This window comes from Diabrotica virgifera, chromosome 3, assembly GCF_917563875.1.
Source record: "Diabrotica virgifera virgifera chromosome 3, PGI_DIABVI_V3a".
In the NCBI taxonomy this organism is placed as follows: Eukaryota; Metazoa; Arthropoda; class Insecta; order Coleoptera; family Chrysomelidae; genus Diabrotica; species Diabrotica virgifera.
In genome coordinates, this window is record NC_065445.1 from 64,448,296 (window position 1) to 64,587,383 (window position 139,088).

Genomic DNA, 139,088 nt, shown 5'->3' on the forward strand with positions numbered 1-139,088 from the left:
TTTTTTCAAACATGTTTTTTTTGCAAAATGTATTACTGATAAATTATTTTTCGTTCTTTATTTGTTACATTGTTACATTTTCATACAAAAGTAGTGTTTAATTATCTTCACAAAATGTTGTATTTTGTGTTTTTTTTTTGTAAAATTTATTACTAATTTTCTTTCTTTATTTGTTACATTTACATAAAAAAGTAGTTCTTAATTGTTTCAAAAATGTTGCATGTTGTGTTTTTTTTTTTGTAAAATGTATTACAAATAAATTATTTGTATCTCTTTATTTGCTACATTGTTACATTGATTACCGGATTGATAATCAGTAATCGTCAATTGTCAATTCAGTCATGGCTTACTTAAAATTTAGATAAATTTAGACACCTAAAATAATTTGCTCTGATAAATGAAAATATCTCGAAAACTAAATAAATTTGGACATAGGGAGTGTTATATAAAAATTAAAATACGGTAATGTTAATTTTCAATAATGATATAAAATACAGGGTGTTCCATTTAACATTACTGAGAACATAATGTACTTGCGTTTTGACTCACCCTGTATTTAATATAAAGAAAATTATCAATGTCAATAATTCTTGAAAATTTTGACAATAAATAAAAAGATATGGCATTAATAAACCATTGCTGTTGTGCTTATTTTTATTTATACAGGGAATTGAACTTGTTACGATTTTCATATAAAATTGGTTATAACTTTGTAAATACCCTGCATAACATAATAAACATTTATATTTTTGTGATGGGAAAGTTAACAGGATTTCGAATATAAAATAAAATATAGGGTGTTCCATTTAAAAAAACATAAGTTTGGTCTACTACTGTGTTATCGAACAACCTGTAACATTCTAACTAATTTTGTAATATGAAGCTCAAAGTTGACTACAATTTTTTTTATTAACTTTTATTGTTATCTATTACTATAACGGATCTATTGAGCTTTATCCCACTAATCAATCACCCTGTATGTACTTATTTTACCTGTACAGCAACCTTGCAAGGAGGGGGCAATGAAATAAAAATTTTCTCGTCACTCGCGTACGCAGGATTCTTTTTCGGTATGGGCTGTTACTTTATTTTTCTTCATGTACCATGTCCTTTCAGAACGTTCGTTACTATCATAGCTATCTTAATTTTATTCACTGCCACCCTAAATGAACCACGAAGTGCTTTTTCGTCCTGGACTGCGTTTGCCTTCTATTTTCTTCTCATTACATATCCAAAATACTCCACTTTTCTCTTCTTGATGTCTTCTATAATCTCAGTAGTCTTGCTGAGAAGTTCTAGTATTGTGGAGTTTCGAATCTTCTTCACCCAAGATACTTTTAAAATTCTTCTATAGAACCACATTTCGAAAGCCTCAAGACGATTTAGATAAGTAGATCGATTTTATTCATAGTCCAAGACTCGACACCATACATTAAGACCGAGAACACGTACTTTGGAGAAGGAATTCTGTTTTATGTTTTCATTCCGTTATTCAGTTGTCAACAGGACACAAAACTCACTATTTATTTTCAATCGTAATTATCTCTTTTTAAAAAAAAGGCGACACAAGGCGAAGTCTCAAGGAGGGGGCAATTGACCCCATTGACCCCCCTTGGATCCGCGCCTGCTAATAAATATATGTTTTTTTTTCTTTTCCGACCATTATTCATCCACTTCTGGACATATGCATCATCTAAATTTTTCCACTGAACTCTGTCATGCGCTTTGTCTATTCATTGTCTTTCTGGTGTAGATAAGATTTTTCTAGATCTGTCACCATCCACTTGTTCCCTTCAGCGTCGTTGTATTTTTTCTGACATATAATAACAACACTCGCTTCCTTCCATTGCATCCATAAAATTCTAATTCTACTGCATGAATATCCAACTAGTTACTCCATTACTGTGTAATGCCGATCCTAAATACTTAAACTTATTACTTTTCACAAACATTTCACCATCTAAGGATATATGTAATTTTATTTGAATTTCCATATTTAGAACATTAAAAATACAAAATACAATACATTCAAGTTTTGAATGATTTTTCCTCAAGAGCTTGCCTCCTCTATTCCAGTTTTTGTTCTAAATCGCTTTCACTATGATGATCCTAAGAGCATATAGAGCCCAAAGTACATCCCAATGGGGGGGTTATAACCCCCAAACCGCCCCCCTGGTTACGCCATTGTTTCCTACTAACACTACATCGTCAGCATATATTAAGCACCAGGGAATTTTATCCTGCAGTTTCGCAGGACTAAGCACCTAGCCTATTGCACTAAGGTGCAATCCTCCTTTTACATGAAATTTATCAATTTCTCCCATACCTATCCTAACAGTAGTTTTTACTTCCTCATACATGTCTTCCACAATCTTTACATATTTACTAGGGACTCCTTTCTTATTGAGTGCCTACCACAGAATCCCAGAGAATGAACACTATATAAGCTTTTGTTCGTTTATTTCTGTATTTTTCCATCAACTGCCTTATAACGCAGATTGCATCTGTTGTTAATCTGTCTTGCAAAAAGCCAAACTGATTATAGGATCTTTCCGTTGCTTCAGGTATACGTCTGTCAATTACTCTCTCCCATATTTTTATAATGGGACTAAGTAGTTTTATAGTCATATATTTTGCACATTATTGTATATCTCCCTTGTATTTGTAAACAGGTGCTAATATACTGCTTCTTCATTCGCCTGGCATTTATCCTCCTTTCATCATTCTATTAAACAAACCTATTAGCCAACTTATTCCTGTTTCATCTAATGCTCTCCATACTTTCCCAAGAAGATCATTTGGTCCATATGCTTTTTCTTCCTTGAAGAAATTTTTTGAAGTGCTTGATCAACTTCCTCGTTTGTTATTTTGGTGCCCATTACTGTTACTGTATGCGATAACTCAGCTCGTTTTCTGTCAAATTCTTCATTTAATAAACTGTGAAATTGCTTTTTCTATCTCTTTTTAATATCCTTTCCGAATACATCTAATTTGATTAAAATCTTTGGCTCTATGTTTGTCTATTTTATATATTTTTATTTCTCCATCCCTGGTATCAAATTGATCGTATATATTTGTCTTTTATCTGTTTCATTTTGTGTTTCTTACGTATATTTTATTTTCCCTATTTTTTGCTTGATAAGTATATTCATTACTTAACCTAATTTTCAGTTATTTTGGAACTCTTGGATATAGCAGTACCCACTTTAAAGTTTTATAAATACCTATTCAGCATTTTTACCCTACTTTTTGTGCTGATAATAAATCAAGTTTCCTTTCGCTGTTCTCTCTTTCAATGTTATTTTAAACTACTTGTATTTTTCTAATATAGGTACACTACAAACAAAATCACTTTCGTACCTATCTCCTATTAGCTAAATTTTTGAAATTATTTAGGAGCCGATTTTCCAAGGCAAAAATCCCCAGACAAAAAATCCCAACAAAAAATCGCAACAAGTAATCCTCACAAAAAAATCTCCGGACAAAAAATCCCCACAAAAAAATCCGTACGAATAATCCCCACAAATTTTTTAGGACAAAATATTCCCACAAAAATCCCGGACAAAAAATTCCCAAGAAATATTTGCTGCCGAATAGTTCTATAAAAGTTTTCCCGTGAATGCAATCGACGCAAATGTTTTTCAGCCTCACTGCATGAGAGTTATAGATAGCAATCGCCATGAAACCGATGACTAAATATTTTTCGGTATTACCAAAGAATACACCAACGACTTGGTATTACTAAAAAGATTACTACCGTACGCCGAAGAAATAGTTGGAAGATCGTTAGACTGTTGGAAGATCGAGTAATCAAATATTTACTATTAGACAAATGCTTGAAAAGTATTGGGAGTATAATCAAGACGTGCATCAAGTCTTTATAGGTTTTAGACAGGCTTATTATTCAATTAATCGTCCCATGCTATAACTCTCATGCACTGAGGCTGAAAAACATTTGCGCCGATTCGCAGCAAGCAAGCAATTTGATTCAACCCGACCTGTGGGAGATGTTCACCCTTTCGAAAAAGAGACATTCGGGTGTAACAATTCATTGGGGCGAGGTGTTTTGGCCCGAGTATAAATACAGGGATCACCCCACCTCGCTCCAATGCCCCAGGCCATCCCGTTCCCCCCTATAGCACGCTGATGCGCGATAGGGGCACAACTATCAGCCAAATGCTCTTCACAATGGAACCCTGGGTAATAGCATTTCAATGTGGTACCCTAATCGAATGCAAAACTAGGCCAGCGCTCTAAGCCTTTTATCCTCATAATTACTTATCCGCGGGAACTAAAATTGCTTGCTTGGGCTCCAAGCCATTGTACCGAGTCCTATTGGGCTCCGTCCAATGGCTTGACGCTCTAATTTTATGTTGATTTTTTTATTTTGTGTGATTTTTTTGGTGGCTTACGCCTTTTTTTATGATTTTTTTAATTGTATGGTGGTTTTACCTGATCGTCTGTCTGGTATCTTGGATGGCTTCCTGGACTACCTTGGTCACTATGTTGGTGACTAGTCTGACCAGGTATTCTTCGTCTGGGAGGATCGCTGTGGTGGCTTGTTGGTTTTTGCCCTGTGTGACATTGGCATAGGAGACTCCGTTTGCCTGTTGTCGTCTGTTGGTCTGTTGTTGTGGCCTCTGTTGTGGTGGTCTGTTCCAGGTTGGACTTCTCGGGCATCCTCTGTAGCTTGCGGGGTGACTTCCTTTGCAGTTAGCGCAGGTTGCCTTTGTTTCTCTGGGTCTTTTACACGTCTTCGTGTGGTGGTCTTCTCCGCATTTCACACATTTGGGATGTTTGTGACACGCGTTCTGCGCATGGTGGAAGCCTTGGCAGTTGAAGCACTGCGTTGGCTCTGTCGCTTTTCTTAGGTCTTCTACCTCTATCTTCATGTGGCACAGATTGATGATCAGCTTAGCCTTTTCTACGTCCTCACGATTCAGAGTCAGTACGAACATCGGTAATTGCCTTTTGGGGCCGACTCTTGTGGTCATATTCTTGGCTGCTTGGCAGACTATTTTGGTGTCTTGCTTCCATCTCTTCTTGGATTTCCTCCTCGGTGGTATTTGAGGGCAATCCTCTTAAAACCACTTTGGGTTTTTTATCCTCGTCTACTGGGAAGGCTACCCATTGTAGCCTTTTATCTTTATGTGTGCCTTTGCGTATTCTTCTATTACCCTCACCATTTTCTTGTAATCTTCCAGGTTTTTCGCCTGGATGAGTGTTTCTTTCCCGCTCCTGGAGATTTTGTTAGTCGTATAGACTTTTAGTCTTTGGGCTATGGTGAGGATAGCCCCTGTCTCATTCACGCTCTGTAATTTAATTACAGGCGGCTGTCTGTGAGGTGTTGCCTGTTGTTCGGGCAGCACGGTGGTTTCTTCGTTTGTTACTATATCCTCTGTCTCTGAATCGCCAGATCGCCCCAAGGCAGGCGTCTCACCATCTGTGTTTTGTTCTGGGGGGGGGGGTTGGTTTTTTGGTCCTCGTGACAGTGGTGAGAAGTCTTTCTTTTGCCCTCGGTTTTTTAATCGGTGGTGGCTTATCGGTCGCTGGGTTGTTTTCTGGCTTCGATATGGGCTTTGCCTGTTGTTGGCGTTCTAGCTTCAGGTTTTTCTGGGCTTCTCGCAGCTCTTTGGTCAGTTCGTTCATCTGGCTCTTCATCTTCATCACCGATTCTTGTAGTTCCGCTCTTTCGGTCTTTTGTCGGGCTATTTCTTCGTCCTTTTATTTCAATTGCTTCGCAAGCTGGTCTTTCGTCCTTCTCATCAATTCTTGTAGTTCCGCTCTTTCGGTCTTTTGTTTTGCTATTTCTTCGTCCTTTTTCTTCAATTGCTCCGTGAGCTGGTCTTTCGTCCTTCTCAATTCTTCTCTTAGTTGATTTGCCATATACTTTTCGCTTTCTAGTTTCATCTCGGTTGCCTGTAGGATAAGTTTGTCTATCTTCATAATTTCTCTTCCCATATCCTCTCCTGAGTCTTCCTCGGATTTCATCTCGGTATCTTCTTCGGTTTCCTCTTCGCTTTCATCGGTTTGTTGTTCCTGTAAAAGGCTAAGATCCATTTTGCGTGGATCTTCATGTGTTGGCGGAGTGGCCATAGAGAGGGGTGATTGAGACTTAGCTCGATCAATCGTCTGGGGGGAGAATCCCTAATCTTGGCGAACCTTTTTTTCCGCCGACTGGCGCGACGCCAGCTCGGCTTCAGGGTTGGTTTCCCTACCCCTATCGCGGTTGTTAACTACACCTTGCAGTGTCTACCCTTACGGAGGCACAGTAAAAATCCCGTAGCGGGCTCCCGTCGAGCCCGCTTTGCTTTTTCTGCTAACCGATCTCTAGCTGTGGCGTCTCAGAGAATCCAATAAAATCAAACTCCCTAAGTTTCACCACATCCAGTCGATCGGCCTTTACCTCTCCTTCTCGCCTCAGAGAGAGTGAAAACGCTCAACTGCTATCTTGCTTACATTCAATATTGGACTAAAAAGTCCACAGCCAAGCTATCCCCACTTCTCGTTGGCTTCCTGCTGCTGCTGCTCCGCTCTGCTCGTACGCGTGTTACTAGTCCGGTGGTCGGCACCGAACTTACTAACTACTTACTACATTTGCGTCGATTGCATTCACGGGAAAGCTTTTATACTAAATTTACAATCAAGATGCAGTAGAAATAAACAAACCAAGACACGTTAAATGCTACTGGGAGCACTCCAGAATCATAATTTACAATGTATATACATTGTAAATCCCAAATCATGATTTCCAAAGTTTATACATTGTAAATTATTATTCGGGAGTGCTCGTAGTAGCATTTAACGTGTCTTGGTTTGTTTATTTCTACCTCATCTTGATTGTAAATTTAGTATAGAGAACTATTCGGCAGAAAATATTTCTTGGGGATTTTTTATTCGGAATTTTTTGTGGGGATATTTTGTCCAAAAAAATTTGTAAGGATTATTTGTCGGGAATTTTTTGTGGGGATTTTTTGTCTGAAGATTTTTTGTCTAGGGATAATTTGTGGGGATTTTTTGTCCGGGATTATTTGTCCGGGGATTATTTGTCCGAACCCCGATTTTCGACACGTTATTTCACTTGCAGTAGAGATGGGAGTCAAAAATCTTATATGAACACTGCGTTTTTGTAAGAAAAATAATCTCTCTTTTAATAAAGTAGGTATCTATTGTTATAAATCAGCCTATTAAAATTGTGTAACTTTGCTTATCTAAACTGAATTGATTGAATATATAATATATAGAGCCAATTATTTCCTTCTGTTCATACCAACCAAAAGTATAAACACTGGCTCCCAACTTGTTCTCGTCACCCCCAGTCCTTTGTATTATAAAATCTTTCATCTTTCTGAATCAGTGACCAACAGTGATGAAAAAAAGCCTTCTCGTGCCGATTACGATAGTAAGTATTATTTAATAATTACAAAACATTTGAGTGCATGATACTAGAATTAGGATGAAACAATCTATATACTACACTTTTCAAATCTGGACACCTCAAAAATTTATAAAAAAATTTTAAAACAACAAGTAGATTTTCGGAGAACAAATGTCAGAATCAACGTCTATAAAAATACAATACAATCAGATAAAACATTACATTAAAATTTAATTTGATTGATAAAGTCTATGACAATAACAAAACTATTTATAAAAGTAAAAGTCAAAGTTTTCAACCTAATAAAAATATTTAAAATACTTAAAAAATGTCCAAAATATTCTTATAAGATATTTAATTGAAAACTTATTGGACCATTTTCCTGGTAATATCTCCATGGCTTCTAAAAATTGCAAGCCAGATGGATGCTGAAGCGAAGAAGACAAGAGGGAATTCTAAAAATTTGCAATTTACGACCCCGTCTGTTCCCGACCCCGTGAATTGCAAATTTTTAGAATTCCCTCTTGTCTTCTTCGCTTCAGCATTCATCTGACTTGCAATTTTTAGAAGCCATGGAGGTGTTACCAGGGAAATGGTCCAATAAGTTTTCAATTAAATATCTTTTAAGAATATTTTGGATATTTTTAAATATTTTAAATATTTTTATTAGGTTGAAAAATTTAACTTTCATTTAGCAGATGTCAGATGTCGCTAAACACCTGCTCCATAACGTCAGTTGCAATGCGGGGATAAACTCTCGGAGTTTCGTCACTTGGGGCAGAGAGCAGCAAACCTACGCCTCTCTGATGATGACACCAATTAGAGTCGAAAATCGTCGATTTAGAGTGCTGGTTTGCGCTCTCTGTACTAAGTGAAAATTAAGACAGTTTTGCCTTCGCATTGCAACTGAATAAAAATGGTATACATTTTTAATTTAAAACTATTTATCTTAATGCTTCACAATAAAGTTGTTGCAACGAGCTGTTGCCTCTTCTTTTTCTTCTTCTCAGCCTTCTATCGTCCACTTTTGGATATTGCCTTTCCCAATTCCTTCCATCCATCTCTATCCTGAGCAATGTACTTCCAGTTTGTTCCGGCTATTCTTTTTGTACCATCTACCTATCTCATCTATAATCTTTCTTTTGATCGCTTACCTTTTTAAAGTCTCCAATGTTGTATTGTGGCGTTCCAACGTGTAACAATGCGGCTTGCGAAGCTCCATTTGAGTCTGGAATTTTTGTTGTGATATCCTCAACTAAAAGAAATAAGATAAATTATTAAGTAATTACAAAATCGAGCCAGTGGAACCTAACATAGGTTGCACTTGGCCCATGGGTAGGGTTACCATACGTCCAGATTTCGTCCGGACAGTCCGGATTTGAAAGACATGTCCGGATTGGCGTCCGGATATGAGAACTGTCCGGATTTTTTCTTTGCTAAAAAAATGGAAAACATTTGGCCCAGCGATTGGGATTGGAAAATAAAGTATGTTAAAACATATGTGTATATGTATTTTAAACTTTCAGAGATTTTCGATGTTAGTTGCATATTGTAGCGAAACAGCTGTGCTTTTAATTGTGCCATGTGCATTTCGCATATATGTACAATGTAGAGGTAGCAACACAGTCTTACATTTTACATTTTCTACAACCCCTTGGACTACCCCGGTCTGGATTTAACCCTATTAAATTATGGTAACCCTACCCATGGGGCACCATGGAGCAAGTGTAGCCCATGCATTGATTCTTCTTCTTTTAAAGTGCCATCTCCGCGACGGAGGTCGGCAAGCATCATAGCTATTCGGACTTTAGAGACGGTTGCTCATTTGATGTGCATCCTTACCATTCTCTCAGGTTGCGTAGCCATGACATTCTACGTCTCCCTATGCTTATTTTTCCTTAAATCTTTCCGTGCATAATTAATTGGAGTAAGTTGTACCTCTCTCTACTTGTAACATGTCTGAGATATTCCAATTTTCTTATTTTAATGGTATTTAAGAATTCCATTTCTTTATTCATCTTTCTCAGAACCTCTTTGTTTGTGACGTGTTCTATCCACGATATTTTCAGAATTCTTCTGTACACCCACAGCTCCAATAATTCCAGTTTTTTTAATTGATGCCGCATTCAAGGTCCAAGCTTTCATTCCATAAAACAAAGTCGAAAAAACGTAGCGCCTAGCCAACCTAACTCTTAGCTTCAACTTCAAATCTCTTGTGCAGAGCACAAGACTTTATACATATATCCTGCCTATTTTCCGTAATATCTTCTCCTTTCCTACAAAATAAAATATTAATATCAGCAAAGATATTGCAATGTATATAAACGAAGAGAATAAACTGTTCAGAAAGCGTAAGATATAATAAATGAAGAAAGCGTAATATTTATTTGGATTACCTAATATTTTTTTAAATCCACAAGGAAAGAGTTTTCATGTAGTTGGCTGTATACCATATATTACAAAAAACGACTAAAATCCTTTTTAAAAGGTATATTTTTAAAAATCCCTAAAAAGAGCTACATCACAGAACTAGTTTTCGATCGGATGACCGATCATCATAAGTGCCTACCTAAAAAGCGTATAGCCTGATAAGATTATGTAGAGTTTTTTAAATTTTGACTACGGTTTTAAGAAAAGTTATAGGTTATACTCACGTGGTTTAACATGGTAATTACCAAAATACAATATTATAAAAATATATGGGTAAAAACCCTTTAAAATTGATCCGTCGTGGAAACATAAATAAAATATGAGAACTTAAACATGGATGTTCAAAAAATTCCATGTAATATGCTCTAGGTATCATCTGAGCTCTAAATTGACTTGTTCACATGTTGACTGTATGGTGGCAAGTGGCAAAGATAGCGGGACTCCTAAATGATGACATGACAGAAGTGACAGTTCCACAGGAAGTTGGAAAATTTAACCTGTCAGTTTTGAAGACTCTGGTGTAAAGCTTGTTAAATTAAGAACAGTAACGACAATCACTCCACTGTGATAAATAATCAATTAAAGTAAAATAAACTTGATGTTATAATTATGAAAATGTATTCAAGTATGTATGTTGTCAATGGAGGTGGTAGACAAACCACATTACACAAAAAATCGAAAACTAAAATCGATAATAATAAACATTATTGTGATTAGACCCAGGAATTAGAAAAGCAATTTTATGTTGATTTAAAGTTATCGAATTTATTAAACTTGTTGGTAGCTGTTGGAATTTGTGTAAGTTCAAGAAAAGGTCACAGTAGGCTGAAGGTTTACACTGAAGTGTAAAAATGTCTTAAAAAATCTAGGGGGATATATCATTTTTCAACTTCCTGTGAAATTGTCACTTCTGTCATGTCATCGTCCAGGAGTCCCGCTATCTTTTCCACTTGCCACCATACAGTCAACATGTGAACAAGTCAATTTAGAGCTCAGATGATACCTGGAGCATATTACATGGAATTTTTTGAACATCCATGTTTAAGTTCTCATATTTTATTTATGTTTCCACGACGGATCAATTTTAAAGGGTTTTTACCCATATATTTTTATAATATTGTATTTTGGTAATTACCATGTTAAATCACGTGAGTATAACCTATAACTTTTCTTAAAACCGTAGTCAAAATTTAAAAAATTTACATTATCTTATCAGGTTATACGCTTTTTAGGTAAGCACTGATGATGATCGGTCATCCGATCGAAAACTAGTTCTGTGATGTAGCCCTTTTTGGGATTTTTTAAAAATATACCTTTTATAAAGGATTTTAGTCGTTTTTTGTAATATTTTTAACTTATTTTTATGTTTTTAGTATATTCATTTTGGTACTTATTACTAATATATATATTTATAGATAGTGAACTGATGTTCAATAAGTTCTTGAGGTGTCCTCCTCCACACACTAAATTCGTACCGTATTATGATAATAGCTACAAACTTTTAACATATACGACGTTATCGATAACAATTTATTAAATAAATTTTGTTCAAAACACTGTACATATTCTATCAAAGTTAAATATTTGAATATATCATGCGACTGCTTAATCTTAAAAACTGAAAAAAATTAATGAAACTAGCCATTTTTTAACTGCATGCATGATATTTAGATCGAAGTAGTCGACCCAACTTAACTAAACAATTTATATGATAACGGTATGTCTTAACAATCGACAAATATATATGCGTATTTTAAACTCATCTCTTTTTAAAGGAACATAAAAAATACAACTGATGTTAAATAAATAAAGTATGCGGATATAAAATTATTAAGTCTAGTTAATTAAAAAGAATCCACAAGAAAAAATTATCTGTAGCTGACTGTATACCATTAATCACAAAAAAAGAATGTGTGTGTACTTTGTACGCACGTAAGAAGTTATCCTTCTATTATATGATTTCAACGAAATAAATATACTTTCAACAGGTTATTTGTATTTAAAGATTAAACTAATTTTTACTTACTACTTTCCAAAAATTTTTATTAAAACAATACTAAAATAAAAAAAAAGTTAGATAACACATGGATTCGAACCAGGGACCTCTCGATCTCCGGTCGAACGCGCTAACACCGAGCTAAACTCCCTTTGGTTTGACAGCTTACAAAATTTCTCATACATACTGACAAATTTAATAGACCAAGTGTGGTATAAAAATACTTTAAAATTTAAAGTAAATATACTTACTATTATAAAATATTTTATTCCCGAGGAAGACAAATCCAAAGAAACAAAAATTATAATAAATAATACATTTACTAAAAACACTAATATATTCTTTTAATGACTAATTTGCGCTGATACATACATAATTTGAAAGATTAGCAACGAACTACATACTGTCTGTCTGCGCATGCGCCAGGCAAGTATAAAATTTCACCCTCGATCGTAAAGAAGTATAATTTCAAAAATTTTATTGAAAAATCCTTTATAAAAGGTATGTACCTATATATTTATTTAAAAACCCTCAAAGGGTTACATCTAAATCACAGAACGTTTGCGATCTACATAGATCATCATCAGTACTGATACAGTCAAATCACATGCTGAACCACAAAAAATACATGGGTAAAAACCCTTTAAATGTTAACAAAATATGTTAGAGTTACATTATTATTAAAAGGTTGATTAAGTCTAGTAGGTAGGTAGGTATTCATATTATAATTTTACTAAATATTAGGGCTCTGTTTTACAAACATCGATTTTTAAATAAATGTAAATGTCACGGTACCAAAATTCAATTATACCAAGCGAAAACCTCAACTTCGTGGGAAAAAATATGGCAATAAAATTTTTTTGAATCCCAAAATTTTGAATCCCAGAATCAAGATATATCATCATTATCACGGTTCTATAGCCCTTAACCCGGCACCTGCCACGTGGCTTTGCAAGGCGTCAACTGCCACGTGGGGTGCTCACAGCACCCCTTAAAAACTTTCTGTGATCTACTTGTTTAAAAAACAAAATAAGTTGAGTAACACAAGAATATAAAAAAACATGTTTTATTAACTTATTAGCCACTAATATGTTGTAAAAGATAAAAAATAAAATGAAAAAGGGTTATAAGCAAATTAGCAAGTACCAAGCCATAATAAATGAAGTGAAGTAAAATATCTAAAACAAAATAACATTTAGTGAGTATAGAGTTTATATTAATAATTTAAATCAGTTATTTCAATAAAAAATGTGAATGTGACTTGTTTATCAAGAATACAAAAAAAAATTAAAACTTAAACTTCCAGATAATGATACCCCAATTCGACTTTAGAGCTACAAATTCCGAATGACACTAAATAACGACTTCAAACGCTAACACATCTATGCTATATAATATTATAGAAAGCTACTATGACGCACAGCACGGTTACCAAACTTGAAATACCAAATATTTGATAAAGATGTGTTATGGGGTGCTGGTAGCACCCCACGTGGCAGGTGGCGGGTTAAAGGACTCGACCTCCTCAAACTTTCTCCGCTATTCTGCTCTGACTCTTGCTTGGATTTTCCAGTTGACAACACCAACCTTCTCAGCATCCTGTGTTACCTAGTCCTCTTAGAATTGCCCCGTCTTCTTAAAATCCTTAAAATCGTTAGAATCTTTTTTATCATGTTCGATTACGGGACGAGGGCTACATGTTCTGCCCATTACATACGCTTTCGCTTTATTATAGTGGTAATATCTTTTCCGCCAAACTTATGCTTGTAGCCTTTCTGCAGTTCAAAGTTATATCTGCGCCTCCATATTCCGTTTTCACAGACATCTCCAAATACTTTGCGTAGTACCTTCCTTTCAAAAATCGATTTAGAGGATTCGTCTGTTGTTGTTAGGGTCCATGCCTCTGATCCATATGTGAGAAGGAGGACTGTAGGTGTTCTATACATACAGTCTTTTACGAGTTTTTGAAATAGAGGTTTGTTAGCTAAGTACTTTGATAGACCATAACACCTATTTGGAATTATGATGCACCTTTTTATTTTCCCTGATGTGTTATTATTGGGGTTAATCGATGTCCTTAGGTATATCAACTCTTTGGCCGCTTCGAAGTTTTGGCCATTGACAGTTTGTGTTAATCGGCATAGCTTTGGTTTTATTTTAATTTATATGGAATCTCATTCGTTCTGCTGCTGCTACTAGCTCGGTTAGAATTTCTATGGTTCTGGTTCTTGTTATAATGTCCACATGCCTGGTCAGCATATGCTAAAATTTGGACGGCTCTATTAAATATAGTTCTCCTGATATTTAGATTATCGTCTTGTACGACTTTTTCTAAATCTTAACAAGTCGTCTCCCTGCCTTGACCCGCTATGTATTTGAAATGATGTTGACGAGTCCTTCTGAATTTTTACTGCTGATAGCATCTTGGTCATTGACAGTTTTATCATGCATATCGTCGGTCTATTTTTCAAAGGTCGTAACTCCAAAAATTCTAATTTTACAGGAGAAGCAAAAAACTGAAAAATTATATTATATTAATTGTTGTGGATGGTTTTATTTGTTTTGTAAATAGAAAAGCATATCTCTATAGTTTCCAATAAAAAATAATACATTTTCACATTTTAATATTTAATTGCAGGAGTTACGACTTTTTCTGGCTAGAATCTTAATTTTACTGAGGAGATACGACATTTTTAACAACATCGACTGTAGAAAACACGTGCACACATTGGAGTTAAGGCATAAGAAAATTTAGACCAGATGGTGACTTCTATAGTTGTTTTAATAATTGCGATTTTAAAGGTTTTATAATTTTTTCGGAGTTACGGCTTCTTCTGGGCGTGTAGAGATCAGCTGAAAGTAGCTATTAACACTAAAATGTAAAATGTAAAAATATTATTTTTGAGGAGTTACGACTTTTGAAAAATAGACCGACGATATGAGTTTTTTCAAAATTCCTAATTCACTCGTCTTTACAGTAACGTTGTAAAGACTTGGGTTTTATAACACTGTCATCATCATGATTACAACAGCTATTCCATCCATGGTCGGATGTAATCCTCCCTTAGGTGTGTCCATTCATATCTGTTTGCTGTTTTTTGCATTTATTCGTGGCCAGCCATTAGTTTGATGTCATCAGTCCATCTTGTTTAAGGTCTGCCTGTCAAACACTGTCACATACCGTTTTAAAATCGACGAAAAGATGGTACATATCTATATTAAATTATTGCGCTTTTTCGAAAATTTATTGTAATAAGTCTGTATAATGGAACGACTGCAAAAATTAAAACTAGATCAAGGATGTCTGAGGAATTTAAGGTCACGAAAGGATTGAAGCAGGGTTGCCGTATTTCGCCTAGCCTTTTCAAAATTTATCTGGAACAAGCACTCAAGCTGTGGAAAAGAAAATATAGTAGTATGGGAATCCCTCTCAATGACGAGACAACACTATATACTTTATGTTTCGCTGATGACCAAATTCTGATTGCTCAGGATCATGACGATGTGAGTTACATGATGCGGAAGCTAATAGAAGAATATAACAAATAGTGTCTCGAAGTCAGCATTAAGAAAATTAAAGCCTTGTGTATTGGAGTTACAATACAGTCCATTACATTAGACGATGGGATAGAAGTTAAACACTGTGATGAATACAAGTACCTGGGCATGAAGATAACTTAAGATGGAACACTCGATGCTGCTATAAAAGACAGAAACATACAGGGTAGAAAAGCCATATCCATGATGAACGGGATTCTGTGGGACCAACCAATATCTAAGCGAACAAACAGCTCATATACAATGCCATACTTAAAAGTGTAATCACATATTATGGCAGTGAAGTTTGGCCACTGAAACAAAGAACAGAAAAAATCTAACTTGTAACAGAAATAGACTTCTGGAGAAGAGCAGCAGACAAATCAAGAAGAGGTCTGATACTATTCGAGAGAATAAAAGAATGGTGGGAGTCACACATACAATAAATTGGTGACATAAAAACAAAACAACTACAGTGGAACCCCGATAAGTCGGCTCCCGATAACCCGAAAGTCCGACTAACCCGGACCGATATTTATCAGACAAACATTTCAACAATAAAAATGTATGTAATATAATATTTGAGAGATAATGGGTATTTGTGTAATTTGAACTACATATACGATAGTAAAAATGACTCATGGCACACGACGTTCATTGTCGTGTTATCGGAAACAACAGGCACCTGTATTATCCTTTATTTATTTCAAACTGTCTTAGCATTGTTTAAAAAAGACTAAAAGACTATTAAAAAATTATTTTTTAAACAATGGTCTTAGTCTTCACTGTTATTAAATAACATAACATCGTTGCGATTAAGACCGTTTTGTGTGTAGTACAGTCGTATTGTTCGCTTCCGTTCTATAATCGTGCTTCAGATGTTTGCGTGTTTTTTGTCTACGTAATGGCAACAAAACGTAAAAATGTTGTATTGACAATGGAAAAGAAACTAGAAGCATTAGGTACAATTGATAAAGGCAAATCTTTAAAAACAATTGCAGCATCATATGTTGTCGGTACTTCTACAGTATCAGATTGGAAGAAAAATAGAACTAAAATCGAAAAATTTTGTTTCAAAATGATAACAAAAGACAGTTTGGACAGCTAAGAAAGCTAAAAATGAGACTCTCGACGACGCTTTGTATGTGTGGTTTTGTGCGAAACGGAAACGTGGTTTACCAGTGTCTGGACCAATTATTCAAGAAACAGCACTCAAGCTGAATAAAAGGTTGCCTGATTGTGAACCAAATTTCACTGCGAGTTAAGGTTGGCTGGATAGATGGAAAAAACGTCATGGAATACGCCAACTATCTGTAAGTATACCGTATTTTATTAATTTTTACCATTTTCTCCGGCTATCCCGGATTTTCGATAACCCGGATCGAGTTAACGAGGTTCCACTGTAATATGGTACGGCCATGTATAGAGAATGCCAGATGACAGGATATTTAAACAGATTTTGGCGTGGATACAACTAGGAAGAAGGAAAAAGGAAAGGCCGAAAAGAACCTGGAGGGAGGGAATCGAAAAATAACTAGAGGAAAAATAATCCCTCCAGGTCTATGTTTAAACAGAAAAGAATGGCGGTTGGGAGTCGGAAGGCGTCGGAGAACGCTGTAAGCGGATAGTAGTAGTATTTTAATGTGAAGATCTGGTTAATAGTTGAACATCCACATTTGAAACCTGCCTGATATTCTCCTAGGAACGGTTCGATATAAGGCTTCAATCTCCTATGCAAGATGTTTGACGATATCTTGTTTGACAATTTACTCCTCAGACCAAATTTTGCCTACTATTTTTTGCAACACCTTGGTGATCTGCTATCCATCGTGTGTAAATATCTCTTCTGAAATTCCATCACTACCTAGAAATTTGTGGTTTTTTAGTTTTTTTATAGATATTTTCACTTCTTCTACCCAGGGCGGTTTTACAAATTCTTCATTCTCCAGTTCTATATTATTAGTAGATTCCCTTTCCAGCAACTCTCGAAAGTGTCTTACCCATCGTAACAGGATATTCTCTTTGTTGGTAAGCAAGTTGCCAACCTTATCATTACAGAGGTTGATTCTCGATTTGAAATCTTTTCTAATAATGTTTATTTGGTGATAATGTTTATTTCTGTATATACTGAAAATATTAAATCTTGCACGAGCTCGTTCTGTTAACTGATTGATGATCTATGTTATTATCTGAATCTCGATTTTTGACCTTTCGCTTCGTTATCGATCATTCGCTATCTATACACTAAACAGATACGAAGCGAATACGTTCAATAACGAAGCGAAGAGTCAAAAATCGAGGTCCTGGCACTAATATCTACAATACAAATTTGCGTCTTTGCAAAAATCATAATTTACGTCAAAATCGTTTTGTTTCAGTATTTGATTATTTCATAATTGAATTTTAAATTATTTGACTTATATAAAGCATACCCGTCATATACAAATTACTCAATAAGCCCTTATTTGTAGTTCAATGATTGAGAATTGTTAAACATTGAGTTAATAATTTTATTTAATCCAAAGTAATTCAGTATACTATATTAGTATAGCATACATTTCAAGAAATCTTTGATATATTTGTAATATTTTTGAGACATACCGTATCCAATGTTTCGAAAAAGAATTTATATACATTTAATTAAACCGTTCATAGTATTCATCATTTCCGCTCTAAAATTATGGAATAGGTGCGTAAAATAAGTGATTCTGAATCAACACGCAAGGCTTTTTCAATAAAAAATATATTTTTTTAAGAACTTAATGAAATTGTAGCTAGTTTTTGTACGAATCTTTTATATTATTATTTATAGTACAGATTTTTAAACGGTTTCAAATTAATAAAATGTCAATTGTTGCATTAGCTGAAATAAATTAAATAAAGTTTCAATTCCCCAAAAAATAATCAATACGGTAGGAAATTATTGCAAATGATAGAAGTACCTTGTTATAAATAAATTCAACCCAAAAACCTCAGTTTTATAAATTATGCTTTTTATTAGATTATTAATCAAAATTACCTGTCATACTTGCTACACACTCTTGCACAGGGCCGGCGATAACGGGCCTGCAAGGGATGCAGTGCAGGCGGGCGCCCCTGCTTGGAGGGCGCCAAAATGAGCTTTTTATGCCTGGTATCATATTAAGGTTCCTTAGTGTTACCTTGACAAGTCTACATCCTGGCCCCTCTTCCCACCTTTTCGCGGTTTGAATGTGGGAGCGATCAAGATCACCAGACCCGTAAGCCGATGCCGCACTGCAGGAAGTTTGGTAGGATGGTGGATGGTAGATACCTGCTTGGCGACGAATAACAAAACGACGGTAGCCGCAGTGGCCTCCCACTACCATCTAACCATCCGGTGGTTCACCAGGTGTCTATCCACCCAAATCAGTCGTGTTTAATATTCCATCCGGATAGCCTGGCTATGGAGGGAAGCGTAATAAGTGCTGTGTATAAAATAAGGGCAATTTGGGACCTAGCAGACCCACTATTTGACGAAATATGGCTTAAAATATCTGTTTTATTTATTCTTTGCAGTTGCATTAAAAAAAATGCAATATTCAAGTCAGGTGAATTTAAAAAACAATTTGTACCTTTAAGTGGATTTTTCTCCACTTTATGAAAAGTGTAGTTAGTGAGTTTTACCTCTAATAGGACGATATGCTAAAAAACAAACCAAATGTAACGTAACAAATTAAACAAATGATTCATCAGCAGTCAGTTGGATACTGACTTCTGACTTCATTTAACTATTTCACCGCGTCCATAATGCAGCGCCCCTCCACCATCCACCTTTAAAATCAACCCTCCAAGCGACCATCTAGCATCCTGCAGTGCGGCATCGGCTTGGAGTGGTAGGCCTGCTGCTTTCCTAGCTAGCTGGTCAGCAATGCGGTTGCCGGTTGCCTTTATTTCCATTGTGCCCTTTAACCAACACTGTTGCTCTTTAAGTCAATAATAGGTTTATAAGCAGCTGCTTCTCGTTGAGCGAATTTTAACCCTGTGAACTTTGAAGTATTTGCACTAATAACCGCAAAACCAAACAGTGGTTGGGTTTAAATTGAAGACTGCATACTTAAAAGCATTAAAATAAATGACATAAAGTCGTTGAAAATGGATATAACTACCTGGGAACAGTATGTGTCCCTACTCAAAATAGCAACTACATATGTCTTGGGCTGCAATAGCCTGCCAAATAAGTTTGAGTATGTACTTTAGAGTCTTATTGTTACGTTTTACAAAGTCAATTAACTATTTTTTCCTACAGAAATACCTATATTTTATAGTTATTCTAAAATACAATGATAAACACAAAATGTAGATTCAGGATTACTTACTATAAGAAGCAAATAAGTACACTTATAGAGTATGTTCTTTTGAAAAGTGAAGTCCATGAAAATAAGCAACTAATTCCATTTTTAATGTTGACCTAGTTCCATTTTTAAAACATATGTTACTTGTTAAATGTTTTTAAAATTACACCCCTTTGTGTGTACTGTGTACCTATTGTAAAGAATCGAACGAACAATTATAGAAACTAGCAATTGGAACAGGAAGATTATTTTTAATATAAACACGACGACAAAGGTTTCTCTTTAAAGATAATGAAAAATTTCTATCACATTCACGCCCAACGTGCTAGTGATATGATAGACCAGGGTAATAAGATAGAAATAGACCATGTTCGGACCACTCAACGATCCAGGTAGCTGACTACTTTTTCAGTTATTGTAGACCTATAGGAAGAAAACCTACCTATTTCCTGCCTAGAGTTCGCGTCCGTTTTTTAATTATTAACAATTTAGGGAAAAAATCGCGATTTTTTCGATTGTTTGCACCCCATTCAAAAGTTAAATAGTTGACATAAAATTACAAAATTCCATTTTTTAGAACGTTGAAAAAGCTTTAGAATTCCGATTTTTGAAAGTTAAAAAGTTAATTTGTTGCTACGCAAGCTGCAAAATAAGTGAAAATCGTTATTTGTTAATAACTTTTACTAAAACTTACTTAGAACTTTAGTGTTTTACCGAAAGTTGGGCATTGGGGTACTTAGCAAACCCTCAAAATTTGAGACCAAACCATTAATTAGTTTAAGAGTTATTCTATTTGTTTATCCCAGAGACCTTTATTTTGAAATAACATAAGACAGAAAATAATGAAGATAGGGCAATTCTGCGTATGTCAAATGGATGTAGAAAACTTATGCTATCAAAATGGACTAAAAAAAGATTAGAAAAAGATAGAAAATTATCTAGTATAGTTAAGTCTTAATGCCAAATTTTTTAAATTTTGTAGTTTATAAACATAGAAAAAATCCTTTTACATATTAGAACGGACGGGGTCGAGTTCGCTCCCAATGGTAAGAATTTTACCTGAACTGAAAAAGGTGGAGTCCGAATTGGCTCCCATAGACAAAATTTATTTTACCTAAACATGTCGAAAATATCACCCAGCGTTGTCACCTCTTTCAAATTTTCTCTTTTTGTTAGAAACAGGTACCTTCCTAGAAATATCTATGGGAAAGGAGGAAGACCTAACCCTTCGGTCCTAACTTAACTTTCGGGTATTAGAGTGTAGAGCGCAAACCGGCCGATTTCAGGTAAGAGCGCAAAACGGTCGAGCGCATACCGGCCGACACCGATAATTTGTGTTAAAATTGCCACATATGCCAATGTTGAACTAAAACAAACTCTAAAATATTTGTCTAAAAGTATAATTTTCCTATAAAAAGTCTATATTACTATGTAAATTTCCTAAGCAGTATAAATATTACACGATTTGGCAACAATGTCTAATATTTCCGTGATTATATGAGAGCCTACCCGCATTCATGCGGGAGCCAATTCGTACCCTTATAAAATATACCTGAACGAAGCGGAGCGAACTCGACTTCACCCATTAGAACAGCTGGTATTTTACACGAATTTCTAAAAATGTAGATCAATTGATGACTACTCGTGGTAAGTAAAGGGAAAGCTGGGAGCCGACAAATGCACGAGTTTAAAAACTAAAAAATGCAACTTAAAACTACTATCATTTTCTATATCTCGTGATCTACTGAATATATTTTGACCGTTCTTTTTTTAATTTGCATGTAATTTTTCTGTAAATTACAAATATGCAACAAATATGCAATTTGTCTAGACATTAATAATTTAATTAATAATAAACAGCTTTATTTAAACAAATTTGTTTAAACAATTTTTGAAAAAAAAATTTGTTTCCCAAAAATCCATGATTTTAACCATACTATCATTATTAATCACAGAAAAAGTTAAGGTATACTTTAATAAAAAATTATCTTCTATAAATAATTATGTAATAAAAATAATTTATTTATTAAAGTGTACTTTAACTTTTTCTACGATCATTAATTATATTATGTTTAAAAAATTAGATTTTTTTAAAATAAATATTTTTTCAAGATATTTTAAACAAATTAGACTGTTGTGTGTGCTATCGGATTTCTTGACTGTGGACTTAATCCATTAGCCGAATTAGACTGTTTATTAATTAATAAATTTATAAACAAATTGCATATTTGTAATATACGTAGAAATTACATACAAATTAAAAAAAGAAAGATTAAAATGCATTGAGTTAATCCGAAGATACAGAAGATTGTATTAGTTTGAAATTGATATTTTGGTATTTTAACTCGGTGGAATTGTAGGTTCCCCCTAGTAATCGTTTGAACTACATTTTTGAAAAATCGTAGAGGGTGCTGTAAAAGTACAATGTTTGTGCAATTTTTTTAAGAAAAAAGACGAATCCCATTCTTTAAAATGACATTACATAATTGGATTCCTGAATTATTATAAACCAATTAGCTGTGCATTAAAAAAAAACATATGGCTAACTTTGTTCCAAGTGAGCCCAGGCTAAATTTTTTTATTTGAAAATTCGTGTTAAAATACTAGCTTTTCGAATGCATATAAAGATTGTTTATACGGACAACCTTTTTCAAGTTGTTCTAAATGTTTATAAACTACAAAATTTCAAAAATTTGGCATTAGGACTTTTGACTATATTAATTAATTTTTTTATATTTGTTAATAAATTTTGATACTATGTACCCCTCTTCTACTTTCATTTGGCATAATCAAAATTGTCCTATACTATGTCTTATGTTATTGCAAAATAAATGTCTCTGGGATAAACAAATAGAATAATTCTTATGCGAATTAAGGTAGTTTTAGTAAAAGTTGTTAACAAATAACGATTTTCACTTATTTTGCAGTTTGAGTAGCAACAAAACAATTTGAAGGTTTTTATATGTTCTGAAAAATTAAATTTTGTAGTTTTATGTTATCTATTTAGCTTTTGAATGGGGTGCAAGAAATCGAGAAAATCGCGTTTTTTGCACTAAATTGTTAATGATTAAAAACGGACGCGAACTCTAGGCAGGAAACAGGTAGGTTTTCTATCTATAGATCTACAATAACTATTAAAGGTAATAGCTACCTGGATCTTTGAGTATCCCGGGAAAATCCTCATTACCCTGGACTATGATACGGGTAAGTACTGTCTGACCAAATTCACTTTGTATTTGACATTTAGATGCGCACTGGTGTTGACGTTCGGTAAACCGGGAGCTATCAGACGTAGACCTAACAGCTTGTTCACAATGGACGTAACCATAAGATGAACGTAAGCCGTTATCATTTCGTAAACCGTAATTTGTACATAATTTTATGCAGCGTTCATAATAGACTTAAATTTTACGTAAAGACAGCCTGTCTTTACGTAAAATTTAAGTCTATTGTGAACGCTGCATATAGTCCTGTCGCCAGGGGGGTACAACGGCCTCGTTAATTCAGATGGACTTACTCAAGTTTTTTTTATGTATTTTGACCCGTAGAACACGAATTTTTTGGGTAACAGTTGATCCGGATGTCGATAAGATTGTTATAGACCAAGAACTTGAGGAATCAAATAACAGCGATTTTTGGCAAAACAAAACAATATTTTGTATTTTTTGGGCCATTTTAAGTAAAAAATATTTCTACAAGTTTTTTCGTAGGATGCACAGTTTTCGAGATAAACGCGGTTGAACTTTAAAAAAATCGAAAAATTGCAATTTTTGAACCCGAATAACTTTTGATTAAAAAATAAAATAGCAAGTCTGCTTACCGCATTTGAAAGTTTAAGTCAAATTATATCGGTTTTGATTATTTGCGTTGGTAAAAATTTATTTTTTTATTGTTTAACAAAGCTATAAACACGTAGGGTTTCCCGTGCTTTTACATGCGTTTTAACGCATGTAACGTAGAAATAGTCTTGATTGCACTAGTACCTATTCTACCTACTCGTTCGATTTTAAATGAGAAATCATAGAAACATCACTCACGCACTAGTTGTTTGTAGCTTTGTTTAACAATAACACAATAAATTTTTAGCAATGCAAATAATCAAAACCGACATAATTTGACTTGAACTTTCAAAGGCGCTAAGCAGAATTGCTATTTTATTTTTTAATCAAAAGTTATTCGGGTTTAAAAATTGCAGTTTTTCGATTTTTTGAAAGTTCAACCGCGTTTATCTCGAAAACTGTGCATCCTACTAAAAAACTTGTAGAAATATTTTTTGCTTAAAATGACCCAAAAAATACAAAATATTGTTTTGTTTTGCCAAAAATCGCTGTTATTTGATTCCTCAAGTTCTTGGTCTATAACAATCTTATCGACATCCGGATCAACTGTTACCCAAAAAATTCGGGTTCTACGGGTCAAAATACATAAAAAAAACTTGGGTAAGTCCATCTGAATTAACGAGGCCGTTGTACCCCCCCTGGCGACAGGACTAATAAAATTATATACAAATTACGGTTTACGAAATAATAACGGCTTACGTTCATCTTATGGTTACGTCCATTGTGAACAAGCAGTTTTAACGTCGCGGAACAAACGTAATAAGACTTTTCAACGCTTCTCATTTGTTTCGAGCTTCTGTCATATATGTCGTATATTAATATTATACACGGATTATACGACATATGAGGCTCGAAACAAATGAGAAGCGTTGAAAAGCCCTATTGATTGTACACGGAATGATATCTGCACGGAGTGTACATTGTACATTGTACATTCGTTTACTGCCTCGCTTTCGAGTTCCACGGTATCCATTCTATTTGTGCGCATCTCAAATACAAAGTGAATTTGGTCAGATAGTATTCTTATTCTCAATTCCTTATTGATAATAATTTTTGTTTACTAAAACATTGAAACTAATTTAGCACTTTAAATACTCTGTATTAAAGAATATTTAAACTTATTAAAATGTTCTAAATTGTTTGTTCATTCTTAAACACAATAAAGTTAGCAAATTAGCATGGTTGTTTACAAATTGCTCAAAAAAACTTGGTTAAAATAAAAAGGATTAGGTATAAAAAGATATAAAAGACGTTTTCAAAACTCAAAATTCTTTTGTTAAAATTAATTTGAAATACCATCAAAGTTTAATACAATTAAAACAAAATGAAAAGGATAACACTGGTTAAGAGTACAAATTACAGAAAATGGATTATACAGGGTGTCCAAAACTGCTCTTCCCAAACAAAACTAAAAACTATGGAACTCATTTTAGGTCGATTAATCTTCGAAAAACCACTTGTTGGTAGTTTTATTTTTTTAAATTATTAAAAACACTACCTTTTATAAATTTGTAAATATAAAATAAAATTGCTAGTTAAATAGCAAAACAAGAACCCAAAATATATGCTAAAAGAGAGGAGATAGTCTAAAAATTATTTTTGGAGACCTATAGTTACCAAATTATGCAAAAATACAAAGATCGTGCTGGGTAGGTCACCTTATAAGAATGGATAATGACAGAACACCTAGTAGAAAGCTTAGTGGAACTATGGTTGGACGTCGGCCAGTAGAAAGACCAAAAAGAGGTGGATAGTCGTAGTGAGAACCCATACTAAATAGATATTGAGGGTGGACAACTGGAGGAACAGCAGGGATAAAGATACTTGGAGGCAGATACTGAGGAGAACACGGCCCGACTTGGGCTCTAGCGCCATATAAGGGAGAAAGATAGTTGCCAAGTTCTTAGATGGTTTTATATTAGAAACTACCTTAAATATTGTTGATTTATTAATATTACTGTTAAAAGATGTTATAATGATATGAAACTAAAGACATAAGTATTTGTTTATTTATTATATTTTCTAATACCTACACTACTAAGGTAAATACAGAATAATAATACAGGAAATCCCCAAAAATTACAAACTTTTATTCACGTAAATTGGATTCTATAGAGCGTTTCACGTTGAGAATGGAACGTTGCGTAGATAGGGCTACGTATTTCTTATGGACGATAGAAGCGCCCCGATGCCACGCCGGCCGTTTGATAAGAATGAATCGTATATCAGCCAGTCTAGTAGCAACACGTGCCTGAGAGTTTTGGCACAGTATAAAGAGAGACAGTAGAACCACTCTCCGAAAAATTGGAAGTAAAATCTGTAGTCGCGCATAGCGATCGCGCAATGTTGGCAGTCGCTTTTGCCCCACTCTCGCATTGCTATTCGCATAGAAACGTACGGCTTTTAACAGGGAAAACCCGCATCCACCACTGGAGAATTACCAATTGCGTACTGCCGGTATTACTTCCTGAGATCAAAGCGCCGACAGAAGAGTGATTTTACTGTGGAACCTCTATATACTGTAGTTTTGGCAAGACTGATCTGCATAAGCCAAACGTGCCTTTCTTAACGTGAAAAAAAGTATCGCTGATGTGACTTGTAACATTATTTCAAAAAGTAAGACATGGACTCCATGTTAAAATTGATCCGTTGATATAAAAATATAACCTTTCCATTTTGTGTAAATCAATATATGAAGTTATATAGTAACCGTATTAATTTGCTAAATATTCATACTAATATAATCTGTTTACTATTTAAATTGTAAATATAATTTAAATCTTTACTATTTAAATTAAATGAAAAAAATGTTTTCTGTTAAAAGTTTATAATTTTGGAAAAAATTTTAAGTTTAAATTTTTAGTTTTAAGAATTTTGGATAAAATGACTGTTATATAGAATTTTTATTCATAAAAAGTGTTTGTTTCAGTGGTATATTTTCATGTATTTACAACTTTAAACAAAACATTACAACTTGTAATAAACTATGAATATATACATTATGAATTCAATTGAAATATTAAAAGTTTCACCATTTTAAATTTGTTTTTTTTTTTGTTATACTTAAATGTTTTATGGAAAAAAACCTCATCCTTAATAAAATTGTAGATTTCAGAGGAGATAAATTTTACCTCGGACTTCCGGTTCCAGATTTGCAATAGGAAGTACTGTTTTAAAGTCGCCGAAATAGTAGAAGTGATATATTATTCGACGCGCCTTAGTAAGATGAGAACAAAATTTGTTCTACTTCAGGATATATGCTATATTTAATATACTCTTCCGGTCTCATGCCTGTCTGTCCGTCCGTTTATCTGTCCGCGAATATAACTCCAACGTTATTAGAACTCATAGAGTGACAAATCAGGCGTAGAGTGAGAGCTTATAACTCAAGGATGGTATTAAAGGTGAGAAAATTAACCTCGGACTTCTGGTTGCAAAAATTCAACCAGACATCGTATTTAGCACTAAAAACACCGGAATAAATCGATTTTTAAATACAGCACCTAAAAACTTGCAACTTTTTGCATTATGTTCAGCGACGTCAGAAAAAAGTCTACAATAGAAAAATGGGTGGGAACGCATAATTGCTTGCATTTTAAAGTGCGTAATATGCAATAAAAGTGCATAAACTTGGGGAAATAAGCGTATTAAGGGCCATTTAGTTGCCCGGGGGATTTTTGGAGTCGCTGAACACGACTATGCCATCAGAACCGACCTTCGGAGCACCTGGTGCTCAGGGTCACTGCTAAGGCACGTCATCTGGAGGTTCGAGGGTTATCGTAACTAAATTGATACAAACAGATTACACGGGCAACTTTAGGGATTATTGAATAAGCTATCAGAACTCACCCTCAGAGCACCTGCCTGGTGTCTACGGTCCCATATAGCACACAACGTCCGATGGACGTCCATATAACGTACATTTAAAGTCCAAACGTCCATGGACCAAAACTGGACGTACATAGTACCTCCATTACGCGACGTCCATTGGACGTTTGATTTCAACGTACATTGGACATCCATTTGTAGTCCATGGAGATTTTACACAAAACGCGACTATTATTATCAGTAATTATATATAGCTTCTTGTTTTAATCAAAGCAATATTATTAGTAGAATACAAGAAGCTTCTAATAAATGTAGTCACATATTTTCTCATCATCGAATTAAAACACTGAACCACTAAAATTATTTTAATTAAACCTATATAATATTAGATGATGATAAAGCGATGGTAAACGTTTTCAGAATAACGGAGCTACATCGCGCATCGGTAATAATTATAGAACTTACAATAATTAGACACTACCAATTTAAATCTTAAATGTGCGTTTTGTAACTGTTAAATTTCCCGCCAAACTAAATGAGAATCTTCTTGACAACGTTGTCGCTCTTCACGCTATCGGTCGTAAAAGGTAGTATTAGGCAGGTACTTTTAGGGGATTATCGCTGTTAATTGTTGTGGAATACTGAAGGAGGATTTATTTATAATTCACAGAATGGCAAACCCGCTTGCAATATACAACCGTACCATGATACAATAAATTTAGGAGATATGACATCAAAGTGTTTCAAATTCGTTCGGTTCTGCACATGACGTCAATACGTGACTAGTTAGCGGCGCCAATTTGAAATAACTTATGGATGACATGAAGAGTGGAAGCATTTTGGTAAAAAAATTAGGGATTATTTATGTTAAATTACTTTTTACGAAACGCAGTGATAAAGTAATGGATATAAACTTTTGTGAATTATGGATTTATTGAAGATAAAATAGGCAAATGTGCAATTAAAATAGTGATATTTTCATTAAAATTATTATCACACTAATATGACATTCACTGTATATATAATACATACAACCTGTATATATAAATAGCAGAAACAAACCATGGAAACAAAAAACAACAAATGACAAAATGTCGGAATCGTCACGTATTGACGTCACCAGGAGCTGCGTGGTGTCATATCTTCGTTTTCATTATATCATGCAACCGTACTGACTCTCAAGTTCTAAGAAATAATGTTTGGAAGGAAACAGAACACTCAGAACAGAACAGAAATAAACCTCTTTTAATGTGCATGCTTCATAGGGCGCCATTATCTGAACTTTGTCTTTATTAAGCTATTACATACAATATAATACATCCTGTGATATCTTTGTGTTTGCTGTTTATCGTGCAAGTGCAGTCGTGCAATGAAGTTCCTATAATAAAGTATAAATAATAAAGTTATAACAAAGAGAAGAAAAAAAAGGTATTTTGTGTAAGATTTTAAAGTATAAGTTTAGTATTATAGGAACTATTTCCTATACCTAACGGCTTTTTGCTATGTATGTATTTAAAAAATTATGGACACTAGATTGCTTTCTGAAAAGTGCCCTACAAAAATGTCCATAAGACGTACATTGAATGTACATCAGATGTACATTGAATGTACATAAGATGTACACTGAAATCTTCAACAAAGTACACTGTACGTTTGTAGCGCACGTTCTATGGACGTCCAATTTTGTGAACTCTGGACGTTCGTTGGACGTCCATCGGATGTCCATTGTACCTTAGCGGGACGTCCATTGGACGTTTCAATGTACACAGATGTACGTCCATTGGATGTCCATAAAACGTACTTGTGCTACCTGGGGTCACTCTGTTAAGGCACGTCATCTTCAGGAGTTTCGAAGGTTTTCGGCCTTGAATGAATGCAAACAGATTGATAGGCGGTTTTGGGGTCGCTGAATACGAATACGCCATCAGAACCGACCCCGGACCACGTGGTACCCAAGGTCACTGCTAAGGCGATGTTAACTTCTGGAGTTTGGAGAGTTTTTGGGCACCAGATTCAACGGGGGGTCGGTTCTGATGGCTTATTCTTCGGTATATTTCGGTTCTCGAAACTTCAGATGACGTGCCTTAGCAGTGAACCTGGGACCAGGTGCTCCGGTCATATTATGCACTTTAAAATTCAACTATGCATTTCCAACAATTTTTCTATTGTAGACTTTTTTCCTGACATATCATCCTGAACACAATGCAAAAGTTGTACTGGATAAAGATGATTTTCTCTTATTGGCTCCGTGCGTCTCCCCTCTACTTACAGTCACGTGACACGCTGTCAGATTTTGTAAGGACGTTTTAACATTGAGTCTTATGGGATTATTTTGTTAAACTTGAATATTTTATTTTGTAGTGATAATAACCGAATACAATTGTTAGAATTCATTAGTTATTAATTTATACTGTAATTTATAGTGCAACAAAAATATTTTCTTTTTCGTTAATAAAGATTTATTGACATAAACTGCGATAGTGAGGTTATGTATACAAAATCAAACTGATAATCAATATTGGAAAGTGAAGAATTTATATCAGATTAAGTGCGTTTTTATTTTCTGTTTATATTAATACATAGTATCACTAGCGTGACACGGCATTTTTTTAAATACCTATCTCATTTAAACATACACAAAGCGCCCTTATAAAATTTCAAAAAACCGCCACCATGAGCAGGTCGGTCGATTTTGCTTTGACACTTTGTTAACGCTCGGAGCGAATAATAGGGGAGGAAAGTATGCTAAATTTGCAGTTACTCGAGCGTTATGGGGACCCATTGGGTTGTGAAGAGTAGGTCCTAAAACCAAAAAAAGTTAAGTTAAGTTTTCCATAAAGTAGAAAACTTTCCATTTTTTAATTTAATTTTCCATTTCCAACAATCGTTTTTTCCGATTATAGCGCTATCTATTTATAATTCGAAAAAATGTCTCGAATAAAAGTTACTGATTTTTACGTAAGGAATTCAAATCCGAAATAAAAAATGGGGGCTCCTATTTAAGCTTTTAAAGTTACCCCCCACCCCACCTCCGTGGGGGGTCATATTTAGTGTCATTCGATAGATTTCGCAAAAATATTGAATACGTGTATTTTTCAGTTTTTGGATCTGATGTTCATTTCGCGAAATATTGCGGGGTTCGTACTTAAAATTTTTAATTTACCCCCCACCCCTCTCCGTGGGGGGTCGTGTTTGATCTATCGAATCTATCATTCGATAGATTTTTAAAAAATATTCGCTTTTTTTGTGAAACTTTGTGACTCACCCATTTCCTTACGCCCCGCTCTAATCGTCAGATTTTTTAATACACTGTTTTGCATGTACAGCTGGTTCGTAAAAAAACTGATACGACTCTTAGGACTGGTTGTTCGAACGCTAATCAAAAATGATCATTATCAAATATTTAATTACTGTCACAACTGTCAATGTCAACTTTGATTGGGTTGCTGAAAACATAATTATTGATTACAATTATGAAATTAGTTAATCAATTATGTTAATAATTGTTATGTTAATTGATTAACTAATCTCATAATTATAATCAATTATGTTTTCAGAAACCCAACCTAAGCTGACATTGACAGTTGTGACAGTAAAATAGTGATCATTGTTGATTAGCGTTCGAAGGTAAGATAAAGGTAAGTGATCTACTCAGAAAAGATCAAACATTTGATTTTGGAGCAAAAGAAAGACTAGCATTTTTAAAACTTAAAGAATTGCTGATTAATCAACCTGTATTAGAGATTTATCACCAAGAGAGAGAAACAGAATTGCATACAGACGCCAGTAGTTATGGATATGGAGCATGTCTTTTACAAAGATCGGAAATCGATAATAAACTTCACCCAGTTTATTACATGAGCAAGAAAACAACTCCAGCCGAGGAAAAATATACGAGTTATGAGCTAGAAGTGTTAGCTATAATTCAAGCGGTGAAAAATTTCGTGTTTATCTACTCGGAATCAAATTTAAAATAATTACAGATTGCTCCGCCTGTACGAAGACGATGAGTAAAAAGGATTTAACTACAAGCTACAAGAGTTGCTAGGTGGGCGTTACTACTGGAAGATTATCGATACGAGTTGGAACACAGAAAGGGAACAAGGATGGCTCATGTGGACGCGTAAGTCGATATCCGATGGTAATGGTAATGGTAATAAATGAGACGGCAGTATTACACGAACCAGGATTCATTGAAAGGATAATAAATGCTCAAGAAGCTGATGACCACATTCAAGCAATAAAGAAAATATTAGCTACGGAATCATACGAGGACTTTGTTATAAAAAACAATATTTTGTTTAAATACGAAGACGGCAAGGAAGTGTTAGTCATTCCGAAAAGAATGCAAATAGAAGTAATTAGAAACTTACACGAGGTAGGACATTTTGCTGTAACAAAAACACAAGATTTAATTCAAAGAGAATGTTACATTCCAAATCTTAGAGAAAAAATCGAGCACTGTGTATAAGGAATTGCGTTAAATGTATACTTGGAAGCAAGAAAGAAGGCAAAAAGGAGGGTTTGTTACATCCGATAGTAAAAATCGATGGGCCTTTACAAACGTTTCATGTTGACCATTTAGGACCCTTAGCTACGACTAACAAAAACTATAATCACATTCTGGTGATTATTGACGATTTTTCGAAATTCGCATGGTTTTATCCTACAAAATCAACGAAGGCGAAAGAAGTTATAGAATGCATGAAGAGACATCAAAAGGATTTCGGAAATCCGCTCCGTATAATATCTGACAGAGGTACCGCATTTACGGCGAAGGAATTCGAAGACTATTGCGAAAGTGAACATATAAAACATGTAAAAATTACAACAGGCGTACCAAGAGGCAATGGACAAGTAGAACGCATCAATAGAACGTTAATCCCAGTATTAACTAAACTCAGTCTAGAGGAACCGACGAAGTGGTATAAACACATTCATAAATCACAGTTCTTTAATGCAACTTATCAAAGAAGCATAAATTCGACGCCGTTTGAAGTACTGTTCGGAACGAAGATGAAGAATAAAGAAGATCTGAGGATGAAGGAGATCATAGAACAGGAGATAATTAAACAATTTGATGAAGATAGAGAGATGCTGAGAAACGAGAGTCGACGTCAGTTAGTCAAAATTCAAGAGGAAAATAGACGCAGATATGATCTACGAAGAAAAAGGCCGAGGATGTATAAAAAGGGGGACTTAGTGGCAATCAAGAGAACACGATTTGGTGGAGGACTCAAACTGCTGAAGAAATATTTTGGACCGTACGTGGTAGTACAAGTAAATCCAAATGACAGGTACGAGGTAAAGAAATCTGGATACCATGAGAGACCTCAGAGCACATCAACGTGTGCAGAGTACATGAAGCCGTGGATAGATAACTACATGGAATCCGAGTTGGATTCCGAACAGGATGGCCGATTGTAGGATTGTAAATAGTTTACCTTATATTTTAAATTTCCTTGTATATCATTTTTCTTAATTATTAGTACGAGAACGGGATAAGGGTCTCACATATGGACGTTGGCCCAGATGTGCAGAACAAATTGGGGATTACGGCGACGGTGGCGGACTACTTTTAACTTTATAGTTTTAGTTTATTAGAAAAAGACGGCGGCGGGTCGGTACATACTTTGAACCAATTTTAATTGGGTTCTTTCACAGGAAAACAGAGATTAGCCTAAGAGGGTTGGTTTTAGCGTAGGGAACTAGAACGAATACAGGCAGTCGATTATAACATCACAGCGATGACAGACGTGCTCTTAGGGTTAATAAGACGTAAAAAGACGAATTAAGACGGGTATTATATTGATTAGACCCAAATTATCTATAAATACATTTCATTTTTGTAAGAATAAGAACACGTAAGATTTTAGTCGCAATTACACAACACATTTACATTTCGTCAATTTAATAGTATCAATAATTTAGTCATCTATTTTATTAATTAAAACTGTTAAACACCAAACGGACTTTTATTACGATTGTCTTTAAAGAAAACCTACATATATATTCTTGATTTTTAAAGAGAAAAAGGCCCTTTAGTTAAGAATATATAACTAATGCTAAACTAAAAATAACCGATCACAAAATATATCATAAATTTTAATATCGTACAACTTTTGTGGCATTCAAGAATGAGCAAAGAATTTTAACGAATAAGAAAAATCAGTAAAGTTTAGGTAAATGGGAAATAATTAAGAATAAACTACCAAAAAATAAAAATTTTAATCTTATATTAAATATTGCGGCCTTTGGCTAATATTTTAAAGGGGTTATTTAAATATATTTTTATTAAAAATTAATAGGTATAATTCATTGTTCGCCACCTACTGCACTTACCTATTTGCCTTTCCCTACATTTCATGATAAAATTTATTAAAATATAATGATAATAATAGGTAATAATAATAATATGTAAGTATGTACTACGAGCCAAGTAGACTCATGGCTTGATGTACCATTCTTTTCCACTCCCTTTTTTCAGTTGCTTTTCTCTTTAACTCCGTTGCTCCATCTTGACCTAGGATTCTTAACATTACACTGTGACGTCGGATTTCCTCATCGCCTTTTTACCTGGTAAAATGCACTAGATCAACATGCGGCCCGCGAGACAGTGGCGGCTTTAGCGGGTAGGCAACTGCCTACCCAAAATTTGTGGGCAACGCATGTGGAATTGTGGATCATACATCACGCAATGGGCCGAGCCGTGTATTACACTGCCAGAGCCGTAGTGACACAGCCGGCGTTGTTAGCAGGGCCGCGCGGGCGGGCTCAAGGTTACACAGAACCGCCACCCCCTCCCCCCACACTCTCTCGTGCACGCTCAAGTCTCCCTCTCTCTGGCAAACAAAATACAACATTTTTTAAACCACATCGGGCTTAATATTCAGCTCTGTGTCAGCCAGTCTTACGACGGAGCATCCGTTATGTCTGGAAAATTTTCCGGTGTACAGGCATTAGTGAGGGAAATCACGGGAAACCCCTGCCCATATGTGCACTGTCATGCTCACAGGCTCAACCTAGTTCTTGTCGATGTAAGTAAACGTGTACAGTCCGTTGGTGATACTATCGGCCTGTTAGAAGCAATATATGCTTTCCAGTCTGCTTCAACTTTACGCAATGAATTGTTCTCATTTGAAGTAAAAACTAAAAGTGGGACCAAGAAGTTGAAAGTTCCCCAGCATAGCGACACAAGATGGGTCTCAAAGTACAAAGGAGTTAACTTTTTCAAAACCCAGTTTAGATCAATTGTAGTGGCACTGCAAAAATGTGCTCAAAATAAAGCTAAGCCAAGAGAAGCTGCAGAAGCTAAAGGCCTCCTCACCCAATTTCGTTCTTTTGATGTAATTTATTTTCTTGTTTGCTTAGACGAAATTTTATGCTACCTAAACATACTATCCAAGCAACTACAGTCATCAAACATTGGCAATCGGAAAAGCTTACGATTTATTAAAGCAACAATAGAAAGTGTATGTAAGATGCGAACAGATGACAAGTTTGAAGAGTTATACAAAAAAGCTCAAGACATTTTTCAAGTTCAAGGAAGTGTGAGTGACTTTAGTGTGGAAAACAGACCTATAAGAAAGCAGACGCCATCCAGCAGTCTATCTGACTTTTTAGTTTTTGAAACTACCGGAAAAGGGAAATCAACGTACAATGATGAAAGTGTTTCTAAAAAAACTCAATTTAAAGCAGAACTCTTTAGCATAGTTGATAATATTTCAGAAGAAATGGAAAAGAGATTCTCAGAAAATTCAAGTCTTCTAGCTTGCATATCATCATGTAATCCAAACTCACAAAATTTTCTGGATCCAAAAGAATTGTGTTCCTTTGCTAAATTTTGGGGAAAAGATGAAGAGTTTTGCATTCAACTAAAAGCACAGTGTGACTTAGGCAAATCTATGTTTTCCAAATGTAAAAGTACAGAAGATCTGTATAAAGAGCTTTTTTCCTTCGGTTCATTCAATGAGTTGAGATATATAGTGTCCGTTGTTCTAGTGATGCCTGTAAGTTCGGCGACAGCTGAAAGAAGTTTCTCATCGATGAGACGAATTAAAAACTGCTTAAGATCTACAATGATGGGGCAAAGACTTCACAGTTTGGGAGTGATTTCAATAGAACGAGAACTTAGCTACAATCTCCTATGTCACCCTGAAATTGTTGTAGACGAATTCGCCGCTCAAAAAGGGAGAAGGCTAAAGTTCCTTTTAAAATGAACTTCATCAGTTACATTTTTCTGTTCAATAGAAGGTTCAATTAAACAATTCATTAAACATTTTAAAATAATATGTACAACTCTTTTTCGAACACTGTAAGAATAACTAACTTGTGTAATACATTTTGTGTGATTTGCCTCGTCAATTTGATTTTGTCGTTTTTATTTCCCAATACTAATTAGGCTAAATACATTATATATACATAGTGCACTTACCCTAACAGAGTTCTGTATTAGGTACCGGTAAGTTTATTAAATTTATAACATAAGACTAGACTATAGAGGTAGGCCTACATTAAGTTTCTTGGAAAATATATATTAGTATAATTGTTACCTCCAGCTAGGCATTAACTCACTTAACAAGTTGTTTGGAAAATTAAGTCAGAGAGAGCCTAAAAACTCACAATTTCGTTTGTCATTTCCAAAAAATTTTGCCCCAGACCCCCTGGTAGCTTGCCTACCCAAAAATAAAATCCTGGAGCCGCCCCTGCCGCGAGAGTATTTTTCAAAACTAAGAAATAGACTTTTTTAAGTTTTGAGGAAACAGGAGGAATTTTAGTACAGAATTCTTAGATTATTTTTAATTTCATTCCTTTATGTAGGCTAATGTAAATAAATAATTTTAAAATCAATATACAGGGTGTCCCGAAAAGATTGGTCATAAATTATACCACAGATTTTAGGGTCAAAAATAAGTTGATTTAACCTCACTTACCTATATACAATAGTGCACACAAAAAAAGTTACAGCCCTTTGAAGTTATAAAATTAAAATCGATTTTTTTTCATATATCGAAAACTATTAGACATTTTTTATTGGAAATGAACATGTGGCATTATTATGGCAGCATCATCTTAAAAAAAATTAAAATGAAATTTGTGCACCCCATTAAAATTTTGTGGGGGTTTTGTTCCCTTAAACCCCCCCAAACTTTTGTGTACGTTCCAATTAAATTATTATTGTGGCACCATTAGTTAAACACAATGTTTTTAAAACTTTTTTGACTCTTAGTCATTTTTCGATAAGCCAGTGTTTATTGAAATATTTTAAATATTTGTCGAATCCACCACATATTTGTATATGGTTAAGTACGATTATACAGTCCTGTTAATAATTTGAAAATTTATTTATAATTTACATTTTTAGGTATATTTTGAAAAAGAAGCCACATCTCGATAAAAGGTGACTTATCAAAAAAAGACTAAGAGGCAAAAAAGTTTTAAAAACACTGTGTTTAACTAATGGTACCATAATAATAGCTTAATTGTAACGTGCACAAACATTTGGGGGGTTTAAAGGAACAAAACCCCCATAAAATTTTTATGTAAACATATTATAAAAGAAGCCGCATCTCGATGAAAACTGTCTTATCGAAAAAATACCAAGAGGCAAAAAAGTTTTAAAAACGTTGTGTTTAACTAATGGTACCACAACAATTAATTATTTGAAACGTACACAAAAGTTTGGGGGGGGTTAAAGGGAACAAAACCCCCATAAAATTTTTATGGGGTGGACAAATTTCACTATAATTTTGTTTTAAGATGTTCTTGTCATAAGAGTGATACACGTCCATTTTCAATAAAAAATCTGTAATAGTTTTCGATATATTGAAAAAAATCGATTTTCATTTTGTAACTTCAAAGGGCTGTAACTTTTTTTATGAGCACATTTGTACTAAGGTAAGTTAGGTTAAATCCAACTATTTTTGGCCCCAGAATGTGTGGTATAATTTATGACCAATCTTTTCGGGACACCCTGTATAATGATTTGTTTTGTTTACACAAACCTAATAGCCTATTAAGTATATTAAAGTGCGGCCCGCACCCAGACCAAAAGTTTCTAGTTTGGCCCTCAATACCTTGTAAATTGGAAATCCATGCACTAGATAGTACCATTCTGGGAATTCTAGATGGAATCATTCTGTGCACATGGCCCGCCATCTAAGTAATTTGCGCTTTAATTACCGCTAATATGATAGGTTCTTAATAGAGCTCGGTTAGTTCGTTATTTGTTCTTTTTATCCATAGTCCATTTAAGTATCAAAAAATAAAAATACATTTTTATACTTTTTTTCTTTTTTATAATTTCAAGCCCACCAAAAATTATTATGGTACGCCTGCGTTTACGAAAAACGTTGCTAACTTCACATGCGTAAAATATAACCGGGAAAGTAGGAGGTAGGGGAATTTCCTGTTTTGCAAGTGTTTTGTGTGGTTATGTTCGACTGAAATAAAATTAATTTTGAATTTTAATTTTTTAGTAGTCAGAAAAGTGGTTAATTTGAATGGAAGTTTATTAAACCAGCATTTAAAATGGCTCAACATAATTTTATCCTAGTTGTAAATTTATCAGAATTTTTCACTGATCATAGACAGAGAGCAAGAATGTTCATTAATGAAAAAATTAAAAAGGTGGAAGACTTACAACACAAAATTGCAAACTGTTTTGGCATAGAGGATTTTATTTTAACTAGTTCCAATGAATATTTACCTCCTGCTGAAGACGTGAGGATAATTCGTAGTGATGACGTTGTTTGGTAAAGTTTTAAATAATCTTTTTTGTTATTTTTCTACTTATATGTGCATTTTTTAATATTTCATTACAAATATTCATCATCACGTAGCGCTACAACTCTGGGTGCGTCTTAGCTGACTACAACTTTTTTCCAATTTGCTTGGTCTTCCATCAACCTAGGGTCAAATGAAATGTTCGTTTTCCGGAGATCTGCTTGGATGTTACCTCTTCATCGCATTATGGGACATCTGAGTGGTATTTTGCCTGTAGGAATCTCCTCCCATACAAGCCTTACAAGTCTCTTGTTATGAAGTCTGTGCAGGTGGCCTACCCATCTTAGTTGCTATGATTTAATTTCTTAAACAATATCGCCATCATTGTAGAGTGCTTTAATTTCGATATTGGTTCTGATCCTATACTTATACTGGTTTGTGGTGAGGTCCGAAAATTTTTCTAAGTATTTTTTATTACAAATTTCAAATAAGTTCATTACAAATATTATGAGACAAAAAGAATCTTCATGTAGAATCTTTAATCACTCCGTTCAACAACGGTGGTCTGTCAAGCCAACGCTATGAGGTAAAACGTTAGTTTTTTTTTAAATAAATAATCCACATTGTGGGGTTTTTCAGTACCTTTCATAAAAATGAACCCCTACATTTTACATTATAATTTTTTTTCACAAAAAAAATCGTTTTGTCCTGATAGACCACCATCGTTCATTTTCGTGATAGACCACCATCGTTTATTTTCCTGATAGACACAGTCGTTCATTTATGAAATATTTACGTACAAAGGAACTATAGCTCCCTCTAGGAGCTGTAAGGTCCTAGCAGGCACGTAGCCAAGGAGGGGGTATAGGGGGTCCGGACCTCTCCCAAATTTGCCTTGGCTTTTGTACCAAGGCAGCCAGTTTATACCCAAACGAAATTATTATTATTTTTACTAGGATTATTTCTGTTTTTATTCAGTGTACAGATCAACTTATATCCAATTTAAAAATCAGATTTTTACCACAAACGAAAGTATTCTATCAGCATTTCACAAATTCTTTTAACTGGATTTGCCTCTACAGAAAAAGCAAAATTGCTAGAAAATTTGTCTGCATATTACTCCCACTACACTTCTCTTACTTACAACAGCCATAAAATCTAAATATAGCGAGTAAAAACTTGAAACAAGATGGGAAAACAAAGACTCAGTTTATTGGCTCTTTGGTCTGTTCATTGGCTCTTTGGTCTGTTCATTGGCTCTTTGGTCTGTTCATTGGAATGTTGAATTAAAGCCAGATACAAATGTATATATCAAATAACCAAAAATTATTGGGTAGACAGCTGAATAGAAGATGAGGTGTACTCTTTTTACCGAATCCTATATTTCGTTAGAAGTTACTAACATCATCATGGTATTTAAGATGATTGTTAAGATAATGGTATTTAAGATAAATGGTGAGATTGTCATCATATTGATGTTATATCTTAATCAAGTAGTAAACTTAAAAATGTAAGTTTGCATGGTAAAAATACTTTATAAATAAATGAGAAAATAACAACAAATTGCAATTTTTAAAATATTAAAATAGTTTTTTCAAAGAACACCGCACACATCTTATGGAAAATATAATGTCACTCAAATGAAATAAAACTTACATGAATACATTCGTCCCGAATTCGTCATTTCTTATCATTGCGCCAACTCTGTATTTTGAATAGTAATAGCGTAAATTGATAAAAATAAATCTAAAATCAAATGGGAATGTACGTGTGTCAAAGAGAGAAAAAAGATTTTGTAATTCACTTTCAATAGCCGCTGCTTTCAATAGCCGGTAGACTAATATTATTTATGAATGCTAGTTTTATGGACTTCAAAATGCGATATCAATAAACTTTAATTACAATTAATGCCATAATTAAGCAAAATTCAGAGTTGGAGCAATGGCATCAAATTTATTTATTTATTTATTTATTCACGGGCAAGCCCTATTCAGATATAAATGTTACAGTGTTCTAAATTATATAACATAATTATACAATTATATATAACATTAATGTTAACCAATTATATAACATAAATTATCATAATATAACATAAAGTGGATTGAAATTTCGGGACGAATCTATTCATGTAAATTTTATTTCATTTGAGTGACATTATATTTTCCATAAGATGTGTGCACTGGTCCTTTTGCATATAGTCCCTTAGCTAACAACACTGCATAAGTCATTTTTAGCAACTTTACTGGAGACGAAAAAAACTACTTTTTGAACACTGCCTAAGTTAAAAAAAATACCGTTAGTAAACACAGCTTAAGGTATTTTATTATTATTTCTTTCTATATTAATACGCGTAAATGAATAAACATTACTTTATTATATAGCTTACCTCTTAATCTTCTATAAAAACTTCTTGGATACTAGACTTTTCAACAGTAAAACTCACGTACAAACATATGATCACAGAGCGACTTGTGCGGTGTTGACCATGATACAGGTGTTGACAACTTGCGTGGTGTCACTACTTTTTGAATTACGGCATCTGATTGACTGAAATCTAAATCATGTGACAAATGGTTAGATGCACAATGAGCAGACCTATCAAACGGTATATATATGTCAAAACCGTTAATTTTCGACTTGAGCGGTGTTATAAGCTAAGGGACGATATGCCCTCTAATTGCCGTCTAATCAACAAAAAATTTGAGTTGTGTTTGGACCATAGACATAATAAGAATAGACTAGGTATGGTATGCAAAATAGTGTAACGTGGAGCAGCTGGTAGGTGGTCTACCTATCTCTCTTTACAGCGCAATGCTGCGCATGTGACAGACAACAATGGCTTGACCACTCAAACTGAATATTGACCAATGGCATCCTTCATATTGGCATTACACATCGATGCACAGAGCTTACATACCTTATATTGTCTATTCTTATTATGTCTATGATTTGGACCCCTCAAGCACATTTATTCGCTATGTGCCTGGGTCCTAGCTGGTCCCTTGTGGTAAATTAGAAGTACACCTAGTAAAAAGGTATTGGCAATTTAGGGTTGCAACGTCAGGATTACATTTGCATGTTCGACAAGCTGTTATGAAATGCTCTAGAACGCTGACACAAAAACGACCTAAACCACCACCAGGTAAAATAGGACATTGCAAATACTGTAAGAAAAGGAATACCTGATATTTTTGAACATTTTGCAAATGTTGGTTATGCATGTATCATATCGTAGCCTGCGGTGAGGAGTGTATTCAGCAAAAAATCATAAGAAATCATCTGCGTTATTAATTTTTCTGTGTAATAGAAATTTGATGAACTCTTTGAGTTTTTTTAGTAGTGCTTGATTATTGTTTTGATCAATTTGTGTAAAATAGAAGATTAATTTGATTTTTTTTGTAAGTGTGGTAATCTATCAAAATTATTAAGTATGTCAAATATATCACTTATTTTTGATCTATGTATTTTAATTTAATACAAGGTAGGCATAAACAAACAATATATTTCCATCAGGGGGAAGAAAATACCCCATACCTACCTCTTACAACCCACCAAATTTTTAAGTTTATAATATTTGGTATAAAAGTTAATGTTTTATATATATTTTAGTGTTATACCCACCAATAAACATAGTGAAATACCAACCAATATACCTAGTACTGAAACAAAAGATTTAAGAAAAAAATCAAATGGGTCATTCAATGACAGAAAAGAGAAATATGTATCAGAAGAGAACCGTGATGGCAATGATAAGTCACAAAAGGAAGAAGTAAATCAAATCCAAAACAATCGCAAAGAAAAAAAGAAGAGAAAAAAGGAAACTGAACCCCAGGAACATCAGAATGGGGCAATTAATAAGCTCATAATGTTTTTAGAAGAATACCCTAGGAAAAAATTGAAAACTAGTTTGAGACAAGAAGAAGAGAAACCATCTAACAGTACCAAAAATGTAAATGGAGAACACTCAGAAATTTACAATAAATACCATCGTAGTAAAGATCAAATGGACACATCGTCTAAAAAAGGATTAATAATCCCAAAAAGTTATTTACCCAGCTCAAGTAACCATATTTCCAGCCCAGATGTGGCTTATGGGTCATGCAAAATGGATGTAAATGGGGATATTAATGTAAAAGTATCTGCAAGCAAGACAGGAATACAGAGTTCAAGTCAAGAAGAAGAGAGACCATCCGAAATAAAATCATCTAAAAATGTAAATGGCGAACACTCAGAAATTTACAGTAAACACCATCGTAATAAAGATCAAATGGACTCATCATCTACAAAACGTTCAAAACAAATGTATTCTTTACACAGCTCAAATAAGCATGAGTTTTGCAAAAAGGATGTAAATGGAGACATTAGTGTAAATGTGTCCACATCTATGCCTAACAGCATTACTTATAAAAAGTTCCTTCCTATACCTACAATAACTGATGAATATCTTAAAAAGAAGAAAACCAATATTGTAAAAATTGACCATGTATCTTATAATTTGCCTATTTTACCTGATTCACCTATATCAGAAAAAGAAGAAGCTATTGAACAAAATACTACCATTAGAAGTGAGTCGTCCGTAAAAGATGTAAGTGTAAATCTCTTCTGTTTCTTTTTTAATCTAACTTCGATAGCTTAGTGTGAAAACCTCGTATCTCATTAAATGACAATTTTACAGGAGAGGCAAAAAACTGATTTTCAGCATAATATAACATAAAAACAACAATTAGGTTACGTATTTTTAAGTCGAGCACATTGAGACAAATATCTGATATTGGCCCAGAGCTAAAAGTGTTAAATATCGCTATTAAATTGGAAATACAAATATTAACTATGAAAAACACGTAAATATCCTTGCAGTATATAGAGCCTTTGCCCAAGTAACTATGATAACCTCGTAGGGGAGAATGGGGGAATGGGAGCCATCGGGTAATGAGAGCCACCCAGTTTTATTTAAATTACGCGCTTTTAAATACTTGCTGACACTGGCGACACGTTACCGACAATGCAGAGATGCAGCGACATCGTTGCAGATGTTTATTCAGTGTTGTTTGAATGTTGTGTGAGCATAGTAGACTTTTTGCAGTAATAGTTATAATACACGTGGTTTACAAAATTCACGGTAAGTTAGTCCCAACGTGTTTTTCTTAAAAACTATTTTATGCAAACTAAATAAAGAATAATTGCATGTGATTTGTTTTTTTAATCACCTGGTTTTGGTAATTTTTTTCATAGGTTAAAATTTTCTAAACAAAACGGGTAATGGGAACCATTATGAAGACTCATCAGATGGGACTCATGGGATGAAGAAAATGTCAGTGATAAAGACCTTTGTGATGATAACTCGGATAATGAAGATGAAACAGATTTATGTTTGATCTGCTATGATTCTGGGAAAAGTGGCAGAACTGTGGTATCGCTGTACAGCTTGTGGTCGATGGGTACATGCAGATTGTTCGGGGTTGACACAGCTAAAGATTATCTCTGTGACTTTTGTTTAAACAAGATGAGTTAAAAACAATGTATTACTATTTTTGTTATGAAAATTAAAAATTTAATACAGATAAAACTTAAAATAAATTGTGGTTCTTATTACCCGACCTATTGGGGCAATTGGAGCCATTCACTATATTTAGTAATTTCATAATAACTTTAACATAACTAAATAAATTTACGCATAATAATAGCAGCGAAGGATAATTAACATTTTAAAGTAGCTCTTAGCCTGGACCGATTTTTTATATACCCTAAAATTTATTTTTTATTAAAGAATATAGTTAAGTGGTTCCCATTCCCCCATTCTCTCCTATATCTTGATATAGTGTTTTTCATCTCAAATGAGGTTGTGTTTATTATTATTTACGAGGTTTTCATAGCTTATCGCACACTTCCAAATACTAGGTCGATACAATACAAATCTTTTGATTTAAGGTTCATAAAATGTTTCTACATGCCCGACTACATTTTGTTGTTCAAAAAAAACACTTCTCCAAGTAGAATCTCTCAAACAAACACTTCAAATTAAGTACCAAATTCTTGTTTATATATACGTGGTATTCACACTAAATCAAGAGAGCAATTGATATACGTGGTTTCTTTTTTCGGCTGTAGAAAATAGTCTACTGTATTTGGATTTTTTCTAACAGTTGTAAGTGGTGAGATACAAGGTTTTCAAACTAAAACCACCAAAATGTCATTTTCGAAAAAAAATTGAGATACGAGGTTTTCACACTAAGCCATCGACTTATTTTTAATCATTTCTCTGCTCATATACATTATCTTGTTGAAAATACAGTATGTGGCAAAATAAACAGTACTGAAATGAATATTTAAATGTTTATGAATATTTATATATCTAGTATACCTACATGATATAGCCTTCCAAATATTATTCACGATGATGCAATGCACGTTCCCAATAAAACATATGTTAAAGATGTCCTCTGGCCAGTGGCGGATCTATGGGGAGGGAAAATGAGGAAATTTCCCTGCCTAACAAGGTCCAAAATTAAAGAAAAAACAATGTTTAAACATAAAAATATATTAGCTGACGTGAAACCGAAACCACACAATAAACACACTAGTTAAAAAGATTAAAGGAACTTAATGCCTATAAGTTATTATTTATGTCTTTTATGTAATCTGAGTTTATCTTTTTTATGTATTTTGGTAGCATCCCACAAAACAAACTATGGGAAGCATTAGAGAAAACCAATATAAGCGCAAATTTAATAACAGCGACGAAACAATTGTATACCAAAACTGCATCAAGGGTGAAAGTTGGAAGCAGGCTATCGAGAGGATTCCAAATTAGCAAAGGCCTAAAACAAGGGTGCTGCCTTTCACCGACATTATTTAAGATCTACCTCGAACAAACTCTAAAACTTTGGAAACGCAAATGCAAAAACATGGGATTACCGATCAGCAACAATACAATATACACTTTGTCATTTGCAGACGACCAACTTGTACTAGCGCAAGACTACGATGATATAGAATATATGACAAGGAAATTAATAGAGGAGTACACAAAAGGTGGTTTGGAAATAAACATAAAGAAGACCGAATATATGTGTATCGGTGGGACACAGCAGGACCTTACACTGGGGAATGGCGAAATTATTAAACATTGCGACGCATATAAATACCTTGGTATGACCATCACACAAGAAGGAAGCGTAGACCGGACGATAGAAGAAAGAAACAACCAGGGAAGAAAAGCAATTACCCTTCTCAATAGCATCCTCTGGGACCAGTCAATATCAAACAACAACAAACATAGAATATACAATACAATTGTTAAGAGTATAATCACTTACAGCAGTGAAGTATGGCAAATAAAAGAAAGATACAAGAGAAAACTTGAAGCAACAGAAATGGATTTCTGGAGGCGCTCAGCAGGAAAATCAAGATTAGAAAGGGTAACCAACAACAGAATTAGGGAAATAATGAATGTGAAACACACAATAGTAGATGACATTAGTACCAAACAGCTTAGATGGTATGGACACGTACAAAGAATGTCCGAAGAACGACTCCCGAAACAAATCCTAACGTGGACCCCTCATGGTAGACGAAAAAGAGGAAGACCCCGCCTGAGTTGGAGAGAAGGCATAAATCGAGAAATGAGAGAAAGAGAATTGGATGAAGACCTTTGGATGGACCGAAGTGAATGGCGACTAGGCATCGGAAGACGTAGGAGAACGTTTTAAAACCGATATATATATATATATATATATATATATATATATATATATATATATATATATATATATATATGTATTTTGGTTGGTTTTTCATTGGAAGCTACCCCCTAAGGAAAATTTCCCCTCCCAAGGCAAATTTCTAGATCCGCTACTGCCTCTGACACGAAAAATTCTTTAATTCTGGTCCGCAATTCCGAAATGGCAGACGGTGGATCTGTTTGACTCCTTCAGCATTCCCCATATCGATGGCTGAAAGTAACAGTGAGATATCATGTCAAATTGAAATTACGGGATAATGAGGATTGAGGTTTGCATGTCATATTAAAAATCAGAAATAGGTGACCAAAAGCTTATTGTTATTGGATATTAGTCTCGTAATATTCGAGGGTAACCTGTAATGTTAATTTTCTTTTAATTTTATCTGTAACCCAGAAAAAACAGGTTTTTGTAAAATATCCCATTGTTACATTAACATAGGTAGTCTGGGTTGTGCTATTATTCAAAATGTCTCATTTCTATAGGGACTAGTATAGAGTAAAAAAAATGTTATTTAGCAGAGATGTTTATTTTTTGCAACTTAAAATAAAAAAAAAACTTAATTTCTAATACTAACTACTTAAAATTAGTATGATAAAATTTACTTCAAATTCTCAAAAAAAAATGATGTCGTTCTGGGATCGCTCTGGATCTGCAAACTTCCAACAAATCATTTTTATTTTCAGGGATTGAAGGAGGGGCAGTATAGGCTGGCTGGCTGTAAATTTAAATTCCGGCAATCAGTTCTTCGACCCCGGATTTTGTATTTTACATCAATGTAGTTTTCAAAGTGTTGGTCAGAAAAGTATGTTTTGTAAAAAATGTTGTATGGGTTGTCAGCAGTTATTTTTATAGCTTTAGTGTTGTTCCACACACATTTTGATCCTGTGTTATAAACATTAAAGTTTTTGCCAATACTCTCGGACAACAGTTTCCATGCCAAGAAGTCTCTTGTTTCTAGTTCTCTAACATTGTATGGTGGACCTGTTTTCTTGGCTAACTTAATTACAGACACCAACTCCTTGGGAACCTAAATGGGACCTTGTTTTAGAATTCTTGTCTTCTCTCTTACAATACAGTCATGCATTGAGTCCCCTTCGTTTTGTGTATGACCTGTAATTATTAAGTACTCATGTGTAATGCTTTTCACCTGCAATGTACACAATGCAAAAATATACATGCACAAGAGGTATTTATTTTTATTCTGTGCAGTGCAGTTATCACTCCAGAAAATGACATCTTTTCCTACGCAATGATGCTTTAAATATTTATATAAACATGTAGAAATTTCTATTGCCCCTCTCTTGCCCACACCTTCATTCCAAAAGAAGCAGTGGCCCTGACGTGTTAAAGCATAAAAAATGGTAAAGTTGTATGCATTCAACTTTGATTTATAAAAAAAGGAAGATGTATTTCCACAAGGAAGCTGGAACACACCCTCTAAATCAAAAATAGCTACAATTTTATTGCCTTATAAAGTTTTGTCCGGTTTTTTCCTCTCTAGCCAAAGCACTGTCTGATTTATGAAGTTCATATTCTTGTTTTTTCAATGAACGTTGCTACTCATCCATATTTTCATACTGTGTACAAAAATTACATAAGTCTTTTTTCGGCTTAAAAAAACTTAAATTAAACTGTGAGTCCGAATCAGAGGGCTCAAAATCTCCATCATGAGCTGTACTGTCATCTAAAATAAAATTTTTTATCAATTCGATATATCACACCTAGCAGCAAGAAAGAACACAGACTGGAATTTATCAGAATGAAAGTATGTAACAACAAAAACCTCATTAATACCTAAAATTCTGGAATTCAATATTTCTTCAACTTGATCAGCAATCCTGTATTGTTCCAAGTTCAGTGAGGTATTTGTGCGAGAAATCAGGCTTTCGGTTATAACTATATGTCATCAGTTTTAGTAGTACTGTTCGAATTTTCTGAAAAGAAAGAATACATTGTTTGTTACAGGATCAACATTTTAATGAAAACAAAAACTTTATTATTTAATAAAGTAACTTTGGTTATGTTAGTTTATTTAATAAAGTAACTAAAATAAACCCTATTTATCTTAAAAAGGGAAATGATTACCTGTTGCAGTCTTAGTTTTGTCTACTTGTTTAGTTGCAAGCATGCACATCAATCGACCACGTGAAACCATTTTTATAGCACTTTTCACTATATTCAGTCCTTTAATAATAAAGTTTTGATTAAGAATAACAGGCGTGTTAATTTATATGAGTATTTTGCACACAAACATTTACACACACATTATAAAATAAATGAAATTAACCTCACAAAACTTGACAGTCAAACAGAATGTCTCAGTGTTGCCCATATTTCTTTCACTGACGAACAAGAGACAGTTTGTCTCAGTGTTGCTTGGACTACATGAGTTAATTGCTTCCAATGTAACACTGGTTTATTCATTATAGCATAGCCGTGAAGTTGGGTTTTAATACATAATACATCTTATCTCAGTGTTGTTATGATAGATTAGACTCTTTTAGTTGATTTGCTGTAATAATGTTGAAAATAGAATTTTGTCAAAATATCCCACTGTTGCTTTCAGCCATCGATATGTACGCATGTATTCGAAGAGACTACTTGGCAGTGTGACAGGTTGTCCCGTCCTGCTGAAACTATTATTGATTTTAAGCTTGGACCGTTTTCGTGGCCTTCTCAGTATGACAGAAAATAGTACTCCACCATAAAAAATTTTTCTGCAAAACTGAGAAACATTCAGAAGCACCTAACATTATAACGATATTCACATACGTTATAACGACGTTCGGAAACCATTCAGTACGTTTCGGCGCCTGACAAATACAAATTTGAGGCATACGAATTTAAGTACTGTTTATTTTGCCTCATACCGTATGTACCGGGTGTCCCAATAAGAGTGGCTCTCGACCATATCTCAGGAACCGATTATAGTACAGATTTGAGAAAAAAATATTTATAACAAAAGTTGCCTCGGGAAAAGCCTGGAAATTATTTTCATAATTGTAGGTCCACCGCTAGAGGGCGTAATTGAATATCAAAAATTAAAAATTTACCTAATGAAAGGGCACTGGAAATCCAATCATCGTATTCTTCATAAAATGCTGCGCAAATTTGATTTCACAAGTTTCAGTCTACCTTTGCAAATAAGAGTTGGGGGTGAGTGGGAACCTTCTTATGAAAAATGGCTGTAAGTCCGATTCTGTTAAATTGAATTTTGCATACTTGGTCTTGTTGAAAACAGCTCTTTTTCGTCAATGTAATTGTCTTATTGTCGAAATAGCCTAATAAGTAATATGCAACCTAGGAGGCGTTATTTAATTATTTTCAGAAATCTAGTTTTCTTTGGATAATATTAAATACAAGTATGCATTTTTAATCCTGTATTACAAAATTAGACCAAATTAGCAACATAATATACCGAAAACCGCATGTCGATACCTTTTTTTTATCTCGAGATATCTTAAGAAATGTGTAAATTTTAAACGTAACTGTTACTGTCACCGGTAAACGAGGTTAAGGAAAAGTAGTGTGCTATGGAAAAAACAAATAAAAATTTTCCAGATATAAACGTATATAATTCATTAAAATAACAATAAGACAAACAACACTATAAAATATAACAAAGAAATAAAAGCAACTACATACTTACTTAGTCTTAGTGACTGCCTAAATGTTCAAATTGTTGCCCATCATTTTCGATGCAAGCATTTACTCTTTTAATAGTACAGTATTTCTCATGATCATCTTTCAGTGCGTCACAGTTTTTCGATTTCTTTCTAACGCATTAAATTGTATGTGACAGAAAAAAAGGCACGTCGGTGATTACATTTCGTCGGTGACATTTTTATAACATTTATTCTAGTTGTCGATAGATGGCGCCATAATAAAAAAATAATTTTTTTTAATTAGATAATAATATTACAAATATAATCTGTATAATTTATAAGACTGTACAAATCAAAGAAAATACCATTTTATAAATGCAAAAAACACATTTGATTTGTTTTTATTCCAAATTGAAAATAAAATGTGACAACTGTCAGATTTAACTAAAATGTCATGTTAGAATAAATGTCATAAATGTGTATTATCACGGACTTACCCTTTTTCCTATCATTTGTTACGCACTGAAAAATGATCATGAAAAGGACAATAGATTGAATAGCAACAGATTTATTGACTTTTATTTATGGGGACGGATTAAAGACCTTGTTTTTGTCGCTAGGCTCACTCAGAGACATGTTAACCGTAGACAAGGCATACTGAGCAAAAAAGCGTAACGCGCGGACAGTCGATCGGTGGTCTATCTATCTCTTTACTAAGCGATACCGCTCATGTGACGGACAAAGATGGCTAGACCACTCAAAATGAATATTGACCAATGTTGTCCACGCGAGAAAACATGATCTAGAGTCTAGAGAATACGAAACGCCATTCAAAGCATTGCGAAAGCAGAAGCTGTTCAATCTACTCTTGAAAGAGTAAATGCTTGCATCGAAAATGATGAGCAACAATTTGAACATTTAGGTCGTCACTAAGTAAGTAGTTGCTTTTATTTCTTTGATATATTTTATAGTGTTGTTTGTCTTATTGTTCTTTTAATTAATTATATATGTTTACATCTGGAAAATGTTTCTTTGTTTTTTCCATAGCACACTACTTTTCCTTAACTTCGTTTACCGGTGACATTAACAATTTTGTGGAAGTACAGAAAACAAACGGTTCCAGTGTTTTATTGTTAGACATTAACAGTTGTTTAAAATTTACACGTTTCTTAAGATATCTCGAGATAGAAAAAATGTATCGACATGCGGTTTTCGGTATTATGTTGCTAATTTGGTCTAATTTTGTAATACAGGATTAAAAATGCATACTTGTATTTAATATTCTCCAAAGAAAACTAGATTTCCGAAAATAATTAAATAACGCCTACTAGCTGGCGTATTATTTATTAGGCTATTTCGAAAATAAGACTCTTACATTTACGAAAAAGAGCTGTTTTCAACAAGACCAAGTATGCAAAATTCGATTTAGCAGAACCGTACTTATGATGATTGATTGGATTGATGATGAACCGGAAGAATACGATGATTGGATTTCCCGTGCACTTTCATTAGGTAAATTTGGTAAAATTTTTATTTTTTAATTTTTGATTTTCAATTACGCCCTTTAGCGGTGGACCTACAATTATGAAAATAATTTCCAGGCTTTTCCCGAAGCAACTTTTGTTATAAATATTTTTCTCCCAAAGCTGTACTATAAACGGTTCCTGAGATATGGCCGAGAGCCATTCTTTTATTGGGACACCCGGTACATTTTGTAATTTCTCCTTATCCATTTGATTTATGGATGGACAAGTTTCGCTCTATGTCACTAAGGGCAAAGGGGAGTCAGGAGAGTATTAAGAAACAGTAAAGCACATAAATCAAGCTATTGGTTTCCAGATGGGATCATATGAAACAGCCATATAATAAACTTAGAAGAATGTCTACTACCAGTGGTACTATACTATATAACGCAATCTTAGTCTTCTCCCCCTGGTTTTCTGCAAGCAATTGGTTTTCGAACTGCTAACCTTGAGTCCTTCTTCAATAACCCTTTTCCAGCCCTACAAAATTTCTTTACTCTCCTCTACTGACACTATCATCAGCAAAGAACATTGACCATGGTGCCCCTCCTTTACCTTCTCTGTCAGTACATCCATAACAAGATTAAACAGATAGGGACTCGGCGAATAGCCTTGATGCAAACCAACCATCCATCCATCCATCCAATGGCACTACAGCCCAAATCGAGCCTTGGCCTCCTTCAATAAACTGCAATCATTTCGATTTACCGCTGTTCTTTTCCATGAACGCGTTCCCAGAAAGTTCCTGGCATCCTCATCGACTTCGTCTTCCCATCTCTTTTTAGGTCTTCCAACAGGTCTTCTTCCCTGCATTCTTGCATTCAGCAATTTTCTGGGGATTCTACTCTCATGCATGCGGACCACGTGCCCTGCCCACCGTAATCTCTGCAGTTTAGTGTGTTGTGCTAGAGTTGGTTCGCTATATTGCTCGTATATTTCTCTATTATACCTAATTCGCCAGTTGTTATTTTCACTTATTGGGCCCAGTATCCTACGTAATACTTTTCTTTCAAACACATCTAATGCATTGGCAGATTTTTGTGTCATCACCCATGTTTCGCAGCCATAACTTACTATGGGCCTGATTATTGTTTTATATACCCGGAGTTTTGTTTTCCGGTGTACGTCTCGCGATTTGAATATGTGGCCCATCGCAAAATAGGCTTTATTTGCCAGCACAAGCCTTCTATTTATTTCCGGTTCTTCTTCATTGCTTGCAACCAGATCCATTCCTAGGTACGTGAATCTATTCACATGTTCTATATCGTCAATAAAGTGTTGTTGCGCCGGTCTATTTGATCTGGTTTGTATGAGTAGTTTTGTTTTATTTGTGTTTATTGCTAGCCCTACTGCTTCTGCACTCTGTTTCAACTCAACGTAGGTTTCTTCCGCTGCATTCATTGTTCTGCTCATTATGTTTATATCATCCGCGTATGCTGCTAATTGGGTAGATTTGTTTGTAAGTATGTTATTTCCGCTTACCGTCAACCGTCTAATTACATATTCAAGAACAAGATTAAAAAGCGTTGGAGCCAGTCCGTCGCCTTGTTTCAGTCCTTGCGTTATCGCAAACGCATCAGTGATCTGTTCTTGAATACATACTTGTGCTTCTGTTTCCGTCATTGTCATTTGCACTAGTCGTATTAATTTTGATGGTATGCCAAATTCTTCCAATATATTAGGTAGAATTGTTCTATCTATTGAATCATAGGCTTGTTTAAAATCTACAAAGAGATTGTAAACGTCCATGTCATATTCCCATGCTTTGGCTAGTATTTGTTTAACTGTAAATAGTTGGTCAATGGTAGATCTATTTTGCCTAAACCCTGCTTGATATTCCCCGATGTTTTTTTCCGTGAGAGGTTGAAGTCTTCGATTAAGGATGTTTGTGAATATTTTGTATCCCGAACAAAGTAAAGAGATGCCTCTATAATTCTGACACAACAGTTTGTCTCCTTTTTTATGAATAGGGCAGATTATACTTTTCTTCCATTGTTGGGGGATTTTTTCTTCTATCCATATCTCTCGTATTAGCTGATACATCTGTTGTGTCAAATTCCTTCCTCCTTGCTTGAGTAGTTCTGCCGGTATTTTATCTATTCCCGGTGCTTTATGGCTTTTTTGTATGTGGATTGCCGTTTGGACCTCCTCTAGCGTTGGGGGTCTAGTTAATTCATTTTCTTCTCCATCTTCCCCCAGCTCTTGTTGTTGTACCTCCTGCCGTGCCTGCTGCTGCCTCTGTTGTTGTAATGGTGGTTGTGCCCCTTTGTTTAATACTTCCTTAAAATATGTCATCCAGGTTATCTTAATTTCGTCCATATCGCTAATGATTTCACCCTTCTTATTTTTGCAGAGGCTAGTCTTCGGTTTTTATCCCTGTCTTAAATGTTTAATAAGTTGGTATGCACTACGTGTTTCGTTTTCCTTAAACTCCCTCTCTATGTTTAGTATCCGTTGGTTTTCGTACTTTCTCTTTTTCTGCCTGCACAGTTTATCTGCTCTTCGTCTTTTGTTCTCAAATTCTGTTTTTCTCTCTCTAGTACGTCTGAGTATGTAATTCTTATGTGCTTCATTTCTTTCCTGTATAGCTTGTTTGCATTCTTCATCGAACCATGTTTCTTCTCTCCGTTGTGTCTTTGTTCCTATGACTTCTTTCGCTATGTTTAGTATGATACTGCTTATGGTGTTCCATTGATTTTCTATTGTGGAGTCTGCTCTGTTTTCTTCTAGTAATTTTTCATCAACTGTTCTCTCAAATCTTTCTTGTACCTTGCAAACCAACCGTCCATTGGAATTCTTTCGGTCAATCCGACACAAGTCCTTATTTCGGTGTACACGTCATCATACACTCACCAGCAGGATTGACCACCCACCTTATATTTAACACTTTAAAAAGGGTAAACCCTGTAGTTGGCTGTATACCTTCGATAAAACAACGTGGAATGAAGTAAACACTTCTGTTGTATATAGGTATATGAATTTATTAAAATTCTTAAAATTTATCCACTACAAAACGTTTTGGACATGTTCCACTTCCTCGTGGATAAATTTTAAGAATTTTAATAAATTCATATACATGGGTACCTACACACACCCAAACTTATATGGAATCATCTAATATTTCTTACTATTTCGAGCGGATTTAAAAAAAACAAACATACGAAGTCAATCAATATTTATTTTAAAGCAATTTAATAACAAATACATAACAATTACATAAAACAATAAAGTATTTAACAAACAAATTGAAAGTAGATGTTTTAAAAGTCAATAGCATACAAAATTTCAATGTAAAACGAATAATGTTTAAATTGTTTTTATTTTTTTTTGTATTTTGTGCTAGTCCGTGTTATCACCTCTAGTCCTTATGCAAGCTTCAGTTTGCGTGGGCACGCTCCTAATCAAATTATCAACATTTTGTTGTGGAAGGTTGCTCCATCCTTTAAGAGCAGCTTGTACTAGCCGTGCGGTGTTTTGTGGATTATCCCGGCGAGCTTTAATTTTTCTTTTAAGCATATCCCACAAATATTCTATAGGATTAAGCTCGGGTGAGCAAGCAGGCCACTAAAAACAAGGGATACCTTCTGCTTCAATGATGTCTGTAGTCACTCTAATGGTATGTGGAGGTCCATTATCATGCAATAAAATTAAATTTTCTCCTGTTGCACCTCTCCAGAGCCTGACTACAGGTTATCAACATACCTGTGAGTAGTTAAAGTTGATTGGATGAAAATTAAAGGAGTTTTTTTACGGATCACAATTCCTCTCCAGAACATTACACTTCCCCTTGTATACTTGTGAACAGATCTGACAGTTTTCGTTCTTGCTTGTCTTCCTCGACCTCTAAGTACACGATTTCATGGGTCATCTGATTATACACAAATCCTGACTTTTTTTGAAAATAGCACATTTTGTCAATTCCCAATGTTCCAGTTTTGGTGATGAAGACACCAATTTAGGCGATCAATCTTGTGCTGCCTGGATAACTCGGGAACCCATAACTGTTTCCTGCTGTATACTTCTTGATACGAACTCTTCTTCTTATCGTTTCAACTAAAACAGTTACACCTGTAGCTTCCAAAAGCTGCCTTTGGAGCTGCAGGTGAGAAATGGTTGGGTGCCTTCCAGCTGATTGGACAATTAAACTATCTTGGAGAGCCGTTATTACTTTTGGCGACTTTCCATTGCTTTATTTTTGAGCTTTCCTAGTTCCTGTTACCTAGCATAGGTTTTGGACAGAACGCCCCGTATTACGCCTAGCTCTACAGCCATGTCCCTCTCAGAGCATTACTTTCTCCACAAGACCAATAATATTTCCTCGTTGTAAGTTCTATAACCCCACATCAGGCATATTTTCGTTTTTGGACGCAGAAGTTAGTTTATTTATTTTCGTTCAATTTGCAACTCAAGCAAATAACCTATACTGTACCGAGCTGTACTATCCGATTGTCTTATATATTTGTTTATTTTCAATAAAAACCTTTATTCTTCGCAACAATAACAAATTTTATCAAAAGAAATAAATATTACTTTGAAATACATGGTGATTCCATATAAATTTGGGTGTGTGTATAGTGTATATACAACAGAAGTGTTTACTTCGTTTCACGGTGTCACCTAATATTTGTTTCAATTTGCAGAAATTGTCATATTTAAAAACCATAGTTTAATTTAAACAAAATATGAGTGTTAATAATAAGTGTTGCCGCCTCTGGCGGATGACTTCTTGGAACCGATTCGGCAACCCATTCATGATATTCTGGATATCCAATTGGGAGATATTTTGCCACTCCTCTGCCGCATTCGTCTTGAACTCTCCGAATGATATAGGGCTGGTATTCTTGCTCTTTACCGTCTTTTCAGGTTGTCTCAAATGTGTTCAATTGGGTTAAGATCGGAACTGCGTGCCGACCATGGTAAAACTTGAATCCCGACCTCATTAAGGTACTTACAGGTGGATCTTGCGGTATGGCAACGTTTATTGTCATGCATTTATCCAAAGTTTTCGCCAATGAACGAAAAGCATGACATGATCTTGGAGAACTTCTTCCACATATCTTTAAGCATTCACACTGCCTCTATCGAACACAAAAAATCAGTACGAGCTTCGTAAGAGATACCTCGACCTCTCCAAATCATTATTGACCCTCCTCAGTAAGCCACTGTTTCGGTTATAGTGCATGGAGCAAACCTTTTATTTTGACGCCTGTAGACACACTGAAGTCCATCTGGACCTCTTAGGGCTATTCTGCTCTCATCTGAAAACTGTATATTCATGTTCTTTCATTGACGGAAAGCCCTCAAATTTCTGGCAAAAAGAAATGTGATGACTTTCCGTCTAGTTCGCGTCCACATCACTGTATCTAATTACATTAAGTAGTACCCCGTTGATTGTGGCTGTCTCTTCAAGTGCTTTTTTAAATAAATGGTCCGAGTAAACATTGAACAATATTAGGTACAAAATGCACCCTTGTCTGACTCCTCATTGTATGGAGATTTCGTCAGTGTAGCTATCTCCAATTTTTACAGCGGTGGTTTGATTTCAGTATATTATTAATGCATACCATTTACTGAAATATTTTCGCTTAACACAAGATTTGTCATGATATGTGTTTTTGTATGTTTGATTTTTAATCCAGCTTGTAAGGAGGCTAGGTATAGTTTCTCCAGTTGCGATGCTGCATCATCGATGCTGTCAGCAAAGAGAACAATATCGTGAGAGAATCTCAAATCATTTTCTCCGTTGGTATTAATTCCTTTTTCACTCAGATTTGCGTTCTTAAACATGTACTCTAATAATGTTGTAAACAATTTTAGCGAAATTGTGTCTCCCTGACGCACTCCCTGTTTTATTCGAAATGCGTTGGTCTTTTTACCTGCCAGTTTCATGCTTGCGGTCGCATTTTGATAGATGTATTTGATCATGTTTATATAGCGATGATACGGCACTCTGTTAAGGCTTTTACCATTTTTTGATTACTTTGGTGTCAAAAGATTTCTCGTAGTCAACAAGTATCAGGACTAATGACTTGTTATATTTAACACTCTTTTCTATTAAGTTTTTAATTACTTGTAAATGATCACTCGTGCCATATCCTGCTCTAAAACCAGATTGCTCTTTTGGCTGATAGAAATCCAACTTACTTCCTAGTCTGTGGATAATAACTCTTGTGAATAGCTTATACAGGGTGTCCAGAAACTTTACCGACAAACGAAGACAGGAGATGCCTCAGATAATTTTAAGACAATTTAACCCAATTCACCTAGTCCGAAAATGCTTCTTAAAGTCAAGCGTCCACAGACCCGCATCGTACGCAACGGATTTTAGTTTGACAATAGATAATGCGATCCGTACGATGCGGATCAGTGGACGCGGTTACATAAGTTTCTGTACAAGGCAAACTAAAATCCGTTGCGTACGATGCGGGTCTGTGGACGCTTGCCTTAAGGGAGCTAGAGCTCTTTGAAGATGGCGTCATGAAGTTAGTTTTTCTTAAATACCTCCAGAACGCTTCTATTTAGAAAAACGAAAATTGGTATGCACATTTACTTTTCAGAGATGAATCGATTCCATCCATTGCAAATTTCTAGTACCGGTCATAGGCGTTCGTTTTGGGTAGAGCAACGGGTATTTTATCGCATAACTTTTTTGTCCTTAATTATGCATTTTTGACACCGGATTATTAAATTGTGAGGTATTCTAGTACTAAAAGGTACTCTTGCTTCATGTCGGTAAGACACACCGTTTTCTAGAAATATCGATTTGAAAGTTTTTCGTTTTTGGAATTTGAAAAAAAATTGAAAGAACTTTTCAACAAAAAACGAAGTATTTTACCAACATAAAGTAAAAGTAACTTTTAGTACTCGAATACCTCATAATTTAATAATCTAGTGTCAAAAAAGCTCAAAAATTCAAGACAAAAAAGTTACGTTATAAAATAACTGTTGGCCTACACAAAACGGACCCCTATGACCAGTACTAGAAATTCGCAATTAATAAAATCGATTTACCTCTGGAATATAAATAAATGTACCAGATTTCGTCTTTCTAAACATTTTTTTTTTTGAAAAAAATTTTTTAATTCAAAAAGCGAAAAATTTTCAAATTGATTTGTCTGGAAAACGGTGTGTCCTACCGATTTAAAACAAGAGTACCTTTTAGTACTAGAATACTTCACAATTTAATAATCCAATGTCAGAAATGCATAAAAGTTAAAGATAAAAAAGTTATGTGATAAAATAACCGTTGCCCTACCCAAAACGGACGCCTATGATCGGTACTAAAAATTTGCAATGGATGGATTAGATTTATATCTTGAAGATAAATACGCGTACCATTTATTTATTTAGCGTATGGCTTAAGTATATCACAGAATATATTTAGATTTATGCATTATACAATGCATCACAAACAGATGTCCAATTTTTTTATATATTCGATTGACCCTTCGGTTGCCATTACAAAGTCTATAGGGTCGCCTGTGTATGCTCTGCGTGGGCAGTCCTGAACAATGTGACTGATCGTCTGTCTTGCAGCGCCGCAGTCACAAGAAGGCGAGGGGAGTTTACCCCATCTGTGGAGGGAGTCGGCGCATCTTCCACAGTTTGTTCGAATTCGATTAAGGGCTGTCCAAATCTTACGGGGACGTTCAAATTCGCCAGGTTTCCCTATGATGTCCGGTAGACTATGGTAATGCGGATCTGTCCTACTTTCCCAATCTTCTCTCCATCGGGTATTTAAGTCAAAGTTGGATTGCTGCAGCGCTTGAGCAGATTGTAGAGGAGGTAACCTGGATCGGAGACGGTTTCCAAGAATATCGGGGATGTCGTTGTGGACTAGAAGCTGGCGACTGTCCATTATTTTGTTATATTCTTTAACCAATGCATGTTCGCGGCGTAGGCTGGGTGGTGCTATATTACTAAGGGTAGGTAGCCACATTGTAGGGGTGGGCTTAATTGTGCCTGTTATCATACGCATAGTACGGTTTAGTTGGGTGTCGACCAGGTGGGTATGCCTGCTATTTAGCCACACTGGAGCACAGTATTCTGCCACCGGATATATCAGGCCAAGAGCAGAGGATCTTAATGTTGATGCTGTGGACCCCCATGTAGTGCCGCAGAGTTTCTGTATTATATTGTTGATTGTTTTCAATTTTGCTGCTGTTTTCGTCAGGTGTTCTCTGAATGTGAGCGTTCTGTCTAGAGTAACCCCAAGGTATTTCGGGTATTTATTGTGTTTTAACAGCTTGTTATTAAAATACACTCGCAATTCTCTGTTTGCCAACTTGTTGTTTAGATGAAAAGCTGATACTTCAGTTTTTGTAGTACTTGGCTGTAGTCTCCATTTCTTAAGGTATTCGCTGAGGATGGATAAGTCATTCGTAAGAGTGATTTCTGTAGTTTCTAAAGATTGGTGGCTTGTTGCAAGGGTCCAGTCGTCAGCATATCCAAACTTCCGAGATTCGGTTTCAGGCATGTCAGCAATATAGAGGCTGAAAAGTAAAGGGGCAAGGACAGAACCCTGTGGAAGACCATTGTTAAGTTTCATCTGTCTACTCGTCTCCTTTCCCATTATAACCTGGAAGGCCCGGAAGGCTACGCGTACCAATTTTTGTTTTTCTAAATAGAATCGTTCTGGAGGTATCTAGGAAAACTAATTACAAGACGCCATCTTCAAAGAGCTCTAGCTCCCTTAGGAAGCATTTTCGGACTAAGTGAATTGGGTTAAATTATCTTAAAATTATCTGAAGAATCTCCTGTCTTCATTTGTCGGTAGAGTTTCTGGACACCCTGTATACTTATGACAGCAAGCTAATGGGTCGGTAGATCACCTACCCATTATAAAAAGATAATGAATCGTAGTAATAAAACTAACAATGATACAGAAATTATAATTTTGGTTTGATTAATATTAGGATAATACTTTTACTCAAAACTTCAAAAACATACAAAACTCACTTCGGAGTTTTTTTAAGGACCTCAGGACCTCAGAGTCTTCAAATAATCACCAATCTATTAATTTTCCTACCCCACATACAATGGACACAAACATCAAAAAGAAAATTAATATAGTTAGAGTTGATTGCATCAGTAAACCAACTGTTGAGGAACATAATGAAGAAAATAAACCAAAAGCTGATATTCCAACAGTGGTAAGTCTAAATACCAAAGATAATCATGTTGAGTTAATCGTTTTTAGTAGTTTATTTTGAGTAATCTGCGTTATACAGGGTGTTTGGTAACGCATTGGACATAGCTTAACCTTAGTACGAAAGTTGATAATAACCGAAATACAGGGTGTCAAAGTTAAACTTTTATTTTATTTATTCTTGAATACATATTTCCTGATAGGCATGTGATAACAACACGAAATTTAGTAAGCAAGGGTTTTTTGAGACGAGAAATCTAAATTCGCCAACAAAATTGATGTATTACCCAGAGGGCGCCACATACGTCTTTCAGCACTCATTTAATACGTTCAATTTTCTTTATCCCCCACTCTACATACTTTTTGAATCAAAACTGTTATTCTCTTAATATTTTTACTTAAAAAGGTATACTACATTTTTATCTCGCTAAACTCAACTGTTTTCGAGATAAACGCATTTTAAATCTGCGATGCAATATAATTTATTGCATAATATCATGGTAGTTACACCCGAAAAATTAACTTGAAATCATAATAATTTGTGCAAGTTCTCGTATTTATGTCATTGCATCGCAAGTTAGATTTGAAGGAATTTGCGATAGATTTTTGGATATTATTATGGTTTTCAGTTTATTTTTCGGTTGTAACTACAATGATATTTTTAAAAATTTTATCAGAAACTGAACAAAAGCAGAAAAGACTTCAAACCGAGAACGACGATGTGTAGAGATAAGGAAGGTAATATATTGACAGAACAGCAAGAGATACTAAGAAGATGGACAGAACATTTTACGGAAAAGCTTGAAGGAGATGGGAGTGAGACGAACCCTGATATACCATTAGACCAAGCAGACAACAGAGAAAAGAGTCCACCAACAATAGCCGAGATTAGAACAGCAGTAGACAAATTAAAGAACAATAAATCACCGGGATCGGATCAAGTAGCATCGGAATTACTGAAGGAAGGAGGAGACGCACTACAGAAAACAATACATGTATTGATAACAAAGATATGGTCAAATAAACAGCTACCAGCGGAGTGGAATAGTGGTATTATTGTACCATTACATAAAAAAGGGAATCAGTTAGAATGTGGAAACTACCGTGGAATCACGCTGCTGAATGCAGCATACAAAATAATGTCCAACGTCATTTATGAAAGACTTAGACCACACGCTGAAAAAATAGTTGGCAGGTACCAAAGTGGCTTCTGTAGACAGAAGTCAACAATAGACCAGATATTTGTTCTGCGACAGATCCTTGAAAAAACAAGTGAACATAACATCGACACACATCATCTCTTCATAGACTTCGAAAGCGCATATGACAATATAAACCGAGAATTCTTAATAAAAGCAATGAAAGAATTTAATATACCAACACAACTAATAGAACTGATAAAAGAATCTCTAAAAGTAGAAAGTAAAATCCGGATACAAAACGAACTAACGGAAACAATAGATGTGAAAAAGGGACTACGCCAGGGAGACGCTCTATCATGCATCTTGTTCAACATTGTACTCGAGAAAATAATGGGGGACACAACAGTCAATACTCGAGGAACAATAATTAATAAAAGCGTGCAAATACTAGCATTTGCAGATGATTTTGACATAATCGCAAGATCAAGAAGAGAAATGATAGAGGCATTCAATCAAATAGAACGAGCTGCACAAAATAGTGGCCTGAAAATCAACCAGAACAAAACAAAATATATGCAGGTAAGTAAAAACACAGAAATAAGGCAGCCACAAAATATAACAATAGGAGAATACAACATTGAGGGGGTAAAAAACTTTACATACTTGGGATCCCTAGTCACATCTGATAATAACGTAGCAGAGGAAGTGAAGAGGCGAATATTTATTGCCAATAAAAGTTATCATGGCTTAATTCGGCAACTAAGATCAGACAACGTCGCAAGGAAAACAAAATGCCAAATATACAAAACCCTAATAAGACCGGTACTCACATACGGCTCAGAAACCTGGACACTCACTAAAAGAGAGGAAACATTGCTAGCCACCTTTGAAAGAAAAATCTTGCGACACATATATAAGGGCACAAAAGAAAATGGAATTTGGCGAAGAAGGTACAACTTTGAACTATACGAAATATACCAGGATCCAGATATCATAACATTCATTAAAATAGGACGGCTGCGTTGGATGGGACATGTAGAAAGAATGGAAGAAGGCGAAATACCAAACAAAATATTCAAACAGATGCCAGTAGGAAAAAGAACAAGAGGAAGACCGAAGCTGAGATATTTAGAACAAATAGAAAATGATATAAAAACCTTAAAAATAAAAAACTGGAGAAAAAAAGCACGAAACAGATCAGAGTGGAGAAGAATCCTGGAACAGGCCAAGACCCAGAAAGGGCTGTCGAGCCAATGATGATGATGATGATGAACTACAATGATATTATGCGAAAATGAATGTAGTATACACCTTTTTTTTTAAGTAAACATATTAAAAGAATAAAAGTTTTGATTCAAAAAGTATGTAGAGTGCGGGATAAAAAAATGAACATATTAAATGAGCTCTAAATCAAAAAACCTCCACTTACCAAATTCCGTGTTGTTATCCCATGCCTGTCAGAAAATATCCAAGAATAAATAAAATAAAAGTTTAACTTTGACACCCTGTATTTCGGTTATTATCAACTTTCGTACTAAAGTAAGTTAGGTTAAATCGACCTATTTTAACCTCAGAAATCTAAGGTATATGGCCCATTCGTTACCAAACACCCTGTATAAGATAACAGTTTATCAATAAATAATAACCATCCATATTTTGTAGGTTGTCTCAAGGTCCTCATCAGGTGTCGAAGACGAAAGTCAAATCAATAAAGACACAATGGAAAGAAATAAACTTTTACCAACTACTAAATACTTCTTCTTGAATACTCCTTCTTCAAAGGAAAAAATGGGAAAAGCCAAGGCGGCAGTTAAACAAAAAAAGGGAAATATATTCAAAATGAGAGAGTCGTTTTGGACGTTTCCACAAGCGCAGAAAAATGAGCTTAAAAATAATTTAAAAGAAAAAGAATTGGACAGGCATCCATATGAACTCAAAGAGGAACATATCGCTACCGAAATTAATGAAAGCAAAGAATCGAACAAGCAAGTGTCTTATGAAATGCAAACAGAAGAACCAGCTGAGGAAGCTGTGGGGCACAAACGGATACAATCTAATGAACATCAAATTACTGGCCCTAGTACGTCTAACCGTGAAATAGTTGATATGGATGTAACACTTGAAATTATTGAGAAAGAAAAACTTGTTGATCAACAAGTAAAATTGCCGAACTCTGAAAAAGAAGTCGAAATTGAAGTAAATGACGCCGTTAAAAAAGCAAACTCAAACCTAAAAATTCTTAATAAACAGTTGGAAGAATCTGAAAATGATGCTATGTCTGAAAATAATTCCGAAAATAATAGTATGACAGAAAGTCCTAAAATTAAATATCCCGTTTTCGGAAAATCATCATTGGCAATTTTGCAGGACTCTTGTTACTTGAGTAAAATGTCACCTTGTATTTCTACACTACCAGAAGATTCTGTCGTAAAGGGGACTAATGAGTGGGATGTGTCTGGGCTTAAACCTATCAAACATTGGAAGGCCAAGATTTCTGGAGTTGGTAAGATCTACTTTATTATTGTTTCACTTACAGTAAAGAAGTGTTATTAGGGTTGCCAATATATCTATTGTCTATCTATATATATTGTGTAACTTTTAACAAACCGAATAGAAATGACCAATTCCAATCGTATTTACGCAAAATCGGAATGTTTGATATATATCGCATCATTTCGTGTTTGAATTGGTATTCTGTAACTCACATCGTAATCAGTTTAAATCGAAAAAAGCCAACTTCTATTCAACGCGCTCAGAAGGTGGTGGCAACCCCGTACTGAAAAGTGAAATTAGTGTTCTGTGACCTGTTTGTTACTGGATCTAAACTTGAAATATGACACCGTTGTTATATCCTCAATTTTTTCATACTATCAAATTACATAAAGTTGCATTTAAAAATAGTTTTAAAACATCAAAAAGAAAAGTTTTGAAAAGTAATAGTAACATATCAGTCTAAATACTGGATACAAAAGGCTCAAAAGAGGCAGTGGCGTAGCTGAAGATAACGACAACTAATAACAGTATAATTACTAAAATATGTGTAAATGACAATATTTGGCCTTTCTTTAATAAGTCTTCATTAGTTAGTGTTAATAGATTTTTTGGGAAGACATGAAAACCTATACATGTATCTTAATCCGACAAACCTATTAGTAAGTTTTTTAATGTTGTTCTGAAGCTATTTTCTTGTGGCATTTTTACAATTTTAACTATTTAGAATGGGAAATAAGCCACAATATTATTAAATATTTATTTTATATATTTTATTATTATACCCACTTATTTCCCATTCTAAATAGTTAATATTAGTAAGTTGTTGCAATATTATATCTAAATTTACATTGAAAACATTAACTACAAAACTTTTTTTGCTTAAAGTTATTTTTTCGTCGCAGCTGAGCTCATCGTAACATTGTTTTATACGTTTATCCTTTTAGTTTTAAATTCTGGTATAATACCCCACTATTCTGCTGTTCCTGCTGCTTTTGTTAAAGTTTCGGAAAACGAATTTCTCAATTTCTAGAAGATTATCAAGAGTTTTTTCAAAGGGCGACCGTTAACTCGACCGTTTCAGATTTCAAAAGTGTTGATGTTAGATTAATAAAGTTATTAAGAGGAAAGGAACATTTTGACGCCTGTCAAAATTTTCAATGTATTTTAAATGTAATAATTTTTTTCAAATCCTGAGAAAACTAATAAGTATTTTTGAAAAATTTAAACGCAGAATGAAAGATTATTTTATTACCGAGGGCCGAAAATTTCATGGAATGAATAAAAAGTTTCTTTTGAATGAGATATTTGAAATTAAAAGTAACACTCTCTTAGTTTTTCACCCTTGTAACTTATTAAAATAAACAATATAGAAGTTTTCAGGGACTACCGGCTCTCGGTAATAATGTAATCTTTCATTCTGCGTTTAAATTTTTCAAAAATACTTTGAAAAAAATGAATCCCATTTAAATAGCATTGAAGCCGAAAGTTCGTACCCATCCCCTTAACGACAAATTCAAAATTATTCATATGCTCTAATAATGCATTAACTTATAATTTTTCATCGTTTTTTAGATAGCAATGAAATTTTCGTTAAAGATTTCATTACTTGTCGGAGAGCTCGACGCAAAGCCATAACAGCATCATGTCTGGATGACCACCGGGTTTCACATAACGTTTTAAGTGTTGGCAAACGCGATGATCCAAAGTCATAATACTACATAGTAATAGTACATCCTATCTTTTAATACTTGCACTAAAAAAACATAATCTTTTAATTTATCCTAAAAAAACCAACTCCTGTACACCAGCAACGGCATCATTCAACACTAGGTTCAAGTTGTGTACGGAAAGGTGCTTTGATTGTATAAATTTTAAAATTCCATTTACAAGACATTCTGCAATTTGGTCTAACATACGAATAAATCCCAAAAAACTTTCAACAACTTCTGCTTAAGAAGATTAATTATTTTCATCGCAAGTCACATAACGGAAAATAAAATTAAGTTGATCGTGTTTCGAAATATCTTGAGTGGTATCAAGAATTATTGAATAAAAACAATTTTTTTTTAAATTAATCAATTTGTTTTCAGTTTCTTGAGCCAGCAAATTTACAACTTCGTTTTGTATTTGGGGTCCCAAGTAATTTGTTTTTTTTTTAGTTATTGTTTTTATCAATTAATTTAGCTAAAACAGGATCATGCTTAGTTACTAAAAGAACCACCGACAAAAAATTGCCTTTTTGGAATTCACTTTCATCTAAACTACCAACATGTCCACGTAAGAACGAAACGCTAAATTGCACCCGAAAACAGTAAGAGTTACGTCAGTTACCCGCTTAGTTATTTCCTTATTCAAATTCAAATTCCCTATTTTGATGCTTATTAGGAAAATTTGTTTTGGTCCTCAATTTAAAGATAGTAGAAGTATTAAGCTTGAAGGCTTTAAGGGGCCCCTCCTAACGCCACTGAAAAGAGGATAAATGGTTTTAAATCAAATTTAATTAAAATTGTTATAAAAAAGAATATAAACTGATAAATAAAAAAGATAAATGAAGATGTATAAATGTTTTAAATGGAAGATAATTTAAATTATTGTTATTAATTATTATTAACCTTCGGAGTACGAAGACTGGGTCAAGCGTGACCCGAAATTCACTTATTTCTTAATATTTCATGAAATAATTTTTTTACAAATCTGATCGATCGTAAGTTCTCCTTATTTGTTTGTAAAAAAGGGTAAGACATTGGCATGTAATTTATTACAGAAAAACTCAGGTCTAACTAAGAAAAGTCAAAATATTGAGACATGCATGGATGCCTTCAATTTATTTTTTTCTGATAGTATGATGTCAATGATTCTCGAGTATACCAATAAGAGGGCTATTGAGTTCACAGCTGCCTGTAACAATAAGAAGGAGACAAAAATGAAAGATTGGATTGAAGTTGATCTAGTCGAACTGCGTGCTTTTTTTGGTATACTTATATTATGTGGAAGATTCAGAGAGTCCTATGATAAGGTGCATAATTTATGGTCCAATACAAATCAATCATTTACGCGTCCTATATATAAGGCATCTCTAAGCCGGGATAGATTTATAAGTATTTTGAAGCATATTCGCTTTGATAATTTGGATACAAGAGCAGAAAGAAGAGAACGAGATAAATTAGCTCCTATTCGAGAAATCGCTGATCTATTTGCCCAAAATTGTAGGCAATCATACGAGCCATCTGCTTTTGGTACTATCGACGAGCAGCTTATAAATTTTAGGGGACGTTGTCCATTTCTGATTTATATACCAAGTAAACCAAAGAAATACGGTATAAAGGCTTGGGACCCTATGTGACGCTGAAAATTTTTATTGTTGTAACTTTGAGATATATACTGGAAAGATTGGTGATCAATCTGAACGTAACCAAGGCCCAAGAGTTGTCAAAACACTTGCAGAACATTGGTATAGGTCTGGTCGAAATATTACAACTGATAATTTTTTTACCGACATTGCTTTATCTGAAGAACTATTATCCAAAAATTTAACTCTTTTGGGTACTATCAGAAAAAACAGGAAGAATTTACCCAAATCATTGCTTGAAATGACAGATCGCTCACTATATTCTTCAAAATTTTTGTTCACTAAAAACATTAGCTTAGTTTCATATGTAACCAAGCCTAACAAGTTTGTTGTATTATTATCGACCTTACACAATGAACATGAAATTTCTGATGAAAACCAAAAGTTTAAACCAAAGATTATTTTGGATTACAACAAAACCAAAAGTGAAGTCGATATTTTAGATAAATTGATCAGAGAGTACACATGTAAAAGAGCAACAAGAAGATGGCCCTTACGTATATTTTTCAACTTTTTGGATATTGCGTGCTACAATGCTTTCGTTATCTGGAATACGAAAAATCCCGAATGGAACAGGCAAGTAAATATAAAACATCGCAGAAAACTATTTCTGGAGGAGCTTGGAAAACAATTAACCTCGCCCAATATAAACCGAAGAGCGGAAGCAATACAAGAAGAACCCACCGGTTACCCTAAATCTGTAATCGCTGCAATAGAGACCACCGGTGTTAGTGTAAAAAAGCAAATCGAAGTGCCGCAATCTGCAACAAAACGAGGTCGTTGTTATTCTTGTAGGGGTAGTGACTATAAATATTCAAAAAGATGTGACATGTGTAAAAGATTTGTTTGTAAAACCCATTCAAAACGAGAAGAAGTCCATATTGTCAAAATTAAATGCAACTACTGCCAAAAAGACCAGGATGGTGAACCATCTTAAAAAATTTAAATACAAAAATTTATGATTATAATTTTTATGTTCCTTTGTTTTTTGTTGAATTAAAGATACTGTTTAATAATACTGACTATTTAAAACATCATTATAAATAAAATGAGAATGGGTCACGCTTGACCCATCTTCGTAATCTAAGTAAGTCAAATAATCTCCGTACTCCGAAGGTTAATCGATATTACTAACAATATGCAATATTAAGATTTGATTCCAGCTAAAATAACTGATAAACAACTTTTCCCAAAAATGGTCTTTTTTCTATAATTTGTTCAGATTGTAAGCGACGATTGATAAATATACAAGTATACTCGTATGCAACGCTATCAAGTCTATCTTTATATTTTAAACGTTCTTATACAATCTTATTCTTGTTCATTATACCATTGATTGAAATAATACAAGAAATAAACAAAAAAGTATGGCAACACTGTGACTAGCAAACATAAAATATATTCAGATGCCAAATAAAATAAGGTTAGGTTCAATGTATACTCGTACAACATGTTTAATTAAATATACAATTATCTAAATAAATAACACCACAGACTAAAAAATTAAGCAGCTACAAAAAAGTATAAATACTATAAATAATTATAAATTAGTAGTAATAAATTATTTTTAGTAGATATAAAACATAACATCAAACAAAAAATAAAATGCCTTTGCGTCAAGCACAATTCCGATATCAAAAACTCATTTCTACAGGGTAAGTGATGTCGAAGCCATTTTCATTCACTTTTCCGATTGTAGAGATTCCAAAATAGTTATGGGATACCAATTTGGACTATTTATATTCGACTTGGCCACTTTATTCGATTTTTACACGGCCCCGTGGTTTAGAGAGGAAGTTAAGATAAAATGCGAAGAAAAGAAGAAAGCCTTTTTACAATACAGAACAAAACAAACAACAGGCATACAACCACTACAAACGAATCAGAAACGAAACGAATACTTTAGTGAGGCAAATAAGAAGGGAGCACTGGCAGAGTTTCTCAAAACAGATGGAACACGACTTCTACGGAACACAAAGAGAAGTATGGAGAATGATCAGAAGGCAAAGAAAGGAGATGAACGAATTAATAAAAGCAAAACACATTCAGAAGGAAACATGGGCAGTGGGCAGACTACTTCCGATCTCTATTTGCTAAAGGCGACGATCATGAACCACCAACACCTGAAGTTACGACAAACGAATAAATAAACATTGAGGGGGGAGAGGTAAAGGAAGCATTAAGAAAATTAAAAAATAGAAAATCTCCAGGAGAGGACAGAATATCGAACGAACTCCTAAAGTACGGATGACAAGATCTAACTAAATAACTATTAAAACTAATACAAAAAATAAAAACAGAATACCACAAGAATGGAGATCAAGCATCCTAATACCTCTCTTCAAAAAAGGAGACAAATTAGACCCGGAGAATTACAGAGGGATTAACTTATTAAACACAACATTAAAATTAACAACAAAAGTGATAACAAACAAATTGAATGAAATTATAACATTAGCAGAAGAACAACAAGGTTTTAGGTCGGGAAGGTCATGCACTGACGGTATATTTATAATGAGGCAAGTTCAATAGAAATCGTTGGAATACAACAAACCGGCATATTTATGTTTCATGGACCTTAAGAAAGCATTTGACAGGGTCACATTAAAGGACGTTATCCACTTGTTATACTCGAGAGAGGTACCTCTGGGAATAATTAAAACGATAGAAAACATCTACCAGAACAACACAATAACAGTAAAAGTGGAAGATGAACTAACTGACCCAATTGAAGCCGGCAATGGGATAAGACAGGGGGATTCCTTGAGTCCTTTATTGTTCAATCTGATCATGGACAAAATAATAAGAAAAGTAAGAACTAAAAAAGGATACCAAAGGGGAGAAAAACAACTTAAAATAATCTGCTATGCGAACGATGCAATACTAATCTCTCAAAGTGAAGATGATTTACAACGTATGCTGCACCAATTCAACATAATCGCCAGAAAATTGAACATGTTAATTTCCTCAAAAAAGACAAAATGCATGGTTATTACAGTAGATCCAATAAGATGTAAATTGGAGCTGGAAGGTCAGCTAATAGAACAAGTGATGGAGTTTAAATACCTAGGCATCACACTATCTAGCTACGGAAGGCTCGAAACAGAAGTGGAAGATCAAGTGAATAGAGCAAACAGAGCCGCAGGTTGCCTGAATGACACAATATGGAGAAATAAAAATATCGGAAAAGAAATGAAAGGCAGAATTTACAAAACAGTTATCAGACCAATAATGACATACGCGGCAGAAACACGGCCCGACACAGAGAGGACAAAAAGATTGCTCGAAACAGCGGATATGATAACCCTTCGAAAAATCGATAGTAAGACTCTATGGGACAGAGCTAGAAGTACAGATATACGACGGAGGTAAATAACATTAATAACTGGGTAAGAAAGAGAAGAATAGAATGGAATGACCACACAAGCCGAATGACAACAAATAGGGTAGTGAGGTCAGCGAGAGACGGTTCCCCAATAGGAAAACGCTCAGTGGGAAGACCACGAAAACGATGGAACGAAAACGATGGAACGACAACTTACTAGAGGCACATTGAGAAAACAGAGAGAGTCATGTCTATACAAAAGAAGAAGGTACAAAATCTCTCTTTTCTTAATCGTTGTTATAACTTTCTGTTTATGGTGTTTAATACTGTTCGATTCGGTGTGTGTTGTGTCCATGCATTTTGCGATAAATTCAAACGCTTCTATCCGTCCCATGATACTTAATTTTAATGTTCACGCTTCAACTTCTACAGAAGGACTGACCAAACGTAGCATTTAATGTCGTAGTATATTTTGTAAGTCTGCTATTCTTTTTGCTATCAGAACGGCGTCATCTGCATGCCTGATATTGTTAATGTGTTTACCGTTTATTTTTATGCCAATTTCGGCTTCGTCTAGTACTTGTTTGAATAGTATTCAGAATACGATTCTAAATAAAAAGAAAATAAAGATTTGTTCTAAGTAATTTCTACACCACCATTTGTTTCATCACTTTATATCGTAATTTTTGTAGGTAACCCCCTCTGTGGCTCAGTGGTAAGAGCGCCTAACCTTTGGATCGAAAGTTCCGAATGGTAGTGAGTTCGAATCCCACCAGGGTCAGGAATTTTTTCATTTATTATAAATTAATAAGTGAAAATAGTTTCTGTCCTTGTGGGATCGGTACTCACCGGAGGGATCGCAGACGTTCGGATACAATTAGCGTCTCTTTGCAAAGACAATGACGTCGACTTTGCAAAGTAACAAGACACTTACTCAACACACACACTACACATTACACCTGAGTTAGTGATAAGTTATGCAATTACGTGGCTAATAAATGTTCTAGTTCTAAACCAACGCCAGAATCAGAGAAAAAATTTTTTTTTGTAGGTAGTCTGCTGGATAGTCTAAGAAATAGCAGTTATGACAGTGCTTCAACGACTCTAAACAGCGCTTGTGATACATCCGTAAACCAAGATAGCAGCAAATTCGTAACGAAACGGAAGAGAACTCGTAAACATCGTAAGAGACAGCATAATCGTACTACCGAGGAAACCATTTCCCCCCAAAGAAATTCCATATCTAGTCCATTCAAACCTTTGAAATGTGCAGCAGCTCCAAAGTCACACATACGGTTTGATAACGGGACTGAAGACAAGGAAGAAACCGGTGAAGTAAATGGAGAAAAAGAACAAGATGACGTCAGTGTTATTTGCATAGATAACCAGAAGATCTATGAGTATAAAAATGCAACATCTTTGTTCAACTGGCATGCCATAACTGGACTGCCGGATGTTGAAGATGTAGTTGCATTTAAGGTAAAATTTATATTATTAATCTCACAAAAGTTCATGAACCTGGCTCACTCATTTGGTGATGTCAGTCTACGAACTTCTTCATAGTTCCTTCTGCTATCGGAGGTTGGCTATCAACACAGCTATCCGTACTACCATCGAGTTATATCGGACTGTTTGGCGTAGATTATTGAGTTCCCTTTTGTGTGTTTTTATCACTTAGGGCCCTGTATATAGGGACACCATTCTGCTAGTAGCTATCTGGTCAATAGTCCGTTCTTTAACGGTAAAATATTGCAAAACCTGTAATTTTAAAGAACCGCTTGGATTGACATGAAATTTGGCATACACGTAGCTAACACGTCAAAGAAAAAAAGTGATATTGTGCCGATATGTGCTTTTGCCCCGGGGGTGCTTTTCACCCCCTCTTGGGGGTGAAAATATATTTGTCCAAAGTAAGTCCGGAAATTGATAAACACACTAATTTTGAGTAACTTTTGTTCTATAGAGTTTTTTCACTAAGTCAGTACTTTTCGAGTTATTTGCCAGTGAATATGTTCATTCGTTTAACAAAATAATCACACTTTTAGACGGTTTTTTGCAAATAACTCAAATGGTACGTATGTTGTCGAAAAAACATTCATAGCAAAAATATAGCCTGTAAAAAATTTTAAAAAAATGGTGTATATATCACGTTTCTATACCTAGTAGAAGCAGAATTATAGCTAATTAAAAATAGGTTCATATTCGTCAAATTCCAAATGGAATAATTTAACGTTAAATAACCAAAAATGAAGCACATTTCGGGGAAAACTTATTACAACTTATTTAAAGTGTTTAAAAAAAGCTTCATTTTTGTTTTATAAAAAAAATTTCTAGCATCAAAAGTAAACAAGTTACGCTGAAAATAAAGTTAGTCCTTTTTTTTGGTAAAAAAATCGGGAAAATCACCCCCTAATTAGTATCTCAAATGAACTTAATCGTTACGACTTCACAAGTTTCTTGACCCGTGTATGTATTGTTTATATGATCTGTAAGTTTCATCGGTTCAAAGTCCTTATTTTTGAAAGGGCTGTAGTTAAAAGGGGTTGAACGAGTCGCTCATCACGAATGTATGAAAATTTAGAAACACCAAATCTCAATCAATTTTTGTCTAACAGAAAAACAAAAAAATACATGATATTCAGAAAAGCAATGCTGACTTTTTTTGTTTTTCAGATTTTTGGTATCTCTAACAATTTTTAAGTTATTTTGAAAAAAAAGCATATTTTTCAAAATTAAAATTTTTAAAAATTTTATTTTAAAACCAAATTTTTTCCAAAATAAGCACTTTGAATCGATGAAACTTACAGATCATATAAACACAACATAAGTAAAATAATTTGTGGAGCGCTAACGATTAATTTCATTTAAGTTGCTAATTAGGGGGTGGTCTTCCCGATTTTTTTTTGACAAAACAAAAGCGACCAACTTTATTTTGAGCGTAACTTGCTTAAATTTAATGCTATAAACTTTTTATAAAAACAGAAATAAAGCTTTTTTTAAAAACTTTAAAGAAGTTATTAGGTTTTCCCCTAAAAGTGCTTAATTTTTTGGATATTTCACTTCGAATTATTCTATTTGAAATTTGGTGATTATGAATCTATTTTTCATTGGCTATAACTCTGGTTTTACGAGATCCAGAGACCTAACGCGTACACCATTTTTTTTTAAACTTTTTTACAGGCTATATTTTTGCTAAGAACGTTTTTTTCGACAAAATACTTACTTTTTGAGTTATTTGCGAAAAACCGTCTAAAAATGAAGTTATTTTGTTGAAAAATGAACATATTCACTGGCAAATAACTCGAAAAGTGTTGACTTGGCGAAAAAGCTCTATAGAACAAAACTTAGGTACTTAAAATTAGTCAGTTTATCCATTTCCGGACTTATTTTAGACTTATATTTTTTCACCCTCAAAAGGGGGTGAAATTCACTCCCAGGACAAAAGCACACATCGGCACAATATCACTTTTTTCCTTTGACGTGTAAGCTATGCGTATGCCAAATTTCATGTCAATCCAAGCGGTTCTTTAAAATTTAGAGCAAAAACCGTGAAAGAATGGACTACAAGGGATACCAAGTAAGCTTATATATGTGTGCTCGACTTTTTGAAATCTATTTTCTCTGCTATTTTTATCCGTTTAAATTGCCCAGCTTTATTTAGCGCTTGCAATAAGGTCAGTAGCTACCTCTGGCCCTCATTCTCTAAGTAGTCATTATAAAGTTCTTCATCTTTTTCTTTTATATAGGCAGTACTGCCTGTTTTTCTTAAACGATGCCTTTTATTCTACCGCTAAATTGTTCCATCTTTTCCTTGGGCGTCCTATACTTCTTTTGTCTAACGGTGACTTATCCCTGACTAATCTTACTATCCTTGATTCAGACATCCTGCTTATGTGTTCATTCCACTCTTCTTTTCTGTTCTTTACCGAGGTATTTATATTGTCTACCCCACATATTTATGCGTCTGATTTCCTTATTTCTTACCCTGTCCTGCAGTCATTTTTCAGCAATCCTTCTTAAGATCTTCATTTCGTTGGTCTGCAGATTTCTTTGTGTTTTGCGTGTGTCCTGATCTTGTTTCGGCAGTTTAAGTCATAACTGGCCTAATAACCGACTTATATATTTGGGCCTTTGTTTCCACTCTTAGGTGTTTGTTTTTCCAAATTGTGTCATTTAGCCATCCGGCCGTTCTACTAGCTTTAATTATTATCTATTTTACCTCTTCTTCGATATTGTTGTCGGCTGATAGATTAACTCCCAGGTATTTGAAAGTCATTACTTGTTGTATAATTTGATTGTCTAACTTCAATTTGCATCTTTTGGTTATTTGGCTATTACTAAGCTTTTTGTTTTTTGGGCTGATATTTTCATATTCATTTATTTTGCGTTAATGTTGAATTCGTGCAGTAATCTTTTTATGTCGGCTTTGCACTCTGCTACTAACACTGTCATCAGCATAATAGAGTATTTTTATCTCTCTATCGCGCATTTTGTCCCTCTTTTTTCTTCACTTGTTTTATTATACAGTGTGGGCCTAAGAAAACAGTCCACCTCGATATTTGGCAGTATTTATTAGATTTTAAGGAAATGAGGAAACAGGTCAATTTTTGATCTAAGGAGGACACATTTTTACGGTTCATACATCTATCATTTGTCAACCCCCTCCCTTCCACTTTCCCCACCACTTATTTTTAAATAGGGGTCGTGTGCTAGCTCATTTGAAAGGTTATTCAATTCTCTATTCAGTAATATTAACATTGACATAATTATTTATACAGGGTGCTCAAGAAAAAATATTTTGAGTTAAATTGACACAAAAGAAAAATGTATGTAATTTATTTAACTCAAAATACATTCTACTGCTGACAGAAACCAGAAAAAAATGTTTATTTGATAAATAAACGTTGTTTGTTGCTTAAATTCAATATTCAACCTAGCATGAGGCAGATGGGTGGCAGCTTGAACAATGAAATTTAGCGAAAAACAATGTTTATGTATCAAAAAACATTTTTTTCTGTTTTGTGACAGCAGTAGAATTTATTTTGAATTAAATAAATTACATATATTCTTCTTTTTATGCCAATTAATTTAATTCAAAATTATTTTTCTTGGACACCTTGTATAAATAATTATTGTCCTTGTGGCATTTTTATAATGAACTATTTTAAATGAGAAATAAGCCACAATTTTACCAAAAAAATGAATTTCTTAACGTTTCGACGCCCAAGTCTTAGTATTATTTTGTATTTTGACAACGACACCCGACTTGGGCGTCGAAACGTTAATAAATTCATTTTTTTGGTAAAATTGTGGCTTATTTCCCATTTAAAATAAATAATTATGTCGATCAAAAATGGATAACCATTTTCAATTTCGTTGCAACACGAAACTACAGCCGCATTATATTCTAGTTCAATCAGAGAGTGCAGCAAGCACCTCTACTGGTTTCGAAATTTATTAGTCTCTCATCAGGAGGCACATATGCTGCTCTCTCTGACCCAACCAGGGCAAACCCCAGCGTGCAGTCCCGAATTGCAACGAACGAAATGGCATAGATGCCCTAGCGGCAACTGCTAGCAAAAGACTAAGTTTTCAATCTAATAGCTCATAAAATAATATTAAAAATACTACTCTACATCCCACCAGATTGAAAACATGGGAACCTTCTCTGGTTACACCTCCGAGGCTTCTAAAATTTGCAAGCCATAACGAGATGAGGGAATTTTACAATTTATAATTCACGTCCCATCTGTTCAGTGCGGTAAAGTTCCAACGAGAACTTTACCGCGCCAAGAGACAATTATGTCTCTTATTTATAAACTGCGCGTCATAGAAAACGGGCACCCTAAAAAATGGATAATTTTTGAGGTTGCGTATCTCCTAAACCTGTTGTCCGATTTAAGTGATTTTTTGAATATGTTATAGCCTTATTCTTTGTCAATATCCCTGTAATAACATTTTTGCCAAATAGGTAAATTTTCATTGTATACCGGGTGTACGAATCAAACTGTGTTTTTTTCTCAAAGTTCGCAACACCCTGTGGAATATCCTAGCATTTATAAAATATTGAAATTAAAACCCAACTATAGCCTCAGGTTTTCTCAACATTCTGTTTTTTGATTCATTCGCTTATGTTGGATAATACAAAAGTTAGGTACTTTAACAATTAGCCATGTTCTTTTTCAGTACAGGGTCTTTCTAAACAAGGGTGACAAACTTTAAGGGGCAATTCTGCATTAAAAAATGATGACAGTTTGCTTTATAATCGTATGTCCGCAAATGCTTCGTTTGCGAGATACGGGATGTTGAATTTTTTCTTACAAACTGACGATTTATTTATTGCTTTAAAACCGGTTGAGATATACAAATGAAATTTGGTGGGTTTTAAGACGTAGTTATTGCACATTTTTTGACATACAATTAAGAATTTTATATTCGCCATTGGCGTGCATACGGGTAATATGATCGGTCATATTACCCGTATGCACGCCAATAGTGAATATAAAATTCTTGATTGCAAGTCAAAAAATTCGCAATAACTATCTCTTAGAACCTATCAAATTTAATTTGCATATCTCAACCGGTTTTAGGGCAATAAAATAAATCGTCAGTTTGTAAAAAAAATTCAACGTCCCGTATCTCGTAAACGAAGCATTTACGGACATAAGTTTATAAAGCAAACGGTCATTATTTTTTTCATGCAGAGTTGCCCCTTAAAGTTTGTCGCACTTATTTACAAACAACCTATACTGATGAAGAACATGACTAGTTGTTAAAGTACATAACTTTTGCATTATCCAACATAAGAGAATGAATCAAAAAACAGAATGTTCAGAAAACCTGAGGCTATAGTTGGGATTTAATTTCAGTATTTTATAAATGCCAGAATATTCCACAGGGTGTTGCGAACTTTGAGAAAAAAACACAGTTTGATTCGTACACCCGGTATACAATGAAAATTTACATGTTTGGCAAAAATGTTATTACAGGGATATTGACAAAGAATAAGGCTATAACATCTTCAAAAAATCACTTAAATCGGACAACAGGTTAAGGAGATACGCGACATCAAAAATGACCCATTTTTTTGGGTGGCCGTTTTCTATGACGCGCAGTGTAGATTATATAACAACTAATAAAAATACAAACTAAAGATTGCGAGTATTGACTCAATTACTGTATCCAATTGAATTATGTCAATGTTAATATTACTGAATAGAGAATTGAATATTCTTTCAAATGAACTAGCCCACGACCCCTATTCCCTATTTAAAAATAAGTGGTGGGGGAAGTGGAAGGGGTTGACAAATGACAGATGTATGTACCGTAAAAATGTGTCCCCTTAGATCAAAAATCGACCTGTTTCTTCATTTCCTTAAAATCTAATAAATACTGCCAAATATCGAGGTGGACTGTTTTCTTTGGCCCACACTGTATAAAGCTCTTCATATTCATTATTACAGCCCGGTAAGATCTTTTTCCAGCCCGTTCTCGATACACACTGTTCTAGAGAGGATAGCAGCTGATAGTGAGGTTAGCAGCTGCCATTAATGGGAGGACTTTCGACGCAATAAATTCAAAACTAAAACTAAACATTAAAAAAGTGTTATTAAATTGATATTGAACTCCTTAAGCAGTTGTCCATATGAGGGCGGTTTGCCAGCCGTTGACGCTGCGATTAGCCGACGTTTGTATCGTACATATGAGAACGGTTGACTGGCGGTCCCATTCCTCCCCTAGTAAAACTTACAACTGCCGCGGTTTGATGACGGAGCGGTTGCATGTGTACGATTCCATTTGGTCATTGGCAACTTCAACCGCGGCGGTTGGGTTTTTCAGGTAAACCGCGATGTCGACGTTGGGAAACCGCCCTTATGTGGACGAACTGTAACACAGACTGTTTAGTTTTTGATTAGATATAAGATACTGAAGGGAGCGATAAAATCGGCACCATTACTGTATGTATAATATATTGTATTTTAATAATTGTTAAAGATGTTCAAAATCTACATATCTTCTCGTTCCGATAGTAACAGTATGTTATTAAAATAAATTTTTCTCTTTTTCGATTATTAGTTTTTATTGCATAGTATATAAATTATTGTAATCACTGAAGACACAGTTAGTGAAAAACAATCCTATTAACTAAATTAATGAATAATTTAGGAGATTATGCAAGTAACGATTGTCCAAGAATATTCAAAAACTAAACGAATTAGCCATCTCTATTTTGTGTCTCCTGCATAGTGTTGCCATTTATAGGGTATATATCTAATTTAAATGTAAACAGTCTGTATATTACTTTTATTCATGGAAAAATATATTCTGTAAATACTTGTTTGTCCGTCTTTTGAATGAAACTTTCCTCGAAAAGTGGATTTGAAAAAAGGGCACCAAAACATTTTGGTATTAATTTAATCTTTTTTAAGGTATTTAAATTAACGGATGAACTAACACCAGGTATATCGTCTGAAATAGTAGGAACTGTTAAAGAAGTGTTAGAAAATAATTGGGTAACGATTTTTATATGGGGTAAGTTTATATATTTATTACTCAATTTACTTTTCTATAACTTTCTCTTTTAACCGAAGATTTATCCAACTAGGATATTCCAATCTCGGCTCACTATAATCCTTTAGTCCTTTATGATACCTCAGGTACATTTTAAAAACTCCCCAGGTCGGCTTGAAGATTAGTCCCCCATTAGTAGGTATAACAATAACTTTATCTTGGAATTATAGATCTTGGAGAAAATTTCTTATTAACATAGAAAATCATGCTACCCTCAATACCCATTCCTTCAATATTGTACAGAAACTTTGGGTTCTTTGCGAATTTAAGAAACAGTTTCTCTTGGTTGGAAATGTTGGCCGTGGAATCGATTTCGCTACTGATACATAGGATAAATAAATGGTTAGATGCTTGAGACACATTGACTGTTTAGGTATCTGCTACGCCACTGCTATGTAGTCACAAGCAATTACGTTTTTTTGAAGTTATACTTCTTTAGGCGCGATTGAGAGTAAAATTTCATAATACTGCGCGCATGCGCACACAGACAGTATGGCGTTTAGTTGCTAAATATTTCAAGTTATGTACAGTCCGTCTAATTTACTTACCGTTGCACGTCATTATCTACGCCACAGATCTAAGTTGACATAGTTACCAAAGTAAATAATAAAAACATTAAATATAATAGAATAGATACTTATAGTAAAGAATATAAACAAATATGAAGTGTTATCACCGCAACTGTCAAATAAATGTTATCAATTTATTCTAAAATGTCACCTTCGTTCGATTACAGTTACAGTGTGTTCCGAAAAATGTGCTTCATAAAAACGCTTTATAATCCATTTATACAAATTAAATGAAACATATTATTGTGTATTTCTTTAGGTTAACATTAATAGAAATCTTCAAGTATTATTTCTACGCGTATATAATAAAATATGTCTAGTGGCTGTAATTCCAGTGTACTCGGCAAAATGATTCTAAAAAAGATCACACCTACCGCCAAATATTTCGTGTTGGTATCATGCCACGTCACAGGCTATGACGTGGATGACGTGCAACGGTTAGTAAATTAGACGAAGTATATAAATATATCAGTGCAAGAAAAGGTGTGAAAAGAATATATTAGTGTTTTTAGTAAATATATTTATTATAATTTTTGTGTCTTTGGATTTGTCTTCCTCGGGAGTAAGATGAGTGAGATGAGGTACGTCCGAACGAATACAGACACAGTCCTCGTAGCGTATTTGTTTTAGCATTCGGCCAGAGATCGAGAGGTCTTGAGTTCAAATCCGGAGCAATCCTATACTTTTTTTTATTTTTTTGAAAGCGGTAAGCACAAAATTAGTTTGGTGTTTAAAAAAAAATTAAAACAAACTGTTTAAAGTATATTTATTTTTAAGAAATCATATAATAGAAGTATAACTTCTTACGTGCGTACAAAGTACACACACATTCTTTTTTTTTTAATTATACCTAATTTATCGTCTCTGTATTATGGTAAATGTTCAGCTTTTTAACCATTTTAAAATAAAAATAGTTTGCCGATTGTAACGCAATCTTGTTTAAATTTTTCTTCTAAGTATAAAGATATAAAGTAGATATCTTGCGTGCCCCAATGTGTAGGGGTAATATATATTGCAGGTCCCCGGGTATAATGGGACAAAGACTCTATAATAGATTACCAGCGCATATAAAATTGTGTAGGAGCCTGACAAGCTTTAAGCTAAATTTAAAGTAATTTCTGATGACACACACTTTTTATTCCGTTGAAGAATTTCTTCAATTTTAAATGTATTTTCATTGTTAGTTTGTGTAGTGAAATTGTTTATTTGTTTGTTATATTTACTTAATGTATTACTTTTGACTAATTCTATACAGACTCTGTCTGTCTAAAAGAAAATAAAGTATTTATTTATTTATTTATTTAAGTTTTTAACAGTTGAAACAAAAAATAAACCTTAACTAATAATGAGTGACTTATACATTATATTTAATAAAGTTATTCTATAAATGTATTTTTCCATTGTGAAGTAAAATTATTTGATAGTAATAATTAATGTGCAATGAGCCGAGCTGGCATATTTTATATCGGGCAGTTTTAATCTTTGCGCCGACTTGGGACATTTTTAAAAGACCTACCTGTTGCTTGAGCCGAGATAGGCACTGCCCATCCAACTTACACAACCGAATGCCTTTTAGTAGTCAACAAAGCATATGATCATCTTCAAGTGCCATCTCCACGACGGAAGTAGGGCAATTCTCATAGCTGGTCGGACTTTGAGACGGCTGCTCTGAAAATGTCATTTGATGTATATCCATACCATTCTCTCAGGTTGTGCATCTACGATATTCTACGTCTCTCTATTCTTCGGCTACTTGAAATTCGTTCGACTTTTGAATGAGTTGTCTCGGTGTCAAAATTTGCTCACGTGTTCCTTTTCCCTTTGCAAACCTCGCTTTTTTCCGATATTTTATAATGTAGGTCAGTGTTTCCCAAAGTGTGGGTCGCGACCCCCTGGGGGGTCGCAATGAGGTACTAGGGGGGTCGCCGGAAATTTCCAAAATAAGACAAAAACACTACTTTGTTAAATCATGTATTTTTATTTTAATAAAGCCGTAAATAAAAATTAACAATTAATTATCAAACGAAACATAAAACTAAATATTAAAAGTCCTTAAAAGTAAAAGAAAAAAATAAAGTCAAATATTACAATGTTACTGAGACCCATGCGCCTGTTTTTTTGAAACTAGTCTTTCAAATCTAGGCTGTGTATTTGAGACACACACAATTATATCGTTTTCAAGTACGAGACGATTTCTCACTTTTGTTTTAATGGCAGTCATAGACGAGAAACTTAACTCACATAAATATGATGTTACAAATGGAACCAAACATTTTACAGCTTCATTCGCCAACTGAGGGTATTCCTGCATCTTTTTGGTCCAAAATTCGTCCGGGTTCTGGGAAAAAAATTGGAGCTTCAACATTCCATCACTTGATATTTCAATAAGTTGTTCTTTCATGTTTATTGGTATTTCAGCATGTTGAAAGGAATCGGCTAAAAACGGATTCAGTATCCATCTGCAACTGTCGTAACTGTTTTGAATTTCTTCGGGGAAATAATCACAGAGCTGTTGTTTTAAATTAAGCAAAGTAACTTGCATGCCTGCATAAACTTGTTCAAAATTTGTAGCACTGTAACATACATTTTCTATAATTTCCTGAACGCACTGGAATGAATCGAGCTGCTTTTTGCCAAGTGAAGTTGACCATAAATCGATTTTTCTTATAAACCCCTTAATTTTATCTGTGGCTATAATTATATTAATGTCGCGACCTTGCAAATTACTGTTCAAAATATTTAATTGTTCGAATATATCAGCAAGGAAACCTAGTTTCAAAAGCCAAATAGGATCGGAAAATTGATTTTCATATGGGGACTTCTCATCTTTCAAATACATTAAAAGCTCTGCTCTTAAGTCAAATACTCTTTTTAAGACGTTGCCCCTTGAAAGCCACCTTACTTCGGTGTGATAAAGAAGATTTTGAAATATAGCACCCATGTCTTCGCAGATTTTTCGAAAAATACGGGTCTGTAAAGCTTTTCCTTTAATGGAATTTACAACTTTAATGATGGATTTCATAACACAGTCCATTTCAGGAGGTAAAGCTTTTGACGCCAGAGCTTCTCGATGTAAAAAACAATGTCTCCATGTGGCATTAGGCATTATTTCTTGTAATCTGACGACAAGACCAGATTGATGTCCTGTCATAGCTTTAGCGCCATCTGTGCATATAGCAATACATTTTCCCCAGTCAATAACATATTTACTTGTGCGTTTCACAAAACTGTCGAATAAACATTTTCCAGTGGTATTGGTCTCCAATGGGGAACAAAATAAAATATCTTCTTGAATGCCATTATTTGTATCATATCTTACAAACGTAATAAATTGGGCTCAGTTAGATATATCCGTGGATTCGTCCATTTGAAGAGAGAAGTACGTGCATTGATTAAGATTTTCCACAACTTGCGCTTGAATATCTTCTGCCATATCACTAATTCTTCTTTGGATAGTATTATTTGACAGAGGTATTGTTTTTAACTTTGCAGACTCTTTTTCACCAATCATTATATGTACCATTTCAATAGCTGCTGGCAAAATCAGATTTTCAGCAATTGTGTGCGGATTACTAGTTTTGGCAACGCGATAAGCAACTTTATAACTTGCTAATAATGCTTTTTCGTTAGTAGTGGTTGCCAGTTGAAAAGTATCTTGCTGTTTGTGAAGGACGTTCAGCTTTCTTTCAAAGAATTCTACGGGTTTGTCTTTTTTATCTGGATGTTTGCTATTTAAATGTCGAAGTAACTTTGATGGCTTCATGCTTTCGTTTGACAATACTTCTCCACAAATAACACATTGTGGTTTATTGAAAATAATGGTAAAACCATATTTTAGATATTCATCACTGTAAAGTCTGTTTTTCTTTTTATTACTGCGAAGTAAGGAGTAGAGCCTTCGCGAATATCGTGGAAAAGTATTGCGATGTAGACACAAAGATGTCGCGGTGTACAATGTGCAGTCGACTTTTTATTATTTATTTTTATTGTAAATGCTAGTCTGGCAGAAGTACTACTAGTGTACTAGTGGGACAGATCGCAATTATTAAAATAATTGTTGAATTTTTTAAATGTATTTAGTTTGAATTTAAACAGTAAAGTAAAATAAAATTTGAGAAACCATCAGTTGTAAATTAGGCACGCTATTTTTGTCGCTATTTTGGTTTGGGTGATGAGTAGGGGGTCGTGAACAATTTTTTTAACAAAAAGGGGTCGCGCTTTAGATAAGTTTGGGAAACACTGATGTAGGTAAACCTTTTAATCTGTTTTGGTGACATATAACAATATTTTCTGGCATAGACTAAGAGCGGCTATAGGTGAAATTTCTTAATCATTTTAGGCACGACGGGACCCTATAACTTAAATAGTAGAACCTAAAAGAAAACGTTTGAGCACTGTGTTGTCACTTTTCAGTGGCACATGCGTCTACAGTGGCGCATCAAACTGTCCACTTATGGACGGGATACATAAATTAAAAAATACGCTCCCTCATTACCAGAATTTAATTTTTTTCATTTTTTTAAGTTCTATGTGATTAAGACATAAGATTCATCGTAATTTTAACCCACCACCCCCTTCTCCCTGCGCCCACCGCCAAAAACTTTATTTTTCGATTTTATTTTTTTTTTTTTTGGTGGGATGCAATCAATTTTAAAATTTCAAAAAATTCACACGCATAGTTAAGGCTTTTATAAAACACGTCTATTTTTTATAGACCTGTAGGTTGAGTGTACATTACCTTAAAAAATTTTAAAAAAATTTTTTTTTTGGAAAAAAGTATATAACTTTTTTTTGGGGATAGCTGCAGATATAATTTTTTCTTAGTCTTGTGTATTTTATCAAACACTATATTTCTAATTTTTTTCAGATTTTTCTGTAACGCTGGTCACCTTCAAAAATCCAAAAATGTTTTTTAAGGGGGTTTTTGGGTGGTTTGAACGTGTTTTTCTGATTTTTAAATATTCTAAAGGACTCAGTTACTTCAAGTTACATATAACCTATAAAAACAAAATTGATTTGATATATTATGAAGTCTGTAAAATAGGGAAAATCACCCAAAAACCCCCAAAAAAGTTTTTCGGATTTTTGAAAGTGGGGAGCCTTACGGAAAAATTTGAAAAAAATTAAAAATATAGTGTTTGATAAAACACACAAGATTAAGAAAAAATTAGTCCTGCAGCTATTCCTAAAAAAAAAGTTATACGCTTTTTAAAAAAAAATTCTTTTAATTTTTTGAGGTTATGTACACTCTACCTATGGGTCTATAAAAAATAGGCATGTTTTATAAAATCCTCAGTTATGCGTGTGCATTTTTTGAAATTTTAAAATTGATTGCATCCCACCAAAAAAAAAATAAAAACGAAAAATAAAGTTTTTGATGGTGGGGAAGGGGGAAGGGGGTGGTGGGTTAAAATTACGCTGAATCCTATGTGTTAATCACATAGAACTTAAAAAAATAAAAAAAATTTAATTCTGTTAGTAAGGGAGGGTAACTTTTAATTTATTTATCCCGTCCATAAGTGGAAAGTCGACTGCATGTGCCACTGAAAAGTGACGGCACAGTGTTCAAACGTTTTCTTTTAGGTTCTACTATTTAAGTTATAGGGTCCCATCGTGCCTAAAATGATTAAGAAATTTCACATATAGCGGCTCTTATAGCCACTTTACACGATGCAAGTAATTGCGAAATTTATTGCACAAGTTCTTGCAGCAAGAACTTCTGCAATAAGTTGCAACTAGCTTTCTGCAATAAAGTGATTACATGGTGCAAGTAATTGCATAAACTGACATGAAATGGACAGAAACTTTGACATACCATAAATTTTAGGTTATGTTGTTTTTATAATATAAAAATGTAATTTTTTGAGTAGAGTTATCAGATATATTAAATTAAAAATGTTAGATTATAATTTGAGAAAATTATAATATGTATTATGTATAACAAAATCAATTAATACCTAATGCAAGTATACCTATAATACGACATTATTCATTTACAAAAGGAAACAAGTTGTTAAATACAAAAGAAATAGAAAATAGTTTCTTTAATCCCTATGTTGCATAATTAAAGTTATCCACCAGAATAATGTTATCTGTGAAGCGTGAAATTGGTAAAAAGTTCCTCTAGTTTTGTCAAAAATTGTTTAGTTTGAAATTTACAATGACAGAATGTCAAAACAAACAGTGTAGCCTTAAAAGTTACTAAAAATATAACCAAATTGCAGAAAAAATTGCATGAAAAATAGGACATGTTCTATTTAGCTGCAACTACTGGCAGCAAGAAATTGCTGCAAGAAGTTGCAGCTTTTCTGTGCAATTCGCGTATGACACGATGCAATTTCTATTGCTGCAAGAAATTGTGCAATAAATTTCGCAATTACTTGCATGGTGTAAAGTGGCTATTAGTCTAGCATGCTTTATTAGTGACAATGTTCTGTGACCTCTGGTAGTTGCTCGTTTTTGTGTAGTGGAATATAAATTGAGGTACACCAATCAGATGGCCGAATTCCAAACAACGGCACAGATAGAATGGATAATAGGTAATCCTTTGTCACCTAGTGACTGCAGGATTTTTCCTAATATTATGTCAATGCCTGGGGATTTATTTCTCTTTAACGATTTAGGGCTGGTATTTCAACAGCTACTTAAGCTTTTGCTTAGCTAAGCCTGTGTCAAAAGTTAAGGAGAAGCTTAAGCCGGGTGCCGTATATCCGTCATTTCCAACTAAACTGATGCTCAACTGTACAGTTAATTGGTTTGGTACCTCTGAATACGTCAAAATGCCAGAACTAACTGTTCTGAGGTAAAAACCACTACTGTTGACATTTAGTTTTAACTTGTCATCTGTATCAATGTCATTTACTTCACTTAACTTTGTGTACATGGTACAGTTACGATCACTGAATAGCTTACACCTTAATTTTTATATTGTAATACTCTACAATTGCAGTGTCGTACGGATTTGATAAATTATCAAATTTGATAAATTTGATAAATAAAAAGTTAAAAAATTTCAAAAAGTCAATGATTGTCAAAAGTTTGGCTAGTGATATGCAAAGAGCAAGAGCAATTGCCAAACTCGAAGAATGTTGTTCACTAAGAAAAGTTGCTGCAGATTTGTACGTGAGCCATATGTGCATATGGAAAATCAAAGAAAGATGGGATAATTATCACTCTATAGCAAGGTTGGGCGGTTCAAGAGGACAGAAGATCTCCACAGATCAACAGGATGAGTTATTAGTAGATTATTTGAGAGAATCTCCTTTTTGCCAGAGCTCGAAAAGCTAACGAAGAGACGTTTCCGAGCAGTATTTGCACTGCACGTAGAAAAATTACACAAAATGTATTGTTTATTATTGTAACATTTTTTATCATTATTTAATATAAAATAGATTTAAAATAAAATGGATATTTTAAAACCATAGTTCCCCATTTTCGATACCTATTAAGGCCATAATCCATTTTATTCAAAAAAACTTATTTCTATAAGTCTTCTTCTTGCAGTACCGTCTCCTATCGGAGGTTGGCTACCATCACAGCAATCTTAACTTTGTTGGCTGCAGCTCTGAAAACTGTATTGAACTGCACCCATACCACTCCCTTAAATTTCGCTACCAGGAAATCCTCCTACGTCCCACATTTCTCTTTCCCGAGATTTTTCCTTGGATTGTGAGTCTTAACAGAGTACTTTTCTCCTCTCATTATGTGGCCTAGATACTCCAGTTTTTTCGTTTGTATGGTTTTTATGACTTCGCATTCCTTCCCCATCTTCAGCAAAACATCTTGATTTGTTACTCTTTCTGTCCATGGTATTTTCCACATTCTCCTGTAACACCACATCTTGAATGACTCAATGTTTTTGATGTTTATCTTTTTCAGTGTTCAAGCTTCCATGCCGTACAGCAGAACGGAGAGTTCTATAAGTACTATCCATTTTGTTAAATTTTGTGAAATATATTTATATTAGGCGAAAATCGTCGATTCAAAGTGCTGGTTTGCGCTCCCTGTTCTAAGTGAAAAATAAGACAGTTTTGCCTTCGCATTACAACTGAATAAAAATGGAATTTTTATTTTATTTTTATATTGGTCTTTACTCCTCTGAGTAACTAGGTCCATTTTCCGTTGGAATTTACCAGCTGAACAGACGGTGTCGTGAATTGTAAGTTTTTTTAATTCCCTCTTGTCTTCTTCGCTTCAGCATCCACCTGGCTTGCAATTTTTAGAATCCATGGAGGTGTTACCAGGTAAATGGACCAACAAGTTTTCAATTAAAAATCTTTTAGAAATATTTTTAATATTTTTCAATATTATTAATGTTTATATTAGGTTGAAAACTTTGCCTTTCAGTGGCCAGTACTCCATTAACGTCAGTTGCAATGCGGGGATAAGCTTTCGTGGTTTTGTCACTTCGGGCAGAGAGCAGCAAGCCTACGCCTCTCCGATGATGACTCCAAAAAGAGTCGAAAATCGTCGATTCAGAGTGCTGGATTGCGCTCCGTATTCTGAGTGAAAAATAAGATTGTTTTGCCTTCACATTGCAACTGAATAAAAATGGAATTTTTATTTTATCTTTATATTTATATTATTTTGATTTTTTAATTTTAATCAAACTATTGTAGATACACCACTGTTAAGGCTGTATGACACTATACATTTTCTTGTATCATTTCTAATATCGTTTCTCATATGTCAAAAAAATGCATAGTGTCATACACAGATACAAGAAACGATATCAGAAACGATACAAGAATTTGTGTCAGGCACAGATTATTGTACAAGAACTGCGCCAATTTCTGCGCAAAGAGCAAAAACGTAAAACCTGCTGGTAAAACATCTAAAATGTCATAATTACTTACTCATAATGGCGGCTGAAATGAAAATGGGATAATGTATTGATGAATTTATTTGTGTTTTTGTAGGTATTATTTATAAATCTTTTATTGATACTTAATATACCGTTTGGTATGGACTACTGTTCTACTAATAACCATATATTTAGCTCCTAGTAAAGTTCAAACTATAAATTTAGGTTTCATGGTGCATAATTTTTTAATAGACGAAAATACAATAGTTCCTAATTTGGATCAAACTGAAGATAATTCTAATGCAAATATTTTAGCACAAATATCAAAACAAAATAAAAACACAAATAATCAACCTCAGTCAACGTAAAATTCTGGTTAACATTAAAATGTTAATTATATAAAAGTTTATAAATTTTACAAAATATTTAAAATCAGCTGTGTCTGTAGATGCAGTACTACCATAACGTGACACAGGGTGACAAACAAAATTTCGACCAATCACGTGCCGAATTTCATACAATTTTCGATACAAGAACTTGCATAGTGTCATACAGGGCACAAATGTACGTACAAGAAATGATACAAGAAAATGTATACAAGAAACGATATCAGAACCGATATTAGAAATGATACAAGAAAATGCATAGTGTCATACAGCCTTTAACGTCACTTTGACTTAAAAGGTGGGTTTAAACGAGGTAAAAATTTAAAACATTGGCTCCTAGATACGTAAGTAACTATTCAATGATCGTAACTGTACATGTGTTGTTAGTTTATTGTCTATATTTTCTCTGGTTATATTTTTATTGTTATTTTGCATAAGCAATAGATCCGTCTTTGTAATTTTGTTTATTGGATATATTCCTTAAAATGTCAAATTGGAATGTAAGTTTACTTTTGTAAAATAAATATACCAAGCATTGTAGAAATAAATAATTTTCAGGTGCCTTCACCTTCCAAAATCAGTAAGAATTTTAATAATCGTTAATAATCCAATAATAACGTTATTACGTAAAAGTTGGTTTTCAAAATAACTCTAATTATTAATCTATAGAAATAACGTCAAAAAACAGAAAACAATTTTTAAGCAAAGGCTTAAACCAACTCTCGCGCGAGTTTAAAATTATTTGGTTTAAGCCTACGCTTAAGCCTCAAATTGAAGTGGAAATACAGGCATCTAAACTTAAGCTGAGGCTTAAGGTAAGCTTTGGCTTAAGTGCGGTTGGAAATACCAGCCCTTAATTTCATTATTTACTTCAGCTTGGAGGCTTTATAGATTTTCTGAAAACAAGTGTTACTGTATAAATAATAAAACAAAAGGGAAGTCAGTAAATACCTTCTAAAGCGGTTTTTTAGTTTTACTAAACAAATATTAAATTTTTCCTATGAAATTGTTCTGTGAATTTCCCATTCTAGATGAAAAAGTCTTAACAAGTGTCACGTTTTTTGACCAACATTGCATTTTTGTGTAAATTGTAAATACGCACTTACTTTACTTTTCGGGTCTGGATCCGATTACAGTTTTTCTGCCAAGTATCGGGCTACGTCTACATCCTTTGTATTTGCAAGCCATAAATCATCGAGGGTGCACTGTGACGGGCAAAGGCTGCATACTCTCAGGTCACAGTATAAAGAGGGACAGTAGAACCACTCTCCGAAAAATTGGAAGTAAAGTCTGTAGTCGCGCATGGCGACCGCGCAATGTTGGCAGTCGCTTTTGCCCCACTCTCGCATTGCAAGTCTCATAGAAACGTACGGATTTTAACAGGGAAAACCCGCATCCACCACTGGTGAATTACCAATTGCGTTCTGGCGGTATTACTTCTTGAGATCAAAGCGCCGACAGAGGAGTGATTTTACTGTGTAACCTCTATATACTGCGCTCAGGTGCTCCACGTTCTGTACCTATTTCCCCACATTCACAAAGTGCGTCGTTATCTGTCTTGATGCCCCATTTAATGAGGTTCTGTTTTACAGCGGCAACACCGGTGCCATTCGGTGACAGGTTCTCCAGTCCAGATGCACTCCATTAGGACGTTCTGGATGTACGGGGAACAGTTCGGGTGGTTCGACGCTGACATTTCTCATAAACCTTTTCCTTGATCTAAGTCGGCTGGTTCCTGCCGGTTCGTCAAACACGTATAATTGGTGCCTTTCACCGAAAGTTTGTCTGAAGTTCTCCACATATTGTGAGGCGCCGAATCCAGCTGCCTGGTACAGTAGGGCTAGAGCGGTAGGCTTCATACAACCGGTAGTTATTCTACATGTTTCATTTAACGCCGTGGTGACTTACGGTAGACGGGACAAGCATATTCCCTTGTTGAGAAACAAGGCCTCAGCTGTTGACTTTAAGATCTGGGGGTTTGCACCCCGCTTGCTCCCTACAAGTTTCCGAAGAAGGTTGTTTCTCATAGAAACCTTTTGTCTTGCAGTCTGACAGTGGAATTTATATGTTAGTGACCGGTCTAGTATCACTCCAAGATATTTGGGCCTATCATTATGTTCCAAGCGTTGTCCCTCCCAAGATACATTCAGTTTTACATGTAAAAAAAACTGTAAATACCTACGCAGAAATTATATTACATTACCTGTTTTTATAATACATTACCTGTTTTCAGATGGTCTTGAAGAACTTCAAAATAGCTGTGCTGAAACTATGGAGAATGATGAATTAAATGATGAACTTTCTCCAATGAAGACTCTTCGATGGTTTGATTTAATACACCCCAAACGCGGTGAAAAAATTACTAAATATTAATCATTAACTTTTTATTAGATGTATATTAGTTATTGTGATTTTATTTAATGTTGCTGATATTTTGTATGTTATTTTAAAGTTATACTTAGATAAATAAATACATTACTTTTTATGATTACATTAATTGTTCTTTATTCGAAGAAAAACTTGAAGATATGCAGTTTGGTTTTAGAAATGCAATCATACCTAAAAAAAGCAGTGTTTCTGTTGAACGCTGTTGAAAAAAATGCCTAAACAGTACAGTATACTAAAGTCTAAAGATTAAGCACTAAAAATTAATGTAGAGATTAAAAAATACAGTACAGTATGTCACAAGTTATGTCTCTCTAAGACAAGAGGTTATTTGTTACTTTTTCCAATCCGAATCAGATTCTGAAGACATATCCAAATCAACTTGAGTCGATCTGATTCGATCATAGACATATAAGAATAGACAAGTCATACTAAGCAAAATAGTGTAACGCACGGGTAGTCGATCGGTGGTCTATATATCTCTCTTTACCGAGCGATCCCGCGCATGTGACAGAAAAAGATGGCTGGACCACTGAAACTGAATATTGGCCAATGACGTCCTTGATAGTGGCGTTACACCTCTATGCACAGAGCGGCCCATACCTCACCTAGTATATTCTTATTATGTCTATGGATTCGATTCCCTTGTCTTTAATGCCGCTTGGCCATGAGAAATAATTTTAATAGATTTGTCCCCACAGTTCCTCTTTATTAGTTCCTACAGGCATATCTTGAGAGAATAAACTTTCGCTTGGAAGATAGTAGAGTGATAGAGCTGGTTTTCAGTAAGACAGCCTTGATTTCTCTCCGTATACTCCACCTCCTACATCGGTTTCACAACCGTCTGTAAGCCTGTATACCAGCATTGATCTGCTACTATGAGATTCGTTTTATTTGACTCACATTCTTCTCTTCCTGGAACGAGACGGTAAACGGTTTTTCGAAATTTAGGTTTCGTTGAATTTGGTACCAGTTTCAAATCTACGTGACTTTTAATTATCTCTCAGCTATGCATAGTTTTTGTTGATTTCAAACGTGTCTTTGACAGCTTATATCATGCTGCCTATATGGAAAATTTTAGAGCTAAGAAACATCCGCATAATAGCTATTTGTATAACAAGGGAGGAAAAGGCACTTTACTCCCATGTTATACATATGATTTTCCACCTTCCTTAAATAACAAGTCAGTCATTTTTTCATTTTTAAATAATTTATTTATGTAACTAACAAAATTTATTAGAGAACTAAAACTAACAGGTAGGTAGAGTAGAACTGTCAAATTATTAATGTAAACATTGTTAAATCAAAATAACAATTTACTGTTTTTTCCATTCTACAAAATACAGGGTGTTCTATAAATGAACGTTAAAATGCGCCTATAGATACTCACGTAATAGATAATAGAACATTGGCGTCAATAAGTTATTTCATCAATGACATACCATGACGTCACTTTTACTCCTTAGGGAGGAAAAGTACGACCTTGCTCCCTACAATGAGGTCCGGAAAATTATACTTTCGATAGAGGTAGGTGGAAAAATAATTTCCTATCAAGTCACTGTACACTGAGGTGAAATGCAGCATGACACACAATGTGATCAACAGTGACGAATTTGACGTACTTACTGGAGTCAGACAGGGATGCGTGCTTTCTCCGTTTCTTTTTAACATAGCTATAGATTATGTTATCTGCAAACTAGACTCCGGCACAAGAGAGATACAATGGAAGTTAACCACACGCCTAAGCGATCTAGAATACGCTAACGATATCTGCCAATTAGGACAAAGAATCCGAAATGTGGCTGACCAATTGGAAACACTTTCCACTGAAGCCAATAAAAATAGGTTTGAAAATCAATATTAGTAAAAATAAATCCATGAGAACAAAAAATGCAAGGAACAACACGCTATTTACTATCGACAATATGCAGATTGAAAATGGTATTATCTTGGAAGTGTTATAACAAAAAACGGAGGTACAGAAGGCGATATTCGCATGAGGATACTAAAACCCCAACAAACATTCAGCATGCTCAACTCTGTTTGGAGGTCTGGCGAGAATACTACAAGGACAAAGATCCGAATATTCCAGTCAAATATCATGTCTGTTTTACTCTAGAATCATGTATAGAGTCATGTCTATTTTACCGCAGGCAAGCAGAGCACGATGATCGAGGTGTGTCGGACATATTGAGCTCTCCAACGTGTATTTACCAACTAGTGTATTATGCTCTTTCCCGAGAATACTTTTGATCAGTTCAGTTCCAGGGCTAAGAAATACGCTGCCCACTCGCATTCGCACCGATTCATTCAGTCATTCGTCGTTCTACACTGGCAATGCAGCTGATTCTCATAAGCAAAGCAACGTTGGCGATTTTCGCGCTTCCTTCAGTGGGTATATCTAATCAAACAATAAATTTTAATGTATACGCTGTGAGCTCGTACGTAGAAGGGATATTTACAAATTCGCGAGCGCCAGTAGTGACAAGTCTGTAAACGATTACTGGAAATTTGACATAAATGTCAAAGTGATTAATTTAAAATTAAAATTAAAAACATTAATTATAAACAATATTAGTTTGTCAAAGCTGTGTTATATATTTTTACCTTAAATATACTTACGTTTTAAATACTGAATTTAAGTTTTTTTTAATGTTCCGTAATATCTAATTATAAATTAATATATTAATCTTACCGCCATCTACACGATAATTGTGAAAGTATCCGAAGTAAGAAATTCATATTTTATCAATAGAACGTCAAAATGATTAGCAAAATCTTAAAAAAATCGATTATAATTTAATTACTTTTTTGCGTTGTAAATATTAAGCGATAACAATTAAATATTAAATTTAAAAATTACCAGTGAAAGTTGATTAGTAATCCACTAGGAGCGACACCAGCGAAGCTCACAGCGTATAGGTATGTATTGATAAGGCTGAATAATACTGCTCGATATGTGGAGAGTGTTTAGTTAGCAAATAAACAATATTCGACACAATTACCCAGGATCAATGTTATCTGTTAACACCTAGGATTAATGTTATCTGTACCTACTAATCATCATGATTAATTGACTAATTCCGTCAGAGTCGACGGGCAAAAATACCTTCATGGAATTATGGATTCATCATATTTTGGAAAGTTTTCCTTCGTTCTTTTGTTAAATTTTTTTCCCTTCTATCCTTGTTATATGTTTACAATTTTTTTTGCTATACTTATAGCTAGTCATAACATCCTAATATTTCCTAGAAAATGGTAATTCCCCGCCCAGCCTGTCTTAGAGTAGAGTACAGAGCGACCCCTACTCGCGTTCAGAACCCCTCCTCCACTTAAGCTGAGACTGGATACTGGGGTAACCAGATGGATAAGGATGTAATTAACATTGTTATTATTTTTTTAAATCACCTTGTTTGTATTTTTAACAAATTTTAGTATAGATTCGAACATATCTTTCCTATTTATAATCATTTAGAAGGCAAAGTATGGGTATATTATATTTGTTGGGAATTTTCTGCCAATTTTTGCGAGGTTTTTCATTAGCTTATTAAAGTGGTTGATATTTTTTCCACATTTTAAGAGTATGTGGTAAAGGTCAGCTTTTTGGTTGCATTCCTTACACATGTCCATTGCTAGTATGGTCCTTTTCATAGGCATTTTTCAGTGCGTTACAAATGATAGAAAAAAAGGTAAGTCCGTGATACACATTTATAATATTTATTCTAACATGACATTTTAGTTAAATCTGACAGTTGCCACATTTTATTTGCAATTTGGCACGAAAACAAATCAATTGTGTTTATTGCATTTATAAAATAAAATGGTATTTTCTTTGATTTGTATAGTCTTATAAATTGATTAGATTCGTAGATATATTATATAATTCGTAAATAATTTTTTTTTTCGATTATAGCGCCATCTATCGACAACTAGAATAAATGTTATATTATATATAATAAATGTTATATGGTTATATATTATCTGTAATCACAGACGTGCCTTTTTTCTGTCACATACAATTTAATACGTTAGAAAGAAATCGAAAAACTGTGACGCACTGAAAGATGCCTATGAGAAAAAGATTACCTACCTATTCTTATTTTGTTCAAATGTACAATATTTAATTTCATGTGTTTTATACATAGATATAATAACCTGTAGATTAGGCGCCGCTCTGTGCATCGAGGTGTAACGCCGATCTTAAGGACGCCATTGGTCAATATTCAGTTTGAGTGGTCTAGCCATCTTTGTCCGTCATGTGAGCGGTATCGCTTAGTAAAAAGAGATAGATAGACCACCGATCGACTGCCGCGCGTTACGCTTTTCTGCTCAGTATGCCTTGTCTACGGTTAACATGTCTCTGGCTTTATATTTGTATTACAATAATTTGCCCGATAAGCTATCCATATCTTCTTCTAGTTCCATGACCATTATCTATCGATCGCCATTACCGATCATGTTGGCAACCACATTCGCTATCGTGACTTTATTGACAGCAGTTCTGAATAATAATTATGTAGTCGATTTTCCGTACCATTGTTTTACATTTTGTCATAGCTGTTCTTAGAGATATTTTAATTAACTTTATGTAGGTACTTCTGACAATTAAGAGAAGAAAAATGAGGCATATGGGACATGTGATGAGACGAGACAACTAAGTATATAATACTCCAGGTCATTATGCAAGGAAAAATCCAGAGAAAAAGGTCCATAGAAAAGAGACGTAACTTATGGCTGAAGAACCTTAGAGAATAGTTTGGATGTAGTAACAACTAATTATTTATAGTCGCGGTCTCAACAGTAAAAATCGATCTGATGATTGCCAACCTTAGAAGCGGAGACGGCACCTAGAGAAGAAGAAATTGTTAACTTTAATTTTGAAAATAAGCGTTTGCCACTAGCTACGCTTACTGGAGCCGTTAATAAAATTATTAATGCTCTTGCAAAATTTGAAAGAGATAAATTATTTGAGATTATAAATTTTAACGGATTTTCTGGTATTGTAAATTTGTACTAAAAATATCTTCATATATATCAAAATGCCATCGAAAAGTTTCATGGAGTTAACGTTTTCCTTGTCACCGTGAGTCAAAATTATTTGTAAATTGTCAGTGTTTTCTTCAATATTCATTATTTATCTCAAACAGATTTTATAAAAGAAACTAAAGATATTAAGGTGAGTTTCTTGCAGTCACTCCAGTTCACTCTAACTAGTTTCAACCCTTTTTTAAATAGAACTTTAAATGAACGTTTCCCATTTTTTAAAACTATTGATAATATTTTTATAATAAAAAATCGTCCTAAAACTTTATATACTCGCATTAGAATTCTAAATATTTTTACGTAAATATACTTACCTATAAGTAAAACTCACAATTAACAATAATATATTTTTTCAAATAGTCAAACAACTTACATATTACTATTTACACAAAATATAATAAATTAATTATAAAATAAACATTACTTTCCTATGGATCAACATTAACGAATTCTTAAAATAATAGATACTGCACTGAGCAATGACTGAACGGACTGAACAGATATCGATACAGTCAGTTACACTGTTACACTTAGAAATCTGACGCAGCCTTGTCAAAATGACAGTGACAATTTCTCTATATGTTGACTAATGAGTTATTTAGTTATAATATGTCCGATTTCTTGTTAGAGATAAAAAATTTTAGTAGTTCCAATATGACACAAAATCTAGGCATGGGATAAAAATGTGTATTAGAAGAAAGAGTATTTTTTTGTTCTTTTAATGGCGGTACAGGCTCGTTTTTTAATATTGTATTTAATTACAGAGTAATTTCCACATATTAATATATTTCTCAAATTGGGCTCTGTACCGCCATTCTTTACTATATTACGGATATGTGTACCAAATATCTCGACAAAATATTCAAAATTAAAGGCGCAATCTTAAAACGCGTTTTCCGTTTTGATGACGCGCTACTGTAGCAGCCTCTTAACTTTAATCTATCTTAGGGCGTTTTTAATTCGGACCAATAAAATGGACGTGTATTTTTTAGCTACTACTACTAATAGTTGGAGAGATAGAAGCGGATTTTGTGCGTGATAAGTAATATGGAAAAACGTGGAATTCATCGTACTTTTATACATAGTTCTAGGTATATATATATATATATATATATATATATATATATATATATATATATATATATATACATAGTTCTAGGTATATATATATATATATATATATATATATATATATATATATATATGTCATCTAAACCTCTGGTATTATAAGAATGAATATTTTTGTTAAAAGAAATGAGTTCTTGAAAATATTCAGGCGATAAGCCATTTACTATTTTGAAGACCAAAATCATGGTGAAATAAAACAATCTATTTCAACAGAGAACCAGTTTAGAGTATTTAACATCGTCTTAATTGGGGTACGATGATTTGTTTTAAGAATTATTCTCATTCCACGGTTTTGTAATTTTTGTAGCATGTTAAGTTTATTTTAAATAAATATAAGATTGATGAGCAATAGTCAAAATGAGGTTGAATAATTGTGTTATATACTGTAATTTTTGAATCCATTGACAAATTTTGAGATATTCTGCTCAGAAAGTATAGTTTTTTTGATATTTTTTTATGAACATACTCGAAATGACTGTCAAAATTCAGAATATTGTCAAGTTGGAATACCAAATATTTAGCTGTTGTAACCACTTCAATTTTTTCATTATTAATATTTAAATTTATGTTCAGAATCGAGCAAGCTATATTTATGTTTAGTAGTGAAAACCATTGCATTTGTTTTTTTAACATTCAACTTAAGTTTATTAATTATCAAGTATTTGTTAACCATATCTAAAATAGTATTAATTTTTTGGATGGCTATATCAAAATTTTCATCACTACAACAGATTAGAGTATCATCGGCAAAAAGGTTACTAAACTCACAATTTACAAAAATATCGATATCGTTAATGTACAGAATAAATAAAAGAGGGCCTAATACACTGCCTTGAGGAATACCTGTATTATTATCCATTTCAGGTGATAATTGGTCTTTAAAACGTACTTTCTGTTTGCGATGTTCTAAATAATTTTCTAACCACTTAATTACTGCACCTCTTATACCATACTGTTTAAGTTTTGATATCAATATTGTCCTGTCGATGGTCTCAAAACCAAACAGGATATTCTTTACAAAAACTGATGTAAACCCTATATTATTAAATTTTTGCCCACTGCCGGCCATATTATATCACGTGATTTGGAATGGTCAATTGGAACGTAAACAAATATGGGGGGTTGAAGGAAAAAAAATCCCCATAAAATATTTATGGGGTGCACAAAATCCAGTTATTTTTGTTTAAGATGTTCCTTACATAAGAAAACCAAATGTCCATTTTCAATACAAAATACACTTTTCGATATATTGGAAAAAATCGATTTTCATAACTTCACAGGGCTATAACTTTTTATGTGCGCATTTGCACTAAGGTAAATTAGGTTCAGTCGAACTATTTTTGATCCCAGAATATGTGATTTAATTTATGACCTACCTTTTTGTTACACCCTATATAACCTAAGAAATAATACTATGTATAGAAACATATTTAAATACATTTTTTAAGTTTAATCAAATAACATGATGTCATGACTACCAAAAGATTTTTTTTATTATTTGTTTGGGTTTTCCTTAGATGAAATAAAATTTTCTACGTTTTAGTAATTCCCCTCATCTGATAAGATGTATTATACATTATACCACTCTACTAATGACTCATTTTTAATTTGCTCTACTTTAAAATGCGTTATCAAATTCTTTGTTAATGATAAATACGTATAATAGTGCAGTCGTGAAGGATTTGGCTACGAATTCCATCCTACTGCATCAATTTACTTGATATTTTCACTGTAAGTAGGGAATAGCTCAAGAAACAAAGTCTACCCTATATCCTATGGCGCTTTTATCTTGGGGATGGTTCCCACCCAGAGGCGTAGCTACCGCCGTATCAGCCGTATCAATTATACGGGGCCCCCGACATTCAGGGGCCCCAACGCGGCATGTCGAAACAAAATTCCATTCAAAAGATTGAACAAAATATTCTGCAATTGTTTCACTATTAAAACGCTTTGAAACAGTGTACATATATTGTTGGAATATCGACATTTTCGTGTAATGGATTCTTTATTATAAACTATATTTATGTACTGTACAGGTACCTATCTATTTTCTGCCTCTCGCCGTTCTATAATAACACGTTTTTTATTTTCAAACTACTTCTTATTGTCTAATCACCGTTGGCTGTGTGAGACATTGTATAATGTATAATGCGAAATTGCAATATTTGTAATCGCTTTACCTTTGATAATTTGAAACATTGAAACAGTGTATTGTTTGCGTATATTTTCGTGTAATCTGTTCTTTATCTATAAATTGTATTTAGGTATATCTATTTGCCGGTCGCTCGCCGTTAAAGAACATAACTTCTTTGTTTACGCTCCTTTTCAATGTCTATTCGCCCTAGGCTTGAAAAAACTGAATGTGTTTTAAAACAATGAGTCTCAATTCAAATCTGTTTTTTGACTTTGGATTATTAGAGTTTATTAGATTTATTATTATTATCTATATTTGAGTGTTATACGCTGAATTAATTCCTAAAGTCGTATTATGCAATTTGCAATTTATTTAAATTTTGCAATATACAGGGTATTTCATTAATAATTGGAAATAATTTAATTGTAGATTCCTGAGCTCAAAATATGTATTAAGATTTAACCCAAATCACCTAGTCTGAAAATGCTTCTTACAGAAGCTAGAGCTCTTTGAAAAAGGTATCTTTTAATTAGTTTTTTTTTAATACCTCCAGAACGCTTCTTTTCAGAGAAACCAAAATTGGTACGCCTATTTATCTTCCTTTTTTATCATTAACTTAAGCCTTTTTGACACTAGATTATTAAATTGTGAGGCATTCTAGTAATAAAAGGTACTCTTGCTTTAAGTCGGTAGGATACACCGTTTTCTAGAAATGTCGATTTGAAAATTTTGTGTTTTTTTTAATTTGAAAAAAATTTTCAAAAAAACTATGAAAACAATAAACGAAAACTGGTACGTTTATTCCAGAGATCAATCGATCTCATCAATTGCGAATTTCTAGTACCGGTCATATGCGTGCGTTTTGAGTAGGTCAACGGTTATTTTATCGCATTATTTTTTGTGTCTTTAATTTTGATACATTTTTGACACTAGATTCTTAAATTAGGAGGTATTCTAGTACTAAAAGTTACTCTTGCTTTAGGTCGGTAAAATACACAGTTATTTGAAAAAATTTTTAAATTTTGATCAAATTCAAAAAACGAAAAAATTTCAAATCGATTTTTTTAGAAAACGGTGTATCCTACCGACTTAAAGTAAGAGTAAGTTTTAGTACTAGAATACCATACAATTTAATAATCCACTGTCAAAAATGCTTAAAGTTAAAGACAAAAAAGTTATGCGATAAAATAACCGTTGCCCTACCCAAAGAGGATGAATATGACCGGTACTAGAAACTCGCAATTTATGAAATAGATTTATCTCTGGAAGATAAATAGCCGTACCAGTTTTAGTTTTTCTAAATAGATGTGTTCTAGAGGTATTTCAAAAAAACTAATTAAAAGGCACCATCTTCAAAGAGCTCCATCTCGTTAGGAAGCCTTTTCGGAGTAGGTGATTTAGGTTAAACCTTAATATTTTGAGCCCAAAAATCTACAGTTAAAATATTTCCAATTATTAATGAAACACTCTGTATTGTTTTGTTTTATTTCGTTATCTTTTATTTTGTAATAATATTCACGATTTGTATAATTTCAATAAACTTTAAATAATTGTTGTTGTTTTTTTCCTACTCTTTGTAGGTACCTACGCTTTGTCCATAAAATTGTAAAATTTTCAATGACAATAAAGTATATTTCTATTCTATTCTATACACGCGTTTTTGATAGGGGGCACAAAACTTTGATAGGGGGCCCTGTGGGGCTAGCTACGCCACTGTTCCCACCCCATCTCGGAAGAGGAAAGTTTTTCTTCGCCCGTTAGATGCATAATTATTAAGGTATTCGCAAAAAAACCGCCCGAAAAGGTGACATTATTTTTCAATGAAAATGGCAAATTTTCAACCACGAATAATCAAAAAGTATTGAATTTTCAAAAAAAATTATAGAATAGTTTTTGCTTAGAATTAGTTTCTCTAATAGTCACTTCCGTGGTTATTTTGACCAAAAAATTTTCCACCCCCGAGAAGGGGTGGGAACTACCCCCAAGATAAAATCACATATCGGCATAGGGTAGACTTTGAATTAGGAGATAAGTAGAGGCTAGTCCCAAAATTTCATTAAAATCCATGCAGTAGGATAGAAATCGGAGGTAATATCCGTTTTTGCTCTAATTGACTGGCGTATAATGCCATGACTATTATAAAATTTTAGTAGGTCAAGAATTTATAGTACTATCATAGGCGTATCAAAATATTTTTTGTAAACTATATAGGTTATTAAACTTGTATTATATTCTCCAGTTTATATTCTCCAGTTTTATAATAAAATTGAAGTAAATAAATTATTAACAAGCAAATAGACTTCGTAAGTCCTAGGTTTTCACTCAACGTGACTCGAAGTTGAACCGGAACTCGACATTTGAACTATCCCAGGCAACCAAATAACGTTTACAAAACGTTGAAAAGACGTCATAATTATCACCAAACCACGTCAGTTTATCACGTTTTTTCGACGTCTAAAGTCACGTGAATATGTCCCACCATACCTGACGTCATTTTTATCACGTTTTAGATACGTGATATCAAAAGCATAGTTTTTGTCGTTTTTTTTAGATTATTTTTCATTTTATGGTTTTAAAAATACACAATAATAATAATTATCCGGATTGGCATTGTTGGTATTGCAATTTTTCATTTAATTGTTTTAAAATTAGCTTATAGGCTAAAAGTAAAACCAAATGGAAGACTTTATAAAAAAATGCATAGAATTACAATCAAATTACAATACCCCCAATGCAAAATTATAGAATTTTCACTTTTTATATAGGTATACCAGTGGCGACGCGTGACTTTTTCTGAAGTGTTATCAAAACCAGATGCAAATAATCTTATTTAAAAAAATGAAGATATGGCTAAATGTATATATATACACTCACCGGCACAAAATTCCGTCACCCAAAATTTTTGATTAAGTTTGACAATCTATAACTTTATTATTTGTACTTCGATTTTAAAGATTCTTGCGCGAGTTTGTAGGTACATGTATTGATGTCAATTGCTATTATTCCGGTAACAAAAAATTTTTTGCTTAGATGTCATTATACGGGGGTGAATGTAAGCGTTGTTTTTTCTCCTAACTTTAAAAAATTCTGTGGAAAAATTGAAGGGCTGATTTTGTTTCATACTCCTTTTGTATTATCCTGGAGGTATCACTAAGGTCTTGTTTTTTGAATTATCTGAATATCTCTTTTCTTGTAAGAGCTGTAATTAAAAACACTGCTTTGAAGGTTTATTTAATTAAAAATATCAAACGCACTAAAATTAACAAAACAAAACAAATTTAACAACAAAACAAAACAATTCAATAGCGGTTATGTCCACCTCTTGCAGCAACGACTGCTTGCAATCTGTTTAGCGTCTAATAAAGATGTGTTTTCCTTGCCTGGGGAATAGCCCGATATTCCTCTACCAGGGCCATAACTGTACCAAATTTTCTGGAGGCCTAGGATGACGGCAAATAGCTTTTTTTTATTCATCCCATAAATGCTCAATATGATTGAGATCTGGGCTACATGCGGGACATTCTAATCTTATCAATCCAACCTCAATTGTATGAGTCAATCAGTGTTTTTATTTACAAAAAATGGTACATCTCTTACAAGAAAAAAGATATTCGGATAATTCAAAAAACAAAATGTTGATGGTGCCTCTGGGAAAATATGACAGGACTACGAAACAAAATCAGCTATTCCATTTTTCCACAGAATTTTTTAAAATTATGAGAAAATACAACGCTTCTTTTCACCCCTGTACAATGACATGCAAGCAAAATTTTTTGTTACCGGAATAATACCAAACAATATGAATACATGTACCTACAAACTGGTGTAGGAATTTTGAAAATCGGAGCACAAATAATAAAGTTATAAATTATTGTCAAACTTAATCAAAAATTTTGGGTGGCGGAATTTTGTGCCGGTGAGTGTAGCCTCAATAATATCATTTTGTATATCACTTGAAACTCTCGAAAAAACAGATGTTTCTAGATGTTGACAAAATTTTTGATTTTTTTTTGGCAATTAATGTTAACAATTCGCTGTAATTGCCTGGATTGTCAGAGTCGTCGCACTCAAAATGACCACGAAACGCTAGTTCTTGTTTAGCCCAAAAACATACAGTATGTACAGCTGAGTTCGCGAGTCTTTACCCGTACGTCATTATTACCTGGCGAGATACAACACATACTTTTTATCTAGCATCATTCTCTTCCACGCATGAATCTAATGACAAACCAGCTGCCGCATGCTATTAAGTGAAAACACATGTTATTTTTATGAACGATTTAGACTCAGTGCATTGAAAAGAGACATATACAAAGAAAGACGATTGTGAATGTTTTCACATATTATTTTAAGTACAATTTCTGACGTTTTGGTTTGTTTACTTTTGTGGCCGTCAGTTTGTTGAACTTTTTGCTGCTATTTTGTCGAATTTTTGCATTTTGAAGTTTTTTATAATATATCATCAGTTGTTTTCACAACTAATTTTATATTGGAATTAGAAATTTTATGATAAATAAGTTTATGTTATTCTACGATAAATTTTGACAACGTACAAGATATGCTTGTGTTAAATGTTCCGTCAAAGTGAATAAAATAACAAAAAGAAAATATATGATGTCATTGAATTTTTTTACAAATTGTTTATTCATTTATTAATCAATGATAATAAAATAATTTATTAAGCTACTTCGAATGTAGCTGAAATTATGCACCAAAATTTTAAAGCAAAGCCTAAATTTGACATTATATTCATTTGATAACGTCAAATTCTATACTATAACCCGTGATCGATATAATACCCACTTTCTATCACTTGCTATTGCGTTTAGTAAATTTCTGACTTATTTCGTATGCTTTAAATGATGACACACGTGTAAAGACTCGCGGACTCAACTGTATTATACCTCGTCCAATTTACTTACCGTTGCACGTCATCCGCGCCATAGCCTGTGACACGATACCAACACGAAATATTTAGGCGGTGGGTGTGTTCTTTTTTAGAATCAAAATGATTCTAAAGGGGAACACACCCACGGTTATTAGACTTCATTACGGTTGTCTTGTCCGACGGTGGTGGGGAGACTTATATTTTTGACTTTACGTCACAAGAGTTTACATTCCCATATTTTTAAATTATTTTCGATCATTGAATGTGTGTTATTGTGTATATATGTGTATTATTTGTGTTATTATGAAATAATAAGACAAATAGTACACATTTTATCTTATACCGGGTGGCGAATCGTAAAAAGGGCCATAGGAAACTCAATGTAAAGTTCTGAATTGTTGAATTCCTGCTTCCCTAATTATTCTACATCAAAAGTCATGAGAGAATACTTGTAGAGAATTAAAATCTGTATTCAAATCAAAAGTTAAAATTGTTCAACGATTTAAATGCATTCCAAAATTTTGAAAAATGTAATACATTTGCCACAATAGGTATGCGTGTAAAAGTAAGGCCACACGTTACTATTTAACTGACAGTGCTCACACCATTGACTGAATAAAAAAATCTTTATTATTAATCCTTTCTCTGCAACTGAGGGTATCTTATCAACTGTATTGTTTTTAAACAATAGATGATAAAATAAAAATATTGACAGTTCAAAAATATGAACATTATTGCATTGTGTGTTGCCTAAGTTTGGGCTGAAAACTAAAATGTATTCATTTTTACAAAATTTTGGAATATGTTTAATTACGTAGACCAATTTTAACAGTTATTTCCAATATAGATTTCAATCCTCTTCAAATAGTTTCTAATGTCTTTTGATGTAAAATAATTATTAGGGAAGCTGGAATTCAACAGTTCAGAATTTTACATTGAGTTAATGCAAAACTTTGACGCATGTCAAAATTCTCAATGTGTTTTAATTGTATTCATTTTTTTCGAATCCTGAGAAAACTAATAAATATTTTTGAAAAATTTAAACTCAGAATGAAAGACTACATTATTACCGAGGGCTGAAAGTCCCTGAAAACTTCTATAATGTTTATTTTAATAAGTTACAGGGCTGAAGATAAAAGAGAAGTGTGATATTTAATTTCAAATATTTCATTCAATAGAATCTGCTTGTTTATTCTAAGGGGCTTTCCGCCCTCGGTAATAATCTAATCTTGCATCCTGCGTTTAAATTTTTCTAAAATACTTGGTTTTCTCAGGATTCGAAAAAAATCATATTACGATTCTAATGACAGTAAACTCTCGTGACGTAATCTCACCCTTAATGTTCATTGGTTAGTCGATTTAGGCAACCGTAGTAATGTCTAAGAACCGTGGAACACACCTACCGCCTAGATATTTCGTGTTGGTATCGTGTCACAGGCTATAGCGCGGATGACGTGCAACGGTAAGTAAATTGGACGAGGTATATAAGTGTGCTAAGGATATACCTATCTATTTTTTTTAACAAACTCATTATGTTTAGCAATATTTGCTTTAAAAGCTTGGTTAAGAGAACTTTTGATTTTTGTTTTGCCAAACTGAATCAAATTGGGTATACATCTTACATATAGGTAACGGAGAAATTTCATGTCTTCTTTTTAAAAATCTAACACTATTTAAATCGTGAACCTGGTCCACCCATTTTTCTGTAGAAACCAGAAGACATAGCCGACAATACAGTATATTTTTCTTGCAATCATAATATAACCAAGGATTTTCACTGTACCAACTAAATTTAAAATATCGAACTACTTTTGTTGATTCATTTTTTAAATAGTTTAAAATAGGTCTTTCATTTTTAATCTCATTTTTTTCTTCAAAATTATACAAGGAGAATTACTTTTCAAGTAGTTGATCGATTAAGAAGCGACACTCATCTATGGTTAACTGCACGAACACTTTTTATAGGTACTTTCACCAATTTTAAATCTGGTAACAGCGCTACTGATACACAGCACAAACCATACATACTTATAGACGTTTCACGACCATGTTAATCTTTCGGATCGAATTAACGCCATCTCTTGATTGGAATGGGAACTATATTGACAAATTTTAGTTACGTGAGAATTTCAAATTATAAATTTTGCGGAATTTTTGATGAAATTTCGCAGGAAATTAAAACAACAGAAATACAATTCAATGTTTTATTCCATATTTTACTAAAAACTTCAAATATTCCAATTTGTTTTCAAAATGCTAAACACTACTGCTATGTGTCACGTGAAAGAACTAATGTGTATCGAGTTGAATGAAAATTTTTGAAAAAATCTTGTAGATAGGATGATTGTTTAGATACATATTACCTTATAATCTTTTACAAACTTCCAAAAATATATAGGTCCGAAATGTTGATGACACACTTGTCTATTGGAATAAACTGTTTCGGGATCTATTATATTGTTTTTTTTAATGTGGAGAAACACAACACGGGATGATCAATGTAAACTAAAAATTCTGCTCATAAAAATGGAGAGAAGGTTAATGCACTTATTAAAATTGTGATTAAATCTAATTAAAAACGTAACACCACTATAATAAAATAATTAAGCCACAAACTGTAAAATAAAAAGTAAATAAGAAATTAATTTAATTGTCAACTGTCAGTTGTTAATTATGACAAGAGAATTGACTGACAGCGGCATCTCTTGATTGGAATGGTAACTAATTTGCTGTCTTGACCTTGACAATTTACGTGAAACGTCTATGAGTATGTATGGTTTGTGATACACAGTGCGCTTATGCCGTCGCTTCTTCAAAATTTTAAGTCACTAGCCGGTCCCGAGCGCCAGCGTGGGTATATAACCATTGTAACCAGAAATGAGTCTAGTAACAGAGTATAAGTGCAACTGAGTCACATAAACTCGCCAATATTTTCGTGTTTACGAGTAGTTGGCTATTTACTGAGTCAGGTACTATTACCACATAATATAATATATTTCTATTGGTAAAAATATTGGTAAATAGAATTATTCATCGTCATAAAATATTTATTTGCAAGATTTTTAACTGTTACCAATGGTAACAGTGGTTACATGGACGCTTCGCCAGTGAGGTATACTACTTACTGTGTCAAAACTGAAACAACATATTCTAATAAATAATTTATTAACAAATTATCCAGCATAATATCTTAATTTAACATAACGCTGTCCATTAAATCAAAAAGAATCGTGAACAACACATAATAATTAGTTAATTAACAGAAAATAAACACCAAAACACCAAAAGTCTTATTTTTTTACCACACAAAGCACGTAAACAATAAATAAAAAATGAAGTTTGGAGTCTGTCATGTCAATAGCATTATAAGTATTAACTGTTTAAGCTCCTCCCGTTTTTGTGACGTCAGACTTGGGCTGTCTGAAATGAAAACGTGTTTTTAAACGTATTTTAACGTCATTAATCTTAGGTATTTAAATGTCGACGTTATTGACGTTACTTGGTTGCCTGGGATTCGTGTAACTGCGTCGATTGATATACTATTTGACTAATTTTGAATAATTTTTGCAAAACTTCCAGTCATAACTTTTTAAGCCGAATTTATGTTACAACGGGAGCGAGGGCACGTTGAAGAATCGTCTGATATGAAAAGCATTGGCTGGTTTAAGTTACGATGGAACAGGGCGACACCGGGAAGTGCCAATAACGTGCGATTTCTATTGTTCTGCGCGCCGTGCCGTCCACGTCCTGGTGTAACATAAATCAGCCTTTAATCAGAAATGACTAACAGCACTGTTCGTTACAACTCTGGAACCAGAAGTATATTGTCGGTTTTTATCGTCCTGCGACGTTGTCCGATGCCTTATAAGCGCCAGTTCCCTCAGTTGTTCCAGTCCTCATCAGATAATCCTCTTTCGCTCATAGACATCCGTATACAGGGTGTAACGAAAATAGAGGTCATAAGTTTAATCACATATTCTGGGACTAAAAATAGTTTGATTGAACCTAACTTACCTTAGTACAAATGTGTATATAAAAAAAGTTACAACCCTTTGAAGTTACAAAATGAAAATCGATTTTTTCCAATATACCAAAAACTATTAAAGATTTTTTATTGACAATGGACATATGGCATTCTCATGACAGTAGCATCTTAAGAAAAAATTATAGTGAAATTTGGACACCCTATAAAAATTTTATGGGGGTTTAGTTCCTTTAAACCCCCCCAAACTTTTGTGTACGTTCCAATTAAATTATTATTGTAGTACCATTACTTAAACAAAATATTTTTAAAACTTTTTTGGCTCTTAGTACTTTTTCGAAAAGTCAGTTTTTATCGAGATATTTTGAATATTTGTCAAATCCACCACATATTTGTATATGGTTAAGTACGATTATGGAGACTTGCTAATAATATGAAAATTTATGTATGATTTACATTTTTAGGTATATTTTGAACCGTATTAAAAAAGAAGTCATATCTCGATAAAAGTTGCCTTCTCGAAAAAATACAAAGAGGCAAAAAAGTTTTAAGAACATTTTGTTTAACTAATGGTATCGCAGTAATAGTTTAATTGGAGCGTACACAAACATTTGGGGGGTTTAAAGGAACAAAACCCCCATAAAATTTTTATGTAAACATATTAAAAAAGAAGCCGCAACTCGATAAAAACTGCCTTATCGAAAAAATACTAAAAGCCAAAAAAGTTTTAAAAATATTGAATTTAACTAATGGTACCACAATAATAATTTAATTGGAACGTACAGAAAAGTTTGGGGGGGTTTAAGGGAACAAAACCCCCATAAAATTTTTATGGGGAGCACAAATTTCACTATAATTTTTCTTAAAGATGCTCCTGCCATAAGAATGCCACACATCCATTTTCAATAAAAAATCTTTAATATTTTTCGATATATTCGAAAAATTCGATTTTCATTTTGTAACTTCAAAGGGCTATAACTTTTTTTATGTGCATATTTATACTAAGGTAAGTTAGGTTCATTCGAACTATTTTTGGTCCCAAAATATGTGATTTAATTTATGACCTGTATTTTTGTTACACCCTGTATATACCACCAATCCAAGATTTTTTCGGTCTTCCTCTTTGTCGTTTTTCTTTTGGTATCCATCCCATTACCTTTTTAGGGAGTCTTTCCTCGCTCATCCTTTGAAGTGCCCGTGAGTACCAGATTAATTGTTTCTTCTCTATGCAGTCAGTAATTGTTTTTGATACACCCATTCTCTCTCTTATGATTTCATTTCGAATCCTCTCCAACTTTGATGTTCTGTTTAATCGTCTTCATGAGTCCATCTCCGTAGCCTCTAGTTTTCTCATTTGATGTTATTTAATCCTCCACTTTTCAGAACCGTATATGAATGTGCTTTTTATTAAGATACATATTATAAATTGTTACTTTTCGTTGTTTTCCTATGTCTTTATTCCACAATATTCTATTTAACGATTTAATTATTGTAAGTCCTATGTCAAATTTCTCATATTTATTACCATCTTTGAGTGATTATTTGGCAGCAGAGTGAACTATCATTTGTCGGCTCGTTTGTCATTCTATCTGTTCTAATAACGGAGGAGCTCACGGAAGGTGTCGACGGACAGACAGACGGACGGACAGATAGGCATAAAACCGGATGTATATGTTTGTTCTCGTCTTTCTAAGGCGCATCGAATAATGTATCGTTTATATTAATTCGGCGTCTTTAAAACGGTACTTCCAGTTGCAACTCTGGAACCAGAAGACTGAGGTCAAATTTCCCACCTTTAGTACCATCTTTGTTTTGTATATTCTTTCATTTGACATCAAATTTGTCATTATATTTGACTCATGCCGGAGGACTTGTACTTATAAACGGACAGATGGACGGACATACAGGCATGAAACAGGAAGTATATATTTGTTCTCGTCTTGCTAAGGCGCATCGAATAATATATCGCTTGTACTATTTCGGAGAAATTATTTGTATTTTCGGTTGCAACTCTGGAAACAGAGGTAAAATTTCTCGCCTTTAATATATCATCCCTGGGTTATAAGCTTTCATTTGACACCTCATTTTCATTCTATATGTCCCAATATCGGAGGAGTTGTGTATACGGACAGACAGATAGACACGGATAATTCAAAGTTTTCACATTTTAGTGGTAAGAATAACATTTTAATAGTGAAAAAAATATATTGTTTTCAAGTTAAAACTATAACATAAACCTTAATAATGTTATGATAACAGTAAATTATACTATTAGTCTGGGCTGATTATCGGAGGGAATTATCTGGGCATTTTTGGGAAAAGTTATTTACCAGCAATTTTATTGCTGGAATCGAATTATAAGATCCTATATAGTAATAATATAGGTATGCAAAGTCCTCAGATAGTGTGCTAATTTTCTTATAAACAAAATGGCGCCCGAAAATCGTGTTTTTTCTTCAATTATTGCTCTAGAACTCCGAAGATTTTAACTTTACAACAAAAACACTCAAATAAAAATTCACCGTGATTAAATTCTGCATAGAGACGTGTTTGTCCCGATCTGCTCCGACGAAAATTTTCCTCCAAAAATGCGGGTTTTCCTAACAAAATCTTCAATTTTCAAATAAAGTTTTAGATAAGTAATTATTTACCAATAATTAAATAATTTGGTGACTTAAAAGCCTTCTTGGTTTAGATTATAGTTCCAGAAGCTGGTGAAAATTAAACGAATATTTTAGCAACAATTCAATTGTTAATTAATAATTTACGGTCGCAATAATAACCAAAATAATTATGATACACTGATCAAACTTTGAAATCTTATAAAGATGAGATGCCTATTTAACATTTTGTCGACAAAATATAAATTTTTTATTTTTTTGCATAATCTTTAAATGTTTAAAAAAAATAGTTATAAACAAATTACCGTTTCTCAGAAAGTTTTTATTATATTATAATTTTAAAAAATAGCTAAAATGCGCATTTCAAATATCTTGAAAATGAATGCTTTAAAACTTTTTTGCAACGATTTGCAAAAAAGTTATGAAACAGCAATGTAAACATACGATTACTACGGTGTTAATAATTTTTCTTAATTCTTTCAAAGCGTAGAAGTGAGTTTAAAGTATAAGCTAATTATTTATAAAACAATATCGATTATCAGCTTAATGGTTATATTTTAATTAAAGATTATAAATATATTTTTTTGTAATTTACACGCGCGAAAGTAGAATAATACAGTACCGTAGCTACCCGCCCACATACACAACTCGCGCGGGTTTAAGCGTGTCAGTCGCTTCGAGTGAGCATTTTATCTCCGGCTCTGTATCAAGCCTACTTTCGCGCTAAAAATTCCAAAAAAAAGTATTTTTAATCTTTGATTAAAATATAACCATTGCACTAATTTTTGACATTCTTTGTGAGTAATTAGATTGTACCATAGACTCACTTTTAAGCTTTGAAACAATTAAAACAAATTATAAACAATGGAGATATCGTATATTTATTTTGCTGTTTCCTAACTTTTTTGCAAATGGTTGGAAAATTTTTTTAAAACATTCATTTTCAAGACCTATGAAATACGCATTTTAAGTATTTTTTAAAATTAGAATATAATAAACAATTTCTAAGAAATGTTAATTTGTTTATAACAATTTTTTTAAACATTTAAAGATTATGGAAAAAAATGAAAAATTTATATTTTGTCGACAAAATATTAAATAGGCATCACACTTTTATAATCTTTTTAAGTTTGATCAATGTCTCATGATTATTTTGGTTGTTATTGCGACTGTAAATTGTTAATTAACAATTGAATTGTTGCTAAAATATTCGTTTCATTTTAACCGGCTTCTGAATTTATAATCTATACCAAGAAAGCTTTTATTTCACCAAGCTATATAATTATTGATAAATAATTACTGGCCCAAAAAATTTATTTGAAAATTCGAGATTTTGTTGGGAAAACCCACATTTTCCGAGGAAAATTTTCATCGGAGCAAATCAGAAAAAACATGCCTCTATGTAGAATTAAATTGGGGTGAATTTTTATTTGAGTATTTTTGGTGTAAAATTAAAATCTTCGGAGTTATAGAGCAATAATTGAAAAAAATACGATTTGTCGGCGCCATTTTGTTTATAAAAAAAGTAGCACACTATCTGTGGACTTTGCATACCTATATTAATAATATATAGGATCTTATAGTTCGATTAAAGCAATAAAATTGCTGGTAAATAAACTTCCTTTGTACTTTACTACTTAGACTATGTATTATAATTTTTTTTTTCAAAATTTAAAGATTATGCCAAAAAAAAAAAATTATATTTTGTCGATAAAATATTAAACAAGCATCTCATCTTTATAATCTTTATAAGTTTGATCAATGTATCATGATTATTTTGGTTATTATTGCGATCGTAAATTGTTAATTAACAATTGAATTGTTGCTAAAATATTCGTTTAATTTTCACCGGCTTCTGGAATTACAGTCTATACCAAGAAATCTTTGATGTCACTAAGTTATTTAATTATTGATTAATAATTACTTACCTAAAACTTTATTTGAAAAGTATAGTTTTTGTTAGGAAAACCCGCATTTTCCGAGGAAAATTTTCGTCGGAGCAAATCGTGAAAAACATATTTCTATGCAGAATTTAATTGCGGTGAATTTTTATTTGAGTGTTTTTGTTTTAAAGTTAAAATCTTCGGAGTTATAGAGCAATAATTGAAAAAAATACGATTTGTCGGCGCCATTTTGTTTATAACTATCTGCGGACTTTGCATACCTATATTATTAATATATAGGATCTTATAATTCGATTCCAGCAATAAAATTGCTGGTAAATAACTTTTCCATGAATTTTGCTAATTAGCCCAGAGTATATTATAACATTTAGACAGACAAGGGCTAACAAATGAACAATATCAACAGTAGCTACTACAGTTACATTTAAGTACAATTACTACTAACATTTAAGTACAAATTTTGAGTGGAAACCATTGTTATTCTAATTACTGATAATCATAAAACCGCTACTTACCAAGCGTCCTTGCCCTTACCTAATATTGTAATTCAGTTGTCTATAAAACATAAACACTTGTTGTTATCTTACCTCTTAAAAAATATATTAATCATCTATTAATCTATCCTCTTAAAATATATTAATCATCTATTGCTTATTTGTCTTCAATAATTCATCAATATTGTTGTGCTTCGTCGTGCTGCTAGTGTCAGCGTCGCAAGTATGATATCTATTTTCTCTTTCTCTTTTATTTAGTGCTTTGGTAATACACTTCGTACTCTTTTACTTCACTATCCTCAGTATAGGATGATAGGCGGATGGCTTTTGTCAAAAAAGGTCGATTTCATATCCACCAGCTGAAACTTATTTTAATCGATATATTATTATGCCAATATACACATAGTTTCAAAAGTTATGCATCACCCCTCGTATTCACGATGTTTACGCTTTTCTAAATCCGTATCTTTATCACATGTTTAATGTGCCTTTTTTTATAAAAAATATACCTTTTTTGGTTTTTTATTTTATTTGAATACCCATTTAATTGACCTGGTTTTGCCAAGGTGTAAACATTTGAAAAAATAATTCTGGTGAAATTTTTGAAAACGTGATTAAAAATGAATCGTACTTTAATTTCTGAGTTGGACCGTATAAGAGTTATCGATTTAGTTGAAGAAGGCCATTCACAGAGCGGTTCGTGGCGGAAAGAGTGGGTGTTTCTGAGAGTGATGTCTCACGGATATGGAATAGGTTCCTGGAGACAAACTCGATACGGAATAGAGCTCGGTCTGGTAGACCCCGAGTTACCAATGATCGACAGAATAGATATATCAGAATTTCCATCTGTAGAAATTCTTCTATGTCTGTACCAGACCTCCAAAGAGAATTCAGGCATGCTACAGGAGTCAGAGTACCATTGGATACAATAAGAAGAAGAATTTTAGACTAAGGTTTGAGGAGTCGTCAACCAATGAGAGTTCCTCAGCTACAACCTAGACATGTTTTGGACCGTCTCCAGTGGGCTCAAGAACACATACAGCTTTCCCAACAGTTTTGGAATTTGGTGCTTTTTTCAGAGGAGACCAGAATCTGTTTAAATAGTGATAACCGGCGAATTCGTGTGTGGCGAGAGTCAACAATGCACAACGAGCCACACACGAATTCGTCGGTTATCACTATTTAAACAAATTCTGGTCTCGTTTGAAAAAAGCACAAAATTCCAAAACTGTTGGGGAGCTATATGTGTTCTTAAGTCGACTGGAGGCGGTCCAAAACATGTCTAGATTGTAGCTGAGGAACTCTTATTGGTTGACGACTCCTCAAACCTGAGTTTAAAATTCTTCTTCTTATTGTAGCCAACGATACTCGTGACTCCTGTAGCATGCCTGAATTCTCTTTGGAGGTCTGGTATAGACATAGAGGAATTTCTACAGGTGGAAATTCTGATATATCTATTCTGTCGATCATTGGTTACTCGGGGTCTACCAGACCGAGCTCTATTCCGTATCGAGTTTGTCTCCAGGAACCTATTCCACATCCGTGAGACATCACTCTGAGGAACACCCACTCTTTCCGCCACGAACCGCTGTGAATGGCCTTCTTCAACTAAATCGATAACTCTTATACGGTCCAACTCAGAAATTAAAGTACGATTCATTTTTAATCACGTTTTCAAAAATTTCATCCGAATAAATTTTTCAAATGTTTACACCTTGGCAAAACCAGGTCAATTAAATGGGTAATCAAATAAAATAAAAACCAAAATTGGTATATTTTTTATAAAAAAATGCCCATTAAATAGCTGATAAAGATACGGATTTATAAAAGCGTAATCATCATGAATACGAGAGGTGATGCATAACTTTTGAAACTATGTGTATCATGTTTAAATGTTTACCGACAATTTTCTATGACAACATATTTTTTATTTGTAACAATTTTTAAACAAATTATAAAAACGATAAGAGCGTAGTTGCAAATATTTTACGGCTATCCCTACTTTTTCTTTCTTTACACGGCAAATTACGTGTAGTAAAATTCTCACTGGTATGAAAATGTGGGTGAAGTCGAGTTCGCTCCGCTTCGTTCAGGTATATTTTAGAAGGGTACGAATTGGCTCCCGCATGAATGCGGGTAGGCTCTCATATAATCGCGGAAACATTAGACATTGTTGCCAAATCATGTAATATTTATACTGCTTAGGAAATTTACATAGTGATATAGACTTTTTATAGGAAAATTATACTTTTAGACAAATACTTTTAGAGTTTGTTTTAGTTCAACATTGGCATATGTGGCAATTTTAACACAAATTATCGGTGTCGGCCGGTATGCGCTCGACCGTTTTGCGCTCTTACCTGAAATCGGCCGGTTTGCGCTCTACACTCTAATACCCGAAAGTTAAGTTAGGACCGAAGGGTTAGGTCTTCCTCCTTTCCCATAGATATTTCTAGGAAGGTACCTGTTTCTAACAAAAAGAGAAAATTTGAAAGAAGTGACAACGCTGGGTGATATTTTCGACATGTTTAGGTAAAATAAATTTTGTCTATGGGAGCCAATTCGGACTCTACCTCTTTTAGTTCAGGTAAAATTCTTACCATTGGAAGCGAACTCGACCCCGTCCGAAAATGTAAACATTAGTTGGCATGTCATTATCATCATTAACTTAGAGATGGCTTTTGAATATTATTGGATAACTTTTACTTGTATAATCGCTTAAATTATTAATTCAGTTAATTAATATGATTATTTTTTCACTAACTATGAACTCAGTGATTACAATAATTTTTATAATATACAATAAAAACTAATATTCGAGAAAAGAGAGAAGATGATAAAGTGATTTTTTTAATAATATATTGTTACTATGGAACACTTAGATACATTTTGAACATCTTTAACGAAAAATACTTGGATCACAGAACATACCCTGGTATACTTATTCTCTGCACGGATCTTCCATAAATAGTAAACAATAAATAGCTTCTTATTAATTTCACGTTATTAAATCAATTATTTATCAAATACACTATCAATATTATTATAGTTTTATTTTATTATATAAATATTAGCCTTATTTGTCATCTGTCTTGTCACTACATTCTGTTCGACTGACAGCTTTGTATAACAAAGATAGACAAATGTTCGATTTGGAAAATATCACCACGGACAATGTCTTTATTGTTTTTTTCAAATCCTGAAAAAAACTAATAAACATTTTTGAAAAATTTAAACGCAGAATGAGGGCCTAAAGTTTCGAAGAATAAATAAAAAGTTTCTTTTGAATGAGATATTTGAAATTAAAAATCACACTAAATTTTCTCTTTTTTTTTTCACTCATGTAACTTATTAAAATAAACAATATAGAAGTTTTCAGGGACTTTCGCCCCTCGATAATAACGTAATCTTTCATTCTGCTTTTAAATTTTTCAAAAATATTTAAAAGTTTTCTCAGAACTAACAAAATTTGGGTTATTTTGAGACGAAAATTAAGTCTTATATTTTTTTTGTAAAACTACTCAAAAAGCCAATTCTAGCGTTTTGATACCATTTTTCAATAGGGTGGATATAGAATTTAAAAAAATAGTTTGCTTTTTTAAATTCGATATCTAACTTACTGAAAAATAATGGCCTCGAAAACGCCAAAAATTGCTGTTTTTCGGTATATTTAATTTTTTTGTATTTTACGTTTTAATTAAGTTTACGAAAAATTCCAAGAATAACTTTTGTCTTAAAATAAACCAAGTTATTAAAAAAAGTGATTTGGAAGCAAAAAATATTTTTTTTATAATTTTTTTAAAAACTGTTGTTTTTTTTAGTGTACCAACTTTAACAATTTTTTACAATGTTAATTATGCATATATTAAACTTCATTAAATTGTCAGTAAAAAACTGAAACTGCATTGATAAGCTGCTCAAATTTTAGCTCTTAACTATTATATGCAATTGGGCTTTAATTAATATATCAAAAAAAAATCTCCGGTTCTATAGGTCGTGCAAACTTCTTTTTTTTACATAAGATGGGATTTTCATAATCTTTCAGATGGTGTATTTTACATGTTTAATAAATCATCCCAAATTTTGGCACATGCAGATGATGTGGACCTAATTGCCCTCACAACACGCAAGCTAGAAGAAATGTATATCACCTCAAATGCCTCATAAAACATGGCCTGCAAGTAAACGATGAGAAAACTAAGATGATGGCATCAACACTCAACAATAGAGCAAGAAACATTGGTCACCAATTCACGGTAGATAACTCTACCTTTGAAGACGTGGACAAATTCACATACTTATACTAAAATCACAATCAAGATGCAGTAGAAGTAAACAAACCGAGACATGTTAACTGTTACAAGGAGCACTTCTGAATCATGATTTACAATGTATCAAATTTTCAAATCATCATTTGCGATTTAAAATGTATATGTTACAGTTCAAGTTGATTCTCAGTTAGAGTTGACTCCAACTAGTTGGAGTCAATTCCAACTGAAATGAGCAGTAAAAGTTGATTTTAAAAATTTAAATCAACTTTTACTAGTTGGAGTTGACTCTTCCTGGATCGATTCAGTAAATGTTGATTATACGAGAATCTCAAGTGCATTTTTGATGAGTGTGCCTTTCTTTGTTTTGACCGTTTCAACTACTTACTAGTATAGTCTGTAACGTCGCCCCCGTTAGGTAAATTATTCTGATTCGATTTTTTGCACAAACTTACTCAAAGAAATACATCCGTATAACAATCCTTATAACAAATTCACAGGGTGTCACGCGGTACCGCGGTCGAAAAATTGTTTAACCAATTTCAGTAAAGTCAGTCAGTAAAGTGACTCTTTATCGAACGAGTCTGATATTACGAGCAGAGGAACAGACGCGTTCGATAAAGAGTATTGAGGTGGTGAGTACAAAATTGTATCGTTAATCATAAAAAACATTAACACTTACTTACAACTTTGAGGAAATTTTTTTAATTTTAGACGAAATAAAAAATTCGTATGACAGTAATGACAGATGACTTTTGCATGATGGCCGGTTTTGATGTTTAATCGATAGTTATCAATATTGTATACCTACCTAATTACTAAATCTGTAAAGTTTTGATTTATTTTGTATGAATATAATTGCGAAACACTACAGAATTTTACTTTTTGACATAAATTTTATTAATAATAAGATAAATTTTGTACAATATTTTTAATAATTAAAGTAAATAAATTTTAATTTCACTAAAATAAATAATCGATTGCTGCCATTGACCACTTACATTCAATCTCGGTTAATTTGATTAATTATCGCGGCAGGTAAAGTAACATTCTTCTTTCAATACAACAAAGTGTTACTTTACTGCCGAAAATGAGGGCAAATGAGTACAATAATGAATGATTTTAGTGAAGTTTGGCGATAAACAATGATTTTAAACAAATTCGCAAAAATACATAGTTTTTTCACTTCGTACAAATTTTTTTTAGATCCGTTGGGCCTTTTTTTCTCTAAACTTGACTGTTGTCGAGTTATTAGCGACTTAAAATTTGAAAAACGTCAAAATAACCATTTTCAAGGTTTAATAACTCGGTTAAAGATAATTATTGTGAAAGTCGAGCGAGCGGCAGTGGAGTAACGGCATAATCGCTGGCCTCATACGGCAGTGCACGTGGGTTCGAGCCCTGCTAAAGACAAACCATTTTCATTTTCAATAATGACACGAGCCGTCTCACCGTGCCTCGGAGAGCACGTTAAGCAGTCGGTCCCCCTGGGCTAGTGTACATCGACACTAGTTACTTGAAACAGGGTTAAAGATGTAATTGGCGCCGGAACTGTCCGAAAGGCAAAAATGCCATACGATATTATAGAATGCCATAGAAACTAAAAAAATCAAAGATTAAAGCTACCTCTATAAGATCCTGAAGAAATTTTTGTCATTATTTCATTAATAAGATATTATTTTTAATTATCAACAATGAGCGCTAACCGTGTATTGAGGCGCCGTCAATGTGAGTGCGAGTGAGATTCACCATTGGATGGCTGGAATGGTGCATCTCTTTAGCACTCACCATTGACGGCCGCCTAATACGCACTTAGCGCTCATTGTTAATAATTAAAGATAAAGCTTAGTAATAAAATAGTGACAAAAATTTCTGCTGGATCTTGTAGAGGGGGCTATAAACTTTGATTTGGTCACTTTCTGACTTTCATAATAATGGATTTTAACTTTAATGGATTTCAAATTTTAAATCGCGTATAACTCGACAACAATCAATTTTAGAGAAAAATCACAAATTTTTGCTCAGAATAACCCAAATGATCTAAAAAAAATTGTTCGAAGTGAAAAAATTATTTTTGTGAATTTGTCTAAAAAAATTGTTTAAAAAACAATTAATCGATCAAGGTACTGCCTGGCACCCAGTAGATTTGTTATAAGGACCTCTTTTTGAGTAAGTTTGTGCAAAAAATTCGAATCGGAGTAATTTACCTAACGGGGGCGACGATACAGCCTAGACTAATTTTAACATATTCAGTAACATTTAATTTCTAGAATCGGCTGTTTGTGTGAATCAGAATCAACTTTTACTAAATGGCATTGGGAAGAGTATACTTTTCCTAGTTGGAGTCTACTTTTACTAGTAAATGTTGAATATAAATTTTCATTTTATATTTATAATCAACTTTTACTGAAACCAGCCGTTAAAGTTGACTCCAACTAGTTGGAGTCAACTCCAACTGGATAATCAACTTGAACTGTAACATATATACATTGTAAATCATAATTCAGGAGTGCTCTTTGTGACAGTTAACGTGTCTCGGTTTGTTTACTTCTACTGCATCTTGATTGTGATTTTAGTATAGGTTCCCTGATCATCAAGGAGAACGTCATAATGGAAGAAATCAAGCGAAGGATAATCCTAGCAAACAAAAATGCTATTTTGGACTAAGTAGACATATGAGAAGCAGAAAGTTAAGCTAAAAAAACAAAAATAACCATATACAAAACCCTTATACCTACAACCAGTGTTGACATACGGATCGGAGATATGGACCATCTCCAAGGCAGATGGAAACCTTCTGCGCATATATGAACGAAGGATCCTGAGAGGAATATTCGGTGGGTGGCATCTGTGAAAACCACAGATGCCACCACAGGGCATCGTAGGTACAACTACGAGGTATACCACAGATATAAAGAAATATTTGGTGGTAAAGACGTAGTACCTCTTATAAGCAGATAAGATCACAGCAGAACAGTCCTTCTAGAAGAATATTTATGGCACAATCTGTGGGAAGTAGAAATAAGAGTAGGCCAAAACTCAGATGGAAGGATGGTGTAGATGTGGATGGGAGAAGAATAAGCGCGCAAACTGGCAACTGTTTGCAATGGATAGAACTGACTGGCATAATAGACTTGGGAAGGTCGAAGCTCTTTCATAGGGCTGTAGCATCATTGATGATGATGAAAGTGAAAATTAAGTTTATTTTTAATTTTAAGAGGGCAACATTTTCAAAATCGCAATTTAGGTATTTTTAGATCTATTTTTTAAGTTTGCTCTAAAAATCTTCTTATAATTTTTATATTTTTACTCTGTTTTTTTGTTTTGCCTCTTCTTCCTTTTATTCGCTACGCCCTTGTCTAGATCCGAGCGTAGAATCAGTGGTATGGAATGTTTGTAGACCAATCAGATATCAGATGTTATCGCATTAAATTGCTATCATTTCTAGCGGATTTTTTACATTGAAAATTATTCGTATTATTTTATAATATAATAAACGATCTATTTAAGCGCGAACTGTGTTAGATCACTATATACAGCAAAATTGCTTTACCTAGGTCATAATTGGATTCATGATAATACTCTGATACGTATATAATGGAGACGTTTGCAATTTATACACCATTTCGTTGTTATCGATTTAGGTTCACGTGTAGTGGTGGATTCAAGAATGTCTATCTGCGTCTGCACCAAAAAAGGAAAAGAAAATCTTGATAATATTTACAAACTAAAAGCCTTAGGTAAGTGTTTTTTTTTATTTATTAATTAATCTACTGCTATAAATATGAAACATTCGCGTTTTTATAGAAATACATTTTTAGTCCATTCACTCACGGTAAAATATTGCAAAACCTCCGAATTTTGGAACAGCTTGGATTAACATGAAATTTTGCATACATAACATGTCAAAAAAATAATATTGTGCGGATGTGTGTTTTTGCCCTTGGGATGAGAACCACCCATACTACCCACCCCTACTCGGGGGGTGGAAATATTTAACCTCAAAATAATCCCGGAAGTGGATAAACTGACTAATTGTAAGCAACTTTTGTTCTATAGAGTTTTTTCAGCAAGTCAATACTTTTTCAGTTATTTGCGAGTCAATATATTCATTTTTTAACAAAAAAACACGTGTTAGACGGTTTTCGCAAATAACTCTAAAACTAATAGTCCGGGAGGTAGCGTCAAATTTGACCGGAGCATTTTGCCATGGCTGTTTTTTTTTATATAGTCAGTTGTTCCAAAGCTTAACAAATGATGTGTCATCTGGCAAAACCGGGGCATAAAATTAAAAAAGACCCAGAAAATTAATACCTAATAAGAATAACTACACTTTCATAAAAAAAAAAAAAATTTGTAATACCACCTTTATATTATTTAGGTATACGACACAATACAGTACGTAAATCATTCAGCTGGACATAGGGAACATACATTGTACAGGTTTTCTCATTATATTTTGACCCCCGCTTATTTTCCTTAATTTCGGGAATACAAAAAAAAGAAAGTTGTATTATTTTAACTGTACCAACCAACAGTGTAGCAAGAGACCAAATTTTTTATACAGGGAGTGCCAAATAAAATACATCTTCAATATTTCAAATGGGACACCCTGTATTTTTTATAGTTTTGAGTAGCCTTGCATTTCCTGATTACAAATATATAACATAATAGTGTAGCATTAGTTTTGTTCTATAATGCCGTATGGTACTACTATACTATATTAAGATAAGAAAAAAATATAGGTATTTAGAAAAATATATTTAGAAAGTCGACAAAATTAATGACTTACAATACTACATTTAAGATTACAATAGATGCTCAAAGTGCCCTCCATTGTTATCAATGCACAAGTAATATCTTCGTCTCAAATTTTCTAATGCGTCAGATATTGTGTTATTATGACCATTTAAATTTTAAATTTCCGCGCGAACTTTTGCCGTGATAGTCTTAATATTTGTATTTGAATCAAAATACACTTTTTCTTTTAAAAACCCCCATTAAAAGCTATCACATAGTGTTAAGTCGGGACTATTTGGTGGCCATGTAATGGTACCCTTATTGCCGATCCACACATTAAATTAATAATTTAAATGTTCTTAAACGGCTACGACATTATGTGGCGGCGCTCCATCTTGTTGCCATATCATAATATTTAATTGATTTTGTGTATAATTTTGATTTAATAACTCATCCACTTCTGTAATGACTGTGTCCAAATATGATTCCCCAGTTAATTTATAATCATAAAACAATGGTCCAACTATTTTGTTTTGAAATATCCCGCACCCACACATTTATTGATTTTCTTCCTGACTTTTTTATTTGCTTAATTTTTCTTTTTCTATTTATTTTTCTGTTCCCACGAATACCTATTTCTTCTATTAAAAATGCCTGAAGTTTTAATGCTACACTATGTTATATATTTGTAATCAGGAAATGCAGGGCTACTCAAAACTATAAAAAAATACAGGGTGTCCCATTTGAAATATTGAAGATGCATTTTATTGGGCACTCCCTGTATACAAATTTGGTCTGTTGCTACACTGTTGGTCGGTACAGATAAAATAATACAACTTTTATTTGAAACTTTTTTTTGTATTCCCGAAATTAAGGAAAATAATTGGGGGTCAAAATATAATGAGAACCCCTGTACATATTTAGATACATAAATATATACATTGTATTATATTGAGATAATTGTGGCAACTATATGCTCTATAAGGGGCATTAACCTCAAAATTGATAACTCTGACACAAATAAACGCCAAAATATGACAATGTAGTAGCTAAATATTTTTGGCCTAAGGGAATGGGAAAACTGTTTAGTTTTGAAATTAGTTTTTAAAAATAAATATTTTAAAAATTAAAGTAAAATTATTAACTCATTAATCATAAACTGCGTTTTCGATTTATTTATGGACAGCCTTGCTTCAAATTTCACTCATTCTATTCGTTCTAACAGCTCTATTGCACCAAAAACTCGTACTCGAACAGAAGCTTCAACTAACACAGGTTACCGCAGTGTGCCGCAGTTGCCACAATTCTCTCAATGTATAATCCCTATGTCCATCCGAACGATTTACGTACTGTATAAAAAAGTATTATATATAAAAATTTTTTCATATTATAATGTCAATTTTAAAAACAAATCTCCGATGTCGGGAATCGAACCCGAGCCTCCTGGACTCCTGGGTGAAAGCTAGGTATCCTAGTCACTAGACCATATGCATGTAAGGAATGGAGATAAATATTTGACATATAGGTACGTTCTAGGGTTTTTTCCATCTACTTTCGTATTATTTTTTTGACATTTTTCGTTATCAAACAAGTACTAACCATTAAAATAAAGCCATAGAGTCCGTGCCAAAATCACCGTAAAAATTCGACAGCACCTCCCAGACTATAAGTATTTTATCGAAAAAAATATTCTTAGCAAAAACATGGCTTATAAAAAAGTGAAAAAAATGGTGTATATTATGAAGTCTGTAGACCCAGTAGAAGCTAAATTGTAGCTATGCTATAGCACAGTAAATGACCGTTTTCTAGGGCAATTTTCAGTGTCGACGGATTTGCTTGAAAATTTGGATTCAGGTTCCTACTTACCCTCCACTTTCAAAGTTGATTTTGTGCCGTTGATTGCTTTTATGTGTGGGGTGAAAGTCACCCCTTCTCGGGGGTGAAAAAACACACGTTTAAAATAAGTCCAGAGATGGATAAATTGACTAATTCTAAACAACTTTTGTTCTGTAGAGTTTTTTAACTAAGTCAATACTTTTCGAGTTAGCGAGTGAAAATGTTAATTTTTCAAAAAAAAAATCATCTTTTCAGGCGGTTTTTAGCAAATAACATAAAAAACGAAAAATTGTGTATTCGTGACGCCCCTAGACCTAACAAAAGTAAAGTGGTGGCTTATGAAAAATAAGTTCTTATTTGCCAAATCGAATATTTCAACGTAAAATAGCCAAAAAATAAAACATTTTTCGGGAAAACAACTTTTTTAAACTATTTAAAAAAAGGTTTGTTTTTGTCTCTAAAAAAACTTTTTAGCATCAAAAGTAAGCAAGTTACGCTCAAAATAAAGTTGGTCCCTTTTTTTGTTACGAAAAATTCGTAAAAATCACCCCCTAACTAGCATCCCAAATGAAATTAATTGTTACCGCTTCACAATCGTTACTTTACTTATATATGTATTGTTTATATGATCGTAGGTTTCATCAGTTCAAAGTGAGTATTTATGAAAAATGTTGGTTTGAAAAGTAATTTTTTTTTAATTTTAAAAAAATTCCTTTTTTCGAAATTTAAAAATTATTATTAGTGATACCAAACATCTCAAACAGTAAAAAATTGTAGGTTTTGCATTTCTGAATATTTTGAAATTTTTGTTTCTCTGTAATACAAAAATAGTTGGTTAATAAATGTCTGTTCAAAATTTGCATACACTCGTGATTAGTGACTCTTTCAAGCCTTCGACTACAGCCCTTTCAAAAATAAGCACTTGAAACGTTGGACCTTGCATATATAAACAATATACAGGGTGTAACTAAAATACAGGTCATAAATTTAACCACATATTCTGGGACCAAAAACAGTTCGATTTAACCTAACTTACCTTAGTACAAATGTGCACATAAAAAAAGTTACAGCCCTTTGAAGTTACAAAATGAAAATCGATTTTTTCCAATATATCGAAAACTATTAGAGATTTTTTATTGAAAATGGACACGTAGCATTCTTATGGCAGTAGATTCTTAAGAAAAAATTATAGTGAAATTTGGACACTCCTTAAAATTTTATGGGGGTTTTGTTCCTTTAAATCCCCCCAAACTTTTATGGTCGTCCCAATTTAATTATTATTGTAGTACCATTAGTTAAACACAATATTTTAAAAACTTTTTTACCTCTTAATACTTTTTCGAAAATTCAGTTTTTATCGAGATATTTTGAATATTTGTCAAATCCACCACATATTTGTATATGGTTAAGTACGGTTATGGAGACTTGGTAATAACATGAAAATTTATTTATGATTTACATTTTTAGGTATATTTTGAACCATATTAAAAAAGAAGCCACATCTCGAAAAAAGGTGCCTTATCGAAACAGTACAAAGAGGCAAAAAAGTTTTAAAAACACTGTGTTTAATTAATGGTACCGCAGTAATAGTTTAATTGGAACGTACACAAATATTTGGGGGGTTTAAAGGTACAATACCCCCATAAAAATTTTATGTTAACATATTAAAAACGAACTCGCAACTCGATAAAAACTTCCTTATCGAAAAAATACTAAGAGGCAAAAAAGTTTTAAAAATATTGAATTTACTTAATGGTACCACAACAATAATTTAATTGGAACGTACACAAAAGTTTGGGAGGGTTTAAGGGAAGAAAACCCCCATAAATTTTTTATGGGGTGCACAAATTTTACTATAATTTTTCTTTAAGATGCTCCTTGTATAAGAATGCCACATGTTCATTTTCAATAAAAAATCTCTACAATTTTCGATATACTCGAAAAAATCGATTTTCATTTTGTAACTTCAAAGGACTGTAACTTTTTTTATGTGCATATTTGTACTAAGGTAAGTTAGGTTCAGTCGAACTATTTTTGGTCCCAGAATATGTGATTTAATTTATGACCTGTATTTTTGTTACACCCTGTATACATGAGTATAAAGTAATTTGTAAAGCGGTAACAATTAATTTTACTTGGGATGCTAATTATATGGGGTGATTTTCACGATATTTTTACCAAAAAATGGACTTTATTTTGAGCGTAACTTGCTTACTTTTGTTGCTAGAAACTTTTTAAAAAACAAAAATAAAGCTTTTTTAAACGCTTTTACAAAGTTGTGATGAGTTTTCCCGGAAAAGTACCCATTTTTGGTTATTTCACGTTGAAATCTTTGAATTCTGTTGAAATATTCGATTTGGAATTCGACGAATAAGAACCTACTTTTCATTAGCTACAACTCTGCTTCTACTGGTTCTACAGACTTCATACATACATCATATTTTTAAGCTATACTTTTGCTGAGAATATTTTCGATTACTTAAGTACTTTTTTTCGTACTTTTTAGTTACTTGCTTAAAACCGTCTAAAAACGTGTTGTAGAACAAACGTTGCTTAGGGTCAGTCAGTTTATCCACTCCCGGACTTCTTTCAGCGTATGTTTTTTACCACCGAGAAGAAAATGTACTCACCCCCAGGGCAAAAGCACACATCGGCACAGTATCACTTTTTTTTCTTTGACATGTTAGCTATGCGTATGCTAAATTTCATGTTAATCCAAGCGGTTCTTTAAAATTCGGAGGTTTCGCAATATTTTACCGTGAGAGAATGGACTGTTGATATAAACACATTTTGGAAACATTTCATGGAAAATTTATTTTTAGAGTTTAATTAACAAAACTGAAATTTAATGGACTTTAAATTTAACAGGAACTTTTGTTAACTACACAATTTTTGATAAGTTATGAAATGTTTATAATGCAGTCACTTAAGGTTTTCACCTCAGATTTCGTTGAACCTCCATCGATTTTCATGAAAATTGGTGAGCAGTTAGAGGATACCTCAAGAAACAAAGGTAACATGATGCCAATTTGCGCTTTTGCCTTGGAGGTGGATCCCACCTCTTTTCTGGAGTGAAAATTATTTTATTAAAAATAATACCATAAATCGATAGAGGGACAAATTCTAAACAAAATTTGTTATATTAAGTTATCAACATAAATCAATACTTTTTAGTTATTAAATATCAAAAATCTTATTTTTTCGTAAAAAATGCATGTTTTAAAGCTGTTATTCACGTATAACTCAAAAACTATTAGCTTTTACAAAAAAGTTATTATTACCAAAATTAAAGACAATAAAAAACTGAATACACCATTCACTCAAAGTACTAAAATAATGTTAATTCAAAGTGAGTTATGGGTAGTTGAATGTATATTTTTTCGATGAGTACTCAAATCTAAGTATTCCAGCTTAAATAACGGGAAAACGATGCATTTTATAAAATATATCTGCTAAACACATCAAATTACTTCAGAATACCTAACAAATGAGCTCCAGAAGATGTTAATAGCATCAAAATTAAGCAAGTTATGATGAAACTAAGAGAAACCTTTCGAATTTTTTAGGAAAAAGTGAAAAATAAAACAGACGCCATTTCCACAAAAATTAAAATTTATAGTAATCCCTACAAACATTTCTGTACGTAAAAAATACGTAAAAAATGGTAAATAACCAAATTTTAGTTTTTTTCTATATCAAATTTAATACCTTTTTTACTATTTCTGTAGGGTGAAAAATAACCGAGATAGAAACGTTTAAAGCTTAAATTTGGCTGCGAGAACCATGTAACCGTGGCCATTTAATCTTGAATTTTTAAAAAAGTAATGGGTTTAAAAGATTAAATTCAACGCCTTTTAATAGCCTTTGGAATTACATTTCAAACTGTTTTTAGGTGAATCTGATATCTTAAAAAATAACGGAGTTAATAAAAAAGACGATAACATTTTTTGTAAAATTTTTTAAAAGATAAAGTTTGAAAAATTTGTGGAACATAAATTTTAATGCTATTAACTTGTTAGGTATCTCATTTGATAAATATTTCTAAGTACTTTCACAAATGTTTAATAAGTTTATATTATAAAATGCATCATTTTCCCGTAATTTAAGCTGGAATACTTAGATTTGAGTACTTGCCGAAAAAATATGCATTCAATTACCTATAACTAGGGTTACCATACGTCCGGATTTCGTCCGGACAGGACAGTCCGGATTTGAAAGACATGTCCGGATTGGCGTCCGGATATGAGAAATGTCCGGATTTTTTCCTTTACTAAAAAAAATGTAAAACACTTGGCACAACGGTGGGAAATTTCATTCTTTATGGTAATAAATGGACCTTACTACCTAAATAAGAAACCCCAAACACTCATGACAAATGAAAAGAACTATTTGAAGCATTTTCTAAAAGCAACGTTACTTGTGTCATATGCATTTCGCATATAGGTATGTACAATGTAGAGGTAGAAATACAGTCAAATTAACATTTTACATTTTCTACAACCCTTGGATTACCCCTGTCCGGATTTCTTCTTCTTCTTCTTCGCGCTACTAGGATTACTCCTGTTTGTCTGCCTCTTATTCCGTTTCAGTTGTTGTTGACTGTACATTGCCTTTCCACCTTTTCGGCGGCCTTCCAACGGGTCTTCTGCTATACGGCTTGTTGTTTTTACAGATGTTCGCTAATCTATCTGGTTCCATTCGGTTTACATGTTCGTTCCAGTTTTTCTTTCTTGTTTTTATCCACCTGTTAATATTTTGAATTTTGCAACGTTCTCGTATACTTCTGTTGCTTTGTCTGTCTCTTAATGATATGCCCGCTATCGATCTTAATACTTTCATTTCGATATTGTTGATTTGTTGTTTCGTCTTTCTTGTATCGGTCCTTGTCTCCGCTGCATATGTTAGGATAGGTCTTACTGTTGTCTTGTATACTTTTATTTTGCTTTCCGTGGTCAGATATTTGTTTCTCCATATGGTTTCTCGGAGGCAACCACTTACTCTTGCCGCTTTTGTTGCTTGTGTTGTGGTCTCTGTTCTTATATTCCTGTCACTAGTGATCTCTACTCCTAGGTAATTGAATTTCATTACTTGTTCTACAATTTTGCCGTCTATTTCTAACTTGCATCTACGCGGCTCTTTACTTATTACTATAGATTTAGTTTTTTCTACCGATATTCTCAAATTAAATTTATTTGCAAAATCCTCGTTATGAGCAATTAGTACTGCATCATCGGCATAGCATAGTATCGTGATTTTATGCGCTCCCATGTGGTATCCATGTCGTTTTCTGACTTCGTGAATTATTTGATTCATCATCATATTGAATAACAATGGGCTGAGCGAGTCTCCTTGGCGGATTCCTCCTTTTAGTTCTATACGTTCTGTTTCTCCTGTTGACATTATAACTCTGGTCTTGTTGTTCTTGTAGGATTTGGCCTTAATAAATTATGGTAACCCTACCTATAACTCACTTTTAGGTAATAGGTACTAAAACGTTTTTTTAGTAAGGAGTTTATTTAATTTTTTATTAGCTTCAATTTTGGTAATAATAACTTTTTTGCAAAAACATAGTTTTTGATTTATCTATGAAAATTCGGTTAAAAATATGCATTTTTCTCAGGAAAAATTAAAAATTTTGATATTTAATAACACAAAAAGTTTTGATTTATTTTAATAACTTTATATAACAAATTTTCTTAGAATTTGTCCCCCTATCTAATTATGGGGTTATTTTTAATAAAATAATTTTTACCCCGAGAAGGGGTGACACCCACCCCCAGGGTAAAAGCGCAAGTTGGCACCATGTCACCTTTGTTTCTTGAGATATCCTCTAACCACTCACCAATTTTCATGCAAATCGATGGAGGTTGAACGAAATCGGAGGTTATAGCTCATATCCACCTTCAGTGACTCCACTATTACGTGGATATTTCAATCTGGAATAGATGAATTATTATAGAGCCGATATATATGTACTTGCCACAGATCAACATTTGAATGTACAATCTGCCAGAATGAAAGAGTAATTGAAATTTAGTAAACTGAAGTGTGAACTTGAGTAAACTGAAATTTAATGCAGAGCCGTGCGGTACATCTTTTCAATATGATGCAAGTCTTCGAAATGCCGCCCCCTAAATATTATTGAAACTTAATACTGGTATTTATTTTTATTAAATGAAAATACACAAAATGAATGAAAAGTTTTATTTTAAAAAGAAGACATACTTAAAATTAAATGAAATATGTATTAACATTAAATAACATTTATGAAAAATACAATTTTATCCTTTTGATTTTAATTCTGGCAAACTCGTCAATCAGATTGGTGTAGTCTAAAGTAGCAGCTAGTGAGGACTCTATTGAAATAAGTGCTAATTTCCCCAAGCTACCGAGACAGAGAGTGTTAATAAAATTCTTTGGGCCAGTATTTTCTGCACCTCGCATGACAAAATTCCTCTAACCGGGGTTTAATTAGAACAGATAATACCGGCCCTTAGTGATACAACTATATTTGGGTATAAAGAAATTATTAGGTTATTTTGGCACAAATAGTTCAAAACCTCTAAAGGTTTCATGGAGTATGGTATCATTTGGGATAAAGCATGCAATAATTCTTCTAGAAAATCATTTGCCTCTATATCCGATTCTTTTTCTATGAAAAGTACTGAATGAAGATTTTCTAGTATTTTATCATCTTTCCCTTTTCCCATTTCTTATATTTCCCTCAATTTAAAAATATCATATAAAAATTTAAAATTTTTATTATGAGTTTCTAAAAGCGAAAATCGATCAATCAAAGAATTAAAGGCAATGTCTAAAATGTAGATGAAAAAATTTACTTTAAATAATTGCTCTTCCTCTGTTGAGAGCTGTTCCACAGATCAAATTGACGCATTTTTCTCTTGCCTCAATATTCATTTTCAGCAGGAAATTCGGAACTTATTTACAAGATTTTCTGCAATTTCATTATCAGTAATTTTCATTTGATCATACCCAAATTGTCAGTAAATTTTCATTTTTTCCATAGTTTCTGACGACATTTTTACATAATCTGGCAAATTTATAGTTACATGTTGCAACGTCTTCGAGACTGAATTTATATGAAATAAAATATCATGCCAAAGAACTGCACGGCATATAAATTTATAATTTTTAATATTTTTTACTAATCCTCGTGCTTTGACTTTAGTTTCTGAATCATTGTTGACGTCTTCTACTATTTCGAATAAGGCATTATATATTTCACAAAATTGAAATCTTAGAGGTTTCAATGCATCTATTCGACTTAACGATCTAGTAGTACTCAACGGTTTTAGTGCTAGTTGTGCAACATGTTTTTTTCAGAACTTCCCAACGCTTTGTAAAACCAGAAAAAAGTGTACAGTTCTTGTATAATACAAAAAAAGGTTGTTGTTTCTGTAGAAGAAGACGCTGCGTCATTTATGACTAAGGTGTGATGCACAGGGCACGTAAAACGCCCTCGGATATTTTTCAAATATTCTGTTTTGCACACCCTTTCTTATTCCTTTCATATTAATCCCGTTATCATAGCCTTGTCCTCTGAGACGTTTTAAATCAAGAACTAGTTTTTCAAAATTTGTCAAAATAAGTTCTGTACCTTCACCGGTTAAATATTTTCGGCTGACACTTGGTCCTATATATATTTTTAATTATTGAATTGCTCAATTATTTGTATTTTGATTTTACTGATTATTATGCCGCCCCTTTTGTGATGCCGCCTGATGCGGCTGCCTCACCGCATCATAGCACTGCATCATAGCACCGCACGGCCCTGATTTAATGGACTTTAAATTTAACAGGAAATTTTGTTAACTACACAATTTTTTATCAATTATGAAATGCTTACGTGGATATTTCAATCTGGAATAGATGAATTATTATAAAGCCGATATATTTGCTTGCCACCGATCAATATTTGAATATACAATCTGCCAGAATGAAAGAGTAATATCAAATATAGACATGGTTTGGATTTCAATACTGGATGTAAAATAAAATGAGGGACAGAGTCCGGCACTGATATCGAATAAGCACACATGCTTTTTGATCGATCCTGACAAATAGTAAATTTAACTTACAAAAACCAATCATAGTATTCTTACACTACGTTAACATCAAGTATAATAGTGTTAGTTAAGTGTGTATAGAAAAACATTTTCTGTGAGTACATATTTTTCTATTATTAAGTATTTCATAACCAAAGAATTTTATAAAACCGTCAATAAACAACACCAGTCATTGATCGACACCAATTTTTTGTCTTTAAAGACAATTACCAAAATCCGAAGCGGAACAGGTCCGTACTTAGGAAAATCAAATGGTGTTGAGAAATGGAATTCGACGTCACTAATAATAGCGATGAATCATTATCGCAATCCACATCACAAAAACCTTTATCTTACTCTGCTGCAGCTAGTAGACAAAAAGAAACAATCTATCCATCCAAGCTACAAGCAGTAGTTTTTAATTCTCTCAACGATGTTAAATTAGAAGAATACTTGTTAGCGGTAGGAGCTTTAGTTAGTCCAAAACACATTATTTTTCATCAAGAATCACCAACAATCGTATCTGTATCTATTTCTCAACCAAACAAGTCGTAGATGAATTTTTTTCAAACAGCAGAGGTTTCATCACTGTAAACAATACACAAATTCAAGTCCGTAGACTAATTACTCCAAGTGAAAGACTCCTAATATCCAATGTTTCTCCCACTATCCCGCATAAGGTAATAGAAAACGAACTACTGCTCTTAGGGCTAAAACCAACTTCATCAATGTCATTTTTGCGAATAGGAACCAACAATCCTGAATACAAACATGTACTCAGTTTCCGTCGACATATTTACGTATCTCCACCCACAGGTCCAATTCCTGATACCATTTTAATAACTCATGAAGATACTACAAATCGAATTTTTTTGACATTAGACAACTTATGTTTCATTTGCAAACAACATGGCCATATTTCCAGTAGTTGCTCAGTAAATGTAAATCACTCAGAAACAGCTGTCCCAACTGCTACACTTTCAAACAGAAACGAACCTAGTACAGTAACTTCAACAGAAACGACTGCTATTACACCTTCAACAACATGCACTTCTACAAACATATCAAATAATTCAACGCCACTAACAAAAATATTATCTACAACCAACCTAACACCTCTTGATACATCAACTACAGATAATACAATGCCAGTGATATCTAAACCAAATATATCCACCTCATCAGCCCCCTCACCTCACATAGTCATAACTAACCAGCCTTCATCTTCCAGTCTAAGCAATAATTCTTGCTCGGTTAATGAAAATAAAGAGAATCCAGCACCAAAAGAATTTAGCGTATCCAACGAAGAAAATACATCTAAATCATCCTCCAAACGAACTGTATCTGAAGCAATATCACCCCCGATTGAGACATCAGCTAGTGATGATGTATTTTCAAAGCCAACTCAGAAACAAAAAAGAATAAAAACAAAAATATCAACAATACCATTAGAAACGCTAATGCAACCAATTAAAGAATTATTCAATTCCGAAAAGCAAATATTAACTTTTGAGGAAACAGTTGATTTATTTGAAAACGCTCATGGAACAAAAGATGTTATCAGCGTTGTAAATAAATATACAGTAGACATTCTAGGATTTAAAAAACTCATAACCAAAATTCATTCATATACATCCGAACGCTCATTAAAATTAAAATGTACAAAGCTTAACAAAAAAATTACGAGACAGCTCACAAAAGACAACTACGAGGATGAAGAACCTGACACGGATACATCGACTGAATTATCCCAGGAGCTGAACATTCAATAATTATAACTATAACATTCAACAAACTAACAAAATTTTCTAAATCCTATCATATATATACAGACGCTTCTAAAACATCTACTGGAGTTGGGGCAGCTGTCATTACTCCAAATAGTACACTTGAGTATAAACTACCATCCTTAAGCTGTATACATACTGGCGAGCTATACGCCATCTATCAATCTCTCGTTCATATTAACTCCAGTAATATATCCAATGCTCTTATAATTACCGATTCCCTCAGTTCCATCCATACCATTAACCAACTGTACACGAAGCATCCAATTGCTCTCCTAATTAAAAAAGAACTAGCTACCATTCAAAACAACAACCATATTGTACAATTCCTATGGGTTCCTTCACACATTGGCCTCCAAGGAAATGAAGCGGCGGATCGGACAGCCCAACAAGCCAGGGACAGTGAAACCGCGAGTGAAGTGAGAGATGTAGTTCTTAATGATTTAAAATCATTTATTAAAGTGAAAGTCAAAAATCTGTGGCAAAACCAGTGGGACAGTTCAACTTCAAAACTTCGCGAAGTGAAAACGTTTGTAAAACCGTGGAAATCTCAAATTCACAACAGAACTCACCATGACATTGTTACTCGCCTTCGTCTAGGACATACCCGACTTACCCACGGACACATAATTGGTCACACTAATCCCACTTTATGTGAAAACTGTAATATCCCACTAAGTGTTAAGCATGTACTTGCAGAGTGTCCAAAATACCAGTTGCAGAGACAGAACAACCACATCATCGGATCAACAAGTGAAATCTTAGGAGAAAATTGTAAAATTGAACACTTGGTAAAATTCCTTAAAGATATCAATGTATTTAACAAAATCTAACATCTGTAAATAAATTACCTTATGTATATGTATATGTCGCTAATAACCTCCGAGGTTGATGCGACTATTTTGTAAAATAAAAAAAAAAAAAAAATGAGGGACAAATTTCACTAATTGTAGGTACCTACATATACACTCATCGGCAAATTAACCGCCCACCTTAAAATGGGTCATTGTTGATATCTCGAATTTTTTAAATCTGTTGTCCGATTTAAGTGATTTGTTTAACATGTTATAGCATTATTCTTTAACAATATCGCTGTAATAATATTGTCGCTAAACAGATAAATTTTAATTTTATACCGGGTGTATCAAGTATCAATCAAACTCTGTTATTTTCTCAATGTTCGCATTACCCTGTGAAATATTCTAGCTTTTAAATAGGAAACCTTTGAACATCATCTTTTTGGTTTAGACTGTTAGGATTTTTTTCTATTTCTATCGATTCTCTGATTTCACGTTTTCTTTTGATTTCTATGTTAGGTTCAGGTTAGTTCAACGTCGTTTGGTTCAGGTTTATTTTATGTCCTGTATTTGCGATTTACTACATGTTGTGCAAGAGATGATGTTTTTCCACTCCTTTCGATGACATTTCGGTGTTCTTTTCGTCTAACATGGATTTTTCGGTTGGTCTGTCCTCCGTGTCATGGCCTCACACGGAATCTCGTATAGTCCTTGATTTTTTAACGATATTCTGGTTTTTGCAGTTGGTAAAATAGTCGAGATTTGTGTGTCTATGTTAAATATCGTTTCTATTTTGATTTCTCAGCACTCTCCCTATTTTCTCGGTCGTTCCTTCACATATTATGGTAGAATGGTCTTGCCAATCGGTTTTTCTTCTTCTGTTGGGTCCTTAATTATTCTTCGGGCATTCTGAGATTTTTCTATGGTATATGTTGAGAAGCCGTTTTTTCTTAACGCTGTTTTTACATTATGCACTTCTTAAATTAAGTTCGTTAGTGAAGTGTCTTCACTTCTGTCGGTAACTCCCCGAGATCGTAATGCTATAAAATTATATATATATATATATATATATATATATATATATATATATATATATATATATATATATATATATATATATATATATAATTAAATTTTGTATTTCTTGGGTTTAGGTTCAGTGAATAATGTTAAAAAAAAAATTGGAATTAGATTTTATTTTTCCATTTAAATCGACGTTTCGGTGGATATCTCTCACCTTTGTCAAAATTCTAAAAATGCATACAAATGAATACAAGATGTTATTATAAAACATGTTCAAAAACTTACCTACACGTAAATCGACACACTCACAATAATGGACATATACAGAATAAAATGTGAAACCTGTTATCTCATTGCTAGATGGTATAGTAATTACTATTAATTATTAATTATGGTACAGTGACGTATCTTTTATGTTGTTATAAAATATTGCAAAGTGGATGTTTGTTACGACTTTAGGAGGTTTTTGTTTTGTTTCGGGTATTATAATTATCATTATTTAAATGAGATTGTAATATATTCTACTTAGGTTGTTAGTGTCCTTTTTGTCGTTGATAGCATTGGTGTTTCTTTTTATTTCAATCGATTCGTATATTTCCCTCTTTTTTTTATTTTTCTCGGTTTTTAAGACTTTGATGTTATCGAAGTCAAATTTATGCTTCTTCCCATTCTCATGCTTTGTAAGCGCAGTTGTGTTGTTTTTATCGTATTTGTGGGAACGAATTCTAGATTGAAGCAGTTGACTGGTTTGCCCGATGTAGACACCTTCACAGTTAGTACATGGTATCTCGTAAACAACATGTGATTTTTTAAGTTTTGGAGTCTTTGTTTTCAATTTGGTAAAATATTTATTTAAAAGGTTGTTGCCCTTGTGAGCCACTGTTATGTTATGTTTGGCTAAAAGATATCAACGACAAAAAGGACACTAACAACCTAAGTAGAATATATTACAATCTCATTTAAATAATGATAATTATAACACCCGAAACAAAACAAAAACCTCCTAAAGTCGTAACAAACATCCACTTTGCAATATTTTATAACAACATAAAAGATACGTCACTGTACCATAATTAATAATTAATAGTAATTACTATACCATCTAGCAATGAGATAACAGGTTTCACATTTTATTCTGTATATGTCCATTATTGTGAGTGTGTCGATTTACGTGTAGGTAAGTTTTTGAACATGTTTTATAATAACATCTTGTATTCATTTGTATGCATTTTTAGAATCTTGACAAAGGTGAGAGATATCCACCGAAACGTCGATTTAAATGGAAAAATAAAATCTAATACCAATTTTTTTTTTTTAACATTATTCACTGAACCTAAACCCAAGAAATACAAAATTTAATTAAATATAGTATGGTTCAAGAAACTTAGAAAAACTATATATATATATATATATATATATATATATATATATATATATATATATATATATATATATATATATATATATATATATATATATATATATATATATATATATATATATATGAAGATGTGTAGCTTTTTATGTCGGCAGTTTGTAGTAAGATATTTTCATTATTGTAAATTAATACCAATATATTCTTTGCAGATCCAAAAATACAGAATCTGATCAACATAGCTACAGAAGGAAGGCTCAATGCCTACTGCCCTTACAGTAATTTCAAAGTTGGAGCCAGCGTGATGTGTGATGATGGAACGATATTCTCAGGCTGCAATGTAGAGAACAGCGCATTCACCGTAGGCCTATGCGCAGAACGATGCGCCTACGTAAAAGCTATCAGCGAAGGAAAAATGAAGTTCAAGGCGGTATGTGTAGTGGCGCAGCAAGAAAATTCATTCACCACTCCATGTGGAGCTTGTCGACAGTTCATGAGCGAATTCGGGAATGTAGATGTCTATATCACGAAGCCTAGTGGTAGTGATGTTTTAGTTTTAAGTTTAGATAAATTGCTACCATATCAGTTTGAGACTGTAGACCATACTTTTACTTAGAACATGGGTGGCCAACATTTTCAGCAGGCGGACAAAACAATTTTATTTATTTTCCAAAGCAAACAAGAACAAGAAGTAACTGTTTTTTTTTTAAGAAGATATAACAAAAATGAGAATCAAACATATTTATTAGACTTACACATAATAAAACATAATAATAATAAAAAATAAACGAAATATAATAAATAGGGAAAAGTCTGGCTTTATTTCTCAGACCTAAGTGCATCAATGTTGATATCGATTGTCAAATGCTTATCAGTGATTCGTGTTCTCATTCGAAATTTAATAAGCTTCATTCGACTAAAAAGTTTTTCATACCTCTCTTCTTCTTCATGTGCCATCTCCTCTAAAAAGGTCGGCAACCATCATGGCTATTCGCACTTTCGATACCGCTGCTCTAAAGAGATCAACAGAAGTGCATTTAAACCAAGCTCTCAAATTGTTTAACCAGGAGTTGCTTCTTCTTCCACGACTCCTTCTACTCTGTGTTCTCTAAATGAAGGACAGATAAGGAAACAAATGAAGATTTGTGTCCTATTGTGTATCTGTTGTTCCCAATGTCCAAGTTTCATTTGGAATTCGGAAATAGATATTACGCGATATTAATTATACTCTGGGCTAATTAGCAAAATTCATGGAAAAGTTATTTACCAGCAATTTTATTGGTGGAATCGAATTATAAGATCCTATATATTAATAATATAGGTATGCAAAGTCCGCAGATAGTGCGCTACTTTTTTTATAAACAAAATGGCGCCGACAAATCGTATTTTTTTCAATTATTGCTCTATAACTCCGAAGATTTTAACTTTACAACAAAAACACCCAAATAAAAATTCACCGCAATTAAATTCTGCACAGAGATATGTTTTTCAGGATTTGCTCCGACGAAAAGTTTCCTCGGAAAATGCGGGTTTTCCTAACAAAAACTATAATTTTCAAATAAAGTTTTAGGTAAGTAATTATTAATCAATAATTAAATATCTTAGTGACATCAAAGATTTCTTGGTATAGATTGTAATTCCAGAAGCCGGTGAAAGTTAAACGAATATTTTAGCAACAATTCAATTGTTAATTAACAATTTACGATCGCAATAATAACCAAAATACTCATGATACATTGATCAAACTTATAAAGATTATAAAGATGAGATGCTTGTTTAATATTTTATCGACAAAATATAAATTTTTCTTTTTTTTGCATAATCTTTAAATTTTGAAAAAAAAAATAGTTATAATACGTTGGTCTAATTAGTAAAGTACAAAGACAGGTTATTTACCAGCAATTTTATTGCT

The 139,088-nt window shown here is 33.5% G+C and overlaps 3 protein-coding genes across 4 annotated transcripts; all 3 read left to right on the forward strand.

The window, feature by feature from the left end:
• Nucleotides 1-34,250: 34,250 nt before the first annotated feature.
• Nucleotides 34,251-35,540, forward strand: LOC126882500 (uncharacterized). The gene has a single exon (XM_050647465.1). It carries the CDS (start codon nt 34,251-34,253, stop codon nt 35,538-35,540), a length of 1,290 nt encoding a protein of 429 aa, XP_050503422.1.
• A 2,186-nt stretch (nt 35,541-37,726) lies between these two features.
• Nucleotides 37,727-91,196, forward strand: LOC114337887 (uncharacterized). Its single transcript, XM_028288451.2, has 7 exons — nt 37,727-38,075; nt 41,659-42,634; nt 59,895-60,071; nt 62,872-63,712; nt 71,428-71,855; nt 78,806-78,908; nt 90,939-91,196. Exons 1-7 carry the CDS (start codon nt 37,852-37,854, stop codon nt 91,076-91,078), a joined length of 2,889 nt encoding a protein of 962 aa, XP_028144252.1. The 5' UTR covers nt 37,727-37,851; the 3' UTR covers nt 91,079-91,196.
• Nucleotides 91,197-96,243: 5,047 nt separating this feature from the next.
• On the forward strand, nt 96,244-137,987 carry LOC114337888 (cytidine deaminase). Of its 2 annotated transcripts, none has more exons than XM_050645136.1 (3): nt 96,244-96,266; nt 121,197-121,292; nt 137,389-137,987. In XM_050645136.1, exons 2-3 carry the CDS (start codon nt 121,223-121,225, stop codon nt 137,790-137,792), a joined length of 474 nt encoding a protein of 157 aa, XP_050501093.1. In that variant the 5' UTR covers nt 96,244-96,266; nt 121,197-121,222; the 3' UTR covers nt 137,793-137,987. The 2 variants fall into 2 exon arrangements, with proteins under 2 accessions (XP_050501093.1, XP_028144253.1); XM_028288452.1 differs by lacking the exon at nt 96,244-96,266 and adding an exon at nt 113,426-113,507.
• The last annotated feature ends 1,101 nt before the right edge of the window (nt 137,988-139,088 follow it).

Excerpts from the sequence above, each read along its gene's own strand:
- LOC126882500 (XM_050647465.1), top strand. The coding sequence starts at position 34,251 with ATGTCTGGAAAATTTTCCGGTGTACAGGCATTAGTGAGGGAAATCACG.
- LOC114337887 (XM_028288451.2), top strand. The coding sequence starts at position 37,852 with ATGGCTCAACATAATTTTATCCTAGTTGTAAATTTATCAGAATTTTTC. Across the intron at positions 38,076-41,658 it reads CGTAGTGATGACGTTGTTTG|TGTTATACCCACCAATAAAC; the intron begins GTAAAGTTTTAA and ends TATATATTTTAG. Across the intron at positions 42,635-59,894 it reads GTGAGTCGTCCGTAAAAGAT|GACCTCAGGACCTCAGAGTC; the intron begins GTAAGTGTAAAT and ends AGTTTTTTTAAG.
- LOC114337888 (XM_050645136.1), top strand. The coding sequence starts at position 121,223 with ATGTCTATCTGCGTCTGCACCAAAAAAGGAAAAGAAAATCTTGATAAT. Across the intron at positions 121,293-137,388 it reads TTACAAACTAAAAGCCTTAG|ATCCAAAAATACAGAATCTG; the intron begins GTAAGTGTTTTT and ends TATTCTTTGCAG.